This window comes from Pogonomyrmex barbatus, unplaced genomic scaffold (assembly GCF_055798465.1).
Source record: "Pogonomyrmex barbatus isolate J1 unplaced genomic scaffold, ASM5579846v1 scaffold15, whole genome shotgun sequence".
NCBI classification, from domain to species: Eukaryota; Metazoa; Arthropoda; class Insecta; order Hymenoptera; family Formicidae; genus Pogonomyrmex; species Pogonomyrmex barbatus.
In genome coordinates this window covers 4,428,656-4,572,834 of record NW_028297111.1, presented here as the reverse complement: position 1 = coordinate 4,572,834, position 144,179 = coordinate 4,428,656, and the positions used below count along the sequence as shown (strand labels likewise).

Genomic DNA, 144,179 nt, shown 5'->3' with positions numbered 1-144,179 from the left:
ATTACATATGTATATGCTCCACCAGCGCAGTGAGGACGAGAGAGTATGATAGTATTTCTAGTCTTTTTTCATGGCGTATCGAGCGCGAGAGAGTAGAACAGTATTTCTATTCTTTTCTCACGGCGCGTCGAGCGCGAGAAAATAGGATAATATTTCTATTCTTTTCTTTTGTGTGTGTGTGTGACATATTTTATGTGTTTTGTGAACGCATTTCTTGTGCGCGTTTTGAGACCATAGACATTTATATTATACACTAGACTGCTGACTCCTCTACTTACTGAGCCTGAAAGTTGATCCCAAAACTTATTGTTATACATAAGTTTTGGGTGTCATAATTATGTGACATCATTTGTCCCCCTTATGTCACATTGTTACATAATTAACGTCACATAATTAACACGTGGTCACGTGATGTAATATGGCTGATGCACTACAAGACAAATATTTTTATTAAAGAGCTTAAATATCTCCATTCTTTAATTTTGTTTTAGAAATTTTTTTCATTTTGTATTAAATAAATTTCTTTATCTAAATCTGATTTTATATATATATACATACACACACACATATATATATATATATATATATATATATATATATATATATATATATATTGTAAGAAGTTCCCAAAATAGCCGGCGGATGGCGCCAAAAGTGCTATTCTCGTCGAGTGCGGCACGCGAGCGACACTAGCGCAGATTCGTTTGCTCGACTTGTCTGCTCGATTTTGATGTGTCACGCAAACCGATTGATGCAACATATGTTTGCATAGGAATTATCTAGCGTGCTCCATTTTTCGGAGCAGCCGGCGAGCACTCTCTCCTCGGTTGTATGAGACGGACGTTTCATCCGCAAAAGTCAAGTCGAGATAATTATAGTCGAACTTAGTCGAATTAGTCGAAAGTCGAATTATTGTAAAACCCTGCGCGAAATAGTTGTAAGAGTTTGTTCTGACTGTTAAATACTTCTTTGGTGTTTTCTGTTAATTGTGCATATTATTGAAGACTGAAAATCACTGCCAATTCTTCTTCCTCATACTGCCACGTGACGAACATTCTTCCTTCTGCGGGAGCGTCGATTAGAGATCGAATTAAAAAAAGAATTACAATCCTGATTTCGATCTGTTTATTTTAAAAATTGAACGTTTGAATAATTACATCTTACTATATATATATATATATATTATGTATTTGTAAGAAATATTTGTAACAACTTTTTGTTAAAGAAATTTTTTTCTTCAAGAAATGAATAAAAGCTATAACAATTATCGAAAAAACATTACATATTTGTTATTCAAATATATATATTTGTATGTCGATATATATAGCATATATTTTATACGCATGTATAAAATATATGCTATATATATCGACATACAAATATATATATTTGAATAACAAATATGTAATGTTTTTTCGATCTCCCTTACTTCATACGTATGTGCATGTATTTTGTACATGTTTTTCGGGGCCATGTATTTGAGGCAAATTAGCGGTCTAGTATATAAATATAAATGTCTATGCTTGAGACACATTACAGTGCTCTCTATCGTATTATTCGTCGACTAATCTTCTGCTTTTGACAGTCTACCATATCCATTTCGCACACACACATATAAACGAATTTTTGATACTCTCCTATTCATAATAAATATCTAACCCTAATTATAAGAACTCTACGTCGTAATAAATCTCTAAGCCTAATTATAAGAACTCTATGTCGTCTCTTCCTATAGGCTAGTAGTCTAGCAATAGTAATCGTGTAAATACAGACCGCAGAATTTTTATATTAAGCACATACTCTCATCAGTTTTCGATGGTTGGAGATGGTAAAAAAGATATAAATTATTAAAATTTCTCTCGTTCTTGGTATTCAAATTTATATGCTAAGCACCTATTAATACATAAACTTTAATTATGGAAAAGGATTTCCAGATCTATAAAATTAATAAAAAATGAGAGCAATACAAAAATTACTGCGTTTTGTCGGTAATACAGACAAAGTTTAGCATTCCCTTAATATGTTGAAACAAAAATCCGGAGAATCGGCAAGAGCGTTCGGACTGCGTACAGACAAACTAGCTATGGAGCTATACGGGTCCATAATAGAAGGTCGAAATAACACAATAGAAAGTAAACGAGCGATCCTGGAAATCATATAGCAGCAGACTCTATGCAATTTCCAACTGGGTTGCTGGACGATATTAATATTAGTACGATCACAACATTACCATCGCTGATGCGGAAGAAAAATTTAAGGGACCATGAGAAATTTTGCATGTGCGAAAACAAATACAGCATGCACACTTATCCGCGAAAATAAATTATCGCAATGCCAAAAATGCGGAAAAATCGGACATATCAGACGAGACTGTCGAACTAGTAGATACACGAATTGATTTGTTTTATCTAGAGTCGAAAAACTCGTTGGCATAAATGCTATGAAAAAATACTGTGTAAATTGTAAAAAAGTGGGGCACGACAAAAAAGAATGCTAGTCGAAAACCATTGGATCAGAGAAAAAGTAAGTGAGATGATCGAGACAAGAGAAAGAAGCGATAAGTAAATACTACAGTAAGAGCAAAAGGGAACGAAACGCGTGGAGAAAAGTTGTCATTTAGTAGTAGCCAAGAAGAAGAGGAGAAAAGCAGAAAGCTAAAGACGCGTGAGCCGCGCGAGAGCATCAAGTGGCTCAGATAACCAGCAAAGCATGAATCAGCGCTATTCTAGATCTGGTAACTTTGCCAATAAAGGAAATGAAAAAAGGAAAAATAAATTTCTTATTGGATACGAGTGCTATTGTAACACATGTTAAAGTGGGAAATTTAAAAGGAAATATGCCAGTACGAGAGGAACAAATAGGAATCACCAGCGAATCACCGGCGTGATAGGACACAAGATTCACACCCTCGGTAAGATTCGAGCTACGATTGTCCTCGGAAATGAGAAAATAAGACACACAATGTATGTAATAAAAGACTTCCTAGTCACTTACGAAGGAATTCTCGGTATAGATTTCTTAAAAAAACAACGATTTAAATGAGATCATGCAAAAGGAATATTGCGAATTAGAAGCGTAAATCTAAAATTGCATCATCACAAGAAATATATTCTAACGCCTCGTAGTGAAACCATTGTACAAGCTATTACTAGTAAAATCTTACTATTACTCTTATCTTATATTATCTTACTATTATCTCTATTATTTAAAATCAGATTGGTGTTACGTCCGGGGGACTTCACGAATTCTTCTCTTTCGGGAAGGAAAATTTAACGGCTGCTAATCCATAAACGGAGCACTTCGAACGATCAAACAAAAATCAACCCGATCAATCAAAAAAAACTCTAAATAAACAATCTTTCTCTCGAGATATGTCTCACTATAAAAAAAAAAACACTTGGTAAACCGGCTCGTCGGCGCCGACAGGTTTATGACTCACCAATAAAAATTAATATTTACAAAAGCAAATCCCTAACGGATAGGAAACGCGTTGAATCGTTCGGGGATGACACTCCCCACATTGGTGGGGAAACACAAAAAGCACCAGTCAAGAAGAACTGATTAGTGGCCGTTGGCTGGCACACCAATGAGCGATTGAGAGTGTGAACTAGCGGGAGAATTTTTATTAATAATCCTATCTATCTAAAAACTAATTCTATCATTCGCTGGGAAATCTGGAAATGCAAACACAACCACAATTCACAGAACACTGCTCCCCTCCTTCCTCTATATTCACAATTTTCCTAAACTATCATTTGACAAGCCAACACGGAAATCCATCACGCCCTCAGATATTCCCACCCCTCCGGAACCCTTTAAAAACCGCGACTTGGAGCGGATCGCTCTCTTCTTCCTGCTTCATCGCGACATTCGTGGGCGAAATTACTACAGTTAGAATCTGTGCGCGACTTTATTATTTTTCGAGCAATTCAACGATCCAGCCTGGGCAATTGCATTCCTCGATCATCACCCGCGGCCGCTGCAACAAAAGTAAGTCCAAGTTTATCATTTTTCCCCCGCGGTAACTGGCAGTTTGGTTCGCGACCTCTCATTTATTTATGTATCTCGTTAAAACACTCCAACATTCCAAATTGGCAAGCCGCCGATTAACTCGGTGAAGCTGCATCCTCCGATTCCACAACATTCCAACCGGGCAAACCGCCGATTAACTCGGTGAAGCTGCCTTCCCCGATTTCACAATATTCTATTCCACAACCTTCTAACCTGGCAAGCCGCCGATTGATTCGGTGAAGCTGCCTTATTTCGATTCCTCAATTTCTCTCTTATCTGACTCTCATTTATATAGTGAACCAAACAAATGCCATTCGGAACGGACGAACGAAACGGGCATTGCGACACCGTCGAGAGAAAGCGAATAAGCGGATTCGTCGCGAAACCTGCCACGCCGAAGAACTCGCGGAGCGATTAATAGAAGTAGAGCCGGGACTAGCCAACATCTCGCTCCATCAATACGCCTCCGCCCTCCGCTCCGCGGCCGAATTCGAAAGCCAATGTACTCCGGAAAATTTCGACGTGGAGAAGTTTTTTTACCTCGTCCGTCAATTTCCTCGCTCTCCCGCCCATCCACCTCCTGGCACCTTCTTCATCCCACGAAAATTTAAACCCGACAAGCAATTTTGGGACCAAATCTCCAGACACGAAATAACCGATACCGTCCCTATGTATATTTCCCGTGATCCTCTTCCCTACCTCGTCCCAATCAAGGCTTTCCGCACCGCGCACCCTAATCCTCCTCCACACCTGCAACCTGATCCCATAGACATGCTCGCGATCACCAACTTTTTACCCCAATTAGAACAATTGGGAATATAAGTCCAGATTTTCCTTGTCCACGGTTATTTTTTATATTTTTTATGTATAAGACTTTTCTTTGTAACAAATACTTCAACTCTTTTTCAATGTACACGAACAGAAAATTGTAACTCGTTTTTATTATTTATTATTAAATTAGTTGATCAAAATTCAGTCTTAAACTTTTTTTTTCTCTCCTAAAACTTGACCCCGCGCCGTTCCCGGCTCCCTGAGGATCGCACTAGGTCCATCCCTGGTCAAAGAGATTCGGTTCTCTGACCTAAAACGGACCACCGATAGCGCGGGCGCAGGCAAGGGTAATAACGTCGCCGACGCTGACCCGATCCCTGCCCCCTTAACGCGCTTTCGACTCGCGGATCGGCATCACGACGTCGTTCCGCGAGAACAGAAGAGGTTCCGTGCGTCCACCCGAGTTCTCCTCCTCCTGACGAGAGATATTATCTTTCGTCCAGAACACGGACGTAACAGAGAATAAAAATTGGGAGCTCGTCCGGGATTTAAAAAGTGCGATCTTTAGCGGGAATGAGTACGAGGTCAAGTTCGAATAAGTCCGAAGTAGATGAACTTTATAAACTCGGTTTAGAGTGTGGCGGTAAACCCAAACCAGGCGCATCGAAAACGGTACACACATCCACTCCATCTAAATTCCTCGCTTCCAAACACGTCACTTTTTTTCTGGAGGACACTTCGATAGCGGAGGAGCGATTCGAAACTGTTTGCGAAACATTTGAATCTAACATTTCCTCACGCGAAACGTCATCAACTAGTACTAATTTTAATAATTTCGACGAAAAGGCAAAAAATCTAGAATCTTTAAAAATGGCACAAAATAATCCTTTCGCTACGCTAAAATACGCCGTCGACGCCATTCCATACTTCGATGGACAAAATATTCCATTGAATTATTTTATCGAGGGTTGCGAGGAGGCGAAATCTATGCTTCCCGATGAGGCTGAGCCTCAATTTGCTAAAATCATTAGAACGCGTATAATCGGAGAAGCACGTCGAACTATTCAGGATCAAGACTTTAACAACGTTGCTCAAATCACTAAATATTTAAAACAAATTTACGGTCCTTCGAAAAATGTCTATCAACTACAAGGGGAATTGGGATGTGTCTATCAAGGGAACGACGAAGATGTAATAACATACGCGAATAGAGTAAAAATTTTGGGGAAGCAAATACTCGAGGCATATCGAAGTTCGGGACCTTCTCTTCCCGAACAGAATATTAAAGATTCATTAGAAAGGGATATGTGTAAATGCTTTATCAAGGGGTTAAAACCGGAGATCGAACAAAGAATATTAAGAAATTCACAGATGGATGTTAAAGCAACCGTAGCCGACGCGATACGCATAGAAAGAGAATTACGCGCAATGTCAGATTTACGGCGTGGTAATATCGCAAAAATGCAAAATATTAACCTACAACGCGAAACTTGCCAAATTTGTTATAAAAACGGACATTTAGCCAGTAACTGTAGAAAATTCATTCAAAATTCACAGCAGAATTACGAAATACTAATATGTCAGATTTGCAAAAAACGTGGTCACAATGCTAGTAAATGTCGAATGCGCGACCCGCAATTACGGCGAACTGTTAACGTGATACGAGAAAACACGATTGTCTGTCAATTGTGCTCTAAAACCGGTCATAACGCGAAGTCATGCCGTAGTACTAATCAAAACAAGCCTCTCTTGATTTGCCAGTGGTGCGATAGACAGGGACACTCAGCTAATAACTGCTGGAAAAAGCAAAACGAATTGCGCACGACAGAAAATAAAGCAAGAATTATTTGCCAAAATTGTAACAACGCAGGACACACTGCTAGGGATTGTAGATCCAGAATGGATCGAACTACAAACAATAATAACACACCATTTTGCCGATATTGCAAAACGCAAGGGCATCTCCTCGAAAACTGTGAATTGCGCATCGCAAGTAATAATCGAAGAATGGCAAAAGATTCGGTAAACTCCAACGGCCCCTCGAAGCTGGCCGTGCAACAGGGGACCGAGCGGATTCCACGCCCGTCGACATCTTCGGCGCCTCAATAAAGAACGCTCCGAACGCTCGCTCAGTAGCGGTAAACCTCGATAAACACAGTCGCGTGCCGACCGTTCAGGTAGAAATACAAAAAACAGTCCTCACATAACTCTTATGTTAGACACCGGTTCCGGACCTAATATAATTAAGAAAAATTTTATACCTGAGGGAGTACGCATTAATTATTGTAACATTCTAAAATTAAACGGAATAAACGATTATCCAGTCTTTACTCTTGGCGAAACTACGCTAAGCCTTTTCGACATCTTAGTAAATTTCCACATAGTACCCGACGACTTTCCGATACCGCAAGCTGGTATATTAGGCAACGATTTCTTTAAACAAACATCATCGAAAATTGATTATGCACAAGGATGTATAGATGTATCCGGTATCCAAGTACTTTTTCTGTCACCAGAAACTATAATAGTATCACCCAGATCAGAATCGTTATTTTATGTAAGAGTTGGCAACCCTAATGTCAAAATTGGATATGTACCGAAATTAAAGATAACTTACGGAATCTATCTAGGGGACACGATCGTGGAAAATGTCTCGGGGAAAGCATACTTAAATATCATAAACACGCGGGACGAAGAAGTAGAAGTCAGGGTGCCGACCATAAATCTTAGACCTCTGAATGAGATGGTCGACCTGTGTGAAACCAGAATAAAGACATTAGATTATCACGAAGAATTAACAACTTCACACCCGAATTCCTTTCCAAGAGAGATCAAACATATTGACCATAAAAAAGAATTGTTAAACGAAAATGAAATAAGTAGAGAAGAAGACGAGATTATGAATATTGAAATTGTTAACGAAAATAAAAATGAAAATAAAAATGAGAATGAAAGAGAGAAAGCAAAGACAAAAAAGGACGGAAATATAAATAATAAAGAAATTAAAATTTCCATAAATAGAGATAAAATTAATAAAAATTTAAAGGTCAAAAATAAAAATGAAATTAAAATGAGAGGAAACAAAAGGAGAAATCTTAATTTCGATACTCAGCAAGAGGGAAGTTACCAGACCTCCTCTGAGATATCCTCCCATCCCAAAATCCTCGGAGAGGGAAGTTACCTCGTCCGAAAATTTAAAAAATTTTGAGTTCCTTGGAGGTGAAAATTGTCGAATCACTTCAAAAGTTAATTCTGGAATTGCCGATGGAAGTTTCCGCACTTCTCGAGCATTTTCCAGCTCCATCGGTTACGAGGAGGGAAGTTACCAAACCTCACTACGTAATCCGACACGATTCTGCCTAAACGAAAACGACAATACTAATGCCTCAGTCTCTCGCTAAAAGGTGATAAATTCCCAAGAGTTGGGATGTTCTCAGAAAAAACGAATGAAAAAAATGAACCCTCTCATATTACCGCCAAAGAGCTTATGGAAAGAATACAAATAAATAAGTCGAGTGAAATAAACCTCGGCAAATTAGGAATGAAAAATAAAAAACCGTCCTCGAGAATTTTTAAATTAAGACAAAATCAATCTCAAGTGATAGTAGACGAATGTATACGTAAGCGCAAATCAAAACATAAAGAGAAAGTTATACAAGGGATACAAAGTAATAACAAGGAAAACGGAACTATCGAATGCTTAATACTATCGGAAGAAAATCAAAAGGATAGGCTCACAAAAATTATAGAATTATTGCGACTAGAGCACTTGAATAATTATGAAAAAGAGAATGTGATAAATCTTATAATTAATAGTCAAGACAGGTTTCATATACCTGAAGAAAAACTGACAGCAACTAATGTTTTACGACATAAAATATCCACAACAGATGATCAGCCGATTAACACCCGTCAGTATAGATTTCCGCAAATTCACAAAAAGGAAATAAACAAACAAGTAGAAGAACTGCTAGAGGGGGGCATAGTAAAACCTTCACAGTCGCCTTACAATATGCCCATATGGATTGTACCCAAGAAAGAGGATTCCCAAGGAAATAAACGATGGAGGATGGTATTAGATTTCCGAGCATTAAATGACAAAACTATCGGAGATGCGTATCCACTACCAAATATAGTCGATATCTTAGATCAATTGGGAAGAGCTCGATATTTTTCGGTATGCGATCTAGCCTCAGGATTTCATCAAATAAAAATGAATCCAGCAGATAGTCATAAAACCGCTTTCACAAAACCTTTTGGGCATTATGAATTTGATAGAATGCCATTTGGATTAAAAAATGCTCCTGCTACCTTCCAACGATTAATGGATTTAGTTTTATCAGGATTACAAAGAAAGGAATTATTTGTTTATATGGACGATATAGTTATCTACGCGTCATCATTAGAAGAGCATGAGAAAAAATATAATCTATTAATAGATAAACTACGCGAAGCAAATTTAAAATTACAGCCCGACAAATGTGAATTTTTAAAATCCGAAGTAACTTATTTGGGACACGTCATAGGCAAAAACGGAGTTAAACCCGACCCAAAAAAATTAGAGGCTGTACGACGATTTCCTAGACCTAAGACACCCAAAAACATTAAACAATTTCTAGGACTAGCGGGATATTACAGACGATTTATCTCTAACTTTTCTAAATTAGCAAAACCCTTGACAAATTTATTAAAGAATGACGTACGTTTCGAGTGGACACAAGAACAAGAAGAATCATTCGAAAAATTAAAACAAAGATTATGTGAAGAACCCGTGTTGCAATATCCTGATTTTTCAAAGCCTTTTATCCTAACCACCGATGCTTCCGGAGTAGCCGTAGGAGGAATATTGTCGCAAGGTGAAATAAATAAGGACCGACCAGTCGCGTATGCGTCACTCTAACTGACAATGAATTAAAATACGATACATACGAAAAGAAAGCGCTGGCTATATTATATTGTGTTAAGCATTTCCGCCCATATTTATACGGCCGAAAATTTACTTTAGTCACAGATCATAAACCTTTATTATGGTTTAAAAACGCTCAAGATACCAACATGAGAATATTACGATGGAGATTAAAATTAGCCGAATACAATTACGATGTCGTATACAAAGCAGGAAAAACTAACGTAAATGCCGATGCGTTATCCAGGAATCCGGTGAATTTTGAAGAAGTGAACTGCAAGGCAATTATTGATCGCAAAACTTTAAATCCCAACGAAGCAAAGGATGCAGAAATAATTTCTAAAATGTTAGAAGAATCCGACGAGGAGGAAGAAATAAAAGAGGACGAAAACTTCGAGTTATATCTTTCAGATGACGAGCAAACAGAAAATTTATTACCTGACGACCATCTGTTTAAAGATAATACGGACTCCATACCCTTTACACAAGAAGAACTGGATGAATTACCAGTGCAGCAGACAGAGAAAGCATTAATACACGATCCACCGAGAGCCAGAAGAATGCTCACTCGCAGCCAAACGATAAATGAACGAAATAAACACTTAAATTCTATGCAACCCAAAGAAATTGCGGATCAAGTCAACAAAAGCGACAAGGAAAAAGAGAATGACGAAAACACTGACGATGAAGGAGGAAGCGAAATATCTAATGAAGAAAACGAAGAGCTTAATAGTATAGATAAACTTAAACCAACTATCATTGACCATAATAAGCTAATAAAAAACAATGTTGTCGATTCCCGCGAATTATTATTTTTGCGGAAAGATAACATAGCATATTTTGTCGATGTCAATGGAAACCCATTGGATTCTGGAGCACGAAAATTACTCGAGCGCAACGAATTGCCTACCCTCAATAAACTCGCTCTGTGTAGACCGCAGGTTGTAAAACGCAAAAACTACTTTCATGTGGCCTTACCCATTGAAGAAGGGTCGAGAGAAGGGCCAACAATGATTTTAAATTATATAACGCAAACTCTGATGGAATTACGAAAAATAACAGAGGAATTAAAATTAGAAACTATTAGCATTGCTAAAACGGATTTTATTTGCAATATTCCTTGGAGCAATATTAAGACACAGATACAAACGACCTTTCTCGACTCATTAACTAAACTAATTATTTGTAACCGATTAGTAAAATATCCTCCGAAAGATCTTCGCCCTTCTATAATAGGCGAAACACATTGCTCACCTACAGGTGGACATAGAGGCGTTACTAAAACGTATAACAGAATTAAGCATAATTACTATTGGGAAAATATAAAATCTGACGTCCAACGGTATATTCAGCAATGCTTACAATGTCAATTGAAACAGTTAGTACGCGTTAAGACGAAACAGCCCATGATAATTACCAATACTCCGGGAACAGCCTTCGACAAAGTAGCAATGGATATTGTCGGGCCTCTACAAAAAACTGAGAGAGGAAACGAATACATTTTGACACTGCAAGATCAACTGACTAAATTCAGCATGGGAATTCCCCTATCAAATCAAACCTCTGAAACAATAGCCGAGGCTTTTGTTAATAAATTCATTTGTATATTCGGAGCACCCAAAGCAATACTAACCGATCAGGGAAGAAACTTTGTCAGCGACTTAATGAGAAAGATTGCAAAACTTTTTAGAATTCGTAAGTTTCGTACAACCGCCTTCCATCCTCAATCCAATGGATCTCTAGAGCGATCGCATCACGCACTAGGAGAGTATCTTAAACAATATGCAAACGAACAAGAACAATGGGACCGATGGGTTAGCCTCGCAATGTTTAATTATAACACCTGCGTACACGAAGCTACAAAACATACTCCATACGAATTAATATTTGGAAAAATTGCAAGAATACCTTCGGAAAAATTTCTAGCACCGGAAGATAAATTAACTAGCTACGATGACTATTTGGTAACCTTAGTCACTCAACTCCATAACCTTCGAGGGAACGCGCGTGAAAATATCATCGATGCGAAACATAAATCAAAGAAATATTATGACAAAAAAATCAACCCTCAAACCTTTAAACCTGGGGATTACGTTTTTCTATTAAAGGGACCTAAACCGGGTAAATTTGGGGATCAGTATACCGGACCACACGAAGTACTAGAAATATTAAATAAAAATAACGTAAAAATTAGACTAAAGAAAAATAGTCGAATTGTTCACCCTAATCGTTTACGAATTTCGCATATTAAATTACCTCCAGATAAATAACAAGAAAAAACATAACCTTTTCCAGATGGATCTCCATAATTGCTGGGCAGTAATAATAACAATTTTAACAATCCGGTTTCATAAAACGCATGGGATAATAGGCTATGACTGCGGCTCGCCCTCAACAAATCTGACAACCTTATCTCTACTAAATATCGAGGAATGCGACATCCCGCCACAGAACGTAAATTCAACTAATGTCTATGTACAACTTCTACAAATAAACGAATTCGAGTCAGTAAAGGTTATTCAATGCAAAGTCGAAATAGACAGATTAATAAAAAAATGCGGAATGTTTTCCCATTCCATAGATGTGTTAAATATTCATATATAGAAGAAACATCACGCGAAGTAAACCCAACGAATGCATTCTTATGGAACTTATTATATATAGTTACATAACGGATATATCGCTGGATTAAAACCGAATCATACCACTGCCCGACCAGTAACATTGGCAGGACACGTAGACGCCGATGGATCGTGCAAGGGGAGCACGTATTCGGATCCGTATGGCACGTGGACTGACGTCGTGGTACTCGCCAGCATAAAAATCTCACTACAAGAATATATAGCCGACGTACGAATAAATAGTAATCGAGTGCTACTCAGATCCGGAGTGGCCTGTGAACTCACTACCACCCATTGCACAGATATAGAGGGAGGTGAGACCTATTGGGATCCAGTGCCCGCCGACACTTGTAAATTCAACAATTATGGAGTATTGTACAGTGGGATTGCAGACAAAATAATAGATAACGTAAATGAACAACAACTAATAGTCTATTCATTAACTGCACAAGATACAACTTTCGCCTTGACTAGCAAAGGAAAATACGCAACATGCGGCTATACACTCACTCGAACCGAACATCCCAAATTAATCATCTTCGAAACCTCGCGTGGCGTAACGATTTTCAAACAACGAACGCGTGTCTCTAATCTCGACATATTCACCTACATGAATTCCAAATTCGTATACGTCGAAAAGCACATCCGTACGCAGATAAATCAATTATACAGAAATATCCTTTTGCAACAATGTGAACTAGAGCAGGGAATGTTAAAAAACGCTTTAGCTATAGCCACTCAAACACCCGATATCTTTGCTTATTACCTAATGAAAGGACCTGGATATATGGCCCTGTTAGCCGGAGAAGTAATACATCTCGTAAAATGCGTACCCGTGGAAGTAAAAATCACAAGAACTGACAACTGTTACAATCAGCTACCAGTCATTCGGGGAAACGAAACCTATTATTTAACGCCGCAGACCCATGTACTATTGCGACAGGGGACTCAAATAAATTGTAACTCTTTCGCACCTACTATGTATCACCTAGGAGATTCATGGTATAAACTTATGCCTAAACCTGTGGAATCATTGCCGCCCACAATTATGAAACCTATGACCAAACCTACGTGGAAATATGTTAGCCCTGGATCGCTCGCTACAAGCGGAATATACACCGAAAATGATCTCAATGATCTACGCGATCACATATTGTTCCCTGCTGAGCGATCGGCGGTGCTCAACACGGTAGCCAGGCGGATGATGGGACAACCAATCTCCCTGAACGGGGGATCATTTTCAAATCTATTAGACGAGGCATCCATAACAAAAATTGCCGCATCCGCATGGAAAGAATTTTGGAATAAATTCTTAATTTTCGGCAATATCAGTGCCGGGGTAATTGGAATATACCTCACCGGGAGAATCATAAAACTAATAATAGACACGATCGTACATGGTTACGCTTTGCATACCGTATATGGATGGTCCATACATTTACTGGGCGCCATCTGGGACTCTATTACTCATCTTTTATTACTATTGGGCATAAAAAGGGTTCAAAAACCCGAACAGGCCAGCGCACCAGAGTCTGACCTGTATAGTAAGACCCCGAAAAACCAAGTATACCCTTTATTACCACCAAAGGAAAAACCAGGGTTTTCATTCGAACTAAAAAAATAATAACAACAAAACAACCTCTTTTCTTTCCTTCTCCTATCTACTATTCCCTCTTTTTAACCACCTAACAATTATTAAACTTTTTAGAAGTGAAGAAAGTAAAAATAAAAGGGAGAAGAGAAAAATGAAAGCCATCAATACCAGCCGTTTGACTCGCGGGCGTCTCGAGTGTAAGATTCTACGAGTAGAATCTCCGCTCTTGTTTTGGGTGCGGCTAAAAAATGGAGAACCAGCTCTGCAAGATCTATCGGAAGAACTTAATTTCCGAATGAACCGCAAATCAAAAGAACTCATTTGCTGACCCAACGACATAGAGGAAGACAAGCCTGTTGCCATAAAAGACGGCGACGTACGGCAAAGGGGATTGATTACGGGAGTCAACCCGGCCCAGAGGACCGCCCGAATCGATCTCAGAGACATAGGACGCCAAGTGTGGAGACCATTCCATCAAATCTTCCGCCTGGAAGGACGTTTCCAAGAGTTAAGATGACAGGTTCTTACCTGTGGACTAGCCTACACAGGACCGGCTAAACCAACTAGATTTTAGCCCAAGAAAACTAGAGCTCTGTGCCGAATCCTAGCCGAGGGACGCAGTGGATATATTAATATATATCCACGTCCATATATCGTGCGTCCATTGGAAAATGGGGCCGCAATGGTCAAATTGGTCTTGCCGCACGAGGACGACTGGGGGGTCACGAACCTTCGTGACGCATTGGTATCTCTAGGGGAGGCACGAGTCGAGAAAGAGGCCCGAATCGTGGACACCTTCCCAGCAATCTAAAAAAATTTTTTAAGTTTATATACTCAATTACAACCTTCGTTAATTATACAACCTTTGTTTAAATATTCAATTATACAACCTTTGTTTATTACTCAATTATACAACCTTTGTTTTATTATACTATCCTTATGTCTGTTAGCTATACCTTTTTTTTATCTCGTATATTTATTTAGTCAATAAAGTAATGTTTAAGTTGAACAACCATAAACATTATAATCTAATAATGATTTAATTATAATTACTTAAGCTCCTTGTATACATATATCATCCACTTCCTTTATTATTAAACTTATTATATTAAATTTTTTCCTTTTGTGGCATAAAGAGAGAGGAAATGTAAGACGATTAATTCTTTATTCATATCGGTGTTGCTTGAGTGCCTACTGAAGAGCGAGAGCGCTTATTATTTTTATTTTTCTCTCCTCACCTGCAATTACCAATCCTGAACTGCAGCATAATAATATTAACAAGTCAGTGGCAGGATAATAATCCTACATATATAATTGCCCAGTCGAATAAATTGTCATGCGAACGTCACCTTATTTAATATAACAAACATACCATATAATCAGACGATACACAATGACTGAGGCAGATACAGAACGCTAACACGCCTAATGGCCACGGCTTGACCATTTGCATTAAGATCCCGAAGAAAAAACGGGGGAAGAGGATAGAAAAACCATCTTGGAATGCAGAACATGGAAAAATAATTCCAAGCCAAGCGGGACGCGACTGGTGGTACTCACGTAATATATATATAAAAAAAAAAAAAAAAAAGAAAACTGATCGTTCGTTATATAAAATCATTTCCTTCCTCTTGAACGCTATATAAGGAATAGAGTTAAGCCAAATTTACCATAAACCCTTTCGAAAATTTTATAATTCTTTCGAATTTATTTTTAAACATAATAATAATAATAATAATAATAATAATAATAATAATAATAATAATAATAACACTAGTAATAGTATTCTTCTTATCTAATCCAAGCATCCCCGCATGCAAGGTCTTGCGCATTCTTCACTCTCCACAACAAGAAGAAATAAATCCTTTGGAAATAAATACGCATTAACAAATGTCAGACATGAAACATTTAAGATATTTTTCTGAAAAAAAAAACAGGGGAAAGGAGAGAGTGAATGATGCGCACAACTTAATTTTAAACAGTATCGAGAATACAATGTAACGTTAATTAATGTAAGCGAAGACGAGGAAGAACGAGGGAATAAGGAAGGGGTTTTGGTGGTCGCCTGTTCCTTCCTTCTTCTTCACAAAAAAAGGGAGGAACCGAAAGCGAAGAATTATTGTCCTATTGTTGCAAATGTTGTGCACTCCCAACATTTGTCTAAGTCGGGGGGTGTTACGTCCGGGGGACTTCACGAATTCTTTTCTTTCGGGAAGGAAAATTTAACGGCTACTAATCCATAAACGGAGCACTTCGAACGATCAAACAAAAATCAACCCGATCAATCAAAAAAAACTCTAAATAAACAATCTTTCTCTCGAGATATGTCTCACTATAAAAAAAAAAACACTTGGTAAACCGGCTCGTCGGCGCCGACAGGTTTATGACTCACCAATAAAAATTAATATTTACAAAAGCAAATCCCTAACGGATAGGAAACGCGTTGGATCGTTCGGGGATGACACTCCCCACATTGGTGGGGAAACACAAAAAGCACCAGTCAAGAAGAACTGATTAGTGGCCGTTGGCTGGCACACCAATGAGCGATTGAGAGTGTGAACTAGCGGGAGAATTTTTATTAATAATCCTATCTATCTAAAAACTAATTCTATCATTCGCTGGGAAATCTGGAAATGCAAACACAACCACAATTCACAGAACACTGCTCCCCTCCTTCCTCTATATTCACAATTTTCCTAAACTATCATTTGACAAGCCAACACGGAAATCCATCACGCCCTCAGATATTCCCACCCCTCCGGAACCCTTTAAAAACCGCGACTTGGAGCGGATCGCTCTCTTCTTCCTGTTTCATCGCGACATTCGTGGGCGAAATTATTACAGTTAGAATCTGTGCGCGACTTTATTATTTTTCGAGCAATTCAACGATTCAGCCTGGGCAATTGCATTCCTCGATCATCACCCGCGGCCGCTGCAACAAAAGTAAGTCCAAGTTTATCATTTTTCCCCCACGGTAACTGGCAGTTTGGTTCGCGACCTCTCATTTATTTATGTATCTCGTTAAAACACTCCAACATTCCAAATTGGCAAGCCGCCGATTAACTCGGTGAAGCTGCATCCTCCGATTCCACAACATTCCAACCGGGCAAGCCGCCGATTAACTCGGTGAAGCTGCCTTCCCCGATTTCACAATATTCTATTCCACAACCTTCTAACCTGGCAAGCCGCCGATTGATTCGGTGAAGCTGCCTTATTTCGATTCCTCAATTTCTCTCTTATCTGACTCTCATTTATATAGTGAACCAAACAAATGCCATTCGGAACGGACGAACGAAACGGGCATTGCGACACCGTCGAGAGAAAGCGAATAAGCGGATTCGTCGCGAAACCTGCCACGCCGAAGAACTCGCGGAGCGATTAATAGAAATAGAGCCGGGACTAGCCAACATCTCGCTCCATCAATACGCCTCCGCCCTCCGCTCCGCGGCCGAATTCGAAAGCCAATGTACTCCGGAAAATTTCGACGTGGAGAAGTTTTTTTACCTCGTCCGTCAATTTCCTCGCTCTCCCGCCCATCCTCCTGGCACCTTCTTCATCCCACGAAAATTTAAACCCGACAAGCAATTTTGGGACCAAATCTCCAGACACGAAATAACCGATACCGTCCCTATGTATATTTCCCGTGATCCTCTTCCCTACCTCGTCCCAATCAAGGCTTTCCGCACCGCGCACCCTAATCCTCCTCCACACCTGCAACCTGATCCCATAGACATGTTCGCGATCACCAACTTTTTACCCCAATTAGAACAATTGGGAATATAAGTCCAGATTTTCCTTGTCCACGGTTATTTTTTATATTTTTTATGTATAAGACTTTTCTTTGTAACAAATACTTCAACTCTTTTTCAATGTACACGAACAGAAAATTGTAACTCGTTTTTATTATTTATTATTAAATTAGTTGATCAAAATTCAGTCTTAAACTTTTTTTTTCTCTCCTAAAACTTGACCCCGCGCCGTTCCCGGCTCCCTGAGGATCGCACTAGGTCCATCCCTGGTCAAAGAGATTCGGTTCTCTGACCTAAAACGGACTACCGATAGCGCGGGCGCAGCCAAGGGTAATAACGTCGCCGACGCTGACCCGATCCCTGCCCCCTTAACGCGCTTTCGACTCGCGGATCGGCATCACGACGTCGTTCCGCGAGAACAGAAGAGGTTCCGTGCGTCCACCCGAGTTCTCCTCCTCCTGACGAGAGATATTATCTTTCGTCCAGAACACGGACGTAACATTGGAATAGTTAAACCTAAAGAAACTCAACCAGGAGCATTTATCGGTAGTTGCCTGGTAGAATCCAATGATTATATCTGCCCAATAGTAATTAATACAACTATCGAAACTATTGAAATTACGACGCCGAGCGTAACGTTAGACGCCGTGGTGATGCTGCGGAGATGCTCGTGTTACACAAGAGCGATGATCGTACTGTACAGTCATGGCAGGAATGCGTACACAAACTGCTACGAATAGAACATCTACTTCACGAAGAAAAGAAAACAGATATGCTCTGATTTGTGCGATATATTTCATGTAGAACGGTCTACTGACTTACATTACGACAATAGCACATGAAATGAATACACATAAAGATAGCGCGCCTGTAAATGTGCGACCTTATAGATTGCCGAAGAAACATAAGGCAGAGATAAATCGGCAGATTGAAAAAATGATGACGGAATAATACGTCACAGTACAAGTCAATGCGCCATTGCTAATAGTACCCCAAAAAGTGGATGCATTTGGGAAAAAAAACTACGCATCGTAGTAGATTTTTGAAAATTAAACGATTTGGCAGGAGATTCCTTCCTACTACCAAATATAACAAACATCGTAGTTCAGCTGAGAAACGCAAAGTATTTTTCATTAGACCTGAATATAATCAAATTGAAGGAAGAACATAAAAGTAAAACGGCATTTTCTATGCCATATGGGCGCTATGAATTTAATAGAATGCCGTACGTTAAAAACGCTCCCGCGACAATCCAACGGCTGATAAACTCAGTATTAATCGGAATCCATGGACTCAGATGTTTATCTCGATGATATAGTAATATACGGTGCAACATTGAACGAACACAATAAACAATTAATTGAAGTAATGCAACGACGGAGAGACTATAATCTTAAGTTGCAACCAGATAAATGCGAGTTTCTCAGAGAAGAAGTTACTTATCTAAGACATGTTATTACAGAAAATGGGATACAACATGATCCCAACAAATTGGGACAAGCGGTAAAAAAATTTCCAACATAAAAAAAGGTGAAAGATATAATTATTTTTAGGACTGGCTGGATACTACCGAATATTCATTCAAGATTTTTCAAAAATTGCCAAGCCTTTTACAAAATTAACAAGGAAAAAAGGAAAAAAGGAAAAAAAGGAAAAAAATTTAATTGGAGTATTGAACAACAATACGCTTTCCAGACGGTAAAAGAAAAATTAATTACGATGCCAGTATTAAATTACCCAGATTTTAATAAGGAGTTTTTAATAACTACCGATGCGTCCGATTATGCCATCGAAGCAATATTATCACAAGAACAGATACTTCAGGATAACCTATGTCAGCAGAGTATTAAATAAAGCAGAACGAAATTATAATACGATTGAGAAAGAGCTCTTAGCGATGAGGAGTAAAATACTTCCGACCGTATTTATATGGAACGAAATTTAAAATAATCACCAATCATCGATTATTAGTTTGGTTATTCGGCGTTACAGATCCTGGATCGGGATTGATAGTGAAGGCTTAAATTAGAAGAAATATATATGATTACGAAATTATCCACAAGGCAGGCAAAAGAAATACAAACGCAGATGCGTTAAATAGAAATCCGATTATGCTTGACTAACAGCTAATACCGTTACACACGACAAAGAGAGAAACGATGATGAGAAAAGAAAGAAAAATATAAAAGGAGAATACACACGCAGAAGAAAATACTTTATGAATATCATGATACGCCAATAGAAGGGTATGAAGGAATCGCACGAACTCTGAATTGAATTAATTTAATTATTGCATAATTAGTGATATAATGCGCAATGTAGAGGATTAGTAAATGCGAACTCTGTCAAAAAAATAAGTTAAATCAAAACATCAAAATGCCGATGATCATCAGCGACATGCTGAAAAAACCATTTAAAATGTGGCGCAACCCACCGCGCGCTATGCCATTGACACCCCCGCGTAGCGCGTGGGCCTAGCTTCGCAGATGGTAACGGCGCTCCTCATTAGGCGCCTGACCCTATCACTGAGTTTTCGCACATTCAGAATACGGGCGGAATATTTAAGGAGGCGTGTGACCTCCCACCGATACTCCCGTTCACCGTCGAGATATTGCGTGAAAACACAAGGTCACAGGATATCTCGACCGCAAGGTCCGCTGCTTCGATCGTAAGGTCCACTTTTTCGACCAGAAGATTCAGTCCTCGACCGAAAGGTCTTTTCGACCGCAAGATCTCGATCCGAGAGTTTTCTCGGAGAGGAATGTGCGGTCGAAGGAAAAGAAACGACCGAAGGGTCGTGTTCAGGAGTCATGACGCATCCGACTGGGATCCTACGGTCCATCGGCCCAGTCGGCCGATACGACCAGGAAAACGAAGGCGAATGACATTGCCATCCACCTCATCGTCATCTACTTCGTCTTCCTCGTCAGCGATGTCTAGCTCCAGCACTCCCTCCTCATCGTCATTCTGTTCATTGACCGTCTTTAAGCAACAGAGAACCGCATGTGGAGAAATTTATTTCCGAACGGACAGTCACGCGGTCTCCTCAACAGGATCTTGATCGCCTGCCTACGCCGGGGAAGCATCTAGAGATCCGCTCCTTTGACGACGACGCCGCTCCGAGACCACTGACCTCGGCTGGTCGACCAAGGCATTTAAACAGACAACAGCCCGACGGACGCACGCAAGCATCGAGGCAGAGGACAAGGAGCCAAGTAGCGCAGAAAAGAACGATAAGCACTCCTCTTTTCATATTAGCAAGGGCTAACATCTTCTCGCAAAGATGTGGTGGGTCACAAATCCTTCTGCAAGGGAATACGCTTTCAGCTGCAAAATCTCCGGTCGCAAGACTCTCTCGGCTGCAAAGCCTTCGATCGCAAGACCTTCTCGGCTGCAGAGTCTCCGGTCGCAAGATCCTCTCGGCTGCAAAATCTTCGCGAAACCGTGTTCGACGGTGACTCCTCATCTGCAAGACGCTCACACATTCACACGCGAGCACATACAACGGATACTTACTCGCGGACCCACACGCATCTCAAAACGCATATATTTTACTTTGTAAATATTATAAATATAATGAACTAAGCACTGAACCGTACCCTTCCTTCATTTTACTTCTTATCCTCTAATAATAAATTTGGTGACTTCAATTAATACCTTCCCCTTTTCCACCAAAGAAAAATGTGCGCTCGATACAGTGGGACATATTACCCATTACATCGGAATAAAATAAACATCGGAAATAAATATATCTTAACCTTATAAGACAATTTGACGAAATTTTGCAAAGCAATTCCAATCGAGAATCAAGAAGCAAACACGATGGCAAAAGCTTTTGTCACCAAAATAGTAGTCGAACACGGGATCTTTGAAAAAATTTTAACTGATCAAGACACGAATTCATAAGTGAAGTATTTAAAAATATTAAATATATACATGCAAACTGTTGAAAATCAAAGAGATTCAAACAACAACCTATCATCCCGAAAGCAATGGAGAATTCACACAGAACTTTGGCAGAATATCTTCGACACTACAAACGGGGAACAAACAGATTGGGACGAATGGCTATCCTACGCAATGTTTGCGTATAATACAACGTCACACACTACGACGGGATTTACATTCGAATTAATTTACGGGCACCGGAACTACCGACAGATCTGACTAAACTGCCGAAAATAACTTATTCTTATGACAATTACGTATAAGAATTAAAAGATCCGTGCAATGAATCAAGCGAGAGAGTGTGTAAAACAAGAAAAGATAAAATCAAAACAGTACTATGACCAAAACGCAAGGATAAAAATATTTCAAATAGGTGAACATGCCCTACTGTACGATGAAACCGACGAGGACGTTCAAAAAAATTAGAAGCACAATGGATCGGATACGTGATTATCAAAAAATTGTCCGAAGTAAACTATAAAATAAAAATGGTCCGAATGATAATAGTACATGCAAACCGATTGAAAACATTTGCAGAAAACTAAAACTGTTTAGAAATAGGATAATTGAAATTCGTAGATTCTTTAGATTTGTTTCGCGGATCGTCTGTTACACATTCGAGCTAAGTGTACATCACGTACACTTAGCACTGGCATGGAGTACATGCAGTAAACACATGCTCCGCGGAATTCGCAACATAGCTCATTTCTTCGAAATTAGGAACGAGAGAACATTGTTCATCGCACATGACTTGCGTTCGCTTCTTGTTCCCGATTGACATGGATCGCTAGATAGTTCAATAGCGTTCCATTCTGGCATTGCTTTTATCGTCGTTTCGTATTCCGAACGAAATTAGTGATCATTGTCGCATTTGCCGTAAGAAGATTTCCGATTTCGTTGCCGTGTTCTCGAAGATCTCCGTTGATTAACGCGAAAAGATTTTCGCTGCGTCGTGCGCGAATCGCCCTGTATTTCGACAGCTGAAATTAGCGAAAGTCATACCGCTTTCCTCGACCTTTAATTGTGTGTGTGTGGTGAATAAATCATATTTTTACAAATACAACGGAATTGTTCGATACCTGACCTTTCCGCCTTGGTACATGGCTCCTTCATATAAGGTGGAACTAGCCACCCGCGAACATTTTCTAATCCTTCGAGCCGGATCCGTGGTCAAGAAGACGAAACTTGTTTTCGATTACGAACATTCCGAAAATTATCATCGCTCTTCATCATGTCTTCCGTCGAGGAGTTTCTGGCTGTACAAAATCAGCTATTTAATTCTGTGTCTCGTGCTCTACCGAATTTCAAAAAGCTGGGACAAGCCAAGATGACACCTGCCATAACGAGACTTCGTCTTGCGACTCTGAAGGAAACGTTTGTTAAGTGTCAAGAACTTAATGGCAAAATCATCATGCAAGCGGAGAAATTGAGAAATTCAAAGCATGTCTACTTCGTGCAGAATTTGTTTTTGGAGTGTGAGGACTGCTACAACGAAACTGCCGATTATATGGCCGAAATGTTGGCTCGTCAAGAATCGCACGCATTCCATTTGGTGGCGTCGCCCGATGTAAGTCTGTCTGATTCTATTCGATCGTTATTGCATCTGCCGAGGATCAATTTGCCGAACTTCAACAAGAGCTTCGATTAGTGGGAAAGTTTTTGCGATAGATTTAAATCGATGATTCATAACGATCGAAGTTTGCCAAACGTCGAGCGCATGCATTATTTATGTTCGTGTGTAAAAAGGGATGCAAGTAACGCTCTTAATCACCTCGCGATTATTAACACAAATTTTGATGTCGCATGGAATATTCTTGTTTCTCATTATGATAATAAACGCCGTCTTATTACATTTCACTTGCAAACATTGTTGAATATCTATCATCTCTATCATTGCTAGCCTCAGAGTCATCCAAAGACCTTCGTAACCTTCGTGATCAATACAGCAATTCAAGCTCTCAAAAATCTCGATCGTCCTGTCGAACGTTGGGATGGTTTCCTTGTTTTTCTCGTCGCGCAAAAACTCGACAAGTCTTCTCGCAAGGTTTGGGAACTCAGATTAGGCGATACCGTGGAATATCCAAGCTATAATGAGCTTGATCAATTTCTCGATTCTCGCATTCGTGCGTTAGATGCAATATTACCGGTTAATTCAAGGGATAAATCGTCTGATCCTTTGAAAAGAAAGACTGTTGCCTCACATTCCGTGTCCGCGTCACTCTCATGCTCGCTCTGTAAGTCGAATCATTTATTGTATCAATGCTTTACGTTTTTAAAGCAGACTCCCAATGTTTCGATTTCGTTAAACGAACCAAGCACTGTCTGAATTGTCTCAGTACGAAGCATTCTGTAAAAAATTGTTCAAGTCTCGTGCGTGTTGACAATGTGGCAAACAATATCACATATTGTTGCATTTTGAGACTATCATTTCAAGTCAAAACAAGCATCCGTGCCTCCGGCGACATCTAATATAGCGAAGTTGCGCACATTTCACATCACATTTAGTGTCGAAGACTGTCAAACTTCAAAGTTTTGCTCGTAACCGCTCGCATGCATTCTCATTCCGGACGTTTTGTTACTGTGCGTGCGATCCTCAATCAGGGGTCTGTTTCGACTCTGTTTACCGAATCTCTCGCTCAGTTTGCGACTTACGAAGTCTGAGCGTTCCGTTTTTGTTACCGGTATCAGCGACAATCAATTGTACGTCATGCGATGCAAGTTACAATTACCCCCCCGTCGCGCGATGGTCCTGCCTATTCCATGACCGCGCTTGTTCTTCACTCATTAACCAAGTATATTCCCAGTGGGGTTAATACATGGAAGCGCGTTGCCGGACTTAAATTAGCAGATAGTGACCCTATGAAGTCAGATTCAATTGACGTCATTATTGATGCCGATTTATTCGGTCAACTCGTTCTCGATGGTGTTGATGGAGGTTTTTCCGGTGAACCTACATCGCAAAATACCACTCTCGGATGGATTCTTTCTGGTCCAATCGTGTCATCCTCTAAGTGAGTCGACTTCCGGCGCATCACAGAATCACTGTAGAGGCTCTCGATTTCGATCTTCGTCGTTTTTGGGAGACCGAAGAGATCCCTCAAACAGTTCATCACAGTCCTGAAGAGCGTCAATGTTAGGAGCATTTTCGCGCGATTCATTCTCGCACTTCTCAGGGACGTTACATAATTAGATTATCGTTTAAAAATGGCCTATTTCATTAGGAGAATCTCGCTTCATCGCTTTCTCAAGTCTTCATCGATTAGAGCAACGTTTTCAACGAGATTCAATCAAAGTTGCCGCATACCTGCATGATTTTCTTAATGAATATGAGAATCTGGGCCATATGGCCAAAATTCCGTCAATAGATACTGTCGAGCTGCCTCAAAGCTATTACATCCCGCATTATGCTGTCTTCCGTGCAGTGCAACCATTCGTTTGCGTGTTGTTTTCAACGTATATTCTGCCGAATCACTAACAGCATGTCAATGATCACATGATGATTAGCCCCAAACTTTAAAATAATCTCGCTGCCGTCATCATACAGTAGCGTCACCATCGTTATGTTTACATTGCCGATATCGCCAAAATGTATCGGCAAATCTTAGTTGACTCTCGTGATACCGATTATCAGCGCATTTTGTAGCGCTCCTTGTGAACCAGTCACAGAATACCGTCTCCTTGCCATAAATATGTAGGCACAGCTGTCGCTCTAGTATCTAGCCCTTCGGATCTTACATCAACTGGCTGACGATGAAGATCTCGATACCTGTTGGCAATTCCCAATTTTTTGCGTCATCAGATTTATATCGATGACTACGCTTTCGCCAACGATAAAATTCTCGCTCGGCAAATCCGCGAGCAATTGATTGTGTTGCTCGAGAAAAGCGGTTTCGCTTTTAAAAATGGGCTAGCAATTCCGCAGATCTGCTGTCTGACATTGATCCTTCCGATCATGGATTGGCAGCTCATACATTTCTGCATAATGACGAGGACATTAAAGTTTTAGGAATTATATGACATCCAACTCTCGACGTGTTTCAATTTCAAGTTTCCGCGTCGTCTTCGCCTGGAAGAACGAACCGAGCTATTCTCTTGAATATGAGTGAAGATCTTCGATCCTCTTGGATAGGCTACTCTCGTCATCATTCTGGCAAAGATTTTGTGGCAGCGATTATGGTAGTTCAAATGTTATTGCGACGAGGAAATTCCCCGCGAGCTTTTAGATCATTGGCTGGATTATTATACTCGACTTTCGTCACTTAATGCTATCAGAATCCTTCATTGGACTACACATACGAGGGTATTCTGAAAAGTTTTGAGCCTTAACATGAAGATGACGTTACTCGTCAAAACCATTCTAGTACTATACAATAGTATATGCTTTGAAAGACTTTTGTGAAAATTTCAGCCATTTTGGATGCTCAGTTGTTGTTTGACAGTCATTTGTATCAGTCGATGTCAGTGTTTTTGTAAAAATGGAAAAAATTGAATATCGTGCCGTGATTAAATTCTTACATTTGAAAGACAATACGCCTGCGCAAATTAAAATCGAGTTGGACGCTGTTTACGGGGACTCTGTCCCATCATTTGCCACCGTAAAAAGATGGGTAGCTGAATTTAAACGTGGTCATACTAGCTTGGCTGATAATGAGCGTTCGGGATGGCCAAAAACTGCGACCACCGCTGATAACATCGAAAATGTTCACCAAATGATATTGAACGATCGTCGAATCAAGGTTAGAGAGATAGTCTGCTATAGCCTCTGGGCTATGCATATCGAAAAAGCGTGTCATATATTGACTGAAGAATTAGATATGCGCAAGTTATCCGCGCATTGGGTGCCGCGCTTGCTCACTTTGTATCAAAAACGAATTCGAATGAACATTTCCAAGGCCCTGTTGGAGCGATTCAAGCGAAACGAGATTTTTTGCGTTGATTCATAACTGTAGATGAAACTTGGATTCACCATTATACTTTCCAGAGACAAAAGAACAGTTAAAACAATGGACTGCAAAGGGTGAACCTGCTCCGAAAAAGGTGAAGACGGTTCCATCAACTGGGAAGATAATGGCGACTGTTTTTTGAGATAGTCACGGAATTGTGTGTATCGACTATCTTGAAAAAGGTAAAACAATAACGAGAGCGTATTACACATCATTACTTGATAAGCTGAAAGCAGAAATTGCAAAAAAACGGCCGCATTTGAAGAAGAAGAAAATGCTATTCCATCAAGACAACGCACCTGCTCACACTTCGGCAGTCGCCAAAATTCACGAACTACACTTCGAATTGGTTGACCCACCGTATTCATCAGATCTGGCCCCCAGCGACTTTTTCCTGTTTCCTAAGTTTAAAGTTTCACTTGGAGGACAGAAATTTTCATCGAATGAGGAGGTTATCTCATACGTAAACGCCTATTTTGCGGAGCAAGACGCCAACTACTATTTGGAGGGGTTAAAGAGATTAGAGTATCGATGGGAAAAGTGTATCGAACTTAAAAGGAGATTATGTTGAAAAACTATATTTGACCGAAAAAATACTTGTTTTTATGTTAGGCTCAAAACTTTTCAGATTACCCTCGTAGCTCACACGCCATGCATAATGCTCTTCATGGTTTTGCCGACGCATCGATTAAATTGTTGGCGTGGTGTATCTTCGTATCGTTCATGTCGACGATTCGATCACCGTGTCTCTTCTTACCGCTAAATCGAAGGTAACACCACTTAAAACAATAAGCGTTCCTCGCCTCGAACTATCGGCTGCAATCTTCTTGCACGATTGATTCGTTTCACAAGAGATGCTCTCCAGCTTCCGAATATCGAGAATCATTGCTGGACTGACTCTACAATTACATTAGCCTGGGTAAATTAATCTCCTTTCCACTGGAAAACTTTTGTAGCTAATCGTGTTTCTGCTATTCAATCCATCCTTCTGAATACTTTATGGCGACATGTTCCGACACTGTCAAATCCTGCTGATTGCGCCTCGCGTGCTCTAGCTCCTGATGATCTAAATGAGTACAGCTTGTGGTGATCAGGGCCATCGTGGCTGCAGTGTTCGCAAGAATGTTGGCCGAATTCGTGCCCTGCCGTACCACCAGACAGCCATCTCGAAGTGCGTCGGACTCACTTCGTTTGCCACCTAATTTCTATTTCAAGTTAGGACCTCGCGTCTCGTTTTTTGTCGTGGCCAAAATTGTTAAGAGTCATTGCCTATTTTTATCGTTTTTGCTCTCGAAGTCGATCCGCTAAATCCAGTTTCTTTAATTCTGCAACTCTAACCGGAAGAAATTCAAAGAACGAAACTATACTGGCTAAAGGCAATACAATCAGATATGTTTCCGAACGAGATTTCGGTGTTGAAGCATCAACGTGTGCTATCAAAGAATAGTTCGCTGTCGTCTCTCAACTCATATTTGAACAGTGACGGACTCCTTCGTGTTGGAGGAAGACTTCGACATGCTAATCTCCCGGGAACGATGAAGAATCCCATCGTTCTCTGTTTCCATCCGCTCTTGACGCTTATCGTCGAGCATCATCATTTAAAAACGTTGCATACCGGATCACAACTCACACTCGCGTCATTGCAGAATGAATTTTGGATTCTCCGCTCGCGCGCTATCGTTCGTTCCATTTTATATAAATGCATTCTATGTGCGCGCGAACGAGCCGCAATGCCTGTTGAAATGGCTGATCTACCAGATGTTCGAGTTAATCGCACAATTCGAGCCTTCGTATATGCCGGCGTTGATTATGCAAGACCGATCGCGATCCGAACTGCTCCAGACCAAGGTCACAAGTCGCAGAAGATACATTGCGTTATTCGTATGTTTAACAACCAGGTCATTCACTTGAAACTTGTTAGCGATTATAGTTCGTCCGCTTTTCTCGCCGCATATTACCGTTTCGTCTCCCGCCGAGGGTTGCCGCGCTCAATGTACTCGGATAACGGAACTATCTTTCAAGGTGCGAATCGAGAATTGTCCGAGATGTATAGCAAGGCAGTTCGCGATCCAAACTTTTTAAATCGTCTCGCGGTTGATAGGACGGCGTGGCATTTTTTATCTCCTGCAGCATTGCATTTCAGTGGCCTGTGGGAAGCCAATGTTCGTAATATAAAACATCATCTCAAACGATGTATGAGCCTTCATACACTAACATTTGAAGAAATGTCCATGCTGCTCTGTCATGTCGAGGCTTCGCTTAATTCTCGTCCAATCGTTGCCGTTTCTAAGAACCTTGACGATTATTGAGCGTTAACTCTCGGTCATTTTCTTATTGGAGCTCCTCTTATTGCTCCCCTAACGTGCTTGAATTGAACGAACAGATTATCGCAATGGCAATTAATCTAGCGTCTAATTGAAGATCTTTGGAAGTCCTGGTCATGCGACTACTTGCATACCCTTCAACAGCATCCAAAATGGCGCACCAAAATTGGCCGAATCGTCCTGCTGCGTAATCCACCGAGTGGCTCCACCGAGTTATTAGGAACTCGGTCGCATTTTTGTTTGCCATCCCGGCGATGACGGACTAACCCGCGTTGTAATTGTTAAAATCAGCCGATCCAGGAATAACGCCCCATTACGAAATTGTGCTTCCTTCCTGTGGATATCAACCTAGAAAAATCAAAAGTTTCCGTCATGGCAGGCGGAAGTGCTCCATAATTTAAACATATTGTATTTATCGATTTTGATTAAAATCAATTTATCATTGTGTATCATATTCATATTATGTTATATCATGCCTAATTGTATTAAAACTATTGTAAAATTACGCTATCGTTGTATTAGAAACCGTTTCGAATATATACATTCGAGGGGAGAGGTATGTTTAGGAATAGGATAATTCAAATTGAAATTGCCGGATTCTTTATATTTGTCTCGCGGATCGCCCGTTACATGTTCGAGCTAAGTATACATCATGCGTATCTGGCATGGGGTATACGCGGTAAATACATGCTCTGTGGAATTCGCGACGTGCTCACCTCTACGATCCTCAAAATTAGGATGAGTGAGCATTGTTCGTCGCGTACGACTCGCGTTCGTTTCTCGCTCCCGATCAATATGGATCGCTAGACATAGTTCGAGCGTTTTCCATTCTGGCATCGCCTTTATTGTCGTCTCGTATTCCGAACAAAATTAGTGATCGTTGTCGCATTTGTCGTGAGACGTGAAGTGACCTCGTGTAAGTATACACAAAGGCTGACCAAGAATCATAACTTGAAGCGATCTCATAAGAAGATTTCCGATTTTCGTTGTCGTATTCTCGAAGATCTCTCCGTTGATTAACGAGAAGATTTCCACTGTGTCGTGCGCGAATCGTCCTGTATTTCGACAATTGAAACTAACGACAGCCGTATCGCTGTTCTCGATCTTCAGTGTATGCGTGGTGAATAAAACATATTTTTATAAATAATAATGGAATTATTCGATCCACAATCTTCTCACCTTGGTACACCACTCCTTCATATAAGCAACCCGCGAACAAAGTTAAGTTGTAATTATAAATAGAAAAAAGAAACGAAATTAAGTTATTGAAAAAAAGTAATTCTAACTGTAACTTCGTTACAAGTAACGAATTATTTCCCAACTCTGATAATAAAATACACTCACTAAGTTTCTTCTTTATTCATACACGACACGACAATTAAAGAGACGAAAAGAGACGAAGTGCACTACGAAAGTACTGCCTTGAATTCTATGACGTCATTGATTTTGATGTTCTATCCTATACTTTCTGTTGCAGCCTACTGTTCCTACTGCAACCAGTAAGGTAAAGCAGTCAGAGATGGTTGCTTCCATGGAGATTGAAATAACCTTGATTGATTCTGAAGAAAATAAAGCATATAATATGAAATAATACAATATAATAAAAATGTAATGTAAATAATAAAAATTATTATGATATTATATAATATTATGAAATTATTTATTATTATTTATTATTTATTATTATTAGTTTTTTATTATTTATTTTTTATTTATGTTTTATTATTATTAATTATTTTTATATATATTATATTTAATATATACAATAAAATTATTTTTTTTAATATTAGATATGTCAGCCATTATTTCAGTTGGAACTTCAGAAAACATACTGCGTTCCACTTTATAATCTTGAAGTAGTTAAAAAATGCACGAAACTAAAACGGAACGATAGCCGCGGTACACTTCCTCCATTACGTCATATGACTGATTTACTGATTTAATTAATATGCAAAATGAATATCGATGATGAATTTACACACGAGAAGAATTACAATTCCGGTTAATATGTGAAAAATGAATTCGAGACTGAGTTTACAAAGAAAGTTGCAAATTGAGACTTATACGAAGAGAACGAGATGTATGTGCATAAATATATGCGTGCGTGCGTGCGTGCGTGCGTGCGTGCGTGCGTGCGTGCGTGCGTGCGTGGGTGCGTGCGTGCGTGCGTGCGTGCGTGCGTGCGTGCGCGCGCGCGCGCGCGTGTGTGTGTGTGTGTCGTGATTTACATTAGTTACATTCGGAGGTCATCGGGCAAGAATTCATGGGGAAATTGGTCTTAATAGATGGTTTGTAGGATCTTGCCTGGTATTGTACATGTGTTTTATGTTTAATCGCTTCTTGGATGGAAGTCTGTAATAAATGCTGCAATGTAAGAAGGAAGATTCGGGAAGACTTGATAAAAGAAGTGCACAGAAATGAAGTATGGGAGATCAGAAGGAAGGAACAAGGGAATTACGTTGAATGATTCCTTCCTGAGAATCTCCGCGTAAGTGGCGAGCTTGATATCCTTGTTCGCGATTATTCCCAAACAAAATCCCGGCGGAGAGAGAGAAGGTAATGATTGAGGGAATTGTATTAGGCGATAGAATATTTCAAGTTCGGAATCGTTGGATTATTGTTTATTATTAGGATTATTGTTCGACCGAAGAAGAAAGGTCGTTCGGGGAGATTTCTGCGAGTGTAACTAAGTATTCTAATTCCGCGAGCTGGTTAATCGATTGCAAATGTGGGGCTCCGAGGTGGAAAGCGGCGATATCCACTTCTGTGAATTTCTCCGCTGTGAGAGTGAGTGCGTGTCGAAGCCTTTTGTTTAGTTTACGCCTTAGATGTTTTAATGCTCTCTTCATTTGCTTCTGGCCTGGAGAATCGGTAATCTGGGTCGAAACACTAAGTAAGAGAGAAGGAATGTAATACACCGAGTTTTCAGCGACCGCGTATCTCAAGAGCGAACCCGTGGATAGGTGGACAGAAGAGAGATTGATATATATTTATTAGCTCATAGCTATCATTACAATTATGTATATATATATTTATGTATATATAGCCAATAATCTTCTAAAATATTTTAAATTTTGTTCTCTCTTTAGTTCGCTTGGCAAATCATTATACATTTTGAATCCATTGTACAACAACATTCTCTGTTTTTCACTAGTTCTACACTTATCAATATATATGTTACCCTTCTCATATTTATTGCACTTTTATATTGCACTAGGCTTACTTTATCACGCAAATAATGCGGACATAGCCCATTAATTATTTTATATATTAATAACCATACATTATATCAATCCTCTCCTATATTGACATAAATTGCAACGCCTCTAGCATCAGTAATCTGTACCCTTCTGTTACACCTAAGTATAATTCTCATCGCCATCTTGTAATTTCTGTAAATATTGTAAATTAGTTTTACTCACGCCTATCAATATTGACGTACAATATAATGACGCAACAATCGATTTATATACAATACATTATATACAATACAATACATTTATATACATCTCATTTACTGTCATATCTTTACCAACTCTTCGCAAAATATCTAATTTAGCTTTTGTTTTCTTACCAATATAATCTGTGCCGCAAAATTTAAATTCTTATCTATTACCTCTATCTCACTCACTACTTCCAGCTCCTTGTCCCGAAATTTTATTGACATGCCTCGGTAGTCGAAAGGATAAGATGCCTGCCCGGTAAGCAGGAGATCCAGGTTCGATTCCTGGCTGAGGTGGTATTTTTTCGCAAAATAATTGCGAGTTTTCACGACTGGTTCGTGGTCGGGCCCCGCCGTGACGCACACCCTCCCTTCTTATTTGGGATATGCCTATTCTTTCTCAACCATTCATTCACTATTATCATTTGTTCGTTCAACTTAATCTCTTGCCTGAAATGTCCAGTTGCGAGTATTAGCGCACAAATAATTTTATTGAGCAATCATTATCAATCACCTCTGTGATATCATTTATATATAACAAGAATAACAATGGCCCTAATACTGACCCTTGAAGGACACCTATATCAACATTAATTGGTTTTGACAGAATTTCATTAAATTTTACTCTCTGTGTTCTATTTGCTAGATAATTTTTGAACCATTTCAAAACTGAATCTTTTAACCCATTTTTGCAATTTTTTTATTAAAATTTTCCTATCAATTACCTCAAACGCTCTTTTTAAATCTAAGAACATCATCTTTCCCTATCACCCTATCATCTTTCGTCCATCCTTTTCTTCCAATCTATTAATACGTACTGCAATGCCGTTTCACATGAATGTTTATTTCTAAATCCCGATTAAAATTCTCTGATAAATTGTTCTCTAAGTATTCTACTAATTGCCTGTGGACTATTATTTTTAATATTTTTTCGTAGGCTGGTAATTTATTTATCGGCCTAAATTCTTCAATTTTAATCGTTTCCCCGAACTTTTGAGACAACAATCGCTTCCTTCTATTCCGTAGGAAATATATCTTCTTTTAGTTTAATAGTTTAATATATAATATATCTTTTTAATATATCTATTTAATATATCTATTTATTTAATATATAATATATCTTTTCATTAGCCACTTCTATTACTATTATAATTTCATAATCTCTACAGTTGTCCCTTTCTCAGTTCCAGATTTATTGGCTAATTTTCTCACTATATGCTTTAAGTAGTCTGTATTTATTTTATTGAACTCTTCGAGAGCACTAATAGAATATTCGTTTCCAATCAGCAGGTCATCTTCAGAATCCATCGATGCTATCTGTCTAATATTATCTACAAAATATCTATTAAATTCATTAGCCATTTCTTCCATATTATTTATTATTTCTATTTTCGTACTGTATTTCTTTATATTCCTTGTTAGGCAAGCTATTCTTTAACATTTTTTTCAATAATCACCACATTTGTTTTGACTCTCTTTTACTTTTATCTAACTTTTTCTCTAAATATTTCTTTTTAGCTTTCCTACAACTATCTACTATTTTATTTCTTAGCTGAACAGATCCCAATCTTCGCTATTGTTACTCATACGAGCTGCTTTAGGTACGATATCTCTTTGATTTATAAGCTGATATATATCTTCCGAGAACCATTGCTTCCCATGCCACTTATTTTTTATAACAACCATCTTTCTCGGCGCTACTATATCAATACACTTAACAATTGAATCAATCATTCGACTAGCTATTTCATTAATACTGTCTCCCTCATTAATATTAACATTTATTTCAATTAATCTTTTAAACTCATCAACATCCATTTTTTTATAATCTACATTTAATACTTTTATTTCTTTCTTTAATGTCTCTCTTATTCCAAAATAACACTACTACCGAATGATCCGTTATCTTGGGTGCCTTATTTCTACATCAAAGTCTACATTCGAAAAAACTGAATCAATTATCGTTTTGGATGTACTTGTAATTCGTGTCGCGTCACTAACTAGTTGATTCAGTCCTACAGTATTCATTATTTTCATTAATTTACCTTGAATATAACCATTATTTTCATATTTATATTAAAATTATAATGACAATGCTATCATTCATTAGTATCTTATCACATGAATCCTCAAGATAATCTATAAAACTAGCATCATTACTATTAGGTGATAACTAACATAATTAAGCCCCTGAAATTTGTATCAGTAATTTTAACCATTATTGTCTACCAGTTTCTCTCACACGATTCTATCGATATTAATTCAAACTTAATTTCTTTTTTTATATATAACAATACTCCACCTGTTTTTCTTGATTCCGAATCACCTCGCATATAGACATAATTAACATATAATTCATGACCTTCTACTTCCTATGTTACATGCATCTTAGTAAATTCTGCTACGCAAGATCTAAATCTCCCTATCAATACATTTTCAATTTCATCTTTATGATTTAAAAATCCTTGAGCATTCAAACAAATTATATAATTTTTTATACCGTTGTTGTAGCCAGGTCTACAACCAATAATAAAAGTAGTCCGCATGGCAACAAAATTAGGACGCATGAACCTCGAAAAGTCTTTCGAAAGATGACACAAATGTGTGACCGCCGAAATCGCGACCAGTCTTTCGAAAGACCGCAGAAATGCATCGCGAGAACATTGCGAAAAAGCCTATCAGCAAATTCCTAAATTTGATGATCAAATCGAGCGTAATATTGATTAATCAATATCACGCAACCGATCGATGCAATCGATCAGAATGCTGACCAGGCATCGATCAGACTATATAACCGGTTACACAAGGCGGAATAGACAGAGTCGGGAAATAATCAAACATACCGTGTCGTTCGGAATCGTTATTATAATTATCGCGCAAGATATTACACGAGCATAGCGAAGTTCACGCGAGCCGTACTATCAACGTCTCAGGTGACATACTCGGTCGACGGCCGCCAGAGTAACGCGATACGCGCCCGCCGACGTTTAACCGTGTGTGAAAGAAATAAAATAAGTAATACTAAATCCAAGAAATTGTGAAATTGTGAAATAAATCAAATAACATAAAGAAAGTGTGTTAGTGATTTCAAGAAGATTTCCTTCCATTCGTTCGATCCTGCTCGGAGTCCCAACTCCTTAGGCTTAACGAACCCGACTATCTCTAAAAATTAACGTTGTAGCCCATCCGGGGTACAACATTTTGGTGGCAGCGATGGGATAGTCAAAACCAACCCCAAGAACAACTTGAGAGGATCATCGTTAATCAAGCCAGCAGAATCAAACGAGTAAGCCCCGACGCATTGCATTACGGGCAGAAGAAAAAAATTTTTTTTTCTTCTTCTTGAAGAAACAAGACCTGTAGAAAACAGGCGGACGGAAAAGGCCCCGTCAAAAAATAAGCCGCCCAAACAAAATAAGACCTGCAGTAATAGACAGGCAGAAGAATCAAATTCTCAATAAGCAGAAAATACAAGACCTGCAATAATAGACAGGCAGAAGAATCAAATTCTCAATAAGCAAAAAAAAAAAAATACAAGACCTGCAGTAATAGACAGGCAGAAGAATCAAATTCTTAATAAGCAGAAAATACAAGACCTGTAGAAAACAGGCGGACGGAAAAGGCCTCGTCAAAAAATAAGCCGCCCACGAAATTGTGTCAAGTGTACAGTGCAATATTAGTAGAGTGCCGACGACAACGAGTGTCCAGTGGCAGCGGAGCAACGACCAGAGAGTCCACGAGCACCGAGAGCCAGCCAGCGCTGACCGTGTACAACGATACCAGGCAGCAAGGACGCTTCACCGACACGCACTACTACACGCAGCCAATTGACGCACCAGCACAAGCAGCGAACATGCGAGCGTATGCGATTTATCTACTAATGTAAGTCCAAGAAATTATATTTTAAAAAGGCGAATGTCCGCAGCGAAGGACAGCGTAGCAAATGCGACTTGGCCAAAATCTCGGTCAATAAATAATTCTGTAAACTTTCCGCATACTATCTCCGCGTTAAATATCGCGAGAAACGCATTAAAAGAAATACACGATAACGTGCGCCGCCTACAATACGATAGTGACGAAGACGTCCACGTAATAACAGAACGCGAATTTCCGTACAACGAAAAAGATTACAGCTTGCTCGAACCGAACGACACCGACTCTCACAATAACACACACGTACAAGCGCGAAAAAACATACATACAAACTTACGAGACGGAAGCATATTCAATTCTTTTAATATATACCAATCATTAATAAACGAAATGGCTCACTCACCTGTCGAACAACAGAATGAAATCGACAACGAAATTTTACAATTACGACATTCGGTCGAGAGACACGGATCGCAAGAAAGTCGAACGAATCGCCGCGTCACAATCGACGCACCGCCCGATAACAATCTCATTCGAGAATTAATGGATGAAATACGCGATCTCCGTGTGCAAGTCAACGGATTAAGCCGGCAAACACAATTGCCTATGGGCGAACAAACGAGAATATCTCAGGATTTTCTGCCGCATCCGTTAGATCTAACTTACGGACGTTCGTATCGAGATATACGAAACCAGCCGGGAAATGCACTGGCATTCCTCACACTGAAAGACGCGCGTAACATGATCCCAGAGATCGACGGCACGTCACGAGGACGCGTGTACGAATTTCTAAACGCAAGTACGTACGCGATAAAAAATATACATCCCGCGGATGAACATTCTCTATTAGAAGCCATTCTTTGCACTAAATTCAAAGGCAAGGCTATGATGGATTTCCGTACGCGAGATATAATAAACTTTGAACAATTGAAACGAGAATTAGAAAAGGAATATTTGAGCAAACGAAGCACCGCACATTTGCAACTCGAATTCAACTCGCTCAAACAAAAAGCAAACGAGAATGCACAAGAATTCGGCAGACGAACCGAAAATATAGCCATGGAATTATACGAATCCATGGAAGAAGGAAAAAATCATACGGTCGAACAGCAACGCGCGATCTTAGAAAATATAAAAGAGCAGGCGCTCCACAATTACCAGAATGGTTTACATGAAGAAATTAAATTAATTGTACGATCGCAGCGATATCAAACAATACAGGAAGCAATCGCAGGAGCAACCGCGGAAGAAAAAACGCGAGGACCTAGCGAACGCTAACCTATCGAAACCGGCCAGTATTTAAAGCGCATACACCTAGTCCGCGTTGTGAAAAATGCGGAAAAATCGGTCATTACGATTGTAGGATTAGCCGTTTTTCAAATAGATATACTCTGCCTAAGTCAGAAAGGCAACCACGAATAAATACAGTTGAGAAACAGTGTAGCTATTGCAAAAAGATAGGACATTTACGGCACGAATGTTGGACCATCCGGTTTTCCATTAAATGGAAAACCGGAAAACAGCAAAAATTCCGGAAAAATTTTTTCGAATTCGCGAAGAGAAAATTCCGCGAAGAATTTTAAAAATAAAAAGAGCGAAACCAGCGAAGATAAATCGACCGTCCCGCGTCCCGCGTCAGAGTATCGCGTGGCACACGTCAAGGGGACACCGCTCGTTAACACTGGATTAAATGCGATCACATTACCGATTGCAGAAGCCAAAGGTAGAAAAATAAATTTCTTGTTTGATACAGGAGCATCAGCAACAATAATAAAACTGAAACATGTTCTAGACCACGTCCTAATATATGAAGAAAAAACTAAGCTAACAGGCATAACAGGACATGAATTAATAACATTGGGCAAAACACATATTACGGTGCAACTGTCGCGAGAAAAGATACGACACCCCGTATACATAGTGCGAGATAATGCGCCAATGGAATACGATGCAATCCTAGGAGCAGATTTTATTTGGAAATACATGACTGCGTTCAATCCAAGAACAAATTTAGTACAATTTCAAAATACGAAATTCAGACTGTACCCATACAGGCGCGTAACCTTAGGGCCGCGCAGCGAAACAATCGTGCAAGTCACAACTAATCAAAATATAATGGGATTGACGAAACCAGAGGAAATGATACCTGGAATTTTTATTGGATGTTGCCTAGTTGAACCACGAAATTATACATGCCCAATAAGTATAATAAATATTACAGAAGAAGAAAAAATGGTGCAAGTACCACAAGTGATAATAGAAGAAATAAATACACAAGAAAAAATAACACAAGAATTTGTGAACGCAATACAGACAAAAAATAAAGAGACAAAATCAATAGCTCGAGAAGAGCAAATAAACAACCTAAATAAGAAGGGAGGGTGCGTCACGGCGGGGCCCGACCACGAACCAGTCGTGAAAACTCGTAATTATTTTGCGAAAAAATACCACCTCAGCCAGGAATCGAACCTGGATCTCCTGCTTACCGGGCAGGCATTTTATCCTTTCGACTACCGAGGCATGTGATGATATTTATCGCAAATAACGTGTTTAGAATAACACGTCAACAATACAATGATACATATATATATATATATATATATATATATATATATATATATATTACAATATACATATATACATGTATTCTTTCGAATCCCCACGACCGGTACTCCAGAGAGATGATGGTCCTATTCTCTCGATGGATGCAGGTCGGTTCCTTGCGCACAGAACATTTAAATGAGGAAGAACGAAAATCTATATTAAGATTATGTCACGAATATAATGACGTGTTCCACCTAGAAGGGGATACATTATCATGCACAACAAAGATTAAGCATGAAATATCAGTACGAACAGATTCAGCACCACAAACGTACTACCTTATCGTTTACCGGAAAAACACAAAGACGAGGTAAATAAACAGATTCAAGAAATGTTGAAACAAAAAATTATCAGACCGAGCGTCAGCCAATGGAACGCACCACTATTAGTCGTGCCCAAAAAGATAGATGCGTCAGGAAAAACAAAATTACGAATTGTAATAGACTTCAGAAAGTTAAACGATCTCACAATCGGAGATTCATTCCCGTTGCCCAATATAACGGATATACTTGATCAGCTGGGCAACGCGAAATACTTCACGACACTGGATCTCGCATCAGGTTACCACCAGATATCAATGACGGAGCGAGATAAAAATAAAACGGCATTCTCTACACCACATGGTCATTATGAATTTAATAGAATGCCATTTGGTCTAAAAAACGCACCTGCAACCTTCCAACGATTAATGAATTCAATTTTAACAGGGTTGCAAGGAATTAAATGTCTAGTGTATCTTGACGATATTGTAATATACGGTCCTAGCCTAATAGAGCATAACAAAAGATTAAAATTAGTTCTCCAAAGACTAAGAGAGAACAATCTAAAGCTCCAACCGGACAAATGCGAATTTTTAAGAAAAGAAGTAATTTATTTAGGACACATAATTACGGAAAATGGAATTTCGCCAGATCCATCAAAACTGCACACCGTAAAAAATTTCCCTATGCCCAAAAAGGTAAAAGATGTGCAATCATTCATCGGATTAGCCGGATATTACCGAAAATTTATCGAAGATTTCTCACGAATAGCAAAACCCCTAACAAAACTCACAAAAAAGGGAGAGAAATTCGAATGGACCGAAAAACAGCAAAATGCATTTGATACGCTAAAAAATAAATTAACGATGGCACCGATATTAAAATATCCAGACTTCACGAGAGAATTCCTCCTAACAACGGATGCATCGGATTATGCAATAGGAGCCGTCTTATCGCAAGGCGAGGTAGGTCAAGACCAACCCGTCGCGTATGCCAGCCGTGTACTATCACGAGCAGAACAGAATTATAATACGACTGAAAAGGAATTACTCGTAATAGTATGGGCAGTAAAACATTTCAGACCTTATTTATACGAGACAAAATTTAAAATAATTACCGATCATAAACCGTTAATATGGTTATTTAACGTAACAGATCCCGGATCACGTTTAATCAGATGGAGATTAAAATTGGAAGAATTCGATTATGAAATAATACATAAAGCTGGGAAAGCAAACGCTAACGCTGACGCATTGAGTCGTAACGTAGCAGCAATAACAGAAGGGCAGCAAACTGACGACGTCGCGTCAGAAAAACAATATAAAGAAGAAGAAAAGAAACAAATATTATATGAATATCACAACGCACCTATAGGAGGACACCAGGGCGTTGAACGAACAATAAATAGAATACGATTACACCACAACTGGCCAGGATTAAAAAGAGATGTTGAGCAATACATCTCAAAATGTGAATATTGCCAGAAAAATAAATTGCAACGACGCGCTAAAGCACCGTTAATGATAACAGATACGCCAACAAAACCATTTGAGAAATGCGCGTTAGATATTGTAGGACCTTTGCCTATAACAACGATGGAAAACAAATATGTATTGACATTTCAGGACAGTTTAACAAAATTTAGCAAAGGAACACCGATACAAAATCAAGAGGCGACAACAGTAGCGAAAGAATTTGTCACAAAAATTATATTAGAATATGGAATTCCAGACAAAATACTGACCGACCAAGGAACAAACTTTACCAGCGAATTATTTAAAAATACGTGCAAATTATTAAAAATACAAAAATTGCAAACGACGGCCTATCATCCAGAAACAAACGGAGCACTCGAAAGATCACATCGGACATTAACCGAATATTTACGATATTATATTAATAATGATCAGACAGACTGGGACGAATGGATACCGTATGCGATGTTCGCATATAATACGACACCGCACACCGCTACGGGATTCACGCCGTTCGAACTGGTATACGGGCACCAGGCACCACTACCTACGGCCCTAACTAGCTCACCGAAATCATCGTATACATACGATGATTATGCGCAAGAACTCCGTGAAAGAATACGAGCCGCGAATCAGATAGCGAAGGAAAATGTAAAAGAAGAAAAACAAAAAGCGAAGGAAACCTACGACAGAAAAACAAAAATACGCACGTTCGAAATAGGAGATAAAGTCCTACTACACGACGAAACAGTTCGGCGAGGGAGATCAAAAAAGCTAGACGCGTTATGGATCGGACCCTACACAATTTTAGAAAAATTAAGCGATTTAAACTATAAAATAAAAATGGGCCGCCGAACGATAAATGTGCACGCGAACCGAATTAAACCGTTCGTTGAAAATTAAAAAGGAGATAAAAGAAAAAGCACACAATACAGAATAAAATAAAAATAATAAGAAAATAAAAATAAAAATGTTGGGACTCACCAAAGAAGAATCCCAGGTCCGGAAAATAATCCAACATCCAAAGTTACGAAAACACAGTACTACACTACACTAAATAACTACATTACAAACTAAATTATGATAGTACGAGGCATGCATCACATCAGGCCCCAGGAGAGCGGTCCCTCGCCGGCGCGGGATCATTCCCTAGATCAATCTCGTCTAGAGCGGCCACCTCGACGGGATCGTCCGGATCTTCCAGCTCCTCGTCCTCTACCTCATCATCCTCCACCACCACATTGGCAAGTACAGCGTCAGGCATGGATATGAGCAACTCATACAGCTCCACGGACCACGGCAACTCGAAAACCCTACCAGGAGCTTCATCGGTGGCGAACCAGATGCAATCGCCACACACATAAAAAGTACCATTATCATAAAAACGGTTGACAATTACCAACCACTCGCGCACGCGTTGGAAATGGGCCTGAGCGTCAGGCTGGCCCATAAACTCATCGACGTCATTATCGTCGATTTCGATATCGAAACCTTCGTCATCAGACGCATCCGCCACGGACCGATCATCGAATACAGGCGGATCACGACAAAAATTTCCGTTAAATCCCATGGTGTCACAAGGAAGGCACTTCGACAACTGACGAAATGCAGCCAGGGAGCTCATCGCAACAATGAAATATTAGAAGGATCACACCGATATAATAAATAAGACACCAAGAGAAACGATATGCGTCGTAAAAAAGCAAGCTCAACAGATTCACAAGAGAATCGTTTAACGAAGATAACAAATTCAGAATAAAGTAATATTACACCTGGGAACAGGATAAAAAAGAAAAAACACCGAATTCGAGCATCGAAAAATTTTCAGGAGAAATAAGAATTTTTATTTTTGCAGAATAAAGATATGGATGACCAATGGAGAAGAAGAGAAAAAACTACCATTTGAAGTAGAAAACTTCGAGCATCACCCCGGAATATACTTCGAAGAAATAGGAAAACTGAACATAATCGAGTCATTCTGGAAGATAATTATAAAAATAGATATTTCGCCAATCGAAAAGCGAACAGAACAAATAGAAGAATACATTCAAAAAACGCAAAATATATGCACGATGTTACACCTCACAAACAAGGGGTCATGTCAGAACTATAATATCATAATTGAAAACAATTACCAGCGGTTAAAACACTTAATAAAAAGAATAAACGCTCTGTATAAAGCACAAGAGACAAAAACGAAACGAGGACTAATAGATGGAATAGGAACTATTGCCAAAACATTATTTGGAACAATGGACAATGAAGATAGAAAATTAATCAATGAGCAACTAAGTATCCTAGACAACAAACAAAAAACGACAGAGCACATAATAAGGAACCAAATCAAGATTATAAACGCGACAATAGCGCACATAAATAACCATGAAGAAATAATTCAGAATAACGAAAACATTTTAGCTAATGAAATCAAAAAATTAGAAATGACGCTAACAACGGAGATAAGTAGCGAAAATATAAAAGAACACTTTATAATCACCAACGCAATACTTGCAGCAGTGACACAAAACGCGGAAGACACGCTAGAATACCTAACGGCGATAAAAAGTGGAACATTACACCCACGACTAATACCGTTAGAAGAAATAATAAAAAATCTTAAAGAAGCAATTACACAAATACCACAAGGATCATATTTCCCATTTAAAATAAGGGAAGAGGATTGGCAGACAATAGAAAAAGTAACGACAATGAGCGCGCATTGCGACAAAACAAACGTATACACAATCCTACATTTCCCATTAATTACACTTCCGCTATATGAAATATTAAACGTAATACCACTACCGGTACCATACAAACAAAATATATCCGCATTAATTGAGACGAACAATCCATTAATCGCTTTGGATACTAACAGACACACGCAAAACTAACTCACGAAAAATTAAAACAATGCAAGCAAATAAATACAAATTACTTATGCGAACAAATCTTTCCAATAAGAAATGTAAAAACCGACCCACTATGCGAAATAGATGTATATACAGAAAATGACAACTGTTATAATAATTGTAAAATTAAATATATAACAATAAAAAATAGCATATGGATAGCCTTAAGCAATTCATATTCTTGGCTATATTCCACGCCAGCGAAACAAACTATTACAATTTCATGCAAAAATAATAAAGAAACGCGTACAACCATTACAACTACAGGAAAAATAACGTTATCAGACAATTGCAAAATAGTCACATCAGACGCGACAATAAAATCTACAAGCACCAATAAGGGAAAAGAAATAAAAACATATCTACCAAAATATAATATCACACTACTAAGCGAAACGTTCAAGGCAAATAAGACAGAGAAATTAAAATTAAAAGTCATACAAGACGCAACAGACCTGACAGAATTAACAAAAAAACTAAATGACATGAAAAACGAAATAAACAATAACGAGACACCCTTTTTTCAACAAAAACACTTTGTATATCCTGTATCAATTAGCAGCTCATTAATAATAATCATTGTTATCGCAACAATAATAATTGTATTAAGGAAGAAAAAACAAAACGAAACAATAACGCACGCAATGTAAATCGCGCCGTTAGAATAAGCGAAAGTATTCGATTCTAAGTAAACGATTATACCAAAAAATGTATCGGGAAAAAACAAAAATTATGTAAAAAGCGAAAACTTCGTACCTCCGTTTTCTTTTAATAACAGGGGGGGGGGATGTTGTAGCCAGGTCTACAACCAATAATAAAAGTAGTCCGCATGGCAACAAAATTAGGACGCATGAACCTCGAAAAGTCTTTCGAAAGATGACACAAATGTGTGACTGCCGAAATCGCGACCAGTCTTTCGAAAGACCGCAGAAATGCATCGCGAGAACATTGCGAAAAAGCCTATCAGCAAATTCCTAAATTTGATGATCAAATCGAGCGTAATATTGATTAATCAATATCACGCAACCGATCGATGCAATCGATCAGAATGCTGACCAGGCATCGATCAGACTATATAACCGGTTACACAAGGCGGAATAGACAGAGTCGGGAAATAATCAAACATACCGTGTCGTTCGGAATCGTTATTATAATTATCGCGCAAGATATTACACGAGCATAGCGAAGTTCACGCGAGCCGTACTATCAACGTCTCAGGTGACATACTCGGTCGACGGCCGCCAGAGTAACGCGATACGCGCCCGCCGACGTTTAACCGTGTGTGAAAGAAATAAAATAAGTAATACTAAATCCAAGAAATTGTGAAATTGTGAAATAAATCAAGTAACAGAAAGAAAGTGTGTTAGTGATTTCAAGAAGATTTCCTTCCATTCGTTCGATCCTGCTCGGAGTCCCAACTCCTTAGGCTTAACGAACCCGACTATCTCTAAAAATTAACGTTGTAGCCCATCCGGTACAACACCGTCCATTCGTTGTTACAAATTACATAGAATTTTATTTCTCTGTTTTTCTCTTTTTTATAACATGGACAATTGACCGGTCGTGGGGATTCAAGAGAATATACATGTATATATGTATATTGTGATATATGTATATATGTGTATCATTGTATTGTTGACGTATTATTCTAAATACGTTATTTGCGATAAATATCATCACATGCCTCTGTAGTCGAAAGGATAAGATGCCTGCTCAATAAGCTGGAAATCCAGGTTCGATTCCTGGCTGAGGTGATATTTTTTTCGCAAAATAATTACGAGTTTTCACGACTGGTTCTGTGCTCACCTCTGCTATTATAGTAAATTCTTTCAATTTGTAATTCGTTGACTTGTGCACTATCTTACCGCAGATAGAATCTTTTCTCAATCCATTTTGCTCTTTTATTTTAGCCCAAAAATCCTGCTCACTATCTTCTTCATCAACATCAAATATTCTTATCTTTAATTTTTTCTTTATTGGATCTTGAATTACACATTTCGTTCCCAGGTTCTTCGTAGTTTCATCGTTCAATTTTTCTGCTTGAGCTTTGTTTTCACAGCCAACTACTACTGCTCCTCTAATTACTTTCCTCATTTTTGTAATTCCCACCCCTAGTTTAGAAATATCAATCTTGTTTTTAATATTTTTCTTTGTTGCTTCACTAGAGAAATCCTTAATTCTCTTCCCTTGGTTTAACAATAATTACCGCTTTATTTCCAGTTTTAATTGCTCTGCTATTCCTCTCTCTCTTCCTTTCAATTCCGGGTTCAATAGCTAATTTTGGCACAATATTCTTTACCTTCTTCTACATCACATTACTTATCAGTGATTCTAATTCATATATCCTCCAACATTCTGTATTTCTTGCCTTACTCTGTCCATTTCTTCTTCAATAACTTGGGTAATGACTTTTTTAATCATGCATTTCCTTCTTTTTAATTAATAATTTCATCCTTAATTTCTTTTATCATTTTATATATATAATCTATCTTGTCATCCATTGGGCTGTCTAGTGTATGACCACCTTCTGCATCCGATATTTTGCGTCCTGTGTTACTGCTATCTCCTACAATATTTCCTTCTCTTGGAGTTTTTACCATAAATATTTCCCTTTACAACGTATCAATTCATTTTCCTGATTATATTCATTTTGCTTTATGCTGTTTATGACAGCTGAAATGAAAGAATTTATCACACGGTATATATTTATATACTTCAGTCCTCACAGTCCTCTTTCTTGCATTGCCTATAGATTATCAGCCCCTAGCTTTTAATTTCCATGTCAATTTTAATTACATCAATACTGTTCACTGCTAATTTGCGATTTCGTCACGGACTGTTGCCTCATGCACAGGAATGTGCTGATCGCACTGATTTACTTGTTATCGCGCTCCTTAGCACACAATTTATAATCCTCAATTTACAGCCAAGGAAGTTGACTTTTCATCAGATAACAATAGTTATCTAGAACTTAACCTATGTCCTATGTACACCTTCCCATATACAAGATAATTCTACTTTGATCTAATCAATATGGCAGTTTATTCTCACTTAATTTTCCCACTTTCCTCGGAGCTCAGTTCGATGCGTCAATTTGTCTGCAGAGAGAGAGAGAGAGAGAGAGAGAGAGAGAGAGAGAGAGAGAGAGAGGGGGGGGGGGGAGGGGGAGGGGGGGGGGAGAGAGAGGGGGGAGAGGGAGAGGGGAGAGAGAGAGAGAGAGAGAGAGAGAGAGAGAGAGAGAGAGAGAGAGAGAGAGAGAGAGAGAGAGAGAGAGAGAGAGAGAGAGAGAGAGAGAGAGAGAGAGAGAGAGAGAGAGAGAGAGAGAGAGAGAGAGAGAGAGAGAGAGAGAGAGAGAGAGAGAGAGAGAGAGAGAGAGAGAGAGAGAGAGAGAGAGAGAGAGAGTATGGATCGGATTGTTGGCGGCAGCATATCCCACAGTGAACCCCTGGACACGTGATAGGAAAAAGAGGGAAAATGGGATTTATAAAGTGTCGAAAGGTGATTTGGAGTTCAGAGAAATTGTGAAGAGTTGCGGAGTTTTGTGATCTCGTAAAGGGAAGGGGGCGAACTGCGTTATAACCGTATGATGAAATAAGAAAATTTCGACTTACTGTTATAGCAGCCGGGAAGAATTACTGTCGAAAAATGGATTAACATGTCTGCGTAGTGGTCAGGGCGGTTCCCAGCTTGCAACGTTACACGTAATTTTAAAATCACGCACTGACAGAGTGACAGAGTGACAGAGTGGCCGACTGACTGACTAATTGAGAAACTCTATATATATATATATATATATATATATATATAATATATGGCGCCCTTACAGGCAAGCGCACGTCTGTGGAATAGCGTCATAGCGTTCTCGTATCGCTGACCTAGTGCCGAGACTTATCATTCAAGGAAATTTATTTCAACATTAGAAAACAGGGGTTCTCCGTTATCGAAGAATAAAGGATCGGGGAATAGGCTTTCGAAATTGATGATAGATTCACAGTCTAATGCATTGTCGTTTTAATAAATGTTCAGATTGTAACATTTTAGAAGCAGCATTTTAGTGGCACTTCTGTTCGATTCACTACGGGGGGAAGGAAAAAATGAAATAACAGATATTTCGTACATAATACAGGTAGGACAGGAAACTTCGAGGGCCTTCAATAAAATTCGGAGGTCCCAAGTAATTTGCACCGATGAAAGAGAGGGAAAGATAGATAAAAGCAACCGGGAGCGTTCGAGGGTCTTCAAGGAAACTTGGAGGTTCCAAGTAATCCACACTGGTGTAAGAAAGAGAGGAAAAGAGAGGTAAGAGCAACCGGGAGTCTTCCAGAGCCTTCAACGAAGTTCGAAGGTCCCAAGTAAGAGAGAAGGAGAGGAAAAGAAAAGTAAAAGAAAAGAGAATAAAGAAAAGAGAGATGTAACTTTAGGGAAGGTAGAATGACAATTCATAAATAAAATTATTTTGTTATTAGCAAAAAACTTACTGATAGTCGATTAAAATTGAGATTAGTGAAGAATCAACCTGGATATTCTTCTGAAAGGTTGACTTGCTCACTGCTTTTAATTTATTAGTTGAATAAAAAATTGAAAAGAAATAATGATTGATAAATGCTAGCCCACTAAAAGAGAATTTCGAAAAATAGTGCCGGATAAATAAGTATTGAATAAAAAAATGAACAAGAATGGCCCCAGAAGAGCCCCGTTTTTATAGATTGGCCAGAGTCTGATTTTTGTAGAGGAGGAATATTGGTTCTAGGAATCTGGGATAAGATAGGATCCGCTAGACAGGATGTTTACATTAGATATCGCTCGTATCGCTCGTACCCGTTGTATGCTTATGATTGATATACAGACTTGCAACAGATCCAACCTAAGGATTTATAATATTTAATAATATTCTTTTCTCATTAAATAAAAAGCTCGTTCTAATATACTTGAATAGTTGGAGCGGTTACAATTCTCTTTCTTTTGCTTTGTGTTTGCTTGTTTTATTAATAAGGTCGAAATCAATATTATTATATAAGAAAAAAATATTATTAATAATGCTTTTGGAGAAAAAAAAGAATCGTGGAATCTGAACGTAACAATGTTGAAATAGACATGATAATATAACAGAATTTAAACACAAAATTTTGTACAAAATACATTACTGCAAAAAACAATACCTGTTCAAATTGATGATCATGATCATCGACAAAAAGATATAGTTGAGGAAAATGCATTTTATTTGCGATTATCTTATCTTATATCCTAATAAAATTACCTTCTAGAAAAAGTAAAAAAAATAACATCAAGTTGACACACCCTTTATCTTATTTATGTAAAGAAAGAATTTTATATCAAAATTTCCATCTACAAAAGTCTTTTTAGTAATAATGTTATACTAGTACAAAATATATGATATCAAGAACTGGCACCAACTTCTAATTTAATAAAATAAAAAGAATTTTATAGTGAAACACATTTTATTTTGTAATTCATTTTTGCTTGAAAAGTTTCATTATTTCTACAAAAAACATGATATCAAAATATAGCGCAAACCTTAATCTTATAAAATAAAAAAAAAACTTTGCAAAGATGAAAAACGATGTTATCAACCCAAAATGTCAAAATTAATGTCAACTTGCAATTGCCAATAAAATTTTATTGAATTATTGTACTTTATGTTTAAAAAATAAAATATAAAATTCTTTCTTTTGCATAAATAAGAAAAGGAGCGCATGAACTTGGTGTTATCTTTTACCTTTTTTAAAAGGTAATTTTGTTAGGATATCACTCATTTTTTTTTAGTAACTAATAATATCTATTATTTAGCATATTTGAAACATATTTATATTTTATATATACGAGGGTAGTCTGAAAAGTTTTGAGCCTTAACATGAAGATGACGTTACTCGTCAAAATCATTCTAGTACTACAATAGTATATGCTTTGAAAGATTTTTGTGAAAATTTCAGCCATTTTGGACGCTCAGTTGTTGTTTGACAGTCGTTTGTGTCAGTCGATATCCGTGTTTTTGTAAAAATGGAAAAAAATTGAATATCGTGCCGTGATTAAATTAATTTTCTTACATTTGAAAGGCAATACGCCTGCGTAAATTAAAATCGAGTTGGACGCTGTTTACGGGGACTCTGCCCCATCATTTGCCACCGTAAAAAGATGGGCAGCTGAATTTAAACGTGGTCGTACCAGCTTGGCTGATGATGAGCATTCGAGCCAAAAACTGCGATCACCGCTGATAACATCGAAAATACCAAATGGTACTGGACGATCGTCGAATCAAGGTTAGAGAGATATGCAGAGGCATATCTATGGGCATATCGAAAGAACGCGTTTGTCATATATTGACTAAAGAATTGGATATGCGCAAGCTATCCGCGCGTTGGTGCCGCGCTTGCTCACTTTGGACCAAAAACGAATTCGAATGAACATTTCCAAGGCCCTGTTGGAGCGGTTCAAGCGAAACGAGTCAGATTTTTTGCGTCGATTCATAACTGTAGATGAAACTTGGATCCACCATTACACTCCAAAGATAAAAGAACAGTCAAAACAGTGGACTGCAAAGGGTGAATCTGCTCTGAAAAAGATGAAGACGGTTCAACTGGGAAGGTAATGGCGACTGTTTTTTGGGATAGTCACGGAATTGTGTGTATCGACTATCTTGAAAAAGGTAAAACAATAATGGGAACGTATTACGCATCATTACTTGATAAGCTGAAGGCAGAAATTGCAAAAAAACGGCCGCATTTGAAGAAGAAGAAAGTACTGTTCCATCAAGACAACGCATCTGCTCACGCTTCGACGGTCGCCATGGCCAAAATTCACGAACTGCACTTCACGAATTGGTTGACCATCCACCGTATTCATCAGATCTGGCTCCCAGCGACTTTTTCCTGTTTCCTAAGCTTAAAGTTTCGCTTGGAGGACAGAGATTTTCAATCCTCGAACGAGGAGGTCATCGCATACGTAAACGCCTATTTTGCGGAGCAAAACGCCAACTATTTGGAGAGGTTAAAGAGGTTAGAGTATCGATTGGAAAAGTGTATCGACTTAAAAGGAGATTATGTTGAAAAATAAAACTATATTTGACCGAAAAAAATACTTGTTTCTATGTTAGACTCAAAACTTCAGACTATTCTCGTCAGACTATTCTCGTATAAAGAGAACATACAACCAGTAGATATTTTTTAATAATGTTAGAGCATCACAATCTACTAAAGAAAATATGTATGGCAGAATTCCAAATCAAATATTTATAATCTACATAGAAAGTTTAGATAATATTGTTGTAGCCAGATCTACAACCAATAATAAAATAACAACCAATAATGAAAGTAGTCCGCATGGCAACAAAATTAGGTCGCATGAATCTCGAAAAGTCTTTCGAAAGACGACACAAATGTGTGATCGCCGAAATTGCGACCAGTCTTTCGAAAGACCGCAGAAATGCATCACGCGAGAACATTGCGAAAAAGCCTATCAGCAAATTCTTAAATTTGATGATCAAACCGAGCGTAATATTGATTAATCAATATCACGCAACCGATCGACGCAATCGATCAGAATGCTGATCGGGCATCGATCAGACTATATAACCGGTTACACAAAGCGGAGTTGCTGGAGAGTCAAGAGTCAAGAATCAAGCATAATGTTCGGAATCGTTATTATAATTATCGCGCAAGAGCGCGGCGAAGTTCACGCGAGCCGTACTATCAGCCGTACTATAGCATAGCCGTACTATCTCAGGTGACATATTCGGTCATCGGCCGCCAGAGAAACGCGATATGCGCCGAGCCGCCCGCCGACGTTTAACCGTGTGTAAAGTAATAAAATAAGAAATACTAAATTCAAGAATTTGTGCATTTATTAAATAAACCAATTAAAATAAAGAAAGTGTGTTAATGAATTCAAGAAGATTTCCTTCCATTCTTTTGATCCTGCTCGGAATCCCAACTCCTTAGGCTTAACGAACCCGACTATCTCTAATATTATCGTTGTAGCCCATCCGGGGTACAACAATATTTTTTTCAATCATTTACATAAAAATATAAGTAGCTCTTATATAAAAATGTTTCTTCTGAGACGCAGAGCCATAATTTTTCAATTTTTATTCAGTATGGGCCATTTATTCTTTGCGATTTACTCATAGTCATCATTTTTGTTTCGCTATTTTTCACATTTATAATAGAATTTGATCGTCACAACTTAATTCAGTACTATTTATCCAGCATTCATTATTCTTTCGAGACTAATAATTAAAAGCAGTGAACAAGTCAACTTTCCAGAAGAATATCCAGACTTATTCTTTGGCAATCACGATCTCAATCGATTATCAGTAAGTCTTTTGTTGATTATGGAATAATTTTATTGCAATTTTCATTCCACCTTACTTAAAGCTACATCTCTCTTTTTTTTATTCTCTTTCCGCTTATCTTTCTTTTCTCTCTCATTCTTATATTATGGTGCGGACTCTCTGGGACCTCCCAATTTCGTTGAAAACCCTTGAAGGCTCCCGGATGCATTACCCGGATGCATTATGCATTTCTCTCTCTCTCTCTCTCTCTCTCTCTCTCTCTGTCTCTCCTAGTTTTCTTTTCCTGCCTTTACTATGTGCCAAATTTCTCTTCATTCATTTTTTCCTCTTTTCTCTTAGTGAATCAATCAGAAGTGCCGCCTTCTAAAGTTCGACAATCTGACCATTTATTAAAACGACTTCGTCATCGTTATAATGATGAAGCCCAGCGGGCGTTCAGAATCAGAAACAAAAAAGCGAAACAAAACAATCTATCGAACCATTGTCGTCAACCTCTTCTACTACTGTTTTTGAATCTCCCTCTTTTCGTTTTTCACAATCAACCTCAACTATTCCTTCTTCTAAATCTCTTCTCGGCTCATTTTCCCAACTTTTCCCTGAGTTCTCTACCGATTCCTCGGAAAATCCATTTTATGCATTCGAAAAGACTTACCCTATCATCGATTTTGAAGCTCTATCCCCCGGTCCCTTATTTTCCGACGGAGAATCCCTGTTTCCCAATTTTGAAATAGATTTCCCTGAATTATTCGATCTCACAACCCCTCCTCCAGAATAAATCCAAGTCTATTCTCCTCCCTAATTGTTCATAATACACATTGTTGTGCGGGTCGTTTCGGAGATCGACAAGGAGTCGGCGGGAAAGAGGCTCCACTTTATTCAACACTTTATTCAACACTCAATAAACTTTATTAAAATTGATACAGGTTGTCCTTCTTAATTCGGACCGCGACAGACGTGACGACAAGGCGGATCTCGACGAGTCCTATCCTAGTACCGGTCTCTCGTTTTTATCCTGTTCCAGGCGGCCGGTCCTTGCTTGTCATCAAAATGTTCGTCAGCGTCCGCGGTATATTTCTGGGTCGCGCGGCAGCTTTCCGCGTAAGGGCTGCGCAACTCGGTTAGCAGTTGCTTCACGTGGAGCGGTTACACAATAAATGCGCGATTAGCACGGTAGCGTTGGTAATCGCTATCGTTTGACAAAATAATAATTCATTGGGTAAAGTATCGCTTGCCGCTTGTCAGCGATGGGCATGATTGTTCTCGGCGCTCGCGACATCCCTCCCCCTTTGATAGAAAGGAACCACGGAGGGTTTCGAATTCCATGTGTCCCTTACTTGGCGTTCGCAACATCCTTCCCCCTTGGATGGAAGGTGATCTTACTTGTTAGTTTACATATGTTGTCGCGTAACTATAATATAATCGTATGCTTATGACTAATATAACATAACATCGTCGCGGCGTTTCTGTGCGGTTATCTCGCTTTTCTTTTGCTTTTTATTTTTGTTTTTGTTTGTGCGCCGTTTGTGTTATTAATCCTATTATAGTTATTATCACTACGCAGGTGCCTATTGCCATAGAGTATACAGTGTATTTATTTTTGAGTAAGTCATAATCGCTATCTTCTAGAGTTTCTCTTCTAGACTTACGCTTAACTTGGTTAAATCTACAGGGTTCTTAATTATTTGTCGTAACGTGTCGGTTTTCGCTAGCTTATTCTTATTGGTATCTCTATTTTTTATTTCTAATGTTATATTGTAATACCCTCCCTCTCGGGGAGGTAATTTTGGATATATGTATTTGGATATATTTTATTTCCCTCAATTTTTCGCGCTTTTAATATTACGTTTGGTGTGATTAGTTTGCAATTATCTTTTAGTTTTATTTTTCCGGTTTCTTCTAATATAATTTTTTCTTCTATTCGCTTTTCGCACTTAATGCTAATTTCCTGTTTATGCCGTGGAGTAGAGCCACGCTTGCTCCTCCGTCAATGCTATCCACAACGGTGTATTAGATATCATATGATTCTTTTTGCAATAATTGAACTGTCCTGGTGTATGTGTATATATTTGCACCTCATATGACTGTTGTTTCCGCATAATATGTCGCGAAGTTCTGTTCGCATGTGTATGTGTGTATTTGTTTCTCGTATGCAGCGTTCTAACTCTACTTCCTTTAGTAATTTATAGTGGTTATTCTCTTTATCTATAGCTAACAAAGAATGGTTTATCTTTATGTAGGCGAATACATTCGCATCGTATACCGGTAACGGTATTGCCTTAACTAGTTTAAATGTAGGGTATGCTATTACCGGAAATCGCAAGATTGTGTATATGTATGGACCATCTGAATACGCGCTAAAAGTAATTGTATGTGTGTATTGTCTGCCAGTGCTCAGTCTGGATTTTAAAGGGAAAGTGTAATCCCATGATTAATTATGTAGCCGCTTCTCTGAGGGCTGTTATTATGTGTTTGATGGGTAATAGTCGGTATCATTCCGTTTTTCCCGTATGTCAGGTAGTCTATTACATTTTCCGTGTCCTTCGTTAAATCATTCATTATTGTTGTCAGGATTAGTAAGTGTTCGTCTACGTCTGCCTGTAGTGTGGACATGGTCAACCGTTGCTCTAGTCGTTTTGTCGCATTCATTATCAGATTTTCGTTATAGTTTAGAGTATTTTTTAATTCGTCCAAGTGCGCTATTGTGGCGTTGATTACTCTTATTTGATTTGCTACTGCGTGCTGCAGTACCTTGCCGTTTGTTCGTAACCTTTGCAGTTGCTCGTCTATTAGTTTCTGATCGTCGGCATCCATCGTTCCGAACAATATTTTGCTGACCGACCCGACCGCATCTAGCAGTCCTCGTTGTTTGTCAGTCGTTTCTACTTGTGTCAACAGCGTGATCAGTTTGGTATTTTCTTTTTCTATTATCTTCATAATGTTCCGGCAACCTAACTGAGCGTTGCCTATTACTTTTCGGCACTGTATTGCGGTTTCCTCAATATAGTCTTGTAATTGCTGATGTCTGATCTCTAATTCTTTTGCGTTCAGTTTTATCACTAATTTCCATGCCGATTCAGCCTGTCTCAGCTGACCGATTTCCTCATAGTAGATTCCTGGCTGATGCGAGAACAATTCCCAGTCAAGAGCATGCCGAGAATCAGATGTCGCTTGTACTGCTCTTCTCGACATAAGGAGCATCTTGCAAGTTTAGGGCTCAGGTTACTTTTCCGTGAATCCTAGTCGTGTATTTTTTTGTGTGATACGTTTAATATTATAAATTATTTTCAGTCTGCCGTCAACCGTGGTCTGTTGCGCGTCGTGGAAGGCTTTTAGTTTGTTTTTTTTTGTATTTTTGAGTTTTCAATTATGCAGTGCACTAAGTGTGGTCGGGAGTCTGTTCCCATCATGTGTAGTGAGTGCGTGCGGCGGTCATACCGCCTGGTGGCCCAACGTGTGGCGATGAGGGTGTCGTCCACGGTCGTCTGGACGGAGGAATATCGTCCCTGTGCTTCACGTGCGATCAGTTGTGTCGAGAGGTCTCCTGCGCCGCCTCCGTCTGTCTGCGAGGAGTTCTACCCCCGCGACTCTTTGCGGGTGCAAATTTGTGTTGCCACCGGCCAACGTTTCGTCTTCGTTCTGCGTGACTGGTAAGTTCTCCCCTCTCTCTCTCTTTTTTTTTTGTTTTTCGCGGGTAATTGTTCATACGTAATTGTTTCCTAATCTTCAATAAATAGTTTAAGTCGGTTCGCGTGTACCGTCGTAATTTTTCGTTTCTGATTGATTTTCGTTTCTGTTTAATTCACATTGAAGATTTTCTCGATTATTTGGTATGGTCCTATCCAAGGTGCTTCCAATTTCTTCGATCGTCCTCTGCGCATTGCTTCATCATGCAGGAGGACTTTATCTACTTTGAAGGTTTTAGTGTAGCTATTTTTATCTATAGTTTTTTGTCTTTTGTTTTGCTTCGCGAATATGTTCTTTTGCTACTTTCTGTGTGGCTCTGAGTCGTTCTCTTAGTTCTTGCGCGTAGTTATCATATGTATAGTATTGGTTTTGGTGGCGCTGTCAGGGCCGTAGGTAGTATTGCTCGATGCCCGTACATCAATTCGAACGGTGTATAGCCCGTTGCTGTATGCGTCGTATTGTACGTGAACATCGCGTATGGGATCCATTCATCCCAGTTGGTTTGATCCTCGTTTATATAGTGCCTTAAGTATTCGATCCTGTGTGATCTCTCCAGGGCTCCGTTACTTTCAGGATGGTACGCGGTTGTTTGAATTTTTGTTATTTTTAGGAGGGCATACATCCCTGAACATTTCACTGACGAGGTTCATTCCTTGATCTATCAGTACTGTCTCCGATATTCCGAATTCGCATATTATTTTTGTGGTGAACTCTTTGGCAATCGTGTTTGCTTCCTGGTCTGATATCGGTATTGTTTTATTAAATTTTGTTAAGTCGTCTTGGAATGTTAGTAGTATTTATTTCTTTTCATGGTGACCGTGAGTGGTCTACGATGTCCGGGGCGCATTTTTGAAACGGTTTTTCTGCCGTGTCGGTCAATATTAGAGGCATTTTGGTTTTCTTGCTCAGTTTGTTTTTCTGGCAATATTCACATTTAGCGATGTATTCTTCCACATCTCGTATTAATCCGTGCCAGTTGTGCATTAGTCGTATTCGATTTACGGTACGTGTTATGCCTTGATGTCCTCCGAGGGGGACATTATGATATTCGTACATTATTTCCTTGTCTTCTTTGTTATATTCGCTCTCTTCCTTGTGCTCGATGCTGTTTATCTGTGTGTCAGGCGCGATCGGGTTTCTGCTGAGCGCGTCAGCATTTGTATTGCCTTTACTGGCCTTGTGTACCATCTCATAGTCGTACTCTTTTAATTTGAACCTCTGATTAATCGTGAACCAGGGTCTGTTATACTAAATAGCCAGATCAATGGCTTGTGGTCTGTAATTATTTGAAATTTTGTTCCATAGAGGTACGGTCGAAAGTGTTTGACGGCCTATACTATGGCTAGCAATTCTTTCTCTGTTGTATTATAGTTTTGTTCCGCTTTATTCAGAATTCTACTTGCAATTGGTCAGTCTTGGTCTACTGGCCCTTGCGACAATACTGCTCCGATGGCGTATCCGGATACGTCTGTCGTTACTATAAATTGTTTAGTGAAGTCCGGGTAAGCTAGAACTGGTGTGGTCGTTAACTTTTCTTTTAATGTTTCGAAAGCGTTCTGTTGTTCTGCTGTCCAAACGAACTTTTCATCCTTTTTTGTTAGTTTTGTCAGTGGTTTCGCTATCTTTGAAAAATTCTCGATGAATCTTCTATAATAACCGGCTAATCCTATGAAGGATTGCACATCTTTTACCCGTTTTGATATTGGAAAAAACGGTATTATACCGTTTTCGAAGATAATGTGTCTTAAGTATGTCACCTCCTTTCTTAAAAACTCACATTTACTCGGTTGTAGTTTCAGATTGTAGTCTCTTAGTTTTTTGAATACTTCAATTAGTCTTTTGTTATGCTCTTTCAAATTTGGTCCATATATTACGATGTCATCTAAATAGATTAGGCATTTAAGACCTTGTAATCCGGTTAGTAAGGAATTGATAAGTCTCTGGAATGTTGCGGGCGCATTTTTTAATCCAAAAGGCATTCTATCAAATTCGTAGTGTCCGTAAGGTATGGAAAATGCTGTTTTTTGTTTGTGTTCCTCATGCATGGGGGTTTGATAGTATCCCGATGCTAAATCCAACGTTGTAAAGTATTTCGTGTTTCCTAGTTGGTCTAGTATGTCAGTGATATTCGGGAGCGGGAAAGAATCGTTAAGTCATTCAATTTCCGAAAATCCACAACTATTCGTAGTTTTCGCTCTCCAGATATATCTAATTTCTTCGGTACTACTAGTAAGGGTGCGTTCCACTGACTCGTGCTGGGGCGGATTATCTCGTCATCCAGCATTTTCGCTATCTGTTTATTTACTTCTGCCTTGTGCTTCTCCGGTAATCTATATGGTCGGACATTGACCGGCGCGCTATCTGCTCGCGTATTTATTTCATGTGCTACTGCATTAGTGTACGATAGACGGTCGTTTTCTAGGTAGAAGATATCACGGAAATCTTCGCAAATCTGGTGCAAGGTTTTCTTTTCCTCTTTATTTAAATGCTCGGTTCGCATTTGTCTGTGCAATTTTTTTTTACGAGCTTGAATGGACTCGTCGCTCGTTTTTCGTCACTTGACACCTCCATGGTATACATGTGTGCGACATCTTTTGTCTTTATCTCGTCCACCGTGACTAGCAGCGTTGTTATCTCCACGGATTCTCCCGTGGTATTTATCGCACTTATTGGACATACGTTTTCTTCTGGTATGACCAAACAATTTCCTATGAAAACTCCGGGTTTGGTTTCGACTGCATTTACTATTCCAATGCTATTTCGATCGGTTATCGCCTGAATTATGGTTTCACTTCGAGGCGTTAGCATGGTTTTCTTGTACGGGTAGAGTTTGAAAGTTGTGTTGCCAATACGGACTTTTTTTTCCCGTGATCGCATTTCGCTTACTGTTTATTCAAAAAATCTAGTCCCAGTATCCCCTCATAATTTATTGGGAAGTCATCTCTTATCACATACATAATGTGTCGTATCTCTCGGTCTCCTAGCGTTATCGTTGCTCTTATCTTTCTGAGTGTGTGTATTTTGTGGCCGGTAACTCCGGTTAGGGCTAAACGCTCTTCGCGCATTAGTGTGTTTCCCTTTAGATTCCCTATTTTTATTAATGTCAAAGTGGCGCCTGTATCGAGGAGGAAGCTTGTTTTTCCCTTTTTTGTCTCTCGCATCGGCAGGGTAATCAAGTCTAACGTGGCGTTTGTGTGCGGCGTATTCACCTGTGTCACTTGATGTTCGCGTACGGTTTGCGTTATCTTTGTTCTCGGTTTCTCTTCTTCTTCGTCATCGCCACTGCTTGTAAACGATAGGTCATCGCTCTCCCTTTGCTGCTTATTTTTTCTCATTATTACAGCGGTATTTATTTGTCGCCCTTTTTCATTATCCTGTCTCGGCTGCCCCTTTCTCGGGCGGCCGTTCAGTGACCAGCATTCGTCGCGCTTATGGCCTGCCTTTTTGCAGTACGAGCAGTATTTCTCGATATTATTTACGTTTGCCGGTCGTTCGGCTCGCGGTAGCGGATATTTGCTTGTGTATCGGCTTGAACGACAGTCGCGCGCCGAATGTTCTAGCCTACCGCATTTGTGGCACTCCAATTTTTGATTGCGGTTTCTATACTTTCTTGGTTGCTTCTTGCTTTCTCGTTATTGTACATTTTTGTAGGTTGGCTACCTTTTAATTTTTCCTCGGCTGTTGCGCCTAGCATAGCGGCTGTTAAATTCGTATAATTCATGGATCGTACTATTGTTTGTATCTCGTCACGTAATCCTAGTTGGAAATTTTCTAGGACTAATTCCTGTATCGTATCTAAGATTGCCTTTCGTTGCTCCGCGGTGTGCTCGCGCCCTTCTACCATAGATTGATAGAGTTCGCGAATTTCGGACATCGTCCCATGTACGCCCGTATATCTATGTATTTCTACCGGTTCGTCATTTTCTGCACTCCGATCGTAATTAACGACTTCTAGTTGGCTTATGCGGCCCTGTAGTGCTCGTATGCCTTCTACCAACTCGATCAACATTGCATCTCGCGCGTCGTGCGAAGCTTCTGCCGGATCAGATTTCAAGTGTGCCTGACTTAAAGTGGCTCTCATCCTTCTTACTTCGTCGTCCAATTCTCTGTTTACTGCTTGTTGTTCTTCTGCGATCGGTTTTAACAGTGTGCCCGAGGGTTGATTTGCCATTTCTGCTGGATTTATGTTTCGTGAGGCGATGTAAAATTTGGTTGGATCGAACACGTTACTATCGTAAGACGTCAATGAAAATTCTCCGCGGCTAGGGTTACTTGCGTTCGTGCCGTCACTATGGTCAGATCTCGCGTCTGTTGGTTGTAATAGAGCGTCGTCGCGTCTCTCACTACTCGGTAGTAGGCTATTATCTATCGTCGCTAAGCGAAAACACGCATTCAATTACAATGTTCGGATGTAATTCCGATTGACTCGTCAGACTATCGTCGGAATAATAATTACTTAAATCGCGGCGTACATTATCGCGCGGATCGCGTGAATTTTCCGTCTGCTCGAGGCTCGGAGAGCTCGACCTGAGCGCTCGGCTGGCTGACGCGCTATGGAGCCACGACGTGTTTCTTTGGGCGGGAGTTTGGTTAATTCCCTCGTTCGACATCTACCTACACGCTTCTCTCGCTATCTAATGCGCTCGCCTTAATTTTCTATAATTTACATTACGCTTGCAATTCACATGTTTGTGGCTTAACGCTGGCTGTTGCGGTAGGTCGTTGCTTCTCCGGTGTCACTGAATGCTCGGCGTTGTGGCTCTACCGGCTCTTTCTCGCCGCAGGGATGTCGACTTCTTTTCCGGCCTTTTCCTTGAATTTCGATCGTTTGTTCCTTCCAGATGATTGGGTGTTGCTGCGAAACGATCCCACTGCTGCCATCAGAAATGTTGTGCCGGTCGTTTCGGGGATCGACCAAGGAGTCGGCGGGAAAGAGGCGCTCACCACTTTGTTCAACACTCAATAAATTTTATTAAAATTGATACAAGTCCTTCTTAATTCAGACCGACAGACGTGACGACAAGGCGGATCTCGACGAGTCCTATCCTACCGGTCTCCCGTTTTTATCCTGTTCCAGGCGGCCGGTGTCCTTACCGTGTCATCAAAATGTTCGTCAGCGTTCGCGGTATATTTTATTTTATTTCGCGCGGCGGCTTTCCATGTAAGGGCCGCGCAACCCGATTAGCAGTTGCTTCACGTGGAGCGGTTACACAATAAATGCGCGATTAGCACGGTAGCGTTGGTAATCGCTATCGCTTGACAAAATAATTCGTCGGGTAAAGTATCGCTTGCCGCAATCTACTTTGTCAGCAATGGGCGTGATTGCGTTCTCGGCGCTCGCGACAACATATACATACATATAAATAATACCATATTTTCGTTTTTATTAATTTTTTTGTTTTTATTAATTTAAGTTTATTTGCAAATATATTTTCTATTGTATCACCGCTTAGGGTAGGATCATTGCTTAATACACTCTTACACTCACACACTCTCTATTAGAAATACCTGATGACCGCCGAACGATTGTAACACCCGCGATAATACACATGCACACTACTCTTCTACATCATTTTTCTTGCTTCTCAAAACATGTATAACATTAATCATATTAATTTAATTTTAATTTATCTTTATTTCTTTTAAAACCCTTCATCTCATTCCCTCCATCCTATTGATCGCACGAGGTCTATTCCTGATAAGAGGAATTAAATTTCTTGACCAGAAGACGACCGACCAGCGCACATGTGGAATAGCGTCATAGTGTTTTCATATCGTGACCTAGTGCCCAGACTTATCAGTGCGCTCGGACTCGAGGGATTACGTTTCCATGCTTGGCCTTCGAGAGAGCAGCTGTTCGCATCCTTCCGAGCCCATTCGTACTCTGTTCATATTTTTAATTCTTAATTCTCAATTCTCAATTTACTTCGAGGTGGACGTAACAATGTCTAAAATACAATTTTCTGTCTGAATTGAACAGTGATTGATAGCAAATGTTTTTCTAAAAGAGTAATAAAATTGCACTGGTGTTAGATTGAACACGTTACCTGATAAATTTCTAATACCCTCAAATATGGTATATATTCGATTATATCTTGATTGACGCTTCAACAATTGAAATCCTGATTGAATTTCTTTCAAATATGTCCATAATTGAATTAAATTATTTATATTTTGATTTCAGCATTTAAATACATTAACTTTGTCTGTAATATCATTGCCATTTTTTGTAAAAACTTTAAGACTGCAGAAATATGCTTTAATGATTTTAAATATTCTAATTATTCTTCTGAGGCTATATGCATTTCTATTTGGTTTTTTTTTAATAATAAACTAAAAATATCGAACACAGTATTTAATTTTTTAACATATTCTGATGTATCCTTAGCAGATACCAGCAAATGTCCAAGTAAAATCATAATATTAATAGCACAAGCTACAAAAAAACTTAAAACTTAAACAGCATATTTTACTTCATTCGTTGAAAATTATTAGGATATATGTGTGTGTTTTGAGCTAGTTTAGATACTAATCTGTTTATGTTTTCTTATTATTTCTTTATTTATATCATATAATTTCTCTATATGTTGCCATGAGAGAATTTGATCTCCCGATTTAATAATATTATTTAACAAATTATTTCTAGCTGCTTTTATAAGGTATAGTGAATCATAAAAATGAAATATTTTTTGCCCATTTATAATGTAGTACGGAGTTTTTTGAGTCACGCCTAATTTTTAGCTGTCTTTTTATAATCTGTTTCCATATCTGTCACTTGGGCAACAACTCTTAAATTTATATTCTGAAGTCTTCTAATACATTCAATAATTATTATTCGTAACTTATTAGCATCCAGTTGAATTAAGAAAAAAATAACCAAATGGTTCTTTAAATTTATTTGTCAAACTTCTACCCGTGATTATTACTATATTATATGCGACTAAAAGATTTTTAGTTACATGTAAATATATTTCATAACTTGTATCGTGAAATCTAATTACTAAATCTCTGTTAATCATATAAAATAAACTTGCTTTTAATCACATTGTATCAATACATTGTATAATACAACAATATTTATTAGGTGTATAAAAAAGTTCTGAGCTTTTTATTGTAAAATTCAATCTTTATTCAAAAACAAAAAAAAATATTAATCAGCGAAATATTCCCCGTTTGCATCAACGACCTTTTGCCATCTTTCGGGTAGCTTGCGAATTTCTTGACGATAGAAGTTCACCGGCTTCGAAGCGATAAAGTCATCGATGCATTTTCGTATCTCTTCAAATCTCACGAAATATGTATCAGCCAAATGATGCTGCAGCGACCGGAATAGATAGTAATCGGAAGGCGCCATGTCTGGGCTATACGCCGCGTGCGGGAGAAGTTCCCAGCCTAACGCAAAGATATGGTCCTGAGTCGCTTTCGCAACATGTGGTCGAGCCATGTGTTGAGCCGCAACATGTGTTGTCATGAAGCAAGATCACTTTATGATGTCCTTGGCCAGTAAATGGCCTCTTTTTTTCTAATGCATCGCTCAAATTGGTCAATTGTTGTTGATAGCGGTCTGCCGTGATTGTTTCAACCGTGGTTGTAACAACTCGTAATACAATACACCTTTCCAATCCCACCAGATACAGAGCAAAATCTTTTTGGCGTGGATATTGGGCTTTGGTGTTGAAGGTTGACCAGGATCAACCCATGATTTTCTACGTTTAGGGTTATCATAAAGAATCCACTTTTCATCGTCTGTAATGATTTTGTGCAGAAAATCTTTTTTCCGGAACTTTGAAAGCAAAGTGAGTGCAGTGTCACGCTGACGATTTTTGTTGTCTTCGGACAATTCATGCGGAACCCATCTGCCTTCCTTCTGAACTTTTCCCATCGTATGTAAACATACGGAAATGGTTTGCTGCGTAACGCCAAGCTATTCTGCAAGCTCTTTTTCAGTTTGCGCAGAGTTTATATCCAGCAGTGCTTGCAATTCGTCCGTTCAATCTTTTGAGGGCGTCCAGCACGCGGTTCATCTTCAAGATTGAAATCTCCTTGGCGAAATTTTTGATACCATCTTTTATATGTAGTATGACTTCATATGCAGCACAAATCATTGCAGTGGCTTCAGCAGCATTTTTCTTCAGAAACGCGAAGTGGATGGAAAATCGAATATGCTCTTTTGTTATTGCCATCGTGAACACTACTGATTTTTGAGGTTATGTGCATCAAACGCCAAACCGTATGGCATTTTAGAAGGCCAAATGTCAACGCTTTAAAATCGCAAAAGGGAAAGATATATAAAATTTAAATTGTTATTTCGGTTGTATGAAATCTAAAGCTCAGAACTTTTTTGTACACCTAATATGTATAAGAAATCATCAATGATTGATTGATCCTTTTTGGATTTGAAGGAAAACGAAAAAACTTAAATGTCGATTTGCTCTTGAGTTGTTGTTACAATCGACCATTGCACATATAAAATCACCGACAATTTTACGTTCCATATTTTCAGATATGATTCCACATTAAAATTAAAAATTAAAAATATCTTTATAATAATATAACATCCTCGCCAGCGTGTCGTGAATTCGGGTGCGCGAACGTGCTTGTCGGTTGCCAGATTCAGTAATTAATAAAGTATTTAACTCGGTTGTTAAAAGAATGTATATTTATTTGAATCAAACCAGGTATATACACAGCGGTATGGGTTCACTGAGCGTGCTTGCTGGCGGGCGTGATGTACGGCTGGCCGTGAGGTTCTCGGTGCGCGTGAAATATGCGTGACGTGCACGAAGTGCGCGACGCGTGCGTCGGAACGAGAGATTGGCTCGTGTCGGGACTTACTGGCCGCGTCGGTGCGTGATTGGTTGAACTGTGATTCGGCGGTAGCGTTGACGGTGTATGCCGCGTTACCCGGTATTTTCGCGCGGTCGATGTGTGTTCGAATATTAGGAGCGAGAATGCTCGTTCCGTTTCGTGAAGTTTGCACGAGAGACAAGTATGCTTGTCGGGGGCCAAAAATACTCCGTCCCGTGTGCTCGTGTACTGGCGAGATTGATGAGACCGAGAGTGCTCCGTCTCGGAGTGGAAGATAGAAAAAAACGAGTGACAAATATACTTGTTGAGGACTGAGAAGACTCCGTTCCGGTTTGCTCGTATCGTTAGTAAGGAAACATTAAGACTGAGAATGCTCTGTCTCGAGGAAAGCGAAAGTCAAGTATGCTTGACGGAGACTGAGAATACTCTGTCCCGTTTTCCTCACTTTTTGCAGATATATGATGCCGGATGTCGAGTATGCTCGGCGGAGATCAGGACTGCCTGGTCTCAGTTTCCCGATATCAGTCGGAGATGTAGATAGGTCGGAGGATCGGATCGGTCTGATCTTTTTATCCTGATTCAGCCAGGTTTATATACCCGGCCGGTACGGCCAACGGTCGGTACGTTCGATAACTCGGGCGCGCGTGTCGGTCGGCATGTTCGATAGCGGACGCGGAGCCCGGTCGCACTTATGCTTAGAACGATGCGCGGGAGGCATATCGTTACAGTAAAATGTTTTCAAATTTATTATTGTCTTTATATATCAATATATAATACAACTGTTTATAAAAAAATAAAACCCATGCGATATATACCGTTTTAATTCAATATTATATTACAAAATTACGTAATCTTATGTATAATGTTCAATTGAATAATTTGATGAAAAAAAAATGACATACAAAAACTTGGCGCGCCCGGGTATTAAAACTATTTTTAATAATAACATTGAATTATGACAGACAAATAGAAAATAGTTAACTAAGATTTAATATATTTTAAAATTTTACTTATGTTCTTATAACTTCTTTCGTTTTCAATATTAACTAAATAAAATTACTGAAATATAATTAATTATTAATTAATAAAATTTTTTACATAAATAATGCAAGAAACTTGAAAGTTTATTTTATTAGATTATTATCTATAATGAACACATGTTTTAGTATTTATTAATAAATTTTTTATATTTATATTTAAATTTTTAATATTTATTAATAAATATTTATTGATAAACTTTTTTAATATTATATGTTTACATATAATGTTAAAGAAAATTATATAAATAAAAATTATGTAAAAAATTTTATTTATAAATATTTTTAAAAGTAATATTTACATTATTAATGTAAAAAGATAAACAAAGTGCAATATAATACAGTAAGTGTGTACACGTTTTAATGCGATCCGGACGCGTCAAGTTTTTATACATCGTCTTTTTTTCGTCGTTTATCATTAAATTATTCAAGTTGAACATTATACATAAGATTACGTAATTTTGTAATATAATATTGAATTAAAACGGTATGTATCGCATGGGTTTTATTTTTTTATAAACAGTTTTTTATAAACAGTTTTATAAACAGTTGTATATTGAACTTTTAAGATGATATAACTATAACTTGGCGCCATTTTTTGATATCAAATCTTTTATACAAATGATACTTATTATTAGAGTTGTGTATTATATTACATATTATTTGAACATTATACATAAGATTATGTAATTTTCTAATATAATATTGAATTAAAACAGAAAAATTCTTGGAAAGATATGTATTGAATTTTATTAAAAAGATTGAACTTTCCAGATAATGTAACTTAGCGCCACTTTTTTGATATCAAATCTTTTATACAAATGATACATGTTATTAGAAATGACTAAGATATATTATATATTATCAGTTTGTAATTTTGTAATATTTGGATTAAAATAGAAATACTTTTAAATGTAAAGATATATACTTGAGTTTTATTTTTATTATGTTTTATTTGTTTAAGAAGATATAACTGGCGCCAGTAATTGATCACTTTTAAAGAGACTAAAATAAAATAGCTGTTATTACTTGGATTGAAAGGAAAAGCTTTTAATTGATATTTATCACTTTTATATTTTAAAAGCAATTGTATATTGAACAAGATAATGTAACTTGGTACCACTTTTTTGATATCGAATCTTTTATACAAATATTAGAATTGAGTATTATATGTTATTCAAACATTAGACATAAGATTGCGTAATTTTGTAAATATAAACTTGAATAAAATAAAAAGTTCTTGGGTGCAAAAATATGAATCTTGAGTTTTATTTTTATTTTTTTTAAATAGATATATTTAAATAGATATAATTTGTGTCAGTAATTGAAAAACTTTTTTTCCCTTAAAAAGTAACATTTTTATATAATAACCTTTTACATACAAACACTGCGCGTACACTTGGCGACTTTTTTATAAAAAGTAAGTTTGTTGTGATATCATTTATTTTGTTACGTTAAATATTTTATAAATAATATATATATTTCCATTTTTTGCCACATGACTATAACATGATGATAAATCTTGTACATATAAATGTAAAAATAAAAAGGATGCAAAGATATGAATCTTATGAATTTTATTTTTATTTTTTTAAGAAGATATAATTTGTGTCAGTAATTGAAAAACTTTTTTTCCTTTAAAAAATATTTCAATCACACTAATCTTACCAGTAACATAAATTTTGTATTCCAGCAACATAAATAAGAAATGAATGTTTCAAAAGAAAAAAATATTGTGTTTTTAACATAAAACATAATCCTTTCTAAAAAAACAAATCATAATTTCATGTTTTTTACAATTTTAGAATTGATTTCTATCAAATAAATAATGAAAGAATACACGCATAAGTAAAAGGACAATGCAGAATTTATTATTTAATTTTTTTATTATTTTCGTTTAATTTAAAATAAATTTTAACGCGAAGCGTTATTTTATAAATATCAAAATTATTATATATTTTTTATTTACAATATATTATCTAATAAATAATGAAAATTTAATAAGTTCATTAAAAAAAATAAAAATTGCAATATAATTTTTATAAATATACAAAATTCTTGTGTATATATAAATATTTCATTAATTATTGATATTAATATTAAAATATATAGTTTAATATAAGAGATTATAGTTACGAATATAAATATTTTAAATTAAAGTTATAAATAAATATTTTAAAATAATTTTCATCGATTTATTTTACTAGTAATTTACTAATTTTACTTACTAGTATTTTACTAGTATTTTTATAATTATATTGAAATTAATTAATCGTATTTATCGACAAATTTAACGACAAAGGTGATTGATCAATTTCATTAGAAAATCATTAAGTTAACCGATGACGGAAATTATTTTAGAATAAACTAAACTTAAACGTTTCATTAAAAATTTAATTTTTATGTATAATTTATAATTAAATTTTTATAATATTAAAATATTTTATTTAAATTAATAGTTGTGATCTCTTATATTAAATCATATATATTAATATTAAATTTAATAAAATATTTACATGTATAAATATTTTGTATATTATATATCTTAAAAATAGGGATAATGTGATCATTTTTTTATTTTTCAAATTTTCATTCATTTTTTAAATTTTCATTCGTATTTATTTTTTTATAATTTACAACACGATCATGTACTTATATCATTTCTACAAATTGTAAAAACATGAAATTGTAATGGCTTTTATTATTTTAAGTTGTCTCAATTAATCAACTGACTAATAATTCCATTGGAATTGACAAATCGCCTTTGTCATTAAATGCGATTTAATTCCAAATCAACAAAATTATGAAATTAATCGATTTAAAATAAATTAATTTAAATGTTTCATTAAAAATTTATTTTGTATTTATTAGGTTTAATTAAATTTTAATTTTTTATTTTTATTTCTTTTTATTTATTTTTATTTTTATTTTTGCGATGATATGCGGAAAGATTGCAGAAATATGCGGAAAAATACGGGAGGATTGCAAAATAATTGCGGAAGTATGCGGAAAAATTGCGGAACTGACATAGAGATATTCGGAGAAGTTGCGGAAAGAGAGAAAATATGCAAAGAGATGCGGAATGACCGTGAAACTATATAACACTCATATTTCATTCTTCGCTTCTTCGCTAAGAGCTTCATCTCCGCCACCATGTAATGGCAAATTGCAACTGTAGCCCATACAAACAACGACGATAACAGTCATATATTTAAAATATTATAAATTTTTGAAATTTAAGGAAGATCAAATAATAAACTTTTCCTTTTAAATTTACTTTTATTAATTTTAATAATTTTAAGAATTAGAATGAATGCTTATAAATTGAATACTTTTCCTTAATATTAATATAATATTCTTAATAATATTCTTTGAAGTTAAGATAATAACAACTTTAATTTTAAAAGAATAAGTTTATATTATAATAATTAGAATTATATTAATACGTATTAAGTAAAAGAATAAGTTTTTATTAATTAGAAAATTCTTTTAATGTCTATAAATTATTTCAATTTAATTCACTTATGAATCTATCAATCAATTAATCAAATGGAATTAAATATTTATAGCTTGATAAAAAATGGTTAAAATTTAATTAAAATGAGAATAAAGAGAACTAGAAAAATTTATTACTTTAATTATAATTACTTTATTATAATTACTTTAATTATTTTATTTATTACTTTAAAATTTATATGTTTTTAGTTTATAATTTATAATTACTTCAAAGTTACTATAGCAAACTTAAATACAGATTTAAAGCATAATATTGAAGATAATATTATATTGAAGATAAGAAAATTATATAAACTTTAAATAAATTATGAACAAATACATAAATGTATTAATAATATTATTAATTTTATAGATTAATTTTATATATTTCTAGAAATTTTATATCTCACTTGAATTATTAACAGTAATTTATCTCTAATTTGGTTTCAGTTAAGTTAAATTAATTCCTAAATATTTGTAAGTTAAAAATTTAAATCAAAATTAAATATTAATTTTTTTCATTAAGTATATTAATATTAAGTATTGAATAATTTAGTTGCTCTATAAATGTATGTACTGAATTTCAATAAAATCGGCGTATTACAGCTCATATAGTTCCAAATTGTATGTTAGTTTGGTTTTAGATAAAATCTTGTCCATATTTGTAAAATATTTTAATTTTTATGTAATATCAAATAACTTTCTATTTAATTAATAAAATCCTTTTTATATCTTTATAAACTTTAACATCACTTGTGTAGGTCCATAAATCATTAATAAAAATAAAAATTTTCAAAATGAAAAATTTTAAATTAATATACAAAATTATGTTATTTAAAATTCTTTACGTCTATAGATTATTAAAATAAGATTTGAAAATATTTTTGAAATTTCAAGGTCACACCTATGCCAAAATGTTCGAACCTAAATAAATATCGAATATGAAGTCCATACGATTAAAAATATAAATTTTCAAAATGGCGGCAGAAAAGTTTTAAAAGTACAAAAGTTTTAAAGTACAAAATTTTTTAAGATTTTAGACTTTAGGTCTATAGATTATGAAAATAAAATGAAAAATGATCTTGAAAAATAATGTTGGAATTTCAAGGTCACACTTATACCAAAATCTTAGTTTTAAATAAATATATACAAATGCTGATTAAAGATAAAAATTTTCAAAATAACAGTAGATAAATTTTAAAGAAAGAGTTACGGAAGAGGTACAAAGATATATGGAAAAATTGTGGAAGAGTTGAGGAATGGTTGCGGAATAATTACGGAAATGTTGCGGAAGTGTTGTGGAAGAAATGCAAGATGTGCGAAAAGATTGTGGAAGAGTTGCGGAATAGTTGCGGAAATGTTGCGGAATAGTTGCGGAAAGGTTGCGGAAGAGTTGCGGAAGAGGTGCAAAGATGCAGAAAGATTGTGGAAGAGTTGCAGAATGGTTGCGGAATAATTACGGAAATGTTGCGGAAGTGTTGTGGAAGAGATGCAAAGACGGAAAGATTGTGGAACAGTTGCGAAATGATTGCGGAGGATTGCGAAAGAAATGCAAAGATGTGCGGAAAGATTGTGAAATAATTGCGGAATGGTTACGGAAATATTGCGAAAGTGTTGCGGAGGAAGTGCAAAGATATGTGAAAAGATTGTGGAAGAGTTGCGGAATGATTGCGGAAGAGTTGCGAAGGAGATACAAAGTTATGCAAAAAGATAAGAGTTGCAGAATGATTCCAGAATAATTGCGGAAAGATTGCGGAAGAGGTGCAAAAATACACGGGAATTGCAGAAAAGTTACGAAAAGATTATGAGAGACTTGTGAAATGGTTGCGGAGATGTGCGGAAAGATTGCAAAAGAGTTATGAAATGCGGAGTGATCGCGGAAATATGCGGAACGGTTGTAGAATAGTTGCAAAGATATACGAAAAGGTTACGGAAGAGTTGCGGAATGGTTGTGGAAAGGTTGCGAAATAGCTGCAAAGATATGCGGGAAAATTATAAAAGAGTTGCAGAATGATTGCAGAGATATACGGAAATTGTGAGAAAATTGCAGAATAGTTGCAGAGATATGCGAAAAGATTGCGTAGATAAATTACGGAAAGGTTGCGAAATAATTGTGAAATGATCGCGGAATGATTACGGAAAAGTTGCGAAATGGATGGAGATATCTGGAGCGGTTGCAAGAAAAGAAAAAATATGTAGAGAGACTGCGAAATGACTTTGAAATTATATAACATTCATATCTCGCGTTGAGGACTTCATCGCCGCCGCCGCGTACTGGCGAAAATTGCAACCGTAGTCCATACGGAGGGCGACGATAATAATGACAATAATGACGACGTTAATAGTAAATTTCTAAGTATCGGACTTTGAATCGTAATATCTCCGCTCGACATGGAGAGGAAAACTAAAAACACTTTTATTATATAATTCGAACCTAAACTATCGATTGCGCCTATTCAGAAATTGATCGGTTCAGTCGTTACTAAGATCCAATAATCTTGATGGTCAGCAATTCGTCGGCTCGCGTAAGGAGTCACGGCCGGTCTCATCCTCCTGAAGCGCTGGCGTTCATATTTGGCGACGAGCCACGACCGTATCTCTCGATAATATAATAATATAAAAATATAATCACATGTCCACTTAACTACATGTTTCAGTTGACCATATTGTGAATAATAATGCGACGTGTGCACTTATCGCACCCGTACCAACGGGAATAGAAATGTTGCTGTCAGACTTATTTGTTTGTAGCTCAGAATTGCCGTTACCGATCGGTGGAATGAGCGAAGTCAGTACAGGGGAATGCGCCACTCCACAAAATAAAACTTGAAGACCCCAAGCACGTTTCCCGCGGGCACTCCCCTCCAATTGGGACGAAAAATTCAGAAGGATGTCAATCAGACAGAAAGGAGGCTAAGAATCTCGGTCGGAGATTGCTGCATACGCTACTGCACTTAAGTTTCCTGCGAGGACCTCCCGCGGTTGATTAGAGCTACGCGATTAGCCAATTTTCGGCTGATGCCAAAGCGATCCAAAAGACTGCGAAATAAGGGTAGCAATTGCTTGGACGCGTCTCGCGAAGGCGCGAAAAATCACTTTTCATGATGCGAGCGAGGGCAGAGGACATAGGATTCCGGGACCGACAAGCTGCCGAGAGTGAAAACTGCGTAGTTGGTGGAGCCAGGCTTAATTGTGTAAAGCCGCTAATTCCGTCATCTTGTTATTGTCGAGTCGTGCGAGTGTGATGATGCCAGTGTTGCGAAGTGAATGATTGAGAGTTAGTGTGTCCCGAAATAAGTGCCGGTGCCTGTGATAGTTGTGTCGGCCGTCCGACCGTGAAAGAAGTTCGGGGCAACGTTCCGCCTCCCCCCCAGCGGCCACAATAAGTCACCTTCGTTATCGTTATCTTTTGCTGTGCATTATACTTTTCTTTTCCGCTTACGCGAGCATTGATTGGCTATGTCGCGAAACGATGTTTCGTTGCGGTTGCGGTTCACTATTTATTGCCGTCCGTAATCACACGTACGTAGTATCGCTTGATCTTGTAGTTAATTATTAATTTCTTTCTCTATCTTGTCGCGTTGAATCTTTTTTCCGATCGCGAGCCTTATCTGTTGTATCCTCTCGCACGCGTGCTGTTGCTCGCTCAGAATTGCGGTTCGCTTATTGCCACTTTATCTGCATCTAATACCGCTTGCATGCTTAACATTTAGCATAATCAATCTCGGTGGAGACCGCCCGTTCGTAAGCTCGTCATAGCGAATTGCCGCGAGAGAATCATAATCGAGTTGCCGTGAATATTGTTGCCGGTTTCGAGACTACCGATCATCGATGTGTGCTTCGCGCAATCTTCGGGTCAGTTGCGTGCCGCGTTGTCCGCGCGGAACAGGATTTACGTCGCAAACTCGTCACGAAATTGTATTGATAAATTACTTAAATAAAATTGTTAATTGTTACTCGACTCGTTGTTAATTATTTATTGATCTCTCTCTCTTTTTTCTCAGAACAGGTGCCCTGAAAATCAAACCCCTCTATCAAGTAATTATTGAGCAGCCATGCGTTTCGTCATCGCGCACCGCGCTCCGGTTTGCATACGAGAACAATTAAAGTATCGCATTATCGTGGCACGTACCGAGTACCTGGCGCCCAACGAATTTGAATTAATAATCAGCGGACTGATGGGAATGTTGCCGTAGTGCCGATTTAACGACCAGCAGGGCTTTCGCAAATTAAAGCTCACGGCGGTGTCTGACGAACCGGAGAGGATGGGTGTGCGTATTTAGGCCGCGTAATCGATTGCGAGATCGGCGATTGACAAATTTAGGGTAGCAGTCGCAATACAAAAAAAAATTAATTAATGAAATGAATATGAAATTTTAATAACACATATATACAGAAAGTTTGAGACCTCGCGTGACAACCATAATGGCAAATTCCTAAAAGATTATTTCAAAATGATTCCTAATACTAAAATGCTAATTATAACAGTTTTAAATAAAATATATGTAAATTTAATTGTTAAGCTACCTGAAATTTGCACGCTCAGACATTATAAATTATTATTAAATTACAGATGTCAACATTTCAGAAAAAATGTTGAACATTTAAGAAGTATACATATTAATCTAAGATCAAAATTCCGAAGTTTTATAATGTTTAAATGTCTAATTAATTTTTTAAATCCATCTTTTAATCTAACTAATATTATGTTCATGCACCTAACTAAAACTATTTTACTTCCTTCAGCTTTTCTTTAATAAATTTAATTAATTTAGTTCTTTCATAAAGAATCCCGCATATTTATATGAAAAAATGATTTCGGTCAAATTGGTTGAAATTAAAATATGTTTTAGTTTAGGTAGTGCTGATCAAAAGTTTCAAAACAAAAAATCCAAATATCAATATTATAAAAGATACGATCATTTGAAATGTGTGCTATTGGAGTTTAACTCATTAAAGCCCATGCCTAGATCAATAAGGATAGATAAAAAATAACTATTGGAAATAGAGCCGGAGCATAAACAGACATTTGTGACATTACAATCATATTGTAAAAGTCAAGTTTGCAACTAATTGTTATAAATAAATTATTAAAAATTGATTGTATAGGAAAACTAATTACGCTAATCGATTGTACAGGAAAAGTTACTAAAGAAATACGTATAACTCCTTCTTAACTCATTCTTTGTTTAGGCAAAAAAATAATAAACGGTATTTATTAAAATTCATTTCTGCCCATGATCAGACCAGCAAGAATAAAAAAATAATTATTGAAAATAGGATTGGAGCATAAAAACATTTCTGACATAAAAAGCACATTGTAAAAATCAATTTTGCAACTAATTGTTATAAACAAATTTTTAAAAATTGATTGTAGAAAAAACTGATACTAATCGATTCTACGAGAAAAATTATTAAAGAACCATAATTCTTTCTTAAATTCTTTGTTTATTTAAAAACTTATTTGTTTATAACAATTAGTTGCAAAATTGATTTGTATGTACAGTGTGCTTTTTATGTCAGAAATGTTTTTATGCTCCAATTCTATTTTCAAATTTTTTCTTAGATTTTCTCAAAATTAATGCAGTTTAAAGCTTTTTATTATAGTTTCGATTTTGATAAATCGTATAATTTATTTTTTAATGGACTGCTGAATCTCCAGCAAGCTCTTGCCAGTCGTTTCAGGGATTAAATACATTACGTAGGGCACCGCTCCAAGTACAAAAAGTCCATAGCTCCAAAAGACAATTGTTTCCCCAGTCAAATTGACAAAAGGCTGAAAGCACTTAACGAATACAAAAGTTAATAAGGCATTGGTTGAAAAAATGCAAAGAGATGCTAAATTCTTGAGATTCGCCGGGAACATCTCTCCCAGAAGAGTGCTAGGTACTGTGGCTAAGCCGTAAGATACGAACAGATTAAAAGATAGTAACGATGTGATCGGCAACCATGTTAGTTTTTCGGGATCAAAATTCAAAGATAGAAGATAGAAGTGAAGACCAAGAGCGAGATAGGAAATAGTAACGCCAATGCTGGAAAGTATTAGAAGATTCTTTCGACCAAACTTGTCCACCACAAAAATAGCAATGAAACCAGCGACAACCGTGGAGAAACACAGCGCCATTACCACAATCGATGGAGTGATGTTCACTTTAGCATTTATAACGATGATCTCTGCATAGGCATTTATTGTAGTGAATGAGCTCGTCTGAACGAAAAGATTCAAGCCGAACAAGATCAAGATGTTTTTCAAATTCACTGGAACAAACAAAAATTAATTTATAGATTAAGATCAATTCATCAATTCTCGATCAATTCTTGATTTTTTCTATAAGATGGTAAAGATAAATTATATAGATAATAAGATTTGTTTAAATATTGAAATTTCTAATAATTTTCCTTATAAATTGCTTTAAATTTTGGAATTTTTGAGTTATCTAATTTTAGATAACTCAAATATTTAAAATTAAAATTTTGAAATATTAAATGTTTGAACAACTTCGAATCTTTAGATTTTAAGAATACTGAATTCTCAAAATGTGAAGCATATGAATTCTCTTTATAACTTCAAGTTGGAAATGAAAAAACTTGAATTTAAAAAATTTCTCGTAGGATATATAGAATTATTTAAATTTTTGGATCATTGTTTTGATTTTGTTCTCAAATTTTTTAATTTTTAATTTTGTTTTCAAAACTTATATTTATAATATATTATACATTTTAAGAGTAATTTATTCTAATTCCGGGATACCTGGTAATAAAAAGTCCTTAAATTTTGTTAAAATGCTGGTATTGGCACCATTAACAAAATCCTGGAACTCCTGCATTTTAGCTTTCATGTCAGCTTCTCGTTGGAACCACTTGAGAGATGCCTCGGCCTTATCGATATTGCCATGAAGAACATAATGATAAGGCGATTCAGGTATCAAACTGAAGAGGATCATGAAGAGAACATTCGGCACGAGACTCACATAAGCGAACATCTCCATGGACAAGTAAGGACCCATCACATTGCCCAGAAACATTCCCAAAGATGCTATGCTTACGTTGAAGGATATCTGAAGACATAACCAATATACTGTATCATGACAAATTTTTATCATGTTCAAAATTGACAAATAAGTTATTGATAAATATATTTAATTAAAAATATGATGGAAAAATAAAAAAGACATAATAAAAATTACATATTTGTGTTATTATTATTATAAAATTAGACAATATGATATGATATGATTAGACAATATTAGAAATATTTGCATTATAGTATAACATACAGAGTGTCTAAGACCATCTATACAATTCTTTTAAAATAAAATAATTTTTCAAAAATTTCAGTATTAAATAAATCAAATGCACATCGAGTAATATTTTCAACTTCCGGTTTCAATCGAAAACGATCCAGACTGGATGTTAAATTTTTTAAATGTAACATGTACTTTTTATTGCAAATTTGATTACGCAAAAATAATAAAAAACTTTTATCTTAAAAATTTTTTCTGTAAATGCGTCATGAATCTGTTAATACTTAAAATTCTGTCACTATTTCTTACAAACTAATCCTCATTAGTTTAAGAGCATAAGAAATAAATTATCAACATATTTGGAAACTTAATAACATATGATTTGTACGATAAATAAAGCAATTTGATCCTTAGACGCTGATGAAATTTTTCAAGCAACCAATATTTTCCAAAATAGAATAGATGTTTACATCACAGAAAACAATGATTAATTTGAATTTCTCATTTACACAAATACACATTCATTTACGAAACTCAAGTGTACAAGCATGCGCGCATGCAATACAGCAACAGAGTTGCTATTTATAAAAAATGGAGATTGTAATATGCAACGACGTATATTTTTTGAAAAATAATTATATATTTTCTTTACACCAATTGATTTATTTCATTATTCTGTCTATAAAAGTATTAAGATATAATTGCCAAAAAATGAATTTACGAGATATTTTATATTATATCAAATTTAAGCATATCAAATTCAAGTCTCATAACTTAAAAAGTACTTGCTAAAAGAATACTTTATTATACTGTTTTGGAAAATTCTCGAGGTAAGACACAAAAATATGTAATAAAAAGTGAGGATTTCTATTTAAAAAACAAAGTTGATTTCTATGACCTTGGCACGTCCAAGGTCAAACCAATGGTATCATCATATGTTCTCCTCATAAAACTTTTGTCTGAAACATTTTTCTCTAAAATGCACTATTTAAGGGATATATGAGGTGGTCCATTAAAATGGGACATATATAAGGTGAACTACGCAATTAGAACGAGTTGGAAGGATTTTCTCTTGTTAAAGCTAGCGGATTAAACTCAATATAAGCTAGTTTACATCTGATTATCATTATTTATAATCGGTTTTAATACGCCTTTTAAGGAGACAGATCAGTTTGACCGGCTTAAAAAACGGATTCTTTGGGCTTGAATTGCGAAATAAACATAAACGCTAGCAATTTCTGATTTGGCACTTTTTTAGTACATATTTAACTTGTTGTAGTTCAAATTTTATTAAAAATTATTAAAATTTAAAAAAGTTATAACAATTTGCGTGAAAAGTGATTTTGATTGCGCCGGGAAACAATGTACATGATTCCATCATTTTGATAGATCTGAAACAAAAAAAATCGATTTGTTTAATAAACTGTAGAGTATTCTTTATTGCGTGATGGAGCCTTTTTTCATTTTTTTTGAAAATTGAGAAAAATATGAATGTTTAAATTTTTACTTTTTTCGATACTCTAATTGTTATTATATTTTGATATATTTGAATATTAAAAATGTTATCAACAAAGATAATCTCCGTTACGCGATAACTACTGTTTTTCTGAATATGTAGTTCAAATGGTTTTAAATGAATCCATCAATTAAGTGAATCCATCATTACAGCTTGAAACAGCGTGTACATCGTCTTGAAAAACATGGTTTTGAGAAAAACGCGTTTAAAATCTGATAACTTGATATCATGTAGTTTTTTGCGTCTTACCATCGATCACCTATACCTGCATACGATAGACCTCCTTCTTCATAAATGCAGCATCCTCCAAGGCTGCTCTGCTCCTTCGTCGCTCGATTCGACCTTCTTTAGATGCTACAAACATCTGCATCTCACTTTTGAAGACGTGTGCGTCGTCAAATTGCTCCGCCAATGCAGCTGAATTCGGAACAATAATTGCTCATCGTATGCATCATTAAAAGTATGCTTGTGTAGCCTTTATTAAAAACGTTAGCTGCAATATATATATAGCAATTTCTATGGTTTTAATGCCGTTAAATATTTGTTTCAGTGCAAACGGCCAAATCAATCAGAATTTAGACTTTCACGATTGTTTTGCGTAAAGCCTCCCAAACAGCGGTGTAACAAATCGTCCTTGCTTAATTCTTTATATATAGGAATAATAGCTTTAATAACAATATCAGACAATACTTGTTTATGTATATATTCGTCAAATTTATTGTCAACCTTTGCTTTCTGTCACATACACCAACTATCTAATCCAAACAATTATCATCAATTATCGTCGTTGCGGATTTTCGTCAGTGGAAGATTTATGTTACAAAGTAGTTCAGATTGCTTCCTTCATACCATTTACGGAATCTTTATTTTTCCTAATAGCCAATCCATAGTATACACTGAGTTCGTCGATTAGATTTCCTGTGAGCTTTCCTTTTTCGCCAAGTCCTTTTTGCGTCTTTTTTTATTTTACGAAATCGCGCATTCATCTATTTCTGAATATGACCAACGCATTCCTTTTTTATAATAATATGTTCATCAAAAGGTTGCGATTCAACGATGTTTTTGAATGTCTTATTATCACCGTCACCAATATAAGATAAATATTTCACGCTATGTAAATCTTCGGATCTCGCGAACATTTCTGCTCTATCTACTTCCATTTTTCCCGCACTTCCTTTGTGATTGATGGAGAATATACATGTTTATGTTTCGAGAATATACATGTGTATATATACATGTATATACATACATATATATTGTGACGGTCCCCCGCTCACACAACGAATACCTAGCAGAAACATACACGAAAAAGAACCGTGGCCCGCATGGCGCAGTGGTAGCGCTCGAGACTCATACACCTGAGGACCTAGGTTCGAATCCCACCGCGGCCAACATCTTTTTTCCGTCATCAAAATTCTTCATATCGTGGACAACGCTCCTCCAACACCAAGCCGCCACAATATATATATATATATATATATATATATATATATATATATATATTGTAGTATGTATATATGTGTGTATCATTGAATTGTTGAAGTATTATTCTAAACACGTTATTTGCGATAAATATCATCACATGCCTCTGTAGTCGAAAGGATAAGATGCCTGCCCTGTAAGCAGGAGATCCAGATTCGAGAGAATAGGACCATCATCTCTCTGGAGTACCGGTCGTGGGGATTCGAAAGAATATATGTATATATGTATATTGTAATATACGTATATATATGTATATATTATATATCATTGTATTGTTGACGTGTTATTCTAAATACGTTATTTGCGATAAACATTATCACATGCCTCGGTAATCGAAGGGATAAGATGCCTGTCCGGTAAGCAGAAGATCCAGGTTCGATTCCTGGCTGAAGTGATATTTTTCGCAAAAATAATTACGGATTTTTATGACTAGTTCGTGGTCGGGCCTCGTTGTGGCACACGCTCTCTCTTCTTATCTCTTCTTTTTTAAAACTAAGATCAAATATAATTATTTAGATAATAAAATGATGAAATGAAATGAATGATGGAACATTCGTTTATATGTGATTCTTTCCATGTGTTATATTCATTTGTGTCCATTTTGTCAATCCAATATTAGCATTGTTGCAATACAATGATTTGATAATTAGATCTATTATTTTTCTAGAATAATGTCTAATTAATGTTACAACATCTTGTAAAGACGAAAAACCTCTTTTCCTCCATATTCCATCTCCGGAAATTATTAGGCCTGTCGATTCGAATATATTTTCTGCATTTGCCGTCAATCGTTTCTTTATTAATGAAATTAAATGGCCAAAAATATGCTGATTTTTTATCCCAACAATTGCTAACATTATTAGGGAAAGTGTTATTAAAAACTCGTACACAGATGTGATTTCAACATGGTTGTCCGGCTCATAATGTACGTGTTGCACGTGCAGTTTTACACAAAATATTTCCGAATTATTGTCTTGTCTTTTCTTTTCACCAATAATTTCGGAGAAATTTTGACTGGATAGAGAATAAACTTCGTTTTTCAATTTTGTTATGTTTGTGACTTCGAATGGCTTTGAGTATTTATAGTCATTGTATTCGTGTTGAGGTAACCTACAATCGTAGGTATTCGAAATTGGACAGTTCCATTTCGAAAAGTGAAGATGACCTTTATATTTTTTTAGTGCCTTCACCTAGAAAAAAACTAGCATGACCAAAATGTGTCCCCCGCGACATCTTTCCACTTTCATTTGAAACATTTTTTATCATTAAAAATAAGTGAAATATTCAAGGTGTTCGATTTTCACATGATATAATATTAAATGTATATGTATATATGTTTAAATGAAAGTGGAAGGGTGTCGAGGGGGATACATTTTGGTCAGACTAGTTTTTTCTAGGTGGAGGCGCTAAAAAGATATAAAGGTCAACTTCACTTTTTTAAATGGAACTGCCCAATTTAATATTATACCATGTGAATTTAAATCGAACACCTTGAATATTTACATGATATATATATATATATATATATATATATAAAATATATATAGGTGTTCGATTTAAATCCACATGGTATAATATTAAATTGGGCAGTTCCATTTAAAAAAGTGAAGGTGACTTTTATTTAAGATATATATATATATATATATCTATATCTTAAATTTATTAAAGCTTTTGTTGGTTCATAGCCATCTTGAATTATAATTATAATTCATATTTTACAAAGATATAATCTAATGAACAAAACGAAGATAGAGGTTATTATATATTTATATAAAAATTTTTATTAATTGATTATAAAAAGCTATATTTTTGCAAATAATAAGTACAGGCGATAAAATATTTATTTTTCACAAAAAAATTATATGAACTGAAATAATATTTACAAGAAAAAGTTTATTAATTTTTATTGTAAACATGTATGGTCACAGTTTATGATTTAATTTTTAACCGACCTTTTATTAATTTTTTAAATATTATATTAAAGTATTGAATATCGTCTATTATATGATCTTATAGTATATGATCTTATATTATATGATCTTATGTGTATGATCTTATAACAAAGTGCATTTTTGCGCTTTGTTCCGATAGCGCTATGCTCCTTATATCGCGCCGCCAAACTAGAATGCTTCTCATTCCACATCAAGTACCGTGCTGTAATACACAAGCGAGCATCTCGCACCGCGCCATTACCATACCTCCGAACATCTTTCCTTTTCCCTCGCTCCGAATCCGAATCAGTTACCTCCACTCCGATCGTTCTCTCCGAATCTTAATTGTCTAAAACCAATTATTTGCCGATATTTTTTCCGCTTCTGTGGAGGGAAATCTTTATCCGAAATTCGAGGCCAATCCGATTCCGTCCGAAATACCAAAGTCTCGTATAAGCAAAAAGCTCAGAAAGATCCTTTCTATTTCATCTGTCCCATCTTTTCGTTCTCGGATTCTCGAAAAGCAACATCTTGCAAGAGAGTAAGCCTAAAAAAGCCAACATCCCGAATCATAACCAAAAAGTACTGAAATGCTCTTCAGCACGGCCAAGCACGCTCGACGAAGGCATATCATCATCTCTATGCCTCTCAAGTGGGCACAGGAGCGCGGAAATGTCTGCATCGCCATATACATATCGGCATTTGGACTTCGATCAATTTAATGAGCTGCCATTAGCGATTTTCCAATTTCTCCAAATAAATAATTCTTAGGCGGGGTTTGTAATAGATCGCAAAGTCGCAATAGCAGTCGTTATTAGTTGAAACGGCCAATCAGAACGCTTTGATTGACTATCGCGAGTATGTTATGACCGCTATTACGACCTTGCGACCTTACTGTAGATCCAGCCTTATAAAATATTTATCAAATCCGAATCAAAAACTGGACCGAAAATTGGATCGAAAACCGAAAAAAAATTTTCGATTTGGTTACGGTTCCGGTCCATCAGGCTGCTCAATATTCAGTCCGGTTTTCAGTTTCGGTCCAACTGAAATAACAGTTATAATCCGGTTATCAGTTTCGGTTTCGGTCCCTGATCAAAACCAAGCAACAATAACAATAACAATAATGATTGAGTTTAAATGTAATATTGGAAATCTTTAACTCTTTAAATCTTTAATTACACGAACGACTTAAATTTACGATCGAAATAGAAATTAATCGTTGTCTTAGCTTCCTTAATGTCCTGATCATCATTGAGAATGACAGGATCAAGATCTATTCGATTGCTTCTATAAACCCACCTTTTCTGGGAGATATTTTTACATTATACCTACTTTTACATTATAATTCACACCATCTCTTGGAGGGTATAAAAAAGATATTATTTATGGCATAGTTGACAAAGTAATGATCACATGGCCGGTTGTCACATCCATCCATGTTTCCATCCAATTTCAATTCAAGAACTTACGAGAATCAATAAATATTCTATTGAACAATAGTTATCCTTTAGATTTTATTATGAAAAGAATTAGGAATAGATTAAAATACCTTTTTTATAAGAAACCAAATTTTAAAGATAAAGAAGAAAACCTGGGACTACCAAAAAAAAATTTTTTTATAGTTCTTTACGATCGCAACATCTCCGAGAGCTTCCCATCGCTGACCAGAAAATTTGATGTTAGGATTGCTTTTTTCATGTCAAATACTTTAAAAAGATTCATTACCACGGGCAAAGGCAAATTAAATCGACTGGTGATGTAGTTTATAAAATTAGTTGCAATGACTGCGAGGTCATGTATGTATGTAGGACAAACAAAAAGACAATTGAAGATGAGATTCCATGAACACATTACCGACATTAATAAAAAAAGTGGCACTCCCTCCGCGGTTTCTATGCACCGGTCTTCCCAAAATCATTCATTCGATTGGGAGAAAGCCAAAATTTTGAACAAGAAATCTTACTTTACAAAGAGACTTGTTTCTGAAATGGTGCATATTAAAAAGCAATCACAAGGCCTGAACAAACAAAGCGATACGGACTTACTCTCCGAATTGTATCTCTCTATCCTGAACTCCTTCCCCGAGTCTTAATTCTCTTCCTTCAAATCTTTATATTCTCCTTAATTTTATCTTCTTCTGTTCCCCTCCCTATGTTACGTCCGGGGGACTTCACGAATTCTTCTCTTTCGGAAAAAGATAACGGTTGCTAATCGGGAAACGAAGTGCTTCGAGCGATTTAGAAAGATCCTGAACAAATATACAAAAATTCCTTTCGAGACACATCTCGCCATTAAAAAAGAAATAATTCTTTGTGGAAAACAGCTTTGTCGGCGCCGAAAGATTTATAACATACTAATAAAATTCGAAATATTAATAAAATCAAATTTCTAACGCATGAGAAACGCGCCGGGATCGTTCGAGGGCGACACTCCTCAAACTGGTGGGGAAACTAAGGAAATGCCAATCAAGAGGAAGCGATTAGCGGCCGTTGGCGGGCACACCAATGAATAATTGAGGGTGTGGAATGGCGAATGAAATTTTCACTAACTAATTCCGTCATTCGCCAGGAAATCCGGAAACATAAAAACAACTACAATCCACAGAACGCTGCTTCTCTCCTTCCCTTATATTCACAATTTTTCTAAACTATCATTCGACAGCCAACACAGAAATTCAATCATGCCCTCAGATATTCCCACCCTTCCGGAACCTTTTATAAACCGCGAGTTGGAGCGGATCGCTCTCTCTTCTCTTCATTTTACACCTCCACAGACAGGACCCTTTGAAGCTGTTAGCGAAATATATTTTCAGTTAGAATCTGTGTGCGAAACTTCAATTCCGTGTGATTCACGATCCAGCCAAGTCACCCCAGCTCTCGTCCATCACCTGCGCCCCGCCACAACAAAAGTAAGTTCGTCTTTATCATTCTTTTCTGCGGTTAACTGGCTGTTTGGTTCGCAATCTTAACTTAATTGTTTCCTTAAATCACCCCCCACATTCCAAATTGGCAAGCCGCCGACTGACTCGGTGAAGCTGCCTTTCCCCGGCTCCTCAACATTCTAAATTGGCAAGCCGCCGATTGACTCGGTGAAGCTGCCCTACCACGATTCCTCAATTCTTTTACCTCTCTCAAACTCACTCTCTCTCTAACTTAACTCTTACATTTATCATAGTGAACCAAACGAAAGCAACGGCCATCCCGAACAAAGCGGACATTGCGACATCGTCGGGAGAAATATAACAAGCGGATTCGTCGTGAAACCGAACACACCGGGGAATTCGCGGAGCAATTGATCAAAATAGAACCTAAGCTTGCGAATATCTCATTACAAGAGTACGCCACCGCCTTCCGCTCCGCGGCAGAATTCAAAAACCAGTGCACTCTAGAGAACTTCGACGAGGAGAAGTTCTACTATCTCGTCCGCCAATTTCCTCAATCTCCCACACATCCACCACTGGGAGTTTTCTACATAAAACGAAAATTCAAGCCCAACAACGAGTTTTGGGAAGAAATTTCGAAACATCAACCTCACGACACCATCTCTATGTACATTTCCCGTGACCCTCTTCCCTATCTCGTTCCCGTTCAAAGCTTTCCGCAGCGTTCACCCTAATCCTCCGCCACACCTTCAACTCGATCCCGTTGACATGCTGGCCATAACCAACTTTTTGCCAATTAGAGCAATTGGGAATTTAGAGATAAGCGGATTTCTCAAACATATAAGTTTTTTTTTTATGTAAACGAAAGTTATGTAAACGAAAGTTTTTCATGAAACGAAAGTATTCAAATGTACACTCCAATATTTGTGTTCACTTGCTATTACGTAGGAACGTAGAGTTAAGATGTTTGTATTTCTTTTTTTTATTATTAAATCATAGTTGACCCGAATTACGTTTCAATTTATTTTAAAAAAAATCTCGACCCCGAATCATTCTCAAGCACCTGAAGATCGCACGACCATTCCTGGTTGAAGAGATTCGGTTCTCTGACCTAAAACGGATCACCGACCGCGCTAGCGCACGTAAAGGTTATAATGTTACCGACATTGAGCTGTTCCCTGTGCTCTTAGGGCGCGTTCGACTCGCGGATCGACCCCACAACGTCGATCCGGGAGAGCAAAAACAGTTCCGTGCGTCCACCCGAGTTCCTCCTCCAAAGGTATTATCTCTCCTCTCGAACCTCGGATGTAACACTATCTTTCCTTTTGTTTTTCGTTTGTTTCCTTCTTTATTCTCACCCTCACAATTGCCTTGACCACTCTTGAAAGCGGACCATTTGATTTATACACCTTTTTCGACTGATTACAAGGTACAACCAATTTTTTATTGATGTTCACATTCATCATTTCTGTTAACTTATCTATCTTAACGCGATCATTATTCAAAGCATTTCGTAATTAGCCTTCAGTTTTTATATTGTTATTATCTTTACTGTTTATTCCGTTTGACATTTCAAATCATCTAACTTAATGACTCATTTTTACATCGAATTTATTTTCTCAATCTGGTTTTTAAATTAATTATTTTTTGGGAAACTTTTCTAGCTTACAAATGATTTCTAATTACGCAAATGATCCTAAGCAGACTTCTTCTCGGAATTCTGATTACTCTTATGACTTTGCTTTTAATTCAAATGAATGTACATTCATGACTACCAATAATTGTTCCAATTTACATCGGATGATGCAACAACGCCTTCATACATTGAAAACAAGGCGCTACTTTTTCTTTGTTTGTTTCTCTTCAAGGCGCTACTCTTTCTTTGTTTCTACGAAACAAAGTTTAATTATGACATAGCGAATTGCGAATATCATATTGAATTGTTATACTGATGAAGACCATCTTAAAGGTTGAAACTTTAATGTTATTATTTATATTATTGTTATTACTTATTTTCAATATACGAGGGTCGTCCGATAAGTCAGGTAAATTTTTGCGAGATAGCGCCATAATGAACTGTGTAGTATATGCAGCATATAGTCAGGAAGTAACACTATTCAAATTGCCTCATACCAAGTTCAGCCAAAAGCGACGCTTAGTTTACATGTGGCAGACGTTAGAAGTGAGCAGCAGTTGTAAAAATGGAGAAAGACGAATTCCGTGCAGTGATTAAACATGTTTATTTAAAGAAGTGGACGGCTGCGCAGATTAAAGCCGAATTGGACGAAGTTTATGGGGACTGCAGCGTTGAAGACCGTTTATTTTTGGATTAACGAATTCAAAAGAGATTGGACATCAACCAAAGATGAAGCGCGCCCCGGACGTCCAGTTAAAGTTACTACGCCAAAAATGATTGAAAATATCTATTGTATCATCATGAAAGATCGTCGAATGAAGGTGCGTGACATAACTGAGAGTATAGGCATCTCAGTAGATAGGATGCATAATATCTTGCACAAAAAATTAGAAATGAAAAAGCTTTGTGCACGATGGGTGCCGCGATTGCTGACCATCGATCAAAAACGCATGCGACATTTCGCAGCAGTGCTTGTCGATGTTTAAGCGCAATCCACAAGACTTTGGCATCGATTCGTGACCGTAGACAAGACTTGGATCCATCACTATTCATCCGAATCAAAATAACAGTCGAAGCAGTGGACAGCGCCTGGTAAATGTGCGCCGAAGAAGGCGAAGACTGTTTTGTCGGTCAGGAAGATAATGGCCACTGTTTTTGGGGATTCCCAAGGAATCATCTTTATTGACTACTTAGAAGGGTCAAACAGGAGCATTTTATTCTACACTTCTGAGTCATTTGTACGAAGAGCTGCAAACGAAACGGCGAGATTGGCGCGCAAAAAAGTCATTTTTCACCATGACAATGCTCCGGCTCACACTTCCACAGTCGCAATGGCAAAATTGCATGAATTAAGATTCGAACTGCTCCATCCATCCCATTTTCCTGATTTGGCCCCTTGTGACTTCTTTCTATTCCCAATCCTCAAGATTTGATTCGGGGAAAAGAAATTTTCGTCCGATAAAGAGGTCATCATTGCTGTGGATGCGTATTTTGAAGGCCTCGAGACTGCCTACTTTTCCGAAGGGATCAAAAAATTGGAACACCGCTGAACTAAGTGTGTAGAACTCCAAGGAGACATCGAAAAGTGAAAAAGAATTTTCCAGAAAATAGATGATTTTATTGCTTTTTTACCTGATTTATCGAACGACCCTCATATAAACATCAATCGATAGCAAGCTTGGCTCGTACAGTCCAATTTATTTTACACTTAGATTTTACATCTTCCGAGCTTCACAATCTTAATCTGTAATAATAATTGAATATCATATTGATCATAAATATTTTATTAACGATAATTGATACAAAAAATTTCTTTTGAGAGCAAAAAATCCGTAAGTTTCAATATACTTAATTTTAATTGTAATAGAACTTTCCCAGTACGTCACATATTATAGTTATAATATGATAAAATATATGAGAACAGTCTTTTTGCAGCTTTAACTGCAAAGGAGGATGTTAAAAAGTGGCCAATTTTCGTCTCCAAAGTAAAAGGATAATGTTTTTTATAGATTTTGACCTCCTGAATACAAAAAAATTATTAAGAAGTTGGTAGTGTTTGGGCATCATCTTTAAAATTGAGCTAGAATACGATATATTTAAAGAAATTCGAATAATGTATATAGCTATTACAAAGCTACTACTATGCATTTGTGCGAGAGAGGAAGAGAGCAAAGGAAGAAGTAGGTGTGTGTGTGTGTGTGTGTGTGTGTGTGTGTGTGTGTGTGTGTATGTGTGTGTGTGTGTGTGTGTGTGTGTGTGTGTGTGTGTGTGTGTGTGATGGACTTGATAAGAGAGGGAAGTTTATCGTAGGTTTAATTTGGTTGAATTAATAAAATATTCTTAAGAATTTATTTTATTTTCTTAATACTTTAAAGAAAGCCCGAAATAATTTAATATTTAATAACCTGCTTTATCGTTTTACTTTATCGTTTTACAGAACTTTATCGTTTTATAGAAAAAAAGATTAAACCTGAAAAATATAAAATAGAAAAAAATAGAAATATATAAAACATAAAGGAATTAAAAGTGCAAAATACAAAAAAAGTAATAAAATACATAAATACAAAAAAATACAAAAAATAAAATATTTCGTCGCATCCTGCTTATATAATAGTCACGAGTTTGGTAGAGAACAAGATAAGAAGCAAAAAGTTAACGAGTTCATTTGTTTTCTTTAGCTTATAAAACGATAAAAGTTCAGGTTATTAAATATTAATATTAAATAAATTCGGATTTCCTGTAAAAGTTATAACGAAGCGCTCTGCTTCGCACTAATACAATTTCATCAACAAGGACCACCGGCCACTAAACGGAGTGCGACGTGATGTTGCAAATTGGCGCTTGCGTCAATTTTTAATTTTTCATAGATTCTCCGAAATATTTCAGAGAATCCGTGAGCGAGTTCGGCGAATTCGTGGGTGTTTACACGGAACACTCCCTACGCCGCGCCGAACATCGCGTCTCGAAGCTAGCGCGTTCCTCGCATTGTGCCGAACACCGCGCCACAGAACGTATAGTGTACAGAGTACGCACGCACGCACGCACGGACGCACACAAAATACTTCTTTCCTTGCTCTCTTCCTTTTCGATGCAGTAATACTTCTGTAATAGCTATATATTTTTAATAGTTTATTTAATAGTTTAATAGTTTATCGAAGTTTAATATTAAAGATATAACGACTCGAACCGAATAACGACTCCAACCGATCTTGTTTCCAACGCTGTAATATTCTTTAATATTCTTAATGATACAGATTTGATATATCAGTAATAAGATAACAAAATTTATTGCAGTCCGCCATATTTGTTCCAAATTAAATCAATCTAATTATTTTTTCTTGTTTGAAATATTTCAAAAGTCCTTTAAGAATGCAAAACATTTAAAAAAGTTATATTAATTTATATAAAAAGCATTCTCAAATGCAATAATCCAGCTTGCTTGATTTATAGAAAAAAAATAAGAAGTTAAAATTTGTCGAAGATAAAATAATAAATTAATTATATAGATGTGAGAGAAAAAGTAATCTAAAATTATGATAATTAAAGAATTGGTAAAGATTTATAAAACAAAACTAATAGTTGCGATTATTTCAAAATAGTTTTTTAAAAAATCAAGTAGAGAAGCTTTACATACAAAAATACAATTAGTAAATTACCAAGGAGCCTCGAATGGCAGGATTAGCGATTTCGCTAAGATATAAGGACATCGTGGGCCACATAATGCCCGATCCCAGCCCGGAACAGAATCTGGAAAGGTAGAGCCACAAGATCGACGTAGCGCAGATGCTGAGGACCCAGCTACATATTAACGGCAAGCCCGATAACAGCAATACCGTCTTTAAGCCGGTGTACTCTGAAGGATTGTGTTGTATGGTATATATTAGAGACATGTTATTCTGAGAACAAGATCACCATAACTCAGAACTGCAGCTTGATTTGTTTGAGGACAAAAAACATTACTTTTGTTTACACATTTTTTGAACTTGATAACTCATTTTATGAAGAACATATGATTAGATGAAGAAAGATGGACTTTTAATACAAAAAAAGATAAAATTAAAGTCTAAAATTCTAGAAAAATATTTAGAAAAAGATTTTAAGACTCAAAGATTCTAAGATTTCAATGAAAATATAAGTTGTTTTAAAAATAAAGTCTTAATTATTTTAAATTTAGTTTTATGACTTTAGAAATATTATATTTATAATTACGGAATTTCAAGACAGAGTGCAAGGACTTTAAGAATATATAAATTTTTAATTTTTATATTACAATATTACAAGGATATACAAAGGATATACAAAAATTATAAGGATAAAGATTCATACATCCAAGATTTTAAGAATAAGCATCCGAGGGCGATGTGTGAGTCTAAAAATTTTCTTCGCCTTTTCATGACATTTTTTTATTATTGAGAAATAAAACTTTGTTTCTAATGTTGATTACTACTGAGTCATGGCTGGCTTGTTCTTAGATAGTGAATTGGAGTGAGTCCCAGTTGCGCACAGAATAAATCGGACACGACAGATTGAATGGATCGGACACAGGTCCAAACAGACACAATAAGGAACGGACACAAGGTGGTTGAAATCGGATACAGTAACAATCGGATACAGTAACAATCGGACACAGTGACAATCGGACACAGTGACAATCGGACACAGTGACAATCGGACACAGTTACAATCAAACACAGTCACAATCGGACAAAGTCACAATCGGACACAGTGACAATCAGACCCAGTGACAATCGGACACAGTCACAATCGGACATAGTGCCAATCGAACACAGTAGGAAATGGACGCACGGATAATTGCAATTGTGACAGTTTTTTTAAAAAAGTGTTAAAAGTGTTATTATATTCGAAGTGTAAGATGCAATCTTTCGCCTTACTAAAATGATGAGTCTATCATATACTAAAATGATAGATTCTAGAAAGATTGGCAAAGACTCCAACGCAAGGATTGGATGTGAAGTTTTCGCTGATCTTTTCATTTTGTTACAAATATAATTTTGTATTGTTTTCCTAATTAGTTCTGTGATAGTAGACCCTTGGGCAAGGGGCTTCGCCTCCTCTATCATGCGTACAGAGTCACAACGCATGCTTAGTTTGTTGCATTACATCGCTATGACAGATTTCCTAACTAAAATCGTCAACTTTAACGCTTAATACCTCGGTTTGCGAAGTAGACCACCGCGTTTTTTTTGCCAGATTCTTTTATCTATTTATCTATTTAATTATCTGTCTATCTTGTACTGTGTCCGATTGCTACTGTGTCCGATTGTTACTGTATCCGATTGTCACTATGTCCGATTGTTACTATGTCCGATTGCAGCTACCGTGTGTTCATTTCCTACTGTGTCTGATTTTCAATGTGTCCGATTGCCACTGTGTCCGATTGCCATTGTGTCCGATTTTCACTGTTATTGTGTACCGATTAGTACTGTGTCCGATTTCAATCACCTTGTGTCCGTTCCTTATTGTGTCCGTTTGAACCTGTGTCCGAGCTATTCAACCTGCTGTATCCTATTTATTCTGTATGTAACTGGGACTTCTCCGTGAATTGTTACTTATTTTCAATTAGAAGAAGAAAAAATGATCATAGAAACCGGCCAAAAATCGCCCATTTTGCAGCCCTTGAATTTGGAATCGAAATCGGTGCTAAATGACAGTTTATCATAACACATTAATCATCTAAAAGTTTCGAATTGAGCATACCTTTCATTGCCGAGATGTAAGCTGTTGAAGTCGGGATTAAGCTTCAACTCAAAGTAGGTCATTGCATACTTTTTACGCGAATTATTCCGAAGTTATGGCTGATAGGGAAAAATGTTACAGACAATAGTTGTAGATGTGTTACTTAAGGACTACTTAATGGTGACCTTGACTTGATCTTGGCAAGGTTCTTTAGTGATTTGACTTCTTCAGTATAAACTGCTGTTTTCAATTTTGGAAATGTATTTATTGTTGAAATGAGCTGGTACATTCCCTTGTTTTATAAACTGACAAGATTTTTAAATGTGATCTGATTTAGGATTATTTCCTCATATAGCTTTTTTATAAAAAGATAAGTTTCGAATTAGTCAAGATCAAGTCAAGGTCACCATTAAATAGTCTTATAACACACCTGCAACTATTGTCTGTAACATTTTTTCCTACCAACCTCAGAATGATTCACGTGGAAAGTATACAATGACCTACTTTGAGTTGGAGTTTAATGCCGACTTCAACAGCTCATATCTCGGCAATGAAAGGTATCTCACTCAGGTAGACTCACTTTGAAACTTTTAGAGGATTAATGTGTTATGATAAACTGTCATTTAGCACCGGTTTCGATTTCAAACTTGAGGGCCGCAAAACGGGCGATTTTTGCGGTCATTCTTTATATCGTTTTGATCAAACAATTGATAAATCAAAAAAATTTTAACAGACATATTAAGGGGATGCTGAACTTGTCTATATTACCGACAAAATGTAATAATTTTTGTATGGCTCTCATTTTTTATTATTAACTTTATAGATCTGGAAATCCTTTTTTACAATTTTTTACAATTAAAGTTTATGCATTGATACGTGTCTAGTATTTTGTAGTATTTTGTATCAAGAACGAGAAAAATTTTTTAAATTTAGATCTTTTTTGCCATTTGTTACTTTAAAATGGCATCCAAAGCTGTCAAATCAATAATTGCTTTATATGAAAATTTTACAGTCTATACCTACAAAACTGATATTGCTAAACTAGAAGATTATATGAAAAAACAACATTGAGATTTTAGAATTGAGTTAGATATTTAGTGTAATACAAAAAAGCAATACGAAAATTTGTTCATATGTGTATCATGTACATACAGAAATGTATATATGAGTGTATGTATGTATCCCAAGTAGCAAGATGTCGTCAATATAACGTCAATTTTAAATCATTAATATCACCAAACTCACGTCATAAAAGACGTCAAAAAAGAAATCATAATGACGTCTATAAGACAGACCGATGACGTGATACTTATGACAAAATTACGGTTGCGTTCCGATATTGACTGCTAGTATTGAAAATCTATAATATATACTACTGTGATCAAATATAAACAAGATTTTTGTTATAGAGTGAAAAATCTTTATTTATTCTTCAAAATCAAATTCGTCGTCTTCAAAATAATCCCCTCCCAATGCAATACACTTATGCTAACGCTTTTTCCAATCCTCGAAACACTCTGAAAACTCTTCTTCCGGAATGGCCTTCAATACTTTCTTCGTTTCGGCTTGTATCTCCTCGATCGATTCAAAACGGTGTCCCCGGAGTGATCTTTTGAGTTTACTGAACAGCCAGAAGTCACACGGTGCTAAATCAGGCGAATACAGTTGTGGAACGATATGAGTCGAGTTTTTGGCGAAATGATCACGAAGAACCAGCGCAGTGTGAGATGGCGCATTATCGTGGTGCAAAAACTATGAGTTGTCTGCCCATAAATTTGGCCTCTTAAGGCGAATAGCTTCACGCAAACGACGCATAACACTCAAATAATATTCCTTGTTGACAGTTTGGCCCGGCGGAAGGAATTCATAATGCACGATAATCGAAGAAAACTGTTAACAAAACCTTGATTTTTGAGCGACTTTGGCGCGATCTTTTTGGTCTTGCCTCACCTTTTACACGATATTCGCTCGATTGGTCGGTTGTTTCTGAGTCGTACGTATAGATCCAAGTCTTATCTCCAGTTATCATGCGTTTCATCTTGTCCTGGTAGTCAGAAATCATTGTTTCACACACTTCAATGCGATGCTGTTTTTCCAAAAAATTTAAGTGTTTTCGGAACCAAACGAGATTTGACTCTTCTCAAGCACAAATGATCTTTCAAAATGGTCTGGACTGATCCAAATGAAATGTTTACAGTATCGGCAAATTCTCTAATTGTCAATCGACGATTTTGGAGCAAATCCTTGATTTGCTTCACGTGTTGTTCATCAGTTGATGTTTTTGGTCGTCTTTGATGTGGTTCGTTTTCTACGCTTTATCGACCATCTTTCAACATTTTATACCAGTCAAATACTCTTGGTCTTGATAGAGCCTGGTCACCAAAAGCCTTCTGCAACATTCTGAACGTTTCAGTAGCAGAAATTTCATTCCGCAAACAAAATAAAATACAATTTCTTTGCCCAACAGAATCACACATCGTAAAAATCGAAAAAAATACTTTTGGATATTCACAAAAACGAGCGTTCACTATTAAACAAATGAAGAAAATGACATGAAATTTCACACAGATGTCAAAGATAGTACTACCAACTTAATAAAAAAAATATTTGTCAGAATCGATGAACCCGCGCAGTTTAAATTAAAAAATCTCGTTTATATTTGATCACAGTAGTATGACATAAAATACCCTTACAGAAAATAAGTGAAAAAAAAATGAAAAAATGAAAAAAAATGAGAGAAAATGATGAAACATTTTTTATCTCGTATCATCGCATGTTTCTAAAATCGGTCATTCATCCACTTGGAGATCCTGCTCGATACTGTTTAATCTCAGTATTATATATTGGGATGAAATCTGCTACTGAAATGATCAAATAAGTGATTACGGGATTTCTGCTTAAGATATGAAGATCTGGTTAATAAATGTTATTATATTGTATAAATAGTCTCAATTTTAAAATCTCGATTGCATATGTAATTCTTGTAGATAATTTAGTTACATATATAGAGCCATGAACCTATGTTTAATAAGAATCATCATTCTTATGAAAATGTTTATAAATTTGCATATCTTTTATTTACCTGTTAATGAATTTGTTAATTGTGTTAAATATGGGAAATATTTTTCTTATTTAGTTATATTATAGTTATATTACAGTTAATTATAGTTAATTAAGAAAGATAATTAATAATGTTATTTCATTATTTATTCATTAAAAATGATGATTAAATGACGATATATTTATGACGATAATATTTCGTGACAAATGTTACATTTATTTTACGTCATTATTTAGTACACATACGTCGAATGACGAGAAATGATCTTAAATCATCGTTATAATGATGTCATCTTGCTACTTGGAATACATAAATGTATCTAAATGTATTTAGATGTGCATATGTGAATGTTTTCGTCGGAATTCACTCGTCAGACCAGGATCCCCTTAAAAAGACATATTAAAGAATAGAAAGAGGTTAGATTTTTTCTCTTTCTTGACATCCTATAATTTCATAATTTTTCAATTAAAAATAAAAGATAAAAAAGATTAAAAAGATAAAAAAGGTTAAATAATGTATATAAATAGAAGGAAAAAAATTTATTTAATAGAAAATGTTATTATTCACATATTATTGTCATAAAACGAATTACAGAATAAATAATGTAATATTTATCATAATTGTATACTATAATTTATAACATGAACATATTACATTTATTAATACAAATATAATTGATCACTGTTGGATACACATAATTTAAACTTAACTGATTCAAAGAAATTTATTTTGATATTTTTTTATTTTTTTTTTAATTTATAATGAATAAATTTTAAAAAGGTGAGTATGTTGTGCTTTTTTAAAAAAAGTGCGATAATGGACTCTCACCTTGACAAAAAGCACCGATAAATGCTCCGATTACACGTCCAAAACTCAAAAGGGATGCCATCCAAGATGCCTCGATATCAGTCATTTTCAAGGAAACGTCCGCCTCCGCTGATATTAATTGCGCTAAATATGGTGAAGCCCAACCATTGGCCAGACCAGAAACGATGGTTTCTAGGCTGACTATTCGGCAAAATGTGACATGTTATTTAAAACATTCCAATCTATTAATAAGCAGCAGAAATTGTTTTTATAAAAAAATGATTTTTGCATAATACCTATTTGGAAATTAATAATTTTAAACGACTAAAATTTAAAACTACTCTTTGTTTTTTTATCAAATTATATATAAGAATTAATAATAATACAAGATTTTTCACGCGATGATAAAAAATAAATTATGCATTACTCGAATGCGGATCATATGTATTTTATATTCAATAATTTTATATTTAATAAAAAAAAATTTAATATAAAAAAAGTTAAAGAAAAATAATTTTTGTTAAAAAAAAAAAAGCATTATTAAATCATATTTATTTCAATATTTCCATAAAAAAAGGCATCTACTGATTATCATTAAATATTATAAAACTACCATATATGAAGATGAAATATTGGTTTGACCAATAAATCCGTGCGGCTTTTAAAAGATTTAATCTAAAAAGCGCCTATCTTCAGTTCAAATTTTGGAAGCGCATCAACCATACATGTAATACTACTATATGGCTAGCGAAGCTCTCAGCGATACCGCAACACTACGGTGCAGACAATGCTCGTCTGTCTTTATCACTGTTTATTGTAAAGCATGTGCATGACACATCTGCTTCCACTACACTGTTAAATCCATAGTGTCAAATTAGTCCCAATTTTAGTCATTTTTAACCATTTCTATAAGTCGCCATTGCTCCTACTAAATATATGGTTAATTTAACTTAAACGATTGAGTTAAATAATTTTACTCAAGAAGTGTGTTATATTTGACTAAAATTTTGTTTATTGTTTACTATGTGCATACGTTAATATAAGCTTTCGATTTAATAAAAAATGACTCAATATTGTGTTTTAATTTACTAATATCGTAATAGTCAAAGGATACTCAGATTTTGATTAAATATTACTAATCTTATTGTTGTTTTCAACACAATGTGAGTTAAATTAAAGTTATATTTAATGAATTATAAATTTTAATGCAATTTTAAATATAAACAATCATGTGTATATATGTACATATTTTATTTCTTGAAATTTTGCAACATAATTATACATCTTTCAATCGAACTTTGTTTCGTAAACATATATAATAATTTTCGCCAATAATAAATGATTTACGTATATAATAAGTTCGAAAATCATGCTGATTTCTTTACATATATGTAATCTCCGAATAACGCACAATATAAACATGAAAATGATTTTCAAAACCAAATATTACAAATACACGATAATAAAAAAAACACAACAGTACACAACAAGACAAAGATACAATTGATTTATAACTTTTTTCTTTTCGTTAAATTTCTATTCACTAGAAATCACAAATAAGTAATACTTTAACATTAACATAATCTTTTCTTCGAAGACACAATGCGTTTATTCGATGGTATTAAGACACGTTGTGACTCGTCGCGACGTACGCGCGTTGTCTCTACACGGTAACTTATATCGCTCCTAGCAACATCGCTGTTATTCATTTGTTTTATTAAATAATGGCGCTATTTTCTTTCAACTAAATATTTTAACTGATCCATACATAAATCCATACATAAATCAGTTAATTTGGTATTATTATAATTATTTTTTTAAAAACATGTTTTTCGTTAAAATAGTGAATTTCAACATATGATAGTTAAAAACAACTAAAATTATTTAACTTAAGAAATTGAGTCAAATTTGACTCTTTAATACCTAATAGTATATGGTCTAAGCTAATGCGAATTGATCTGACGCTGTATTGACACCATTCAAAAGTTCAAACGCTAGTCTATAAATTTTGTAATCTCATTATTTATTCATATAATACTTTATTTTAATAAAATCAATATGAGATAACGATATACTTAAATATTCGATTATTTTCAGAAGCAAAACAAATGTCATAAAAGAGCGAATATTTACGAAGTAAATACACTAAGCTAATTTTGTATAAAAATCAGTAACTTTATATTTGAACATTGTCATCTTTATAAATAAAAAAAAATTGAATTATTATTTTGAATTTTATTATTATTTATTATTATTATTTTATTTTATTATTATTAGTAAGTAAAAAATGAAAATGAATTATAGATACTTTCCATATTTATTTTTCTTACTAATTATCAATTACTTAGGCCCGGTTGCACCAATATTATTTCGGGTTTAAGCGAAACTTAATACATAATATACGTGACACGTATTATATATTAAATACCACTTAAAATTCAAAGTTAGTGCAATCGAGCCTTTTAATAAAAAAAAGATCTGTTTATTCTGTCGTCACGCTTTCGCATTAACGATTATTGAACACTGCTCCTACTTTTTCCTATAGAGCCAATAGCTGTCCATCTTTCATCCTTCAGTATTAGGTTTACTCCCGCTTATAGGAAAACTGCTCCAGTAGCCATATAGTAGTATTACATATTGGCATCAACATTTTATAGGTGATATTTCAACATGCATTTAAAAAAAAAAGCATGATGATTGATTATGTATTTGGCATTCATTGTAAGATAAATAATAAAAATGAGCATTTTCAGCATATTATGCTTTTTTATCTTAAAGGAAGACAGAAATGCAAATCTGTAAAAAGATATGTGCGGAGGTTACTGTGAAAGGACATATGTGTCAGAAGTGATTTGATTTTCTTTTGAAGATTTTTTTATCCTGAAGAAATATTACGTTCGAACCGGCCAGTTGAGATCAACAGCGACAAAGTGAAGGTGTTAATCGACATCAATACAATGCGAGACATTACAGACGTTTCCCAAATTAAGTAGAAAATCATCTGCATTAATTATATTAATCAGCTCCAGGTTTGGATTCCACACGATCCGAATGAAGTTAATCGAGTCGAACGCATTTTCATTAGCGATTTATTTAGAAAAAGGGAAAAATCTATTTCTGAAGTGAACGGATGACAAAAAATGAATCATTTATAATAACGTCAAGCGTAAAAAAGCGGGGGCAGCGCAGCAAAGACATTGCGAAGGCAGAACTTCATCCAAGCGAAGTCAAAGCTCTCATTTGGTGGGATTGAAAAGTTCTACAAGTTCTTCCCAAGAATAAAACAATTAATTCAGATGTGGACAAATTACATTAAATGCAATCCACTAAAAGCGTTCAAAATTGGTAAATCACAAGGGCATCATCTTTCATCATGATAATGCTAGATCGCATACATCTTTGTAAAAATCATCTTTCAATTAAAACATCTTTGTACTCGGCAAAAATTATTGACGCTGGGCTGGGATGTCTTACCGTATCCTCCATTTTCACCTTGCTCCTTTCACTACGTATTTCGCTTCCTTCAGAAAATTTTTTAAATGAACAGCACTTCACTATAAAACGGCACTTGGAACAGTTTTTCACCAAGAAAGAAACACGAAAAATTTCTTTGAGTGAGGAATTATAAAATTGTTCGAAAAGTAAAAAATAGTGTATTACGATGGCCAACACATTATTGACTAAAGTTATTGCTTTCTATAAATTATAGGTAAAAAGCTGCATAGAATTATTGGCCAATTTAATACTTCATTATATATTATCTTCGTCATGTCAACGATATAACGATATAAGTTTATATAAATAAAGCTTATAAAAATTAATTTTTAAGGAAACATTTTATTCTTTAATACATGTAAAAGCACTTATAAAAGAAAATAAAAAGATATAGGTGCTTCCTATTTTGATCTTACATATCCAAAGTTTATCAAAAGCAGAAACAAGGAAGAGAATATTGTGTACATTTTGTAAACTTAAAAAAAAATATAAAAATTTTGATTAAGATAAAATATCCGATATACATTTCCCTAAACATATGATAACATACATATATGCATTATATATGTATATATTTTAATATTTTGAATATTTTATCTTTTTATTATATTTATCATGTATATTATATTGTTATGTATATTATATTTATCATGTATTATTACATATATCATAATTTCATAGCGACGTTTAGCATGTTTGCATTAATTTAAAATAATGCAAGTATTTAAATTCATTATTAGATAGTTTCTAATGATGTATTCTACATGTATAATGTATATTTAATAACACATATCTAATTCTTATAATTAATATAATTAAAATAATTAAAATATTTAAACATTTTGTTCTTTAATAGAATAATTACACGTTTGTTAACATTAATTAAAATATTTTATTAAATAATTAAGCACTTACTTGCGAGAGCAGTCAGCCATTGTGGCCAAACGGTGATTTTCTTGCCAGGAATTTTTAAATTTTTGATGGAGGACATCTTTTCTCAAGAAATACAGAATATATGTCTTATATTACACGTTTTAATAGAATTGGACTGACCCTTGCGGGTTCGAGAGCTTCAATTTCCTGACGAGAAAGGAACGAGATAAACACATTACATTTACATTCCGATAAGAATATGACTTATTTATAGCATCATTATGCATCATGTGATTTGATAATTTGCGAATATAAACATTTGCAAATCCTGTTTGATGATACGTATATTTGCTCTGGCGATCTATAAAAAGTAAATGTCAGTCACCGATTTATCGTCGTATAAATTCAAATATTCAAACTCAAGGGTCTCTAGAGAAAAATGATAAGAACTGTAAAACGAGTTCCAAAATTATGAATTTAAAAATTTCATATTTGAATATATAACACATGAGTCTAAATTTTCAAGCATTTATAGCATTGAGAATTTAAAACTTCAATAAAGCTAAAACTTTTATAAAAACTTTTAAAAAGAGAATCGTGTATTCATCTTTGAAGATTTTAAGTTCTAAGATAAAATTTTTCAGGAACAAATCTCTTTGGGATACAAAAATCTTTGAATTTATTTTTAACAAAAATTTTAAAGTTATATAAATATATAAATGTTTAACTATTAAGAATTTATCAATTTGTAATGATTAAAGACACTTTTCAATTTATATTAAAAACATATTCAGTATTTTAAAAAAGTGTCAGGGCTTTTTATGTATAAAACCAGCACTGGCTTTCGGGTTTGAGAAAATACCTGACAACACATAAATATTACTTGAAAATTACAATGATAATACCGGTTGCATTCTTCACGAAAACATCTCAAATATCTTTAGCTGTTAAAGATATTGAAGTTTCAGTGATCTTGATAAATTTATTGTCTTGAAAATAATGAGCATTTTCGTCTTTTTAAATAAAATATTCTTGTTAAAAAAATTATATTACCTATTGTAAAAATTAATTCTGAAATATTTATTGAGAAATAAATGAGTTTTCTCTGCGATAAATGATAATGAATTACGTATAATTCAGTTCATATTCGTCGCAAATTCCCAATATCATTCACTTTTCACGAATCTATAAAAAAATGAATTGATAATGATGATAAAATTAATAATAATTTTACAAATCAAAATTATAAGATCAATCAATTATCAATAACAATTATAATTGATTATAAATAAAGAGATTATAAATAAATTTTTATAGTATAACGAGATTAAACAAACGTAATGAAATTGTGTCTTGACTGATTATATATATAAAAACACAACTTTTATACAAAATATTTAATTCTGTTTGTCACAATTGCCCACAAAAAAAAGGTTTTTCGCTCTGAGTTTATCTCGTATTAGATAACATAAATATTACGAAGTGTATTTTAAACTATTTAAGGTACATTAGTTATAAATATCGGGTAAGTTAATGTAAGCAATTTTGGAAAGTTAGTATGAAAAAGTTCGCTTGTCCTGGATCATTGATGTTTAAATATAGAAATATAATATATTCATGTCAGCACTAACAATATTTTTTTATAATATAATATTAATATAATAATTACCATTATTTTTAATAAGATTTATATTTTAATAAGGTTTATATTTTATTTAATTTAATAAGAAATTTTGCTACATATTTAATAATACTGCAAAATATCTTGAAGAAATTGAATATCTTTTCAATAGATTTTCCAATTAGTTTAAAATCTATTTTTCTTAAAAAATATCAAAATATGAATAATTTTTTAAACTTATAAAGCAATAAAGAAAAAAAACTTTCTGCGAATAAAAACTTAATTAATTTTAGTAAAGAAGAGATGGGAGTGGTGTAATACCATTTTGTTTTCTTAAAATGACATATTAACGTGACATAATTTATATAGATATAAGTTTGTTAGGCATAGAGTTCTACCAATCATTCTGTAAGTAAAAGTTCATCGGATATATGAAACGAACGTAATTTACAATTTACTGAAGAAGAAAAAAAGGATGTTTGTGAGATAGGAGGAGGATCATGGCATATTATCGACTAATGTCATAAAAGATACTTTTCTTTATAAAAAATCATAAATTGATGATCCTTTATAGATCTTACATAAATGTTACAAAACAAACAGACTTTATAAATATTTTATAAAATATCTCTACTTGATAAAATATTTCTATGTAACAGAAATTTTTTTTTGAAATTATTTCTTTGACTTAAAAAATAATTTTTTAAAATAATTTCTTTATTGTACTAATAAATATTATGCAACATCCCAGACAGCACGCATGTTTAAGAGACGTCTAAGAGACTCTTTAAGATTTTATCAAATCTTAAGATGTCTTTTTAAAGACGTTTTTAAGACTATATCAGAAAGATGTTTTTCTAACATCTTAAAGACATCTTTTTTAAGACATATGTTCCATAATCTCAATCTGTCATCAATATAACCTCTAAAAGTTCTAAAAGTTCTAAACATAGTTATTTGCATTACTGACTGTGACACTTATCGAGAAGCGACTACATATTTATTGATTGGAATAAATGACATGACCAATTTCAATATAATGTAACCTAAAAAATATAAAAATATTGGCAGTCAGTTTATCTAATATTCCAATTTTTATATTTTTATATTTTATATTATTATAATATACAAGAACGCAATTAAAATGAAACTATTCAGAAACGTATTAACAAGAGAAACAATACGAGACAAAAGCAGGAATTACTTGATAAATCAATATATCAATGATTCAATATCTACATAACATTTTTAATGACAAAATTCTCTAATAGTACAGAACGTCTTCAGGATGGTCCTGTATAAGTTTTGAATATCCCGGGACATATGTAGGACATTACACTTAGACAAAAATTTCTGGACATCCTGTGGACTAGCAAATAAGCGCCTTATTACAACCTGGAGACGTCCTCAGGACGACCTTCACTCAGCCTCAGGCTATCCTGAGGATTTTTTTAGGACGACTTAGGATGACTTCAGGATATCCCACAAGTATCTGAAAAAGTCTTAAACATATCTATCCGTAATCTTGTGGACGTTCATAATGTAACCAATATTGATCCAAAATATGTTATTATGGTATTTTCAAAATATGTTTCAGGACTGTGTCAGGACAATGTCAGGATTATTAACAATTATTTATTAAAAATGCGTTATGTATGTATATATATATATATATATATATATATATATATATATATATTATATATATATAAAGTTCCTTTAAAAATTAATTATTTTAAAAAATATTATTTACGTTAAAAAGTTAAAAAGTTTATAGTTTAATTATATATATTATATATAATAATATATATATATGTATATTTTATTTCATATGTTCAAAATGAGAATTTTTATGTTTTATATAATATAACTAACGAGTTATAATTAATAAAACTTGATTTATTTATGTATAACCCATTTTTAATAAATAATTGTTAATAATCCTGACACTACATCCTGACATTATTCTGACACAGTCCTGAAACGTATTCTGAAAATACCATAATAACATATTCTGGCCCAAGTAGCAAGATGACGTCATTATGACGATGATTTAAAGTCATTTTTCGTCATTCGTCATCAATGTACTAAATAATGACGTAAAAATAAACGTAACATTTATCACGAAATATTATCGCCATAAATATGTCGTCATTTATCGTTATTTTTTAGACATTTTTAATGAATAAATAATGAAACATTATTAATTACTATCTTTCTCAATTAACTATAATATATAATATAAATAAGAAAAATATTTCCCATATATAATACAATTATTAACAAACTCATAAATAAGTAAGCAAAATATATACAACAATTTTCATAAGGAAAGTGATTCTCATTAAATACAATATAGGTTCACGGCTCTATGTATGTAATTAAATTATCTACAAGAATTACATGTGCAATCGAGATTTTAAAATTGAGACTATTTATACGACAATATAGTAACATTCATTAACCAGATTTATTATCTTTTAAGCCGAAATCCTGTAATCACTTATTTCATCATTTCAGTAGCAGGTTTCATCCTAATACAGAGATTAAGCGACATCGAGAAGGATTTCCGAGTGGATGACCGGTTTTAGAAACATGGGATGATACGAGATAAAAGGTATTTCATTATTTTCTCTCTTTTTTAAATTTTTAAATTTTTTTTTTTTTATTATTATTTTCCGTAAGAGGTGTCACGTATATTATAGATTTTCAATACTAGCAATCAATATCGGAATGCCATCGTTTTCAGGATATCCTTGAAGTCATCCTAAAGTCGACTTAAGAAAGTCCTCAGGATAGCCTGAGATTGTGGAGAACATCCTAAGGACGTCTCGAGGACATAATGAGGCGCTCATTTGCTAGTCCACAGGACGTCCTGTTTACGTTCTATCATAATAAGTAGTCCTCAGGATATGCAGCTTATCTAATAGGACGTCCTAAAGACGTCTTGAGGACATTTTTGTGTTATTAGGATTGATTTCTGATTACAATAGATAAATCAAAGTTGTGTAACTATTATATGAATGATGTATCAATTTATTAAGTATATCTAAATTCTGCCTCGTATTCTCTCTCTTGTCAATACTTTTCGTATAATTAATTTTTATGTCATTATAGAATGTCCAAAAAATTTCAAATAGGACGTCTGAAAGACATTTTAAAAATGTCATTTATTAAAAAATAAGACGTTTTTAAGATATTCCAAAGACGTTATAAATTGGGTCATAAGACATCTTAAAGACGTCTTAAAAATGTTTTTTTTTTATAATAATTTATAATAATTTATAATAATTTATAAAATTATAAAATTATTTATAAAATTTTTAATAAGACGTCTTATAATATTTAAGACATTTTTTAAACATCTTTAAGGTGTCATAATGTTCTCTGGGATGCGACGATGGGACTTTTCGAGACTCGCGACGTTTATGCTCATAATGCAAGTGGTCCATGACCCTCTCTACATAATATAACTTTATATGTCGAATTCATACACATATTATGTCATACGTTAAGTTTAATTACATTATTTGAAAATCACATTTAAGGTCTTCAAATTAAATCAAAATTACAAAGTTAATATCTAACATACTTCTCGAAATTACATAGAGTATATATATCTATAAAAGTCTTTGCTACATGCAAAACTGAAATTCAGCTTTTATAAAAACGTAATGAATACTAATGACCAGTAACTGTTCTGCAATATCTAAATAGGCTATAATAAAATAATTTGAACGGTTGCTCCTAAACTTCAACGCAAACTATACGAAATATCGTGATGTCTCACTATTCTACATCTATCTCATAATCTAGCCTTCTCTCCTTTAGTTTCAAAATTAAAAATTTAAAATTGTATTCGTAGCTTAATTATTAAATAATAAAAAATTTATCTTCTTCAAACTTAAAAATTACTCTTTCTCCTCATGTTCTTCATTCTCTGATACAGTTTTCTTTGCTTACCTTCCTACTTTATCTGCTTTATCGACGGTCAACGTCACGCCCTTTCCCTCTCACCATACTATCTGCTCTTTAGATAATCTTTACTTTCTGTTCGTCTAAATTTTTACAATTTTTTTCTTATTTTGTGTTTATTCACACTTGTTAATCAAATCCTTAAATTCATATAATAAAAACATCTTTCATAAAAACATTTTAAGAGAAATATATTTTCATAAAATTGCAATAAATTTTTCTTTTTAAATTAATCACAAATAAAAATTATAAATAATAAAATCTATTTTAAAAGAAAATATATTTTTCTTAAGATGTTTCTCTTGAGCGTTTCTCTTAAGATGTTTTTATGAGAGATGTTTTTATTATATGTTTTTATGAGAGATGTTTTTATTTTATATGTTTTTATGAGAGATGTTTTTATTTTATATGAATTTAAGTATTTGATTAACAAATGTGAATAAACGCAAAATAAGAAAAAAATTGTAAGAATTTAGATGAACAGAAAGCAAAGATTATATGATATCTAAAGAGCAGATAAGAGGTGGGAGGGGCGTGATGTTGGCCGTAAAAGCAGATAAAACAGGAAAATAAGTAAAGAAAGCTGTATCAGAGAATAAAGAACATGGAGAAAGAGTAATTTTTAAATTTAAAGAAGATAAGAACTATAAAATGACAAGAAAAATAGAAGAGATTAAAAGAAATTTAGGTAAGCAGATAAATAAAGAAATAAATAAATCGAGGGAAGTAAAAAAAGATTGTAATGAGTATTTAGAAGCGATAAAAAATAAAGAAAGGACATGAGAATGTAGAATGAAAGCAATTAAAGATAAATTTAACGAGTTGAAAAAATGGTTAGAAAAAAGATTCGAAGATTTGGAAGCAAGAAGAGAGAATGTAGGAACAGAAAGCAACTCATACAACAGCAAGGTTAGGACGTACGTGAAGTTAGTCCCGCATTTTTTAAATTTTATATTTTTATTAATTGTGCCGCAAAATAATAATTTTATAACTCATTCTATGTTTCAAGAAATTAAAAAAAAGTAAAAATTTTGATAGCCCTGCACTTTGCGAATTCTGAATTTTCTTTAATTGTACTGAATTGTGCTAACCCAAACAGTACAAAATCGACTGTTAGTCGATTATAAGTTTGCAGAAGAACTCTAAAGTCGATTTTAAAGTTAGACTGAATGTCAACTTATAGCCGACTAATAATCGACAAACTATAGTCCCAACTATAGTCGGCTATAAGTTAGCCATATCAATCGACTTAAGATCGGCTTTATGACAACTGTAAGCTAACATTTTTTACTTGGTTATGGCGACTAGGCTGACTTTTGGCCGACAATAAGTCAACTTTCAAACAATGTTATAAGTCGACATCAATTAGGTTATTACATCGACTTTTAGTCGACAATAAGTAGACTATTAGTTAATAAATAAGTTAATTTTTAGGTCATATTCATAGTAATATTAATAGTAGTATTATATATTAATTAGTAGTATTAATAGTAGTATTATTATATAATAAAAAATTAAATGCAATTCTTTTTACAAAGCTTTTTATTATAAAATATGAAACATTTCAAATGTCAACATTACAAACATAAATTTTTACATTATGGAACTTTCAAATAGATAGAGAAGCTAGCGCAGGCATCAGAGAGCAAAAAATCGCAATCGCTCCGTCAAATCCTCCTGTTTTATAAAAGCAAATTGAAAATTAAATAGCAAATATTTTTTTTACGTAGATATGAAAAGAACATAAAATTGTAATATTAATTTATGAAAGAATTTACCTCTGAATAGAGAAGACAGAGAAGACAGCGAAAGCACGAGAGAGAAAATCGTAATCGTTCCTTCAAGTCTGTTCTGTAAAAGCAGAAAGTTGAAAGTTAAATAGCAAATATTTTTTTACAACAGATATTAAAAGAATATGAAATTGTAGTATTAATTTATAAAAGAATTTACCTCTGAACAGAGAAGACAGCACAGACACCAGAGCAAAAAATCGCAATTGTTCCTTTGAATCTGTTCTGTAAAAGCAGATTGAAAGTTAAATAGCAAATATTAATTTACGACAACGTTCATCAAAGAGTAACAAAAAAAGATAATGCTTTATTAATTTTACAATTTTATAACGTAACCTCAAATTTTGAAAAGCACTAATTTTTCGAGAAATTAGCAAATATCCGAAAAAATATTTTTAAAATTGTATTTTTAATAACATCTTCTAAATTTATTTTATAGTTTTCATTAATATCAAGAAAAAAGAGAAGATTACCTTGGATTGTATCGCTAATCACATCGAATCATGTTTTACTAATATCACGCGTTGCGTTGCCATATAATCTAATGTAAACGCCGGATAGAAATCGAACAAACTCAGAAAGAATTATACTAGCGCTTAATGGTGTGTTCAATTTAATGCTCGCAATATTGATTTGGCGCCAAATATAAATATCAAATTAGAATTCTTATAATTTAATAACGCATCTGTATAATTAAAAATGAACATAAATTTGACAATATTAGTCGAAAAGGCTAATATAAAAAGTCAGCTTTAATATCCTCAGAAATAGTTGACTTTAAATCGATTTATTGTAAGACAAGTAAAGTCGAGAAGTCATTACAGAAACAGTCGGCTAAATGTCGACTTTATAAGTCGATTTCAAGTCGACTAAAAAAAATCGACAATTAGTCGGCAAACAGTCATTTGTGCTGTATGGGAAGTTTGTGCTATATTATGCCGTAAAAATAAGAACAAAAATTCAAATCATATAAAATATTCATATAAAATAATATTTTAAAAATTATTTTTTTTTAGCTCCACACACTTTTTAAATATTGAATTTTTTGTGCTGAATTATGCTAGGTTTGTGCTATATTGTGTTCGAATTTTAAAATCGAAATGTGAAAGATATGATAAAGTAAAAAAACGATGTTTTAAAGCTATTCCCGCACGTTACAATTTTCTCAATTTTTTTTAATTGTACACTTTATTAATAATTACTTAATAATTACAAATTCAAATTTCGATCATAAAATCCGAGCGCGAAAGACCGCAGTCAAAAGTAAAGTACTCTTTGTATCGTTGTGCTAACGAAACTGAAGGTTGTGATAACTTGTGCTAGGCGAGTACGAGTTAGATTTGCAATTGTATATTGTATGGACTGATACAAGGCATCTGACTAATTGGCATTTATATATTTTATTTTCCAAATATATTTTTTATCATATCTTTTATTGTTATTGTTTTTTAAAAATAATATTTTAGCACAATGTTAGCACAATTAAGAAAACTGAGAATATCGCAAAGTGCGAGGTCTTAAAACATCGGTTTTTTTTCTTTTTATCACATATTTTTTCACATTCCAGTTTTAGTCGAAAAGGCTAATATAAAACAGTTTTAAAATTCGAGCACAATTCAGTACAAATAAAGAAAATTCAATATTCGAAAATTGCGGAACTATCAAAATTTTTACTTTTTTTTAATTTTTTGAAATAAGGGACAAGTTATAAAATTATAATAAGATTGCAAATGAAAAGGCACTAAGAGTCAAAACGATTATTAGTGGGTGGTAAATTTATTAAAACTAATACTTTTTGTACGGTAAACAAAATTCTTTAATATAAATTCAAGTATAATGGTAATACGAACGTTTCGGCTCTATATTGAGCCATCTTCGAGCGAGAATAATACATAAAGTTAAATAAAACTCGGAAGCATTAGCACAAGAAATATAACCGTAGCGATTGGAGTCGCGTGTCTATGCGGTAACCGTCAATTGTAGTTTTAGATGAAGATGGATGCTCACATCGGTTTCCAGGCCGATAGCATAGACCAATCAAAAACCAAAGCAGGAATTTATTAGAAGGGTTTCACTCGTTCTCAACTCTACTTATTTTAAAATTGATGACGCTATTTACAAACAATCTTTTGGACGTGATGAGAAACTACAGAGGCATTTCATTTTTATGTACGAAGGTAGTCTGAAAAAATTTGAGCCTTAACATAAAGATGACGTTACTCGTCAAAACCATTCTAGTACTACAATAGTATATGCTTTGAAAGACTTTTGTGAAAATTTCAGCCATTTTGGACGCTCAGTTGTTGTTTGACAGTCGTTTGTATCAGTCGATGTCAGTGTTTTTTTTGTAAAATGGAAAAAATTGAATATCGTGCCGTGATTAAATTCTTACATTTGAAAGACAATACGCCTGCGCAAATTAAAATCGAGTTGGACGCTGTTTACGGGGACTCTGTCCCATCATTTGCCACCGTAAAAAGATGGGTAGCTGAATTTAAACGTGGTCATACTAGCTTGGCTGATAATGAGCGTTCGGGATGGCCAAAAACTGCGACCACCGCTGATAACATCGAAAATGTTCACCAAATGATATTGAACGATCGTCGAATCAAGGTTAGAGAGATAGTCTGCTATAGCCTCTGGGCTATGCATATCGAAAAAGCGTGTCATATATTGACTGAAGAATTAGATATGCGCAAGTTATCCGCGCATTGGGTGCCGCGCTTTCTCACTTTGGACCAAAAACGAATTCGAATGAACATTTCCAAGGCCCTGTTGGAGCGGTTCAAGTGAAACGAGTCAGATTTTTTGCGTCGATTCATAACTGTAGATGAAACTTATCCACCATTACACTCCAGAGACAAAAGAACAGTCAAAACAGTGGACTACAAAGGGTGAACCTGCTCCGAAAAAGACGGTTCCATCAGCTGGGAAGATAATGGCGACTGTTTTTTGGGATAGTCACGGAACTGTGTGTATCGACTATCTTGAAAAAGGTAAAACAATAACGGGAGCATTACGCATCATTATTTGATAAGCTGAAGGCAGAAATTGCAAAAAAACGGTCGCATTTGAAGAAGAAGAAAGTGTTCCATCAAAACGCACCTGCTCACACTTCGGCGGTCGCCATAGCCAAAATTCACGAGCTGCACTTCGAATTGATTGACCACCCACCGTATTCACCAGATCTGGCCCCCAGCGATTTTTTCCTGTTTTCTAAGTTTAAAGTTTCGCTTGGAGGACAGAGATTTTCATCGAACGAGGAGGTCATCGCATATGTAAATGTCTATTTTGCGGAGCAAGACGCCAATTACTATTTGGAGGAATTAAAGAGGTTAAAGTATCGATGAGAAAAGTGCATCGACTTGAAAGGAGATTATGTTGAAAAATAAAACTATATTTGACCGAAAAAATACTTGTTTCTATGTTAGGCTCAAAACTTTTCAGATTACCCTCGCATAAAGTTTATACGGAGGTGCTAAGAAAAAAGATGGAGGAACAGATAGAACGAAAAGACATGATACCAAAAAGCTAGACGGGAAAGGAATCTATGATGGACAATATATTTGTGTTAAACCTGATGCAAAGAGGCAGAAATAAAGAAAGTAAGGTAGGAAGAGTATACATCTTATCTGTGAACCTTAAAACCTCTTTTTGATAATATCAATAAGGAAGCACTATATAAGATATTAAGGGAGTAAGGTATAATAGTAGAATGAAGGAAGATATAATAAGAAAACTCAAGATCTACGAGGTAAATGAGGTTGTAATCAGAACAGAACAAGGAAAGTCGAAAGGTTATTGGACATTACGAAGAAGACAAATGTGTATTGAGTCCACTCCTGTTTAACTTATATATAGCAAATTTAGATGAGATGTTGGAAAAAAGAAGGATAGGTGGAACAAAATTAGCTAGGTTAAGAATATAGAATCTCGCGTGTGCAGATGATATAAATACTATTAGTAAAAAATACAGATACAATATGTGATATAATAAATATGTCCAATAAGTTTTTTAAGAGAACTCCGCCCGAACGGCTTGTCATGAATAAATCTTCCTGCCGGTCCCAAGCCCGAATGAAGGAAGAAGCTTGGACGCTGAGTTAACACCCCGGCCCTGTAAAACCCCCCCCCCCCATTGTTGAAAAGGCCAAAGGAGAAATAGCCAGACAGTATCTGTATGACAACGAAATGGCAAGAAGAAGGACAACGATTTAGGAAATATAACATAAACCTGTTTATTTGGAATGTACTCTCCTTATATCGACCAGGAACCCTGAGAATGCTAGTCGAAGAATTGAAGAAATATAGGGCTGATATAACAGCAATTCAGGAAATTCGGTGGATCGGGAAATATATTCCAAAAGAAGGAGTTTAACCTTTATTATAGCTGCCTTTATTATAACCAAAAGCACATTTTTGGTACCGTTTTCATTGTAGATAAGAGAATTAAAAATCTGGTGCTAGACTTTGTCCCTGTAAATGAAAGAATCTGTGTGCTACGCGTAAAAAGTAAATTCTTCAATCTAAGTATTATAAATGCACATGCTTCAACTAAACACAAAGATGAAGAAATCAAGGACGAATTTTATGACCCTGAACAGAATCTATGATTGAAAACCAAAGAACGATATAAAGGAGATATAATATGATATAAATCTCCTAATAGGAGATTTTAATGCACAGATTGAACAAGAGAAATTTATCAGAAATGCGCAGGCAGGCACAGTGTTCATGAGCGATCCAATGACAATGGAAATGGAGCTCATGAGTTTTGCAACATCAAGGTATATGTTTGTAGGGAGTACCAAATTCAAACACAAGAAAATACACAAAATTACATGGAAGGGACCCAGCGGAGACAGGAAATCAAATTGACCATGTATTGACAGTCATCACATATCGAGCTTGCTTGATGTTAAATCATATAGAGGAGTTAACATTGATTCGAATCACTTTCTAGTCGGGGTAAAATAGAGAACAAAGATATCTATCACTAGATGCCAGCGGACCGTTATAGATAAACGGTATAATATTGAACGTCTCAAAATAGCGAGTGTACAGGAGATGTACGTACGAATTAAGAACTGCAGTAGGAAGAATTGGTTTGACTCTGAGTGCAAGGAAATAACTAACAGGAAAAACTTAGCATATAAAGTGATGCTTCAAAAGCATAGAACGCGAAGTTATATGGAGACTTACAGGGAACTAAGAAGAGAGGAACAGAAGATACATCATAAAAAGAAAAAAGCGTGGGAGAGAGCAAATCTTGAGGAGATAGAGCAGATCCATCAAGCGAAGGACATACGAAAGTATTACCAAAGAGTAAATAAATCTCGAAAAACCTTTAAACTCAGATGTGTCGTAAGCAGAGACAAGGATGAAACATTACTAGTAGACAAGTAGAAAATACTGAAGAGATGGAGGCAACATTTCAGGGAACTCGTGAGTGAAACGGAGAACCAAAATCTGGAAAGCCCAGAATACCAAGGGATCCAAGTGCAATACCAAAGCAGCTCTTTTGAAGAACTTCAGGACCCATTTTATGAAGAAATCAAGAGAGCACTGAACAAATTAAGAAACAATAAAGCGCTAGGGCAGGAAATAGAATATCAAGTGAATTGTTTAGGTATGGAGGTGAATATCAACTTGTTACACGAATTAATTAAGAACATATAGACTCAGGAGAGGATACCAAAAGCATAGGAAACGGGCGTGATATGTTCATTACATAAGAAAGGTGACGTCTTAAAGTGTGACAATTATAGAAGCATAACATTATTAAATACGGCTATAAAATATTATCGAACATAACCTGTGACAGGACTCAACAGTTCGGCTTCATAAAGGGAAAGTCCATGGTCGACCAGATGTTCATAATAAGACAAATACTAGAGAAGACTTATGAGTATAATATCCCCACCTTCCATCTATTCATCGATTTTAAATCTGCATATGATTTGACCAAAAAAGATGAATTATACGCGGCAATGAATGAACTTGGAATACTAAGGAAATTGATATGATGTATGATCATGCATGCGTTCGAGGAATGATGAAGATGGATGGAGAAGACACATAAGATTTTAAAATTTGGGATGGTCTCAAGTAGGATGACAGCCTGTCATGTTCTGTTTAATACTACTGTGATCAAATATAAACGAGATTTTTAAATTTAAATTGCGCGGGTTCATCGATTCTGACAAATTTTTTTGATTAAGTTGATAGTACTATCTTTGACATCTGTGTGAAATTTCATGTCATTCTCTTCGTTTGTTTAATAGTGAACGCTCGTTTTTGTGAATATCCAAAAGTATTTTTTTCGATTTTTACGATGTGTGATTCTGTTGGGCAAAGAAATTGTATTTTTGTTTGCGGAATGAAATTTCTGCTACTGAAACGTTCAGAATGTTGCACAAGGCTTTTGGTGACCAGGCTCTATCAAGACCAAGAGTATTTGACTGGTATAAAATGTTGAAACATGGTCGATAAAGCGTAGAAAACGAACCACATCAAAGACGACCAAAAACATCAATTGATAAACAACACGTGAAGCAAATCAAAGATTTAGTGCTCCAAAATCGTCGATTGACAATTAGAGAACTTGCCGATACTGTAAACATTTCATTTGTATCAGTCCAGACCATTTTGAAAGACCATTTGTGCTTGAAAAGAGTCAAATCTCGTTTGGTTCCGAAAACACTCAATTTTTTGGAAAAACAGCGTCGCATTGAAGTGTGTGAAACAATGATTTCTGACTATCAGGACAAGATGAAATGCATGATAACTGGAGATGAGACTTTTATCTATGCGTACGATCCGGAAACAACCGACCAATCGAGCGAATATCGTGCAAAAGGTGAGGCAAGACCAAAAAGATCGCGCCAAAGTCGCTCAAAAATCAAAGTTTTGTTAACAGTTTTCTTCGATTATCGTGGTGCATTATGAATTCCTTCCGCCGGGCCAAACTGTCAACAAGGAATATTATTTGAGTGTTATGCGTCGTTTGCGTGAAGCTATTCGCCTTAAGAGGCCAAATTTATGGGCAGACAACTCACCACGGTTTTTGCACCACGATAATGCGCCATCTCACACTGCACTGATTCTTCGTGATCATTTCGCCAAAAACTCGACCCATATCGTTCCACAATCACCGTATTCGCCTGATTTAGCACCGTGTGACTTCTGGCTATTCAGTAAACTCAAAAGATCGCTCCGGGGACACTGTTTTGAATCGATTGAGGAGATACAAGCCGAAACAGAAAAAGTATTGAAAGCCATTCCAGAAGAAGAGTTTTCAGAGTGTTTCGAAGATTGGAAAAAGCGTTAGCATAAGTGTATTGCGGTGTATCGGGAGGGGATTATTTTGAAGGCGACGAATTTGATTTTGAAGCATAAATAAAGATTTTTCACTCTATAACAAAAATCTCGTTTATATTTGATCACAGTAGTATAGCGCTTGAGAAGCTCGTAAGAACTGTTGACATAACGAACAGAGGATTATCTTGAACAGATCTATCCAAATTTTAAGTTATGCAAATGACGTGGATATAATTGAGCGCTCGATAACCGAGATAAAAAAAACTTTCCTTAAAATAAAGAAAGTTGCCAAGGAACTAGGACTAGTCAATGAATAAAAGACAATAATGATGATAGCATCATCAAAAGTATAGGTCAGAATATTACGATGGGTGACCATAATTTCGTGGTGGTCAAGGTATTTGTTTATCTGGATACTCCGGTGAATAGTTTCAACAATATAAAAGATGAAATCAGGAGATGCATCATGGCAGCGAATCGGTGCTACTATGGACTAAACAACTTCGGTCCAGAGTCCTGTCCAGAAAAACTAGTGCAATATCTATAAAACATTAATTAGACCTGTCCTTACATATGGATCGGAGTGCTGGACGCTCACAAAACCGAGAAAGAAACGCTTCTCATTTTCGAAAGGAAACTTCTAAGGCAAATCTATGGTCCAAAACATGAGAATGGTGAATGGAGAAGAAGATATAACAATGAGTTATATGAAGAATATGGGGATATAATCAAGTACATCAAACTTGCCAGACTCAGATGGGTCGGCCATGTGTATAGGAAACCAGATAACGAATCATCTAAACGGATTCTCAGAACCTTATGGGCAATAGGAGAAGGAGTAGACCAAGGATATGATGGATGGATGAAGTTGAGCGGTATCTGCGGCAACTGCGGCTCACCAACTAGAGGGAAAAGGCACGGGATAGGGCTGGATAGAGATAGACTAGCTGGAGACATATTCTAAGGCAAACCGAGACCCACACCGAGTTGTAATGCTGATAATAATGATGATGAAGTTTTTAAGAGATAGGAAGCTAGAATTATATGTAGATGAGACAAAGATGATTGTTTTTAACAAAAAAGGATAAAAATTTGGGAAATGGGGAAAGATGAAGAGATACGGGTATTTAAATATCTAAATTTTACATTTAACAGAATTGGTAATCACAAGGATTCTTCTTCTTGTTCATGTGCCTTGCCTAGTCCTCCAGACGTTGACCATCATTTTGGCAAGCTTATCTCTCTACTCATCCTCCGCTACTCGAAAAAGATCACCCACGTTTCGAATGCCGATCCAAATTTTTATATTACGAAGTCAGAAGAGCTGCTTCCATTCAATTTATTGATGACTCTCAATTCTGCCCTTAAGAATTGATTGTAGGAATTGGTACCTGTTCTCTCTCAATATATGATCGAGGTATGCTATTTTTCTGCTTTTAATAGTATTTTGAAGTTCACGCTTAGTATTGATTCTTCGTAGGACCTCATTATTTGTCACACGGTCCACCCAGAAGATTTTAAGCATACTTCTGAGTATCCATAATTCAAATCTCTAGTCGGTTCATCGTGATAATCTTAAGAATCCATGCTTTCATCCCATATAATAAAATGGACCAGACGTAACTTTTTACTAACCTTTACCGAAGTCCGAGGTTGAAACTATCATCGCAGAGTAATGCTCTTATTTCGAGGAAGGCAGTATGCGCGTATTCTATTCGGCATTTGATCGGAATCCAAGTCCTTAGTAATGAGATACCCAATAGATTTGAACATATTTATCTGTTCACTCTGTTTGTTATTAAGTTGCAGAGAGACGACATTATATTCTTGCCGATTAAAGACCATAAATTTGTTTTTTCTATATTAATGTTTAGACACGATCTCTGACCGGCCTCTGAGAATTTGTAGTAAGGATGTCCTCTATGTTGTCTGCAAGGATGACAGTATCATCAGCATATTTAATGGTGTTTATTCGGATACCATTAACTTAGACTCTTACATCGAAGCCATCTATGGCTTCCTTGAAGATTTTATTCAAGTAAAGTTTGAATAGTAAAGAGAATATACATCCCTGTCGGACTCTTCGCTGTATCTTCAATTTAGATGTATTCACATCTCCAAATTTAACCTCCGCCTTCTGACGCCAATATACGTTTTTTATAATTTGAACGTATTTGTTATCTAGTTCAGCCTCACAGAGTAATTGTATGAACTTTGTATAACGCACTCTATCGAATGCCTTCTCGTAATCAATAAAGTATATGAATATGAATTGTCTCTACATTTTTGCAGAAAAAAACGAACGTGAACAGCCTCCCGCGCTCCAAAGGCCTTCTTGGAACCAAATTGTGACGGATCCATATCTAACTCGCATTCTAGTGCGAGCGTGGAGTATTCGTAAGAAAATCTTCAACGTAGCTCATCAAACTTATCAAGCGATAGTCGTTGCAACTCTTCGGATGCTGTTTTTTTGGAATGGCAATAAATGTTGATTTTAGCCAATCGATTGGAAATTCTGTGATATATATATACTTGATTAAATAATTTCTTTATTATACCTAAATTATCTCAGTTTGATTAGCTTAAGCGAGACTCCATCTGAAGGCTTTCCTGTTTTTATTAATAAATATGGCACGCATTATTTCAAATTTAAGGATTTTTGTACCTTCCTGATCAGACTGTGTCAACTGTGTGTCAGATCTATGGTCTTCAAAAGTTTAGTTATATATAATTGGTAAGACGCGCTTGACCTCTTTTTCATCTAGAATTATTCTGTTGGTGTCATCCACTATAGTCGTTGGTATCCTCTTTTTATGTAGTCTAGTTATTTTCTTAATTTTTCTATGCATGTTAAGCATTTCATTCTTTGAGGTTAGTTCCTCTATCTCTTGATATTGCTCCAACATTCATGTGTGCTTAAGTCTTATTTCCCTTTTTATTATACTTTGAAGTCTTTTGTATTCTATCCAATTGTTCTTCTGCAGCCTACATTCCTTCATAAGTGTCAATATGCTATCCATAGTTTCTTTTTTATTCTTTCTACTATTTTTAGGTGTTGAGTACCAGCCTCTATAATATTTTGTTTGATCATCCTCTATCGCGAATTCACGTCTGTAAGTGACTCGGTCAGTAACATTTTGCTCAGTCCTTCATTGAGACTAGCTGCTACCGTACTTCTGATATACGAATTATTTAATTTCGAAGTATCAAGGGTTCTTACACATGATTTCCTTTTGATAGTCTTAAAGTCACATTAGCAACCAACGGATTATGATCAGAACCTATGTCCTGGATAGATTGTTACTCCTGTAATGGAATTCTTTAGAGCACTTATTCACTAGGAATCTATCTGATTCCTAGTAGATTCAGGATTACCGCAGACATCCTGAGGATTTCTACGTATACAGGTGCCGCTTGGAGAGCTTGAACTTGTATTAATTATTATTAACTCATTTTGCTGGCCGAACATATAATTTGTCTCCTTTGTTATTACATGTGCCCAAGTCACAGTCTCCAACAATGTCAGCTCGTCTTCTTTCTTCAATTTTTGCGTTGAAGTCTCCAATTATCAGATTGATGGCGTTATTCTCGAGCCGGTCCAACGTGTGTTCAATAGTTTCGTAAAGCTTCTTTACATCGTATTACTTCATCATCGTATTTACTTTCAGATGTCGGTGCATATATCTGGAGGATATTTATATCAAAAGAGTGATTCTATAATTAAAATAATTTAATCCTATTTGAGATCGGCATGAAGTTCTTAACATACTTTACTCAGAATCGACGAGCACGGCCACGCCGTTACGCCGATGTCGATCTTCCTCATGGCTCTCCGAGTAATACAAGACCTCCTTCCTCTAAGGAATATGTTCCTGTATGCCATCTTAACTCACTGATTCCCATGATTTTAATTTGCAACCTCTTCATTTTCTTTACTGCGTTGTTCAGTTTACACATGCAGGCTTCTAATATTTTATATATACACTCTCAATTTTGATTTTAAGGCAGGAGATTCTTTGCATCCCCTGCTTACTAAGGGCTGCCCAAGATTGGGGGCCGTACGTATTAGTTTCCTCGCCATAGTGATATCTTGGGAATTGTAAGGCCAAAGTGACTTCCCGTTGCCTTCTTCGGTATGTAATCATCCTGACATGGATTCAGATGCTGTTTGCAACAGCCCCTATCTAGGAATCAGACGCGTTACATTCACTATATCTGGTTACTTTCAATTTAGTCTGTAAGCCGATGCCAACAGGATGTGGCACTTGTGGAGCCATGAGTGACTACGAGAACTACTTACAACCATCTCTTATCGGAGCTAGACATTTGATGTGGTAGTTGCAGTGAAACATACTACCTGTACAGCACTCCTTTATACATCACCCACAAGAATCGTATAAAGAAATTAATGAAGAAAGGCAGAATAGTAAGTTAGGAAAATATGAGGATTGGAAGAGAGGATGTATAGGAATAATTTTAAAAAGAGAATGAATATTATTTAAATACTTGATACAAAGTGTAATGAGTTATGTGATAGAAATTTGCGATTAGGAGAAGGAGGAACTAGAAAGAATTCTGCTGGATTTTTAGATTGAATTTTTATATTTTTTAAGTACATGAACTAAGAAAAATGAGCATGGATGAATTGGGCTATAAGAGCAATTATGAAAACATTTTGAATTTGATATGCAATTAGACATAAAATATAAGATATATCGTAAAGTATTCATTTCTTGACAATTATATTTAATACTTTTATGCATAGAATAATAAGATGAATCAATTAATATAAAAAAAATACATAGTTGCTGTTTTAAAAAATAGAGATTAGCAATAATACGTATGCAACGTATCTTTTTTGAAAAACAACTGTAACTTGTAACTTGAAAAATATTTAATGAAATACAATATTAATATACTTTTGAACAGCTCTCAAAGTTAGCTACAAAAATATGCAATAAACAATGGGGATCTTTATTTAAGAAACTGTAGATGATCTTCATGTGACTTTAAATGATTATCAAGGTAAAATTAATAACATCATTTATGTCCGTCTTCAAACCATATAACTTTTTTATAAAATCTTTTGCCGGTTTCAGTTTTCAAGACATTCAGCTGGATGGATTAAAATGAATCATTCTCTGTGCGTGCGTGCATGCGTGCGAGTGTGCGTGCGGGAGTGCGTGTGGGCGTGCGTGTGAACGTGCGTGCGGGAGTGCGTGCGGGCGGGCGGGCGTGCGGGCGAGCGTGCGAGCGAGCATGAGGGCGGGCGTACGGGCGAGCGGGCGGGCATGCGAGCGGGCGGGCGAGCGAGCGGGCGAGCGTGCATGCATGCATGCGTGCGTAATTTAATTTTGTTTTTTTTTTTTTTGTTTTTTGTCATTTCTGCGAAAGATATTTTTCAATATTTTCTATATTTCTTGTTTTGGGGGAAAATTGTATAATACATATTTAATTAATATACTCAAAAAAAATATTCTAATTATGAAGTGAAATTCCTTGTAATCCTATATTCTAAGCAAAGATTTTTACAGAAAGAGTATTCTTCTTCTAATAAAGTAACCTATTCATCTAAAATGTAATATATATTATTCTAATGGTTTTCCTCTTGTATTAAGATATGTTTACTGAATGACATGAATATGTTTACTGAAAGCGGAATACCTTCTCATGCAATACAAGAAACACGAAAAACTAACAAGGGGATGACGCGAACTGGGGAATTTTACCGATTTTAAAAAGACTTATATATGTTAAAGTACTCTAGAAGAGTACTTAAGTAAATGGATAGAACATCATATTCAGTTGTTTTTGAGAAAAATCAGTTTAAAGTTTATTTTTAAAGCGTTCCTTATATACCAGCCGCGTATGAGCTCATTGTCGCCGAGATCGAGTAGCTCGGGCGCTGGCCCTGTACCAATTTGTCGACCCAGGTTCGATTCCTGCCTATTATACTTTTTTTGTTAATCTAGAAAATATTGATTTATTATATTATTATGTTAAATAACGTATTATATTATATAAAATAAAATTAATTTAATTAACAATTGTTTATACTTAAAATTTTCACTTTTAACTTTAATTAATAATTTAAAATAGTTACTATAGTTATTATTTATTAATTATTATTTAATACAAGAAATATTTTATTCATTGTAATTTTATTTGGTCCGTAATTTTTTACTCAACGTTAAGTTACTCACTGCTCCGACTCTAATATTTGTATATTTGTATATCTGATGTCCTCAGGTAACAGTTTTTGATTTCCCTACCACACTACTTTTCTACCTTAACGTATATCTCTATATAATATCTCTACATAAAGAAATTCAAAATCTCTTCTGATCTTGTTCTTAAACAAAGACAGCGATCAGCGATAGCTCACTTCAACGTGAGCTAATGATAGAATCAGTTCATAGTTAATACTTGAGTTGAGCGAAGATTTCAAAAAGTGATTTTTTGAAATATATTTGCGAAATTTATTGTGATATAAAAATGATATAAAAATTGATATAAAAATGAAAATACAATGAATGTCTTTTAAAATTATTTTTTATAAAATTATTTTTTCCTGCTCCAAACGGCATCTTGCTTCAATAAAACGTTTAAAAGTTTCAGAATTGATTGTTCTTATTTTATCGATTCGCGTTCCACCTTTTAGAATATGTTTATATAGTATAATATAATATAATAGAATATAATATAAATTTTTTCCGACGTAATATATATTTAATGTGAAAATATTTACAAGTTACAGGTTACTACAAGAATGTTACAGCAATGGGCAATGGCAACGGATTTTCCTTTTTTTCGGAAGAATTTCAATTTGAAACCAGTTCTACATGGACCACAATCTTCAAGCAAAAGCATAGAATAAAACAATGAAAAATCACAAAATTCGTGAGCAAAAGAGACATCGCTACTCTCGAGGAAACTGTACGAGTATAGTATGAGTACAGGCTGCAGAAAAATTTCAGAGACAAACAAGGTGTTTGATTTCTAAATTTGATTTGGATTTTGTGATTAATACAGACCAAACAGGTTGTCAATATGAGATGACTTACAATAGGTCATTGGACTTTCAAAGAGTGAAAACAGTACTTGTAAAGAAACAAAATTTAAACAAATTAACTCATTCGTATATAGCACAATATTGTGTAACTGCGTCAGGCAAGTTGCTTCCATTAGTTTTTTTGTGTCTACAAGAGCCCACGAATAAATTTGGTCCGACAGTTTCAAAAAAAATTCAAAAATTAACTATAGAATTTAAAAATGTTATGATCATTTGCTCCAAATCAGGAAAATTAATGAAAGAATTGTATAAACAATTTTTAGAAAATATCCTTGTACCTATATAAAAAACCTTGTACATATGTAAAAAAAATAAATTTATGTTAATTATTGATTCGTGGGAGAGACAAACAGATTACAGTTTACATGATGAAATTTTTGAAAATGATTCTGGAGAAGCAACTTGCACTTTGAAAATTATTCCTTCCAAATGTACGCCGCTTTGTCAGCCCTGCTATGTTTACTTTTATCGTCAGGTAAAAATTTTTATTAAAAAATTACAAAATAATCTTACTCTTTCAAAATCAACGAGAAATATCATCACGCGAAGATGCTATAAAAATACACTCTTTAATACATAATCAATTAAGTGCTCCCGTATTTATTCCGATGCTTAAATATGCGTGGTTTGCTGCTAAATTAACAAAGGAAAAACCGATTTTTTTAAATGTAAATGCTGTTTGTTTTCCTGTTAATTTTTTAAAAAAGCATTGTGCGTGTCGAGAAGTAACGTTCATAAAATGTGCATAGTGTGAAGTAAATCTATGTTTCACTTGTTTTTATGATAAATATCATTCAAACAGTTGTAATCAAACTACAAGTATTAATAGTGATGAAGATGTATAAAAGTTTTGGCACAACATCTCCCAAATTTATTTTTAAATTCCTTATTAAATTAACCATTTAAAAGTTTAATTAAAATATATTATATTTAACTATGTTAAAAGTTTTTATATTTAACTATGTTAAAAGTTAAAAGGCATTTTATTAGTTTTATATCGTACAGAACGTGTAAAATAATAAGATTGTTAATTGAATAAAAATTAGGTTCAAATAAATTATTAATTGAAGTTAAAAGTGAAAATTTTAAGTATAATATAAACAATTGTTAATTAAATTAATTTGATTTTATATAATAATATAATACGTATTTAACATAATAATATAATAAATAAATATTTTCTAGATTAAAAAAAAAAATAATATAATAGGCAGGAATCGAATCCGGCTCGACAGATTAGTAGTACAAGATCGAATGCCCAATCTCGGCGACAATGAGCTTAACGCCGCCGGTATATAAGGAATGCTATAAACTTTAAACCGGTTTTTCTCAAAAACAATTGAATATGGCGTTCTATCCATTTACTTAAGTACTCTTCTAGTAGAATACTTTAACATATATAAGTCTTTTTAAAATCGGTGTTCCCCAGTTCGCATCATCCCCTTGTAAGTGCTACGTATGCCATGTATGATAGGTTAAAATAAAAAAAGCGTCACGCTGCGCGAGAAGACAGTAAGAGGGAACGACCGCACTCGGATATACACTGCCAGTACTGAGAATCCATAGGTCACATAACGTATATTATAGATTTTTAGTGGCAGTGTATCGGAACATGATCAAAAAGAGTGAAACCGCAATTTTGTCTTTTGTAAAAAACTTTGTGGAAAAGTGCTCAGATAGTATTATTTCTCATAGTTTTGTTTCTGTCACAATGAGTGAAAGTAAAGTTGAAAGATTTTTGGAAAAAATCAACTTGAAAATGTACTGGCCCACATTTAATCTAGTAAGATATATATCAATTAAATATAAATATATTTTAAAACAGTATTATATAATCTGTATACAAAAGGAAATTGATATTAAGAACAGATTTGCACTGTAGATGCAAGAAGAAATTATTCTAAATGAAAAAATATTGTACTTATTTGTAAGATTTAGAGGATTTTACTAATACAAAAATTTTTTTTTTTTTAGGTATACGAATGATGTCAATAATATCTGCGTGTAATTCGCAACTTCCCAGTTATTACATGCTGCTGTAATCATTCCAGTGATACACAAAAGGCGTATAATATCGGCAATAATATGTAATCCATTACAAATAGTTACTAGATAGTAATATCGAGAGTGAGCATTACATAGCCGTAATAACTACACAGCCATTTGTAATAAGCACACAGCTGGCAGTAGTTCCTTTTCGTAAAGGATATCAAGTCTTAAAAAAATGTTCACTTCAGAAATGAATAAAATATAATAGAGCAACCTCGTTCAATTATGTCAGGACAAATTGACTACAGAGATTATTTCAAGATCAACTTCATTTTTTCTAAATATTAGATCATTAAGAATAAAATATCCGATTTCCTTAAGTTTGAGAGTCGATATCTCTGATCTGTCGATATCACTGACAATTCTTGTTTTTTTTTTTTATTCTTAAGGTTATTTGATATTATTACCCTTTTAAATACATTTTTATTTGCAATTTTCTTTTGAATTGCGTTTTTCAGATCAATTTTTGCCAAGCCATGGATAAGTCAAAAATTCGTGTTATTTTCAAACATAAGTTCCGTCGTGGAACCAATGCAGCGCAGACAGCTCGAAATATCAATGACATGAAGATGTGACTAATGAACGCACAATACACCGATGATTTAAGAAGTTTCGTTCTGGCGATTTTACTCTTAAAAATGAGTCATGTGAGCGATCTGAGATCAAGGTAAAAAATAATGAGTTGAAAGCTATATAGTGGAAGCAGATACATTTCAAACTATGCGTAAATTAGCAGAAAGATTTGACGTTTTTATTCCGTTTACTATTCCAATAATATTGAATCATCTGAAAGAAATCGAAAGGTAAAGAAGCTGGATAGATGGGTGCCACATGAATTAAACGAGCGAGAAGAGAAACTGTCTTGAAGTTTGCTTTATTGTCACGGCATAAAGGCATTTCTACATCATATTGTTACGTGTGATGAAAAATGGATATTTTTCGAAAATCGCAAGCGGAAGGTTGGATAAAAATAAAATGCCGAAACACGATCCAGCGTTAGTATAATTCACTACAACTTCATAAAATCTGGTCAATTACAGCAGGTGTCTACTGTAACTAATTGGACGAAATGATGAGGGAACTTGTAATTAAGCAGCCTAGATTGGTCAACAGAAATAGGTCAATCCTCTTACACGACAATGCTTGACCACATGTCGCAGAAACAATGCTGTTCAATTTAAAAGAGCTGGACTTAGAAACTCTGTGTCGCTCACCATATTCATCAGATCTTGCGCTAACTGATTACCACTTCTTTCAGGCATTGGATCACTTCTTGCAAGGAAAAATATTTAATTCTTAACAAACTGTGAAAAACGCCTGTTGCGATTTCATTGCCATTCACTTTCCAGGCTCCTTTGCTGCCGGCATAAATAAGGTACTAAGATGGCAAAACTGTATCGTGATAGTTTAGGGGTATACTTTGATTAATTGTACTGCTTCTTGTTTGAAATATATAATGAACCAAACTTTTAATTTCAAATCGAACATTTCATATTTAATGACCTAATTGAAACGCATTATGAGTTCCTTTGTCTGTCACAATCTGCGTGCTTTTTTAGCGTAAATCTCTTCAAAAAGTCAGATTTCGATAAAAGTATTGTGAGGGATATTGTTCGAAAATATATTCATCAACTCGTAAAGAAATGAACATATGCGTTGTTGCTGCAAAAATTCTTATTGAACCGAAACTGAATGGTCGTGCGAACTAATTTCCATTCATTTTACTGAATACACAAGTATACCTTGAAATGATTCCTATAGTCAACTTGACTCCATGACATGAAGTCTAACTGACGATAAATTGCTCTGATATGCTTGCTGGAGTGAAAACATATTGGCCTTAAAATGATTTGGGATGAATTTGATACCAAATGTTGCTACATGTTTTTATTATAAAATTTCCTTCACTATTGACTTCCAATGTTAAAAATAGATCATTTCATTTAAAAAACAAAAGTTGACCTATAAATGACCTAAAAAAGAATCTGTAACAAAGGCAAAATCACTATCGGATGTTCTTCTCGAAACCCTACAACTTTTGTTTAAAACGTTTTTCTTCTAAAACGCTTTTTTAGAAGATATTGGAATTTTTAAAATAGGATATCATGTACTCTACATACTCTACATACTCGCACGCACGCCCGCACGCACGTACGCACGCACGCACGCACGCACGCACGCACGCACGCACGCACGCACGCACGCACGCACGCACGCACATACACACAGAGAATGTGCCAAAATTGTGGAGATCATTGAGTATTTCTAAAACAAAACATTTTTGAAACAAATGTTTCAGGCAAAAAGTAAGATTTCAAAAGAAATCTATAATATTTAATGGCGATATCTCTTTTGATCTTGAATGGCGTCATCAAGGTCAGCTCAAGGTCACGTCGATTCTTTTGAATGGAAACCCTTCCTTTTTATTGTATATTCTCGCATCTTACCTCGAAAGTTTTTCAAAACGCTCTAATGAGTATTTTTTTTTAAGTGCTTATTGAGTTATAAGGCTTGAAATTTACAATACCGCCAACATTTCCTTGTGCTTATCATTACGCAGGATGAACAACATGGACGGTGGGACTTTCACGTTTTGGAATCAAATCTCGAATAGTATTTAGCTATGTTTCTCAAGCATTGTATGAATAGGCCACAAAAACTGACAGTTAACTCTGCGTGTCGCTTAACTGACGCGCTTAACTGATAAATCTTATTAATTGATGTCAAACTCCTGTTACACACTCCCAGCATACTTATAACACACTCCAACTCTTGTCTATTCTCCCTTTCTTTTATTAAGCCACGGTTGCGCGGTCTCGGCGCGTCCTCGTGTCGAAATGTTGCTTTGGCTCGTCAACATTTCGGTGTTATCAGTGTCAGCGTCCTCGCTGGATTGCACATAGGTTCATTGCAATCGACACTGATACGCATTGTTCTTTTATTTAAAAATTATATCAATATTAATATTAAATTAGTAATAATCTTTGAGTTTTGGTCAGCAGGTGTGCTGCGCGATATTGGTTGCGCTACATCCCTCTCCCATTGGGAAACGAAAATGAGATAGAAGGAAAAGAAGGTTTTCTTTTAAACTAGCAATGGTGCCTAATAGTACAATGCTATAAAAATATAATATTATGAGACGCAGCATTACAATACTTAATCTAGTTTTATGATTACGTTCTTTTTTTATTTTATTATCTTTATTCCTATTATCTTTATTATCTTTATTTCTTGTCTGTTCCCCTATTTGGTTTTATTCTCTTATCTTTTAATACAACATTGCTTTATCGACACTTTTTGATGCTTTTATGCTCGCTGTGTGTTTACAGTTTTCTCTTTTTCTTATGATTATATTTATTGCACTCATTATAATTATTACCATTAAAACTAACAGGACGAAATGTTTGTTTTGAAATATGCTTGGCTTCTCTTCTAGTTGCCTATTTAACTCATCTTCCTTCATGCTTATCTTGCTAATTCTGATGGGTCTTTTACTATCAGTCACAGCTTTATTTTTTCTGCAAGCTGTTTTATCTTTTTACTATCTTGCGACATCGACGTTAAATTTTATTCCGGTAAATATGCTTGTACATAATGTCACTAATCGCCGTGTAACTATCGTTATTTCTGGCATTGTTAGTTTATAGTTGCCGTTTAATTTTATCTTTCACATTTATTTCCAGTTTTCCTGCTTCTGACCTATCGCATTAAATTCCTATTCTTTAGCTTACTCGTGCGAAATATAGCTTGTAGTTCCGCTAGTGTCATTCACAAAGGGGTGTCAGTAATTACACGTCAGTAGTAAGTGGGCAGTCATGACGCGTCAAAACAAATGACGTCATTGGCGCCAGTAAGGAGGGGAAGGCAGACAGAGGGACAAAAAGGAGAAGGATAGACGGGTCTGGCACGTGGTGATAGAGTAGAGGGGATAATCGAGTTGTCGATCTACACTTCTGATTGGCTCTCTCCATGGCTGCCCAGCGAGCTGATTGGCTTGCTCCATAGTGCTCCGACTGATTGCAGATTTGAAGATTTCGGGAATTTTGAAGAGAACGAAAATGGCAAAGAAGACGAAAAGAGAGATTCTGTGTTTTATCTCGGAGGGAGAGAAAAGGAACAAGCGGATTTTTTCTTAGACACAGGACTATAACATTTATGATGTACGGGCTTGTAATAGATAATTGAATCGTTTCTCCAACTAACTTCTTTATTGCGTATTATTACAGTTGCTCGCTCGCTTACTCAATCTCGACCTGTCGTCTTTTCGCACGCTTGTCTATTTATATAATATCAAATATTACCCTACCTAATAAACAAATGACACGTCGTGGTCTCTCATTTGTTATCTCGTGGTCGCAAGTATATCGAGTTATAATATATATCGAGTTCGCTGACGATTCGAAGCAACAGTTATAGATTAAATTTATTTTTATTATTTAGTCACCAACATCCCGCCCATCAATTAATCCTGATTAATTTTATTTTTCATCGATAGGCAATTTACAAATTTTAGTGACTGGACGCTTGATAACATTATTTTCGGTTTGAATAGTTAACACGCGAACCTTTTTATCAACTCCCGGATGAAGTTCGATTATTCTGCCAAGTTTCCACTGCAGGGGTGGCATATTGTCGCTTACAATTAAGACTATGTCATTAACAGCTAGATTTTCTCTTTCGATCGTCCATTTGCATTTGCCCTGCAATGACGTTAAGTATTCAACACTCCATCGCTTCCAAAAATGTTGAGTTATGCGCTGAGTCAATTGCCATCTGTCAAGTCTGTTAATAGGAACGTCTAATACATTTATATCTGGCAAACTAATAAACGGTCCCCCTATTAAAAAATGTGCGGGCGTCAAAGCCTGTAAATCGTTAGGATCAGAGGACAATTGACATAGCGGTCTTGAATTTAAGCAAGCTTCAATTTGAGCTAAAACAGTCATAAATTCCTCGAAAACGAGTCGCGTTTCGCCAACAACTCTTTTTAAATGGTATTTACACGATTTTATTCCTGCTTCCCAAATACCACCCATGTGAGGCGCATGGGGGGGAATAAATTTCCATTCTATGCTTTGAGATGTACAATATTCCTCTATCGATTTGGAAAACGTTCTGATTGTCCGATACAATTCCTCAAGCTCTCTTTTTGCGCCGACGAAATTAGTGGCATTGTCGCTATAAATTTTTTGCGGATAACCTCGTCTGCTTACAAAGCGGCGCAATGCAGCCAAGAACGCACTCGATGTCAACTCACTGACTGCTTCTAAATGAACCGCTTTAGTCGAAAAGCATATGAACAACGCAATATATGATTTGCGACTTCTTTGTCCTCGGCCCTTACTCGCAACCGTAACAATAGGGCCAGCGTAATCAATTCCTACTATCGAAAATACTCGCTGATAAGCGGTAACTCTATCCGGTGGCAACGATCCCATTATTTGATCTGACAACCTTGGCTTAACCCTGAAACACGTTACGCATCTCCTTGTTATTCTACGAGCAGTGTTGCGGCCGTTCAAAGACCAAAATCTTTCCCGAATTGAAGAAAGCAAAGCTTGTGGACCGGCATGTAGCATACGACAATGTTCCCGTTCAAATAATAATTCCACAAATCGACATCTTGCCGGCAGCAAAATCGGATGTTTTTTGTCATGATTAATAGCAGATCTCTGCAACCTGCCGCCCACCCTGAGAATCCCGTCGTTATCTAAAAATGGACTCATATGGGCAAGCGCGCTGTTTCTATTTACGCGATCGTTATTTAAGTCATCCAACTCCCTTGTAAAAAACTGCTCTTGAACATGTTTAATTAATTTTAATTGCGACAGATGCAAATCCCTCACGGATAAGTTATCAAAATTGCGGTTCTCGAAATTATTTCTAGAATTCGTAATGAATCGATAACACCAAACAAGTACTCTTTCGATTTTGGTTAGTGACGAAATTTTAGAAATCATTGTTTCGATTATCGACTCGGAATTAGCTCGAGCAACAAAAACTCGCATATTTCCCTTCTCTTCCGATTGTATGATATCAAATTCCCGATCGGAAAGTTCGCCCTTGCCTTGACATGGATCTTTGAATTCCGAAAGCCACGGTGGACCTGTCCACCACAATGAATTGCTATGAAAATTGTCAAAATTGATGCCTCGAGAGATTAAGTCCGCGGGATTTTCTGTGCCTGCAACATGCCCCCAATGACTGCTAGGCAGGATAGATTGGATTTTGCTGACCCTATTACCGACAAATGTTTTCTGCCGACTCGGTTCACCCGCGATCCACGTAAGAACAACTGACGAATCGCTCCATGCATAGATTTTATGAATCCCAATAGTCAACGACTCACGAACAATCCGCATCAAATCGACCAACAAAACGGCTCCGCATAACTCCAACCACGGGATGGTTAATTTTTTAACGGGCGCCACGCGTGATTTAGCGCATAACAATCTCGACGAAACTCGATTTGCATCATCAATTGCTCGCACGTAAATACACGTACCATAAGCTCGTTCTGATGCGTCACAAAACGCATGCAGACTGATATGCACCGGATTTCGAACGCCCACAACCTGTCTCGGTATTCGCGTTGTATGAATTTTACTTAGATCTCGGACATACTCCAGCCACATCCGGCACAAATCCGCCGGTAAATCGTCATCCCAATCAAGATTCATTTGCCACGTGAATTGCATTATCAATTTTGCTTTTATAATTATTGGACTCGCCAAGCCCAACGGATCGAATAACTTTGAAATTGCAGACAATACGCTTCGCTTTGACTTCGCATTATGTGTGACTTGAGATTCGAATCGCAATTCATCGCTGCTCGGTTGCCATCGAATACCTAATGTTTTCGCTACATCTCGCTCATCAGTTATAGCCTGAAAGTCAGTCTCATCATCAATTTTATTTGTTTTAAGGATTAATTCGTTATAATTTGATCGCCACTTATGTAATTTGAATTGTCCGAGCTTTAATAATTCTGTCAATTCTTTAATTAAAATATTCGCTTCATTAATATTATCTACTCCTGTTAAAATATCATCAACGTATAAATCTTGAAGCAAGACTCGTGATGCTTGAGGATACTGACTTTCAGCCTCACTCGCCAATTGTCGAACGCTCCTTATTGCTAAAAATGGTGCACAAGATTGTCCATAAGTTACTGTGTTTAGTCGATATTCTCGAATTGGCTCGTCTGGCGAAAAGCGCCATAAAATTCGCTGATAATCCCTATCATTCTCATCGACGAGGATTTGTCGGTACATTTTTTGTATATCGGCTGTAATTACTACTGAATGCGCTCGAAAACGTAAAATAATATTAATTAGTGGATCTTGTAAAGTAGCCCCCACCATTAATGTGTCATTTAAAGATAAACCTGAGCTAGTCTTAGACGAGGCATCGAAAACAACGCGAAGCTTCGTGCTAATAGATGATTCGCGATAAACGCCGTGATGAGGTAAATAAACAGCCTCGCTTGTCATAGCAGTTCTCGGAACGACGGTCATATGCCTTAGACTTATGTATTCTCGCATGAATTCTATATATAACTGCCGATACATGTTATTACTTCGAAATTTACGTTCCAAATATAGCAATCGTCTTTCCGCAATCGATCGCGACTCGCCAAGCTTATGTTTGTTGTCTCGGAAAGGCAATCGGACAACGATTCTGCCCTCTGTGTCTCGCGTATGAGTGCCTTCAAATATTTCTTCGCATGCTCGTTCTTCACTTGATAAAATTGCATTATCGCGACTCGAACAATCCTCGATCTCCCAGAATTTAATTAAAGATTTATTTAAAGAGCTCTGCGTAACTAAACAATTGATTTGACTAATTCCTTCCCTTTTTATATATTGTGCTGGGATTCGACCTGAAATAATCCAACCGAATTTCGTATTCTGTAATGTAGGCAAATCATTTCCGAGCTCAACCCTTGCAAGTTCTAATAACTTTAAAAAGAATTCGCTGCCCAACAGCATGTCGATCTGACTCGGACGGTGGTATTGCGGATCGGCTAAATTTAACGTGTCGGTTATTGAAAAGGCATCACTATTAACTGTCACCGAAGGCAGTTCTCTGCACTCTGCACTCTGCGGCAGTGATCCTCGGCACTATCAAACAAAATGCAGATAATAGATACGTGGTTATTCTTGATTTTATCGTTACTTGACATCCGTGATTTATCGTACAAATTGAACTACCAATGCCCGAAACTACCTCGTGAATGTCCTCTAAATTTAAATTTAATTTAGCACAGGCTGCTCTTGTTATAAAATTTGCTTCGCTCGCGCTATCAAGAAGAACGCGAATAGGTTGATCGAACATGTTCGAGTCTTTTACGTATACTATTGCCGTTGCCATTAAAATTTCGCCAAATCCCGCGCGATTCGTTGTGTGATGTACCGACAAATTAACGCTTGCTTTTTTGTTTTTGCGACCTTCTCCGCTAACCGCTTCAATGTTTGAAGTAACCTTGTCTACTCGAGGCTCTTCTTGTTCTGTATGACACAATGTATTATGCCTCCTCGCGCATTGTCGACAGGAACTCGCTCTACAAGCGCTAACAAAATGATCGTTCCGTAAACAATTAAAACAAAGCTTCAATCGCTTGACTTCGTCAATTCTTTCTCGCACAGACAGATTTAAAAATCTTTCACACGAATATATTAAATGAGGACCGCCACATATAAAACAGCGTCCGATGACTGTTGACACGGCTAAACTTACAGTTTGATTATTTCTAGATGTCCTTGCCTCGTTTCTTCCTGCAGATCTTGAGGCCTCGTTTCTTCCAGCGACTCTCGAATTGTCAATCCTCCCTAACGACCTCGGTGTTTCACTGCCTCGTCTGGAGTTCGCTGCCACTCCTCCATAGTTCGATTCCTCTCTGTGGAATGCGCTGCCCAGTCGATCAAGCATTTGCACACGTCGCTGTAAAAAGTTAAATAATAAATCGACTGTAACAGTTTGTCGACCTTCCATACTCTCTTCCCAGCGGCGCCGAGTAACTCTGTCCAGCTTCTCCTCCACCATATATAATATCAAAGAGTCCGCCCATGTTTCGCTGGTGGACTCCATGGATTTTACAATTCGAAGATGTTTCTGGAAATGATTAATTAATTCTTGAATATCAACGGCTGATTCTCGCTCGACCTTGGGTGCTTCAAATAAACATTGAAGGTGTCTTCGCTTTAAAGCTTTCTTATCTTTGTAACGGTTTTTTAAAAGATTCCAGACCACTTCGTAGTTCTGTGCCGAAATATCGATTGATTCGATGATTTTTGTCGCGCTTCCCGTCAATGCACCGACCAAATATTGCAGCTTTTGAATTGCCGATAAATCGCTGTTATGAATTAATGCGGTAAAGGTATCAGAAAACCGTGTCCAATCCTCTATTTCTCCCGAAAAGATTGGCAAATTGATTACCGGCAGTTTGACTCTGGCATCAATTTGTGAACCATTTGAACTTAACGCTCTAATTACTTCCGTTTGCTGCTCTATCACTTGTGCAAGTGATTCGCCATCGTTAGTTGTACTTACAGTCGGTTTAATTGCAGCAGCCCATCTCGACAATGTTGCACTCAATTCTACGTATCGTTCTTCAAATACATCGTCTTCTCGTTGATCTTCAATTGGCAGCTCATCCTCCTCGATAACGCATACCAATTGCCGCTGTATTTCGTTAAATTTCTTGTACACTTGCTCTAATTTTTTTGAATATACTGTGACCGTTTCGAAGCTCGGCGTCCTCTGACTTGCGTTTTCCACAAACTTCCAAATATGTGTTTGTTTTGCCTTGATATATCCTCGTTGGCGACGTAATTCTTGCGCGCTCATTTTCGCAGTTGTTTAATCGTTAATCGTAATTGTTAATTGCCTTATTCTCAATCCGGCTCGAAGGACCATGTACGGGCTTGTAATAGATAATTGAATCGTTTCTCCAACTAACTTCTTTATTGCGTATTATTACAGTTGCTCGCTCGCTTACTCAATCTCGACCTGTCGTCTTTTCGCACGCTTGTCTATTTATATAATATCAAATATTACCCTACCTAATAAACAAATGATACGTCGTGGTCTCTCATTTGTTATCTCGTGGTCGCAAGTATATCGAGTTATAATATATATCGAGTTCGCTGACGATTCGAAGCAACAGTTATAGATTAAATTTATTTTTATTATTTAGTCACCAACATATGACATATACAATAACTTAAAGCTGAAAGTAAAAAAAATCTGTATATTACAGAGAAGGAAATTTGCGTGAAAGAAACATGAATTAACATTACAAAAAAAGCGTTTATTGCTACATTATATCTTTCATAAGAATAAGTATTTCTTTTACATTTTATTTTTTAAAAATATATGATTGAATATGACAATACGCTTGAAATTTTACACATTTTTCTTTTTTATTGTGAAGAAAAATCTTACGAAACAGTTGTACAATTATTCGATCATTATTTTCACAATTTTCGAAAAAAATATCGAGAAACTGATTATAATTACGAGACAGATAATAAAGAAATACGCAGCAGTATTGTCTGCAAGTCTGAGAAAACATCCTTTGCAGTCTAGTGGTGTTCCATACATGAGTGTTGGAGTTTTATCGTAGTCGTAAGAGGACTCCGGGGTCCAAAAGTGATAATCCGTAACTATCGAAATATGCTCCCATTCCATGCTCATCGACGTAAAAGGCGACCCAGTATTCGCCAGATCGATTGTCTTTGTCCGTGTTTGTCCGATGACTGTTGATCTTGTCCACACTTTCAGTATTTTGTCGGCAGAAAAGATTCCATATATCCGATGGAGTTGCCGCAGTACGCGTAAAATTTTCAGAGAATTTAAATAAGCTTGGTGATCGGATGAGAGGGATTATTTGCCCAACTTCAGAGTTCAGCTCACTTTTCGTCAAAGTCATTGTTGCGTTTCCCGACGAATGTATCGCCGTGTTACTGGGAATGTGAGAAATTTATGCGACACCTGACCCGTTTTTACAAATCGGAGATTCGACTTTCGTAAGAAAATTTTTTCTCTTTTCATTTTTTGTTAAGTCTCCTTTTCTTCTTCTTTTTCTTTTATGTTATTCCTCTTGCATTTCGATGCTATGGTTTATATTTAATTTTTTATTCGGAATTTGAAAAAAATCACGTTATCTATTTTTTCGTCGCTTACATCCTAATTTTTGCTAAGGAAACTATAATGTGACTCGCGCCATGACTATCTTGTCCGATTAGCCAGTGTTTCAATTTGTAAGCGTTGCGTAAATAAATTTCACGAAATTCGTTATGAGTGCGGCAGCATCCACTTCGGTATCCATTTCGGCATCGGACAAATTTTTAAATGATGGAGAAATTCATTCCAAATTATATACGCTTCTAGAGAGCAGATTCCGCAAGTAACGCGCCTTTTCTTCTCCTCTGCTAGATGTAGCATACCTTTCATGTAATTTCTCATAGTTGAAGCGTATAATATTTAGGATTCACCGTCATACTCAATGCCATAATGATTTCGCGTAAGCTAGTTATTTTTTCGTGTAGAGCACTCGAGTAAATCGGTAAATGGATAACGCGGTATTAAAATCCAGTGACCAACGTATGATGCGTTAATCGCGATAACTGCGACTTCTTTTGCAATAAACTTCTCTTCAGCACTGCGAAAACCCTATATATCGATGATTATATCCATGACTTCGATCAAATCTTTGCTTCGCAGTCTTTTTTCGATATGACGACGCTCGTGCCTTGAGAAAAATTGAATTCTGTTTGCGTGATTAAGAAAGTATCTTTCGACAGAATTAAAATGTTTCATATGGAGGTGGGGGAATAATTTAAGAAAAGTTTAACCAAAAAAGTCGACGATGACTTGCTGAAAAGAGTCGATTTCTAGAACATTATCGAACTCGGCATACACAATAAATACTGTCGCACCAAAAACTTTTTCGAATCTCACTTCTAGTCGCAAGCTCCAGTGTTTAACAAAATTCCAATGTCCGACGTTATTAGCTGACAAATCAGGAGTAAGATTAAAAGCGAAAAAATAGTACTGTTAGGAGATAATCGTCTCTGCTTATAGAATTTCCCTCGTTCAAAAAATGTTCCGATTCCTGAGGAGAGAGTGTGAGCCTCGATGTAGAACGGGTCTCTTGAGAAGTTCGGTTGTAACCGTCTACTGGGAATTTGTATTCCGTCAATGTATAGCGAAAGGAAATTTATTCCATAATTTTTGAAAAAACTGGTTAAATTTTCTATCGCCATTAAACGCTTTATTATCGACAAAATCAATTATTATTCATTACTCGGAAGCTGTCCGAGTATTACATTATATATTCTCCCACAAGACCAGAGTGTATCGTGAACGTTTTAATCTCGACCCTTAAGAGAGGATACTTGGTAGTTTTACGCATTCTCGCGAGTAAAACATCAGGGCTTATTTTTGCTTTTTTTATGAATAAGCTAGCGTCTAGAATGCGTATTTGACATCGAATTAGACTCCATAAAGCAAAATGAATCTTTCAAATGCACGAGTCTCATTCTAACTTTCACTCCTTAATTAAGAATTTATCCTGATTAAAAACTTCGCAGTGAAAATGGCTTATAAGATCTAATGCGCGTCCTCCGTAACTGTAATGCGCGCGTCTCTCGAGAGCTTGATTGTCGAATCTACGGCCTCGTCCATGAATCCTTGTAGGATATCCTTGTCCCACAGACAAGAGGTGAGATGGAAAGTTTTTGAAGCATAATTTAATAACGCCTCGATGTACATGTGGTACGCCTCGATGTACGTGTGATACGCATAAGCGTTATTTGGAGGCGACACGAGCTTTTTATTGAAATATATGTCGATTTGATTGAACATGGAATGCATTAAATGATTTACGGGACTTACGAGCGGGAATTAACATGTTGGAAGATGTCGGAAACAATATTCCGTTGAAGAAATCAGTCAAAATTCGTTTCAAAGAATCGTCTGGAAATCTCAAGAGAAAAGCCGAGGAAAAAATAAAGGACCTGATGAAGGAGTCGAGATATAAAGTACCCGCGAAAATGTTGGCGCTTCACTTTCCTCTCGTCAGCGGCGATATGTGCATCACAAAGGGGCCATCGTTTCATCTCAAACATGATCACTCAGTCAAAAAAAATCAACGTAATGTACGGGGAAAGAACGTAAAAAAATCGAGGAAGAAAAAGAAAAACTACCGCCAGAAAAACTACAAAATCATCTGCTATGAGACGTCGTCGAGTCGGTATTAACAAGGGAACACAACCAAGTGTCCCCCCTCCTGATTTTAATGAATTTCGAATATGTTAAAATATAGACAAAATAAGAGACACGTATTTTTTTATATGTGCTGAACTGCATGTTAAGGGGATGAAACTTCCCTTTAAAAAAATCGATTTCTTTCTTTCAAAGCGAATGTCGTCAAAACTATAAGAGAGAGAGAAAAAAGTTTTATATAAAAATTAAATCGTTTCATAAGTATTTTATAAAGAAAATAAAAAAAATTTTTTTAAACCTTTTTTTAAGTTTCCCCCACTTTATGGGTCTATATTTTTAATTTTGAAATTTTTTAATGACCAAGTTAAAGGTTATTTTTACGAATTCAATCATATATGATAAATTTATTTTCCATAATATTATTTTTGAGAAGTATTTATGAATCCCTACGTATACACACTATTTGTGTCCGTCCATGCGCTCGATTCTTTGCGCTGAACGAATTTCGTCTCATACTGCATTAATAACGCGAGAGAGCAAATCAATATAGTACATTGAATATTGAAATAAGAATTTTATAATAATAATAATAATAGTAATAATAATATTAAAAGTAATAATAAAATAGCAGTAAGCTTATTAAACTGTTAAAATCAGTCAAATATTTTGACGATATATTAACGTATATACTGAATACTTTGGACAATTAAAAGCAAATTATTATATGATTAAAGAAAACAAATTATTATATTTACGAAACATCGTTTATTTAACTCTGACTATAGAGCAGTTAATTACAGCTAATTATTTAAGATTTAGTTTTTTCCTTATTATATACACGAGTGATAAAAAAAGACCTATAATATCTCAAAACCTTGAAAACTTCTCCATATTTTATAATAACTTTAAAACGTCTCTATCTCCGCGTCGATCGGTTTTGCAGGATAGCGTCGATCGGTTTTTGGTCAGGATTCGGTACGAGAAATAAAATATCGTGAGTCTTGATATGTCTAGGTTTATATTTACAATGCCGACTGGCTGTTTTTATATGTACAGTATTTACAGGTATTTCGCCGTTGGTACGGCGAAAAGACGCGCGATTTCTACGTATTATATACAATCGTTTGCTCGTGGTTGGTTCTTCGAATTTCGTCGCGTTCCTCGATAGGCGCGGCGCGGGCGCGACGGTGCGCGGGGATTTCGGCCGTCTTGTTTTGACGGATCAGCTGTGTGTAGTGCTATGATGGATCAGCTGTGTGTAAGGCTATGACGGTTCGAATGCAGGAAGCTCCCTGCTTCTTGATCGTCAGAGGAATATGTGCACAAGGGCTTTCTTTGTGGAGCCCAGGTTGAGAAGCTCCTCAACCTGTGAATACTTGTGTGCTGGTGGATTTAGAGGAGCGATCGGTCAGAAGCTCCTGGCACGATAGGTAGCACCCTAGATCGCTTTTTCTGGAGAGGATTCGGAATATCGAGCAGTATCGGTCTGGTTACTGTCTCGCCGGAGATAGGTCTCGTTTATCTCCCGGACTCGCTTAATATACCCGAGCCGGCCATCGGTCGGGAATCGTCGGGAACGGGTCGGCCGGACTCGGGTCGGGGTAGTTCCGGGGGATGTCTTTGTCGGAATCCCCGCGATAATTCGCCGAACGCGCTCGGGAATTCCGCGAGGATGTTCGGTGGCGCGGTCGGTAGTGGGGCCGGCGGTGGTGGCCTTACCGTGTGTCTATTGTTTCACGCGGCGCGCACGTGAAGCCGCGTGATCACCGGTTTGCCGCGTCCGCTGTTCGACGGGCTTTTCGCGACGGTGGGATCGCGGAAGGGTCGCCGTGTCGGCGCCCCGACGGTTGATCGGTCGGGGACTTTTAACATTGTTAATAATTGTTAGTAATTGAGGGAGGTGAGTCGGGTGTCGTTATAACTTTACAACTTTTGTACATGTTTTTAAATTAATTTTTATACATTTTTCTCAAATATTGTTTTCCAGATATTTTATCGATTAAAGACTTTTTAAGCAACGTGTAGAATATTAACATTTTTATTTTATTTTATTTATATTTTAGAATACATAAATAACATACATTTTTGATAAACTGTAATATAATTAAGCCATGATAATTTTGTAATCACCATCTTTACAAGTAATGAATTTCAGTATCAATATTTACGTTCATATTGATTGCAAAAATGATGATCGTGAAAGAAATGCGTTATACAAAGAGACTTTTTGCACTATGCGCAAATAATTACACTTCATCACACATATTATCACATATTAATTTTGATTGTTTTTAAAATAGAAATTTACAGGAGTCAAATTCATGTGATTTATATTCTAAATAACTGCTTTTGTACCATACATATTTGAATAAGTAAATTTTAGTGATGAAAATTGATTATGGGTTAACAATTGTTTTTAAAATAGTGTTTCTTGAATGAAGCTTTATTTCAAGATCTATAAGCATGACAATCTGAAAAATATCTGATAAAATTCTTTCACAAACGGAAACCATATACATCTAACAGTTGTATTCTTTCAGTTGTTTCAGCTATAGTTTCAGCTATAGTATAGTTAACAAAACAATATCTTCTGCATATTCTGGTGTACTTCCTTGAATTATCAAGACAATGGCCAGTTGATGAATCTAGTAACAAAACTGATTTTGATCCAACATTTGGGAAATATATTTTTTTAAACCAAATTTCAAAGTAATGAGATGATAATTTTCCAGATTTCGATGCCATTACGAAGGTGTTGTTTGCTGTAAACATTGTTTCCTGTACTCTTGGACCTAATATCTCAGTAGTTTCTTTTAATACTATAGAAAGAGGAGATAATCTACCATCAGCTGAAATAATAATGTTGTAGATTGTAATTAGGGAAAGTCGGATTCGCCGAGCCTTAGGAGTTAGAACTCCGAGCAGGATCGTAGAAGGTTCTTCTGGCCAAATATTATTACTCACTTTCGTTAAGTAGCTGATTTATTGGTACGGCTTCTTGACAATATTTGTGAATCTCACTATTACTGATAACGACTGGCCGTGACGAAGTACAACTGTCTTGTTATGTATTGTGACTGCCCGCTCTCGGTGATTTAGCGACCGTTTTTATAGTATTCTAATAGTGTCGTCTTATAATTCTAAATCAGACCATATATGGGCGCGCTCTCGCAAATTCCTCGTTTGCGCTCTGTTTTGGAATTTGCGGACTTGCTTTTTGCATGCTTGCATTTCCGGCCGGCGTTTCCGTAGCATCGGCTATTCTGAGATTCGAGGATAAGATATAATATACAAAAAATAATATAGAGTAATTCGGAGTACAACAATAGGCTATATTGTGTAACTATGTGTAATTGCAGATGTTGATTACGCTACAGATTCTATTTTTTTTACACTTTTTATGATAAAGTACGGCTAGCAAGTTTTAATTGAAAACAACTTTAATCTGAATTATAAACATTTTCAATTCCATAACGCTTAATACAATATTTAACATTTTCAATAAATTTATTACTTTCTGTTTCAAAAGCAGTCTTTGACATTAAACTCTCTTTTGTTATAAATTTTATAATTTTTCTGGATACAATTTTATACGCGAACTTAAATCTTCTAACCCATTCGTGTGATGCTTTGAACCCTAGAAAATTTTCTTGTTGTCGCGCTTGCAAACCCCATCGCATATATCGTAAATTATTGCTCACCTTTCAATCGCTTCAATAAATTTATCTAATGTATGTATCTAATGTGCTGAAATTTGTCTTAACTTTTCTAATCTATTACCACCTTCGTTCAGTTGTTTTTTCCATCGTCGCAAATGTCTTGCTGATGAAACTTTTCGAAATCTTGATATCAGATTCAATTTTTTTTTAGCTTACCGTTCTTAGCACTTTTCCAATATTGAACTGTTTCTCTTTTATATTCCAATATTGAACTGTTTCTCTTTTATATCCCATTATAAGTTCATCTGATGTAACAGGGCTGTCTGGAAAGTCTAAAATAGTAAATACTGCGGATAGCTATATTATTACATTTTGTGGATTAAACAGCATTGTTTCTAAAAATTATGTATAAATTATCAATATGTCTCTATTTTAATATAATAATTATTAAAGTAAGTTGTAAGATAAATAGGAAAATCAACGTAATTGTATACAAGCACTAGACAGCGACGATATGACTATTGCGATTATAATAATAATAATAATGTGTTCGGAAGGCGATTCCCACCGGAGCTCCACCTACGACACTCGGACAAAGTTCATTGTGTCTCCCCGGCCGTGCTGACTCCAAATCAGTCGAGATCCGTTTTTCTCCAGAAATAAAGGAGGTCCCTGGAGCTGCCAAACCTGCTTGAGATTGAGAAGAGCCGATCCCAGTAGAAGTCGCCTGTGTATTGCTGGGCATTCACATAGCACATGGAGGCTAGTTTCCTCGTCGTAACCGCATTTCCTATATTTCGGGATGTCACGGTGTCGCAACTTGTGCATATGGTAATTTGTAAAGCCATGGCCCAGGTAGATCTGCATCGCCAACCTGGCTTCCCTTCTTCTCAGGACCCTGATGCTCTTGGCCAGATCCGTGCTGAGCACCTCTCCCAGCAGTGGCCTTGCCTGCCGATACTTGGTCTCCGTCTCCTTCTCCCAGAAGCCAGCATGGCATTTCTTCAACCAACTCCTTATCTTGGCCTTGTCAACACTGGCTATCTAAGGCCGATCCTGGTCTCACCAAAGCCATTAGCTGACAAGCCGTAGCCAGCCCATCAGCGATCTTCGTTGCCTTTGATCCCTGAATGTCCCGGAACCCACACAAAGGCAACATCATTGTTAGTTGATAGCCGGTCCAGTATGCATTTGTATTCCTAGACCAGCCGAAATTTGAAGACATATGCACCTAGAGCTGCCCTGCTGTCAGAGCAGATCCTGATGCGCCTGCGCGTCTCCCCCAATGCAATCAACAGTTTGAGCACAGCTCAAGATTGCTGCTACCTCTGATTAGAAAACGGTGGTAAGATTTCCGAGTGGAAGAATCTCCCTGACCCTCTTTCGGCATCCATAGATTCCAGCGCCGGTGTTCATATCAGTTCTGGAGCCATCCGTATATCAGACATCCCCGTTCCTGATAGTGGGCACCTCATGCCTCTCCCATTCCTCGCGACTGGGACAGTAAATCTTGAAGAATTTTTCAAAGTCACACTTCACTGGCATCCTATCTTGCTTCATCCTATCTTGCCTCTCAAACACGATTCCCGTCAAGAGTTCCCGTGGTAATCAGATGTGGACCCCGCCAACCGTCCACTTATTCTGTAGGCAGTAGCAGCTGTTGCCACCATTACGAGATGGAGCGGTTTAATACCAAGCAGCAGTCCTATTGCTGCCACCAATGTTATCCTCATTGCTCCCAGAATTCCCCTTAGAATGAGGCCCCTGATACGCTCTAGCAATGCCTCAGCCAGTTGTGTCCTGGGCCACCAGACAGCCGTAGCATAGAGCAATCTTGGCCGGAGCACTGCTGAATAGAGCCAGAAAACTCTATCTGGTTGCAGGCTCTAGGCTTGCCCAAAGGTTCTTCTGCACAGCCAAAAATATGTGCAGGCTTTCTTGCACACTGTTTCCATGTACAACTTCCATTTTAGTCTCTTGTCCAAGATCTCTAGATATTTGACCGAAGTCTCTGGCGTTAGCCTGACTCCCTCCAGAACAGGCCCTTGAATAGAGCCCACTTTGTACTTGTGAAGATTACAAGACTCGTCTTTCTTGAATTAACCGACAGGCCGTCCCGTTTCTTTACATCAATCCTCGACTACCTTCAGAGCCCCCTGTGTGAGCTCGAGAAGAGACTCAAAGAAAGGGCCACCAATCAGAATAGTCAGATCATCAGCATATCCAACTGATTTGAAACCCTTATTATTGAGCTTTCCAAGTAGCCCATCGACTACCAGGCACCATAGGAGCGGTGAGAGCATCCTTCTTTGCAGGCAGCCTCTATCCAACCATCCTTCAACCTTCACCGTCCCTAGTGAGGCGGTTACTTGACGTCCGAGCATTTCCCAGATCCATTCCACCAGTTTCTCCGGTACGTCCCGTCTTGTTGTTTCGGCACAGACTACTTCGTGCGGAGTATTGTTAAAAGCTCCCTTGATGTCCAGGAAGGTGCCTACCGCATAGTCCCTTTGCTGAAGTTACCGTTCAATGATGGAGACAACCGAGTAGAGAGCAGAGCTGCCAGATTTGGGAAGTTGCAGTTTTCACACAAGCGAACAGCCCGTGTACATGTGCTCGCATCGAGTCGTGCCACTTCGACTAGCGTCGGGCAGTGAAAGAGGACAGTTGTACTGACTCTTTCTCTGCCTGTCTTTTTTTGTTTTTTGTCCTTATTCTTTCTCAAGCGATAGCTAAAGCGTGCGTGATTCTTCGTGCTACGTCTGTTTTCTCCGCTCACACACACACACACACACACACACACACACACACACACACACACACACACACACACACACCCGCACGCACGCACGCACGCACGCACGCACGCACACACGCACGCACGCACGCACGCATGCACGCGCATACATATATATTACAAATTTAACAAAATAAATGTAATTATTAATTAATAAGACAAATATAATTACATATTTTCTAATGAATAAATATTTAAAGTAAATATAAATGTATTAGATGATATAAATGTATTAAATGATGAAAACTAGGAGCGTAAATAAATAAAGAAAAATCCACGCTTGATCAATATGTACGCATTTTTCTTAAAAAAACTTCCATTTTTAATATAAAATAGCTTAATTTTAATACATTAAAAATTAACTTCAATGTTATTTGTTTTGTAACTATTCAGTGAGTACATTTTTTATTTCGTTAATCGCAAATATATCTAAAATATTAATATTAATATAAATATCTATCCATAAATATACATATAAAAGGTTAAATTTTTTTGTATACATTAAAGTATGGATCACGCGATATTCATTGTTCTAATGAAAACGTTATTTATTATAAAATCGTACTTAATATAATTTTTTGAAAAATATAAGAAAAGATGCATGTAAAAATGACTGTCATATTTTGGTATTATTATTATTATTATTATTATTATTATTATTATTATTACTATTATTATTATTATTATTATGCAATAATATATAAAAGTTTTCAATTTAACAGAATAAAAAATATCCATTTTTATACTAATTTTTTGAAAGTAAGAAAGCTTTTTTATAGTATTATGTCATTTATATTTTACATTTTTTAAGCGTAAAATAAAAAATGATGCGTCCGCGTCATTTATGTACTTTTTTCCTCTTTTGCGGCCGCATCTTACGCGACCGGCGATTTGGCGATTCGCGATAGTTGACATGACAACGACTCGCGCTTGTTTTTCTAAAACGCAATAGCTGTATGAATATTTTTCATCAAAGCGCATCTAGCTGCGCTCCGGATAACACTCATCGCTGCGTATAGAGAACTTCAATATTTCGATATTTTCCATTTAATTATTTCATTATTTCATTTTTCTTTATTTATCTTTCTTATTCTTCTTTCTTCTTTCTTTGTATTTCTATAATTCTGTACTTCTGTTTTCATATTCCTTCTTCTTCTTTTTTGTAATTTTCTTTTTCATTTTCTTATTTCTTACCTTTTATTTTACTTTCTCTATCTTAGCTTATATCTTAGCTTTATTTCTTCCATTCTATATTTTATTCTATTTTGATATGGA

General features: G+C 35.8%; 3 protein-coding genes, 2 long non-coding RNA genes and 6 pseudogenes across 7 annotated transcripts; 4 read left to right on the top strand and 7 right to left on the bottom strand.

The window, feature by feature from the left end:
* Positions 1 to 11,747: 11,747 nt before the first annotated feature.
* LOC148937283 (uncharacterized) lies at positions 11,748 to 13,933 on the top strand (annotated as a pseudogene).
* Positions 13,934 to 68,529: 54,596 nt separating this feature from the next.
* LOC105426559 (facilitated trehalose transporter Tret1) lies at positions 68,530 to 99,851 on the bottom strand. Of its 3 annotated transcripts, XM_089073444.1 has the most exons (6): positions 99,434 to 99,851; positions 98,498 to 98,590; positions 95,045 to 95,224; positions 89,115 to 89,311; positions 75,517 to 75,823; positions 68,530 to 75,023 (listed from the first exon to the last, which is right to left on the bottom strand). In XM_089073444.1, exons 3-6 carry the CDS (start codon positions 95,127 to 95,129, stop codon positions 74,398 to 74,400), a joined length of 1,215 nt encoding a protein of 404 aa, XP_088929570.1. In that variant the 5' UTR covers positions 95,130 to 95,224; positions 98,498 to 98,590; positions 99,434 to 99,851; the 3' UTR covers positions 68,530 to 74,397. The 3 variants fall into 3 exon arrangements, with proteins under 3 accessions (XP_088929570.1, XP_088929569.1, XP_011636155.2); XM_089073443.1 differs by lacking the exon at positions 98,498 to 98,590 and having other exon boundaries at positions 95,045 to 95,265; positions 99,434 to 99,850; XM_011637853.3 differs by lacking the exon at positions 98,498 to 98,590 and having other exon boundaries at positions 99,434 to 99,842.
* Positions 77,785 to 80,453, bottom strand: LOC148937282 (uncharacterized; annotated as a pseudogene).
* Positions 99,852 to 105,333: 5,482 nt separating the features above from the next.
* Positions 105,334 to 120,823, top strand: LOC148937281 (uncharacterized). Its single transcript, XR_016138475.1, has 3 exons — positions 105,334 to 105,675; positions 119,027 to 119,122; positions 119,197 to 120,823. It is a non-coding gene; the product is annotated as an uncharacterized LOC148937281 (long non-coding RNA).
* LOC105426599 (uncharacterized) lies at positions 106,512 to 108,736 on the bottom strand. Its single transcript, XR_967791.2, has 4 exons — positions 107,251 to 108,736; positions 106,938 to 107,002; positions 106,766 to 106,838; positions 106,512 to 106,664 (listed from the first exon to the last, which is right to left on the bottom strand). It is a non-coding gene; the product is annotated as an uncharacterized LOC105426599 (long non-coding RNA).
* A 25-nt stretch (positions 120,824 to 120,848) lies between the features above and the next one.
* LOC148937280 (uncharacterized) lies at positions 120,849 to 122,226 on the top strand (annotated as a pseudogene).
* A 654-nt stretch (positions 122,227 to 122,880) lies between these two features.
* Positions 122,881 to 124,698, top strand: LOC105426593 (histone-lysine N-methyltransferase SETMAR-like; annotated as a pseudogene).
* Positions 124,699 to 127,696: 2,998 nt separating this feature from the next.
* Positions 127,697 to 130,735, bottom strand: LOC148937279 (uncharacterized). Its single transcript, XM_089073691.1, has one exon. It carries the CDS (start codon positions 130,733 to 130,735, stop codon positions 127,697 to 127,699), a length of 3,039 nt encoding a protein of 1,012 aa, XP_088929817.1.
* On the bottom strand, positions 130,243 to 134,879 carry LOC105423537 (uncharacterized). Its single transcript, XM_011633309.2, has one exon. The coding sequence runs from the start codon at positions 133,065 to 133,067 to the stop codon at positions 131,283 to 131,285; it is 1,785 nt and encodes a 594-aa protein (XP_011631611.2). The 5' UTR covers positions 133,068 to 134,879; the 3' UTR covers positions 130,243 to 131,282.
* A 3,591-nt stretch (positions 134,880 to 138,470) lies between these two features.
* LOC148937278 (uncharacterized) lies at positions 138,471 to 139,679 on the bottom strand (annotated as a pseudogene).
* Positions 138,471 to 140,852, bottom strand: LOC148937277 (uncharacterized; annotated as a pseudogene).
* Between the last annotated feature and the right edge of the window lie 3,327 nt (positions 140,853 to 144,179).

Excerpts from the sequence above, each read along its gene's own strand:
- LOC105426559 (XM_011637853.3), bottom strand. The coding sequence starts at position 99,509 with ATGTCCTCCATCAAAAATTTAAAAATTCCTGGCAAGAAAATCACCGTT. Across the intron at positions 89,312-95,044 it reads TATCGGTGCTTTTTGTCAAG|AGTACACCGGCTTAAAGACG; the intron begins GTGAGAGTCCAT and ends ACAATCCTTCAG. Across the intron at positions 75,824-89,114 it reads CTGCCATTCGAGGCTCCTTG|ATATCCTTCAACGTAAGCAT; the intron begins GTAATTTACTAA and ends TTATGTCTTCAG.
- LOC148937279 (XM_089073691.1), bottom strand. The coding sequence starts at position 130,735 with ATGACCGTCGTTCCGAGAACTGCTATGACAAGCGAGGCTGTTTATTTA.
- LOC105423537 (XM_011633309.2), bottom strand. The coding sequence starts at position 133,067 with ATGAGCGCGCAAGAATTACGTCGCCAACGAGGATATATCAAGGCAAAA.